This window comes from Pleurodeles waltl, chromosome 6, assembly GCF_031143425.1.
Source record: "Pleurodeles waltl isolate 20211129_DDA chromosome 6, aPleWal1.hap1.20221129, whole genome shotgun sequence".
NCBI lineage: Eukaryota > Metazoa > Chordata > Amphibia > Caudata > Salamandridae > Pleurodeles > Pleurodeles waltl.
In genome coordinates this window covers 597,262,289-597,406,467 of record NC_090445.1, presented here as the reverse complement: position 1 = coordinate 597,406,467, position 144,179 = coordinate 597,262,289, and positions in this window count along the sequence as shown.

Here is a 144,179-nt window from a genome sequence, read left to right as displayed (position 1 = left end):
ACCAAATGTTTACCTCAGTTTCCCAATAAAAATGATACCTCACTTGTGTGGGTGGGCCAAGTGCCTGTTACAGGGAAGAGGCGAAAACATGACTAAAATGAGGGGAAACCAAAGCGAGTCCAAAGGGGCAGTTTGAGAGAACGTTTTTAGACTGACAAGTGGGGCAGAATTTTTATCAGTATAAATGCGACAGTGCTGGGTGGTAGGAATTGTGTGGATTCCTGCAGATTCCGGAAGGTTCCATCACAAAAATATGGGGAAAATGTGTGATTTCAAGCAAAGTTGGAGGTTTGCAGGGCATTGTGGGTAGGAAAATGTTGCGGGGTGCATGTGAAGAACACCACCCTGGACTCACCGAGATGTTTAGTTTTCAGATATGTCCAGATCTCATGGATTTTTCTACACAGCAGCGTCCCAAAGTCCAAAAAGTGCAGCCCTCACCATTCCAAGTGGGGCGATTTTGAGAGTTAGACAAGCTCTCATGGCCCAAATGTAAAACCAAAACCCAAAATAATCAAATGTCCTCTTCATTGCCATTGGGATAAGATCTTTTAGTGTGTGGGGGGAGAGCTCAAAGACTGTTACTCCCTTCATTGAGGATGGGGGCATAACCATGCCCATACTGGTTGGTAGCTACCACCCCACTATTTTGTTTTTAAAATTTCCTGGCATCTAGTAGGCTTTCTGCCCCCAGGGGAGTGGATCAGGGGTAATTGCCCCATCTGCCCAACAGCGGGCAGAACAACTTTGTCCCCATTTATTTGGGGTGGGGGTATGACCAAGCCCCCACTCTATTTAAAAAAAATATATATATATATTTCCTGGTCTCTGCTGGGCTTTCTGCCTCCTTTGTGCCAGATGGGCCTTCCAACAGTAAAGTGCCCCCATGGGAGGGACTCTTTTCCCAAGGGGATTCCCCCAAAACAAAACACACGCACACACCAATCTCTAGTGCCTAAGGAGTTTCTGCCCCAAAGGGGGGCAGAAATGGCCTAAAATATATTTACCCCCCAGGGGAGCGACACTTGCCTAAGGTTTCGCTCCCCATCTGTAAAAAAATTGTAAATCCAAAATCCTTATGCCTAGTGGTTTCTGCCCCCCTTGGGGGCAGATTGGCCTGATTAAAATAGGCCGATCTGTCCCCAAGGAGGGCAGAAATGGTCTAAAATAAATTTGCCCCCAGGGGAGCAACCCTTGCCTAAGGGGCCATTCCCCTTGCATGACATTGGCGCAAAGAAAATCCCTGATGTCTAGTGGGTTCTGCCCCCCTTGGAGGCAAATTGGCCTAAGAAAGATAGGCTGATCTGGCCTAAAATAAAATTGCTCCCCAGGGGAGCGACCCTTGCCTAAGGGGTCGCTCCATATTAGTAAAAAGATAAAAAGAAAAAAATCCCTGGTGTCTAGTGATTTCAGTCCCCCTTGAGGGCAGATCTGCCTACTTTTATTAGGCCAATCTGCCTCCACGGGGGCAGAAATGACCTAAAGTACATTTGTCCCCCAGGGGAGTTACCCTTGCCTAAGGGGTTGTTCCCCTTCAGTCACATTGGCATAATAAAAAATCCCTGGTGTCCAGAGATTTCTGCCCCCTTGGTGGCAGATTGGCATGGTAAAAGTAGGCAGATCTGCCCCCATGGGGGGCAAAAATGGCCTAAAAACAATTTCTCCCCACCCAAGGGAGTGACCCTTGCCTAAAGGGTCACTCCTCACATGTAAAAAAGTAAAATAAAATTATCCCTGGTGTTTAGTGGGTTCTGCCCCCCCCCCCCGGAGGCAGAAAAGGCCTAATAAGAAATTGCCCCCCTGAGAAGCGAACCTTGCTCAAGGGGTCGCTCCCCTCATGTCAATTACCACAGCCAAACATGCAAACACAAAATCCCTAGTGTCTAGTGGGCATTTCTGCAGCCTCATTGCTTCACGATTAGGCTGCAGAAATGCTAAAAGAGATAATAAAGAAAAGGAAAGGCGATTCCTTTCCTTTCATGGCCTCTGCCTACCCCCACCCCAAGATCAGAAGAGAAATGCGAAGCATTTTCTCTTCCGATCGTGCTGGATGCGATCGCGCGCTGATGTCATCAGATGTCACTGAGGAGGACGGGGGTCAGGGTGGAAGGGGAAGCAATTCCCCTTCCATCCCTGCCCATGGGATGGAGGTGGGAGGCTCTCGGGGGGAACACTATCACTTCCCTCGAGGGCCAGGTGCAGGACGTGGTGATTACGTCCCTGGAGCCTGAGCACCACAGCTGAGGACGTAAACACCTCGTCCCGGGCACCCAAGGGGTTAACATACACTGCGCCTTGTCCATGGGGCTACCTAGGGCCTACTTTTGGGGTGCCTTACATGTATTAAAAGGGGAGGTTTGGGCCGAATTGGCAGTTTAAAAACTACACACACACAGACACTGCAGTGTCAGGTCTGAGCCATGTTTACAGGACTACTCATGTGGGTGGCACAATCAGTGCTGCAGGCCCACTAGTAGCATTTGATTTACAGGCCTTAGGAACCTCTAGTGCACTTTACTAGGGACTTACTAGTGAATCAAAAATGTAAATTATGGAAAAGCCAATTCTACATACAATTTCACAAAGAGAGCACTAGCAGTTTAGCACTGGTCAGCAGTGATAAAGTGCCCAGAGTACCAAAAACAGTACAAACTAAGTCCAGCACACAGCAACAACCTGGGAAGTAGAGGCAAAAGTTTAGAGGAGAACACGCCAAGGATGCCAGGTCCCACATGGACGTTATATTCAGGAAATAGGAATAAAAAAGCCATAGAAATTCAATTAAAAAAACAAAGGTTACAGGGATAATATAGTTAGGCTCACATTTTAAACTTACAAAATCATAGAAATTCACCTGCTATAGTTACAGTTAATTATAACTCACACTCTAAGTTAAGAATAACTTGTGCCCCCACCATGCACTTCTAATTACCCCACAAATTACAGCACTCATGACATCTTTGATAACATCATTGATAATATCAGTGTAACATCTGCAGTAAAATTATTGATCAGATAACTGTGCATGGCGGGGGCGCGAGTTATAGTTACCTTAGGGCATAAGTTACTTGAAATAACAGGTGCATTTCTTTGGTTTTGTATGTTTGAAATGTGAGCCTAATCATAATGTTGCTCAAACCTTTGTTTTTTTTAATTGAATATATATATATATATATATATATATATATATATATATATATACACACACACATATACACACACGTATATACATGATTGCTTGATGAGATGTATTCAGAAATGATAATTGTTTGCTACTATTTGTATTTGTTGATGTGATCTCAAAACTTGACAAAACTTTTTGTTTAAAAAAAACTGAACTGTGAATAGGTAATTATAATGTAATAACTCCCTTACCTATAGGTGCAGGTGTACTGTAATGAGCTCCAGTCCACCAGGGTCCAAGCATGAAACCCTGGAGACTGGATGCTCTGTAACTGTGGAGGCAAGCAGGAAAATGCCAAAAAGAAGGTGCAATAGCAGTGACCCAAGAAGTATCTAAGAAGTCAGACATGTGGGAAATGGAAAAGTAAGAAAACAACAACAGTGAAGGGACGTGGAGTCGGGTGACGAGGTGCAACAGCGAATTGCCAGGTTGAACCCATGAAACTTTGCCTAGCAAAGGTTTACCGATGAACCTTCCTTTCTATACTAGCACTGACTATCCTTCTTCAAAAGTGAAGTAATCTGACCTAGAAGGTAATGAGAGCGTAATGCAGCATTGTGTGAATGGCAGGTGGAGGACTGTGTCAGATCTTCTGCTGTTTTAACTGTTGTCGTAACATACTCAGGGGCATATTTACAAGAAAGTGGCGCATCGGTCCTGATGCACCACTTTTCTTGCGTCGCCCCTGCCTCACCTAATGACACCATGGTTGCATCGTATTTGCCATACGGCACACCATGGCGGTCGTCAGGACAACAGCGTCAACATTTTTTACGCTATTGTGGTGTTTTGATGCACTAGCATAAAAAATGTTGACGGTGGTGCAGCAAAGCACAGGGAGGCCCAATGAATAAAATGACAGAAAAATGGCGCAGTGAAATGTTGAAAATTTCACTGTGCCATTTTTTTGGCCTTCCCTGCTTCGGAACGCCCCCCCTTGGATACATTATGCCTGATGTTGGCATAATGTGACACAAGGGGTTTGAAAGTGGTGCAATTGAAGCATTGTGCAACTTCGTAAATATGGCGCAGGGGAAAAGCCACCTTAGCACCACTTTAGAATAAAAAATATAACGCTATGTCGGTGCATGGTGGCACTAGGGGCTTGTAAATATGCCTTTTATTCCAATATTCCTAGCCACATCTTGACCCAACAGTATTCCCCATTAGGTAAACAGCCTTGGGTAACCTTGAACTATAAACATTCGGTTCTTATCCAGACTTAGGCCCTCATTACAACATTGGCGGTAAATCCCGCTTACCGCCGTGCAGAAGACCGCCAACACACCGCCATGGCCGCGGAATTCCGCCACAGCTATTACGACCCACAGCTCGGAATCTGCCAAAATCCAGACACCCACACAAGTCCGCCACACCAAAGGTCAGTGATAAACTGGCGATAACAAAACCTCCACCGTCACGCCAACAGGAATAAGCCCACACTATCACGACCCACGAATCCATGCAGTGGTCTGTGAACCGCTGTATTCCATTGGAGGTGCACACCGCCGCGCTCAAAATACACACACATTTACAAAAAACAACCAAATTGGACAATTCCAAATACACACACCTGAAACACATACAGACACCACTCCCACACACCCAATACAATATAAAACACACACCCACATCACCCACAAACCCTTACGACCAGAAATTTAGACGAAGGCCAGAGAGACAGCACAGCAAAGACAACACCACCATACAGAGGCACACAACACCATCACACATACACATCCACGCACAAAACACCACACACCCCTAAACATCACCCACACATCACAACACACACCACCTCACACATCATCCACACCACCCCATGGCACTACAAAGACACCCCAGGTTTTCTGAGGAGGAGCTCAGGGTCATGGTGGAGGAAATCATCCGGGTAGAGCCACAGCTATTCTGATCACAGGTGCAGCACACCACCATAGCTAGGAAGATGGAGCTATGGCGCAGAATCGTGGACAGGGTCAACGCAGTGGGACAGCACCCAAGAACATGGGATGACATCAGGAAGAGGTGGAACGACCTATGGGGGAAGGTGCGTTCCGTGGTCTCAAGACACCACATCGCAGTCCAGAGGACTGGCGGCGGACCCCCACCTCCTCCCCCACAACTAAAAACATGGGAGGAGTAGGTCTTAGCTATACTGCATCCTGAGGGCCTCGCAGGAGTAGCAGGAGGAATGGACTCTGGTAAGTCAAATCTTAACTACCATATCCCCCACCCTCCCTGCATGCTATTACATACCTGCACACATACCCCCACCCTCACCCCATCACTCCAACCCCTCACATATGTCCCACTTTCACAAACCACACATCCCAACACCAAGCCCTGCATGCAACAACAAAGCATGGACACCCATCGCCAATGCATGGCCACTACACATACCCACACAGACCCCTAAACAATTAGCACACAAGGTCCTAGACAAGAATGCAAGCACTGGGGTACGGGGTCACCCACCCATTGCATATCATGACACACAGAGATGCAATAATCATGCCTTTACACACCTGCAGGACCCCTACCCAACATCACTGGACAGGAGGTTCCAGACGTGTCCACTCCCCCCACAGAAGAGGCCCACAGTGATGACAGCAGCTCTGTCCAACTGGATCTAGATGACCAGCCCGTCCATCTGGGACCTCGGGACAGTCGGTTCCCCTCACACTGGCACAAGCCACAACAGAGCCTCCCCCCTCTGGAAACACCAGCACAGCACCCACCCAGCGGGCCCATACCTCTGTCCCCAGGACACGTCAAGCAGCAGTGTGTCACCCACTACAGGGAACCCAGGCTAACCCACCACCCCAAGAACAGCAGGGACCTGGGGGCAGTGGCAGTGGGCACACGGTTCAGGGGACAGAGGCCCAGGAACACAGGGGAACTGGGAGGGCTGCTACACGACAGGGGGAGGACAGGCCCAGGGAACCCACTCTCCACGAGGCCCTCTCCAACATCAATGGAGCCTACCATCATTCACAGGAGACGATTGCAATGGTACTGGCCAAGTTTCAGGAGACCCAGCGGCTGCAGGAGGAACAGTATTTGGGGTTCAGGGAGGAACTCAAATCCATCAGTACCACCCTGGGCACCATTGTAGGGGTGATGAAGGAACTTTTCAACACCAGGAGGGACACTGTGGCACAACAAGGGGGCCCTGACACTAGCCTGGACGATGAACTGCCCACCACCTCTGCTGGTGCTAGTGGACAGGAGGCACCGCCACAGGACCACAACACCAGCACCCCACCCCCTGCAGATGGAGAACCACCCTGCAAGTGGTCCCTGGGCAAAGACAGAGAAAAATGCCATGACCCCCGCCAAGAAATTAGACCATTCTGAATGTCATCCTTTTGTCCCACTTTGTCACCCTGTCCATCCATCAACTGCCCCAGCTCCACTTCCTATGCCCCTTTGGACAATGCACAGGTGAGACTAATAGACTGCACTCTGCCATTGACATTCCTCCACCATCACCCCTGACCATTTTACAATCCCCTCCACTATTTAGCACTTAAATAGACACCCCTAAATCACAAAACTCTCTGGAGTCAGTCTCTGCTTTCACAAATGTGTATTTGCAATAACTGAGGAAAGATGCAATATCCATTGCATTGTCAACATACCTATGTCACACAGCTCTAGTCCATGAGGAAACAAAGCAGATGTCACACAGTGGGACCCACATCTGTGAAATCGAAAGGGAAAGTGACAACTTAGGCTCCACACACTGGGTGAAAGTGACAGACAGATAAGAGATAGAACAAGTGTTTCAGATGTAGCAGGCAGTGATGTCTTCTTACCTGTCTCTCACTGGAAGTATTGGAAGCAATGATGAATCACCGTGTTTCTGTTGTCAATATCCTCTTCTTCTGCTTCCTCGTCTTTACTGTCCACAGGCTCCATAGCTGCCACAAGACCTCCTTCAGGACCATCCTCCTGCAGCAAAGGCACCTGTTGTCGCAAAGCCAAGTTGTGCAGCATACAGCAGGCCACGATGATCTGGCACACCTTCTTTGGTGAGTAGAATAGGGAACCACCTGTCATATGGAGGCACCTGAACCTGGCGATCAGGAGGCCGAAGGTCCTCTCTATAACCCTCTTAGTTCACCCATGTGCCTCATTGTGGCGTTCCTCTGCCCGTGTCCTGGGATTTCTCACTGGAGTCAGTAGCCGTGACAGGTTGGGGTACCCAGAGTCACCTGCAAATGTCGAGGGACAACTGTTAGACACACACTAACCTTTAGGGGCAACCCCAGACCCAGACACCTAGTCACACTGTACAGGGTCCATGTCCTTACCTAATAGCCACACACGGTGCCTCTGGAGTTGCCCCATCACATAAAGGATGCTGCTATTCCTCAGAATGTAAGCGTCATGCACTGAGCCGGGAAACTTGGCATTCACATGGGAGATGTACTGGTCGGCCAAACACACCATCTGCACATTCATTGAATGGTAACTCTTCCGGTTTCTGTACACCTGTTCACTCCTGCGGGGGGGACCAGTGCCACATGTGTCCCATCAATGGCACCAATGATGTTTGGGATATGTCCCAGGGCATAGAAGTCACCTTTCACTGTAGCAAATCCTCCACCTGAGGGAACACGATGCAGCTGCGCATGTGTTTCAGCAGGGCAGACAATACTCTGGACAACACGTTGGAGAACATAGGCTGGTACATCCCTGATGCTATGGCCACTGTTGTCTGAAAAGACCCACTTGCCAGGAAATGGAGTACTGACAGGACCTGCACTAGAGGGGTAATACCTGTGGGATGGCGGATTGCTGACATCAGGTCCGGCTTCAACTGGGCACACAGTTCATGGATTGTGGCAGGGTCCAGTCTGTAGGTGACAATTATATGTCGCTCTTCCATTGTCGACAGGTCCACCAGCAGTCTGTACACCAGTGGATGCCGCCATCTCCTCACCTGCCCCAGCGGACGTGCGCTATGGAGGAGAACAGCGAGCAGAGGGTCAAACAATACTGAGGTACGAAAACACAACTTTATTGCACACATTTTTAAATCCGCTATGTGCCTGTCTTAGTGTGTATGCAAGGCCTAGATATGTGTGACGCATTTAAAAATAATGCCATGTGGCCCCCTGAAATGGCGGCTGCCTGACCTGTAATGTGGGACAAGGGGATGTGAGGTAACTGCGCTGGCGTTGTACACCGTCGCAGTAGGCGGTCAAAGACCACAGCACAATTCTGCATTGGTTGACATTGGACCCTATGGGTCCCAGGAGCCAATGACGATGTACGCTGGCGGTGACGGTACGCACCGCCTTGGACGTGACCGCCATTTTCTATCTGTTCACTCACTTGATGCCTGGTCTTCAACAGGAGAGGACCTACACTGCAAGTGCTGCTGTGACCTCAGTCTGGAAGAGACAATGGCCCATGTGTCTGGGGAAAGGGCCCCTGCCTTCACCATGGAGGAGTTGGAGAAAGTAGTGGATGGGGTCCTCCCCCAGTACACGCTACTCTACGGTACTCCAGACAAACAGGTAAGTACACTGTGGGCATGCTGTATGGGCAATGCCTGTGTGGAGTGGTGTGGATGGAAGATGGGGGGGGAGAATGAGGCGTGCATGAAACGACGGTGAGTGCATGTGCGCCATGGCAACGGTGGGAACGCGGGCCAATGACTGTGACGGTCCGGACGGTTATATCTTCTCCTTTTCCCCTGCACTATTCCTGTAGGTCAGCGCCCACCAGAAGAAGGATATTTGGCGGGCCATCGCCAAGGAAGTCCGGACCCTCGGGGTCCACCACAGATGGAGCACCCACTGCCGGAAAAGATAGGAGGACATTCGCTGCTGGAGCAAGAAGACGGCGGAGGCCCAGCTGGGGATGGCCTCCCAACGTGGGAGGGGTGCCAGACGCACCATGACCCCCCTGATGTTCCGGATCCTGGCAGTGGCTTATCCGGAGTTGGATGGGCGCTTGAGAGCATCACAGAAGCCACAAAGGGGTGAGTACACTCTCATTCAGCTGAATCAGCGTGCATTGGAGGTGTCTGGGTGGGGGAGGTGGGCTGTGGGTTCCCCTAGGCCAGGGCGAGTTTAGTAGGCAAGGTCCCTTCGTAAGGCAGGCCATGTGGCACCCCACCCCACCAGTGTTCAGGGCCAAATACACCTAGTTAGGCTTGTGTGACTTCCATGTGTGCAGCAATCGGGCATAGGCCTTGTACTCCATGTCCCTGTGATTAATTAGGGAACTCTAAGTGCACGGCGTAGTGCAGAGGGCTTCTGTGTCTGTAGTGTCTGCCAAATGTAGCGGTATTGTCTTTCTTCTGTCTTCCCCCCCTTTTTGTGGTCTCCCTGTTCTTGTGTGCAATAGCATCATCAGGCGAAGAAGCAGTGGCACCGGAGCAGGGGGGGGGCTGCATCCCACATGGCCCTGGAGGGCGAGACAACGGAGTCTGAAGGCACCAGTGGGACAGAGGGCGAGGGGACCTCCACTGCAGGGACAGGAGCTGAGACCAGCGACACGGACTCCTCCTCTGATGGGAGCTCTCTTGCGGTGGTCGGCCCCTCTGTGCCCCCTGCATCTACAGGTACAGCCGCCACCCACCCACCAGCACCGCCCTCCCAGCAGCCCCTCAGCGTGTGCCCGAGGCCGCTCACCCAGGAGGGTGGGCATCTCCTTCGCCCCAGGCACCTCAGCCCCTGCCCCTGTCAGCCCTGCTGCCCTCAGTGAGGAGGCCATTGACCTCCTCAGATCCCTCACTGTTGGGCAGTCTACCATTCTGAATGCCATCCAGGGTGTAGAGAGGCAGTTGCAACAGACCAATGCATACCTGGAGGGCATTCATTCTGGTCAGGCAGCCCAACAGCAAGCTTTTCAGACTCTGGCCTCAGCACTGATGGCAGCCATTGTCCCTGTGTCCAGCCTCCCCCCTCCAACTTCCTCCACCCAGACCTAAACTCCAGTACCCCAGCCTATCCCAAGCACACCATCAGACCAGCATGCACACACCTCAACACACAAGGGAAGCTCTGGCAAACATAAGCACCACACATCCCACAGGCACTCACACAAGCATCATACCCATGCAGACATACCAACATCCACTGTCTCCACTGTGTCTCCCTCCTCCCTCCCTGTCACATCTCCACTCACACCTGCATGCACTACATCTTCAGCCACTACGTCCATCACCAGCACACCCATCACCACACACCCCTCACTTGCACTCACCACCCCCACTACCATTCATACATCGCCTGTGTCCTCTCCCAGTGTGTCTGTGAGCCCATCTCCCAAGGTACACAAACGCAGCCACACAACCACCCAACAGCCATCCACCTCACGACAGCCTCCAGCCCATGCACCTTCAACCAAAGTCAGCAAACGTACACCTCCTACAAGCCCCCTCGTGGATCTGGCGATGTGTACTCATCCGGCTGAGGTGCCCCCCCCTTCCCTTCCGCCTGAGGTGCCTGTTGTATTTCTACATGCCCCTGCAGTGTTCTCTCCGTTTTGATCGGGTATCTTGTGCAGTACATGGATTTGAATTGTTGGTGTATATATTTGTTAATAGTGTGTATATATATTTTTGAGGGCTGGATTTTAATTGATTACAATTGTTACAATCATTACCTTTTGTCTTAGCATTCTTCCGAGTGGGGTTGGGGGGTGTAACTGTAATGTATCAACATGTATTTGTGTGTGTGTTGTAGTGGGTGAGGGTGGGGTAGGGGGTGTTGCGTGTTGCATGTGCGTGTCACTCTCTTTTCCCTTCCCCCTCCCCTGTGTCGTAGGTGCAGTACTCACTGTTTAATTCGCCGCTGGCGTTCGTGCTCCTGGTAGAGGAGCAGGAAGACAAAGGCAGGTAGAATATGGAGTTCTGGCTCCATGGCGTCCTGGTTCCTCGTGGGGTGTGTAGAGGTGAGCGTTTTCCCTTCCAAGTCCTGTTTCTGCCGTGTTTTTGTTCACGGTGAATCCGCCCTGGAAAAGGTGGCGGATTGGCCTGTTGTAATAGTGTGGGCGGTACATTGTCCGCTGGTTACCGCCGCAGTGTTTGTTTGTTCCGCCGTGGCGGTCGGTTTGTTAAAGTGGCTGTCTATGTTGGCGGTTTCCACCATGGTCGTGATTCCATTTTTTTTACCGCCAGCTGTTGGCAGTTTTACCGCCGCTTTAACACCGACCACCAGGGTTGTAATGACCCCCTTTGTGTTTAAGTAACACATCAGTCCTAGCATCCATGTCCTTATTTAACCACTTAGCTGCTGGGACTTCCCCCGCCCCAGTGCCGAGCCTTTTTATGGCTATTTGGGGTAGTTCGCGCTTAGGCCTTCATAACTTTTGTCCACATAAGCTATCCACGCCAAATTTGCGTCCTTTTTTTCCAACATCCTAGGGATTCTAAAGGTACCCAGAGTTTCTGGGTTCCCCTGGAGGAGACAAAGAAATTAGCCAAAATACACCTAAAAGTTTGTTTTTTTCAAAACAATTGGAAAAAGGGCTGCCGAAGAAGGCATGTGTTTTTTACCCTGAAAATGGCATCAACAAAGGCTTTGCGGTGCTAAAATCACCATCTTCCCAGCTTTCAGGAACAGGCAGAGTTGAATCAGAAAACTGCATTTTTCAACACAATTTTGGCATTTTACTGGGACATACTTCATTTTTACTATTTTTGGGGCTTTCATCCTCCTTCCAGTTAGTGACAGGAATGGGTGTGAAACCAACACTGGATCCTGGAAAGCTAAGTGTTTCTGTAAAGTAGACATAATTCTGAATTTATCAAGTGGTCATTTGTGTAGATCCTACAAGGTTTTCCTACAGAAAATAACAGCTGATTTTTTTTATATTTAAGTTGAGCTAAAAAAACAGCCATTTTTCTCAGCGTTTTACTCTGTAACTTTTTCCTGCAATGTCCGATTTTTTAAAGCAATATACCATTACGTGTGCTGGACTCTTCTGGTTGCAGGGATATATAGGGCTTGTAGGTTCATAAAGATCCCTAGGTACCCAGAGCAAATAAATGAGCTGCACCTTGCAATGTCTATACAGGGTATACAGCAATTCATTTGCTGAAATATAAAGAGTGAAAAATAGGTATCAAGAAAACCGTTATATTTCCAAAATGGGCATCAGATAAGGTATTGAGCAGCAGTGGTTATTTGCCCATCTCTGAATTCCAGGGTGCCATACTAGCATGTGAATTACAGGCCATTTCTCAAATAGACGTCTTTTTTACACACACTGCCTTACATTTGGAAGGAAACAATTTAGAGAAAGACAAGGGTCAATAACACTTGTTGTGCTATTCTGTGTTCCTCCAAGTCTCCCGATAAAAATGGTACGTCACTTGTGTGGGTAGGCCTAATGCTCGCAACAGGAAAGGCAATATGGACACATCACATTTTTACATTGAAATCTGATGTGTTTTTTGCAAAAAGTGCCTAGCTGTGGATTTTGGCTTTTAGCTCAGCTGGCACCTAGGGAAACGTTGCAAACCTGCACAGTTTTGAAAACTAGATACCTAGGGGAATCCAAGATAGGGTGACTTGTGGGGCTCTGATCAGGTTTTGTTACCCAGAATCCTTTGCAAACCTAACAATGTGGCCAAAAAAACACTTTTTCCTCACATTTCGGTGACAGAAAGTGCTGGAATTTGAGAGGAGCCACGAATTTCCTTCCACCCAGTGTTCCCCAAAGTCTCCCGATAAAAATGATACCTCACTTGTGGGGGTAGGCCTAGTGCCCGCGACAGGAAATGCCCCAAAACACAACGTGGACATATCACATTTTCACAAAGGAAACATAGCTGTTTTTCACAAAGTGACTAGCTGTGGATTTTGGCCTCTAGCTCAGCTGGCACCTAGGGAAGCCTAGCAAACCTTCACAGCATTCCCCCAAGTCTCCCGATAAAAATGGTACCTCACTTGTGTGGGTAGGCCTAGTGCCCGCGACAGGAATAGATCACACAACAGTCAATGTTGGTACTTACATGAGGAAACTGTTGACCCTGGGGTGATCCATTCTTTACGCAGGCACTAGGTATAGGCACTCAAGCAGGGTAGTGTTTTTATCAGGAAAGGTGAGGAATCACTGGGTGGTAGGAATTTTGTGGATCACAGCATATTCCTGTAGTTTGTGTGACAGAAATGCTAGAAAAATAGAGTTTTTATTCAACATTTCAGCTTTGCAGGGTATTCTGGGTAAGAAAACTTTGGGGAATCCACACAAGTCACACCTCTGTGGACTCCCCCAGATGTCTAGTTTCCAGAAATGTTTGGGTTTAGTATGTTTCTCTATGGAGCCGCCGAACCCAGGACCAAAAACACAGGTGCCTGCCTTACAAAACCAGTTTGTTTTGTGATAGATAATTTTGATGTCTCCACAATACATTTTGGGCAGTGGAATTCGGGCTGAACTAAATTGGGGAGCTCTCAAGAGAGCATCCTCTCTGTGCTTGCCCCCGCATTCACCTGCTCTCTGAGTTGGGCTAATCCACTATTGCCCTGTTGCACAGACTGTGGTTGAGAAGGAACAACAGGAGTTCCCTCATCACCTCACTCACAATTTACTGGAAGGAGTTATCCAATGGGACTCCTCCAACTGAAAAATCACTCCCAGAGTCTGCGCCATTGTCCTATCCCTCAGATGCTGTCTCAGTATCTGCTGTCTCAGTCTCTGATCCTATGTCAGAGCTGTCCTCTATAACCAGGGTGACGTCAGCAGCAGTCTTCCATCAAGATGCCATCTCTGCTGTTGGCTAAACTGTTGCTCGAAAACACTAGCCTACATAGACAGTCACAAAATTGCTGGTGTGTGTGTGTGATACGTGCAACAGTAGAGGCCACCTTACCTGCGCTTCTTCCCTCAATCAGCACGTTCTTTCAAGACACTCAAACACCTTGTCACATACCATTCATCACAGTCTTTAGCACCTCCTGCGCCCAGTCCAACATCACACTCCCATGTCCTCCTCCTCGGATTCCCTCATTACCACCCAGCAAATTTGCTCTTCATCTCTCCATAGCCACCCCCCACCCCGCACATACATTTAATTTGTATTATAGTGTAGGTAGTGGCTGACTTTACTAATGTACTCAGCTATATACATAAAATACAGATTTGCTCTTTGCAGTAGTCATATAAACCTTCTGCGCTTCTTTATGGCACTAAAACTGCCACTAGACAAAAGTCTGATCCTTTTGTAGCAGAAACATAATCCCAAGACTTACTTGACTTCTGTATTGCTGCCTAAAAGCTACAGTTGAAATGCATCAGTTGAAGTATGTGCACTGCGTTGAAGACGCAAGCTGCAACTGCAAGACAACTGGTGGCAAAGTGATATATATGTATATATATATATATATGTATATATATATATATATATATATCACTTTTATATGTGGGTCTGGTTTTCCTGGGGGCCAATTGCAGCCCCCAGGGAAACCACACATGCACTGACAAACGTTATATATATATATATATATATATATATATATATATATATATATATATATATATAGATATAGATATATCTATCTACATGGATATATCTAGCTATATATATATATATATATATGTATATATAAACACTTCGTTTGGCGTTTCTCTCTCTGCACCTAATCGCCGATGGTGCTGGAATGGGACGCACGCCTACTCGTCTTTACTTGAAATACAATTCCTTAAAGAATCATTAAGGCTCCAGCACTAGACGATGGTTTAAAGGGTTTATTATAACAAAGCAGGAACGCGTTTCGGCGTGACCGCCTTCTTCAACCTGCGGGCCGCCATTTTGGCCCTCTTTATATATCCTTTGTGGTAACATTCATTTAAAGCAATACACGTCCTTTGAAAATATAATAACCACTGTGATATAATCCATGTGAAAAAAATATATATATATAAAGTGGAACTAGTGCCCAAATATAATAATAAATGTGTATATTAAAAAATCACTGATAAATATTTACTAATCTTGGTAAATCTTAATAAATTGAATTAGATATTTCTCACAGAAAAACTGTTGTGTGTATACATTTTGAAGATATTGTATTGAAGAGATCCACCAGGTCCAATCAAATTGATATGAATGTTAAGTAGGGCATTGTCTAATTGGACCATCGCTAATGGGAAAAATCCCATGTGGCCGTTCACCATCTCATAGAATAATTAACACAATATAATAAGCTTATTCATGTCACTGATTATGAATTATCCGTAATTAAATTGACCGTATTAACCTAAATGTATATATAACTCTTCACTCGAGTTAAGCCCCACTGGTTCTCTTGAATCGAATGCCAATATATATCTGGACTCTAATCTCCTCAGATGTTTTTCCCTATCTCCTCCACGGATATCCTTACTGATACCATCTATTACACTGTATTTAACCTCTTCTACGCGACCTCCATGAAACTCATGCATGTGTCGGGCAACCGGGTAAGACTCATCTCTATTGACTATGGCCCTTAGATGTTGTAAAATTCTTTTGTGTACTTGAAGTTTTGTACTAACTACATATAGCTTAGGGCAACTGCATTTTAGAATATAAATTACATAATCACTTTTGCAGTCATATCTGCCTTTAATGGTATGTATTATTCTATGAGTTAATTCAATGGTTTTGATGTTTTCCTCATTCCTACATGCCTTACATTTGGTACATTTAAAGAATCCATCTTGTGTCTTTAACCAACTCTTGTTCGAAGGTTTCTCTTGTCTCACATCATTTTTAACCAACAAATCCTTCATCGATGTTCCCTTTCTATAAGTTATCGTGGGCCTATTGCTTATTAGTGTGTCTATAACTGGATCACTTTTGAGCATATGCCAATGTTGTTGCAATAACTTTCTTACGGAGTCATGTGCAGTATTAAATGTGGTAATGAATCTCACAATCCCCGTGTCCTTACGTTTTTTATTGTTCTTAATGTCCGACGAATTAGCTTTGTTGTCTGTAGTGAACAATAACTGTTCCCTCGTGCGGGATTTTACTCTTGTAATGCTGTTCTCTAAAGTCTCATTAGCATAACCCCTCTGTTTCAATCTTTCTATCATTTCACTCTCTACATTAGCATAATTTTGTTCTGTACTGCAAATCCTTTTTGCTCTTAATAACTCTCCATAGGGGATGTTATTTTTCAATGGCTGTGGATGATGACTTTTGGCATGTAATATACTGTTTCCAGCTGTGGTCTTCCTGTACAGTGTTGTCTCAATTCTATTATCTGCTACGATCACTGATATATCTAAGAATTCTATCGTTTGTGAATCAATCTTGCCTGTAAATCTCAAATTACAAGTGTTGCTGTTAATTTCTTTGATAAATTTATGGGCAGTAGTTAAGTCTCCTTTCCAAATTACGAAGATATCATCGATGTATCTAAGCCACATGATAATATTGTCACTCCATTTGTCTAGGGGAAAATTGTTTAAAATCTGTTCTTCCCACCACCCCATGAAAAGATTGGCATAACTGGGAGCAAAGCAAGTTCCCATCGCTGTACCGCATACCTGCTCGAATATCTCGTTGTTAAAATAGAACATGTTGTGTTGTAAACACCATGTAATCATTTCTAATAGCATTTTGCTATGTTGATAAAAGTTGATGGATCGCTTTTTTAGGAAATACTCAACTGCCTGGATTCCCAAATTGTGCGGAATACTTGTGTATAATGCTACTACATCTAGCGTCATCAAAAGGAAATCTTTCTCCCAGCTAATGTCAAAGATCATTCTTAAAAAATCACTACTGTCCTGTAGGTAAGATGATAGATTTCTAACCAAAGGTTGTAAATATGCATCTAAATACTGGGATACAAATTCAAACAAACTCCCTTTGATGGAGACAATGGGCCTCCCAGGTGGTTTACGTGCATTTTTGTGAATCTTAGGTATTAAATAAAACACAAGTAATTTAGGGAAGTCTACTTTGAGAAATGTATACTCTTGTTCACTTATGAGACCTCTGTCTCTCCATTGTATCAATTCTAAATCAAATCTTGTTTTGACATTTACCACATATTCTAAATCAATTCTTGTATAACATTCAAGATCATTTAACTGTATGTAAGCCTCCTCCATATATTGTTATTTAGGCCAAATTACAACGTTTCCTCCTTTATCAGAACTTCGCACCACAATTTCTGGATTATTGGACAGTTTTTTCAATGTCTTGTGGTACCCACTAGTCAGTATATTCGCTTTCTTGGCTATCTGGGCCCTCAGGATCTTAAAACCTTTAATTAAAGTGTCAGAAAATTGATCAATTATGTCTCCACTATAAGCGGGAATAGTTCTAGACTTGGGCTTCAGCCCTGATGTCCCTTCTCGGTCTAGACATATACCCTCTGATTCCGGTCTTGTGATTACTTGTTCTTCACTAAGTTCTTCCATGGAACTATCTTCCAGTTCCCAAAGATCCTTTATTAACATCACATCTTCGATAAGTAAGTTCTGACTGATATGGCTCTCACTTGGTGAACCTAATTGTTCAAAGTTCACTCCCTGTGGCGATGTCATCTTGTTCTTGTTAGAATGAATTTTGAATAATTTTAATTTTCTTATAAATAAAAACAAATCTATACGAGTTTGTACGTAATCAAAGTCATGGGGCTGGCAGTATGAGAGGCCTAATCTCAAATTTTCTTTATCCTCTTCGTCTAATTCAACATTCGACAAATTCACCACCGTCTTATCGTCTCTTAATATCGCTTGTTGCTTCGAGTCATCTTTCCTCCTTCGTCGGTTGAAATTTCTCTTACCCCCTCGTCTCTTCTGCCTCTGCCTGTTCCTCTTGGTCTGATTCCTCCCCTCCAGGGTCTGTGATTTGTTCTTCGGTCTCTCCTTAAAAAATCAAATTCATCTTGCAATGAAGTATGAGACTTGACCCGTGTCGATTCTTCAAAATCTGTATCTGAACTCTCACTAGTTCCCACATTGGAAGTTTTCATTTCTGTATCCAAATTTTTCTTACTTGATTCTTTACCTTTTTGTTGTCTCCAATAATCAAATTTCTTTGCAAATGTATATATTTGACCTGTTTCATAATCAAAAGTATCCCTATTGAATTTACGTGATTTCTTTGAAATTATTTCTTCCTCAATTTTACTTAATCGTTCATCCATGGCTTTGTATAATGATTCAACCAACTTTTTATCAGAAAAAGTCTCAATTAATTTGGTAATGTTGTCAATTTTCTCTATGACTGTCTCCCTTTCTATTTGGGCATATTTAATCAATATCTTTATCATCCCTGCAGAGCTGGATGCATTATGCTCTGCCCATTCTTTTAACAATTCAGGATTCGGGTCATCATAAGTGGGCATGATAAAAATCCTTAAGCCTCTAGGTACTCGACCTACTTCCAAATACTTGTTCAAAGATTCACATTCCCACCACTTATTTAGCTCTTTCTTTTTGAGTCTCTCTAGTTCTTTGAATGTACCATAAATATCGGGATTTTTGCCTGTGGACTCTCCCATAGATGTTTGACTCTTTTCTTGTGTGATGACTTTAGCAAATGCTAATTCCGCTCTCATTCGTCTATTCTCATAAATATTAGTTACTTTGTTAGCCATTTCGATAGTCTCCACTTCGCTAAACAGTATTGATGTGAACTAGAGTGTCACTTTGCTACTCCTCTGGGAACACTTCTCGTGATGTATTAGATAACTTTCTAGCGTAAATCTTTGGTTCAGTCCTATTGTTTCTGATAAGTCAAAATGAATATCCTGTGTACTTTTAAATCTGCGTTGAAAAAAGGCCAATTTTCGTGATTTTAGTCATCGAATACCGTGGATGTTTATTCCTTGCTGCTGTCACTTTTAAACTGTTTCCAGTGTGCTAATTCTGTAAGAAACATTGTAGCCCTTGCTCCGAGTAAAACAATAAATCACGAATCCTTGCTGGTTAGCACACTTTTACCCATTGTTAATAACTTTGTGGACAGTTTAAATTCCCGTGTCAAATTGCTTTGAAAAAATGAATGACAAATGTTCTCAGATGCACGTGCACTGTTAACGCTTCACAGTGAACTACTAATAACGTTAGTCTTTCTTTCCCCAATCGTGCGCCGTACTTATTAGAGCAAAGTTGCATCCGATCATGTTTAGGCGCTCGGCTCCTCTTCTCGTAGAATATCACTCAACTCAAATCGAACGCTTACCGTCCACGGCGTCAGTCTGCTTCGGCGTCCTCCGACTCCGCGCTGACTTCCCCCACCGTAAACGGTCAGCTGTTTCCTTGACAATCAATGTTCGTAGCGGGGCGGAGAGAGCATTAGATAAACACTTCGTTTGGCGTTTCTCTCTCTGCACCTAATCGCCGATGGTGCTGGAATGGGACGCACGCCAACTCGTCTTTACTTGAAATACAATTCCTTAAAGAATCATTAAGGCTCCAGCACTCCACGATGGTTTAAAGGGTTTATTATAACAAAGCAGGAACGCCTTTCGGCGTGACCGCCTTCTTCAACCTGCGGGCCGCCATTTTGGCCCCCTTTATGTATATATATATATATATATATAAATATATATACATATATATATATATATATAGAGAGAGAGAGAGAGATCTATCTATAGATATATCCATGTAGATAGACATATCTACCTACATAGATTGATATATCTATATATAAATATATATATATATATATAAATATATATATATATATATATATATATGTGTGTGTATTTTTTTTTGTAGTTGTAGGGTTTCCTTGGGGGCCAAAATGGCCCCCAGGGAAACCCTACAACTACAAAACAAAAAATTGCCCCCACAGGGGGTCGCCCTGCCTACAGACGACCCCCTGTCAATGTTGTTATTTAAAAAACAATTGCCCCTGGGGGTGGCGTGATCGTGCCCCCCCAGTGGGCCCAAAATTGAAATTAAAAAATATGGCTCCACAGGGGGTCGCCCTGCCTACGGGTGACCCCATGTCAATTTTGTTTAAAAAAAAAAAAAAAATTGCCCCTGGGGGTGGCCCCTCAGGGGTCCCCAGCATTTAAATTTAAAAATATGGCCCGGGGTGGTGGTGGCCCGTTTTCCTAGGGGGGCCGACCCCCCCAAGTGAAATCCCTGGTGTCTATTGGCGTTTCTTCACCCTTGATCGCAGCTGTGCTGTGATCGAGGGCCAGGAAACGCGTTCAGGAAGGCCTCATATGAAAGGGGAGATTCTCCCCTTTCATACGAGGCCTTCTCGAACGTGGGGAAGGCCGTTTGGTGCCATTTTCCCCATCGGAGCAGGAAGCGGCCGATGGGGAAAACAACACTGTGACATCAGCGCACCTCGCGGCGCACTGATGTCACAAAGGGGCGGGTGGGGGGCGGGGGTAAGACACGGAAGCTCTTCCGTGTCTCCCAGGGCTAAAAAAAAAAAGAAAATCCTCGGGTGCGACGCCCCTTCTCTGGTTAATGATAATAATAATAATAACAATAAAAACAATAATAATAATATATATTTACATTTACCAAACAAATGGAGAGTAATAGGGCAGCAGTGGGTATCTTCAACCAAAGAAATACACATGTATGCATTTATGCTTTGTGTGTCTGTGTGTGTTTCTCCGTGGATACTGTTTGTGTGTGTCTGTTAATGGACATCTGTTCCGCTTACTGTGATATCGACTTATGACTATACTTGTATCTATATAATTCTATTACTTTATGTTTTCGCGATGTTTGTGTATGTTTTTCATTCTGTTAGCATATTTGTGTCTCCTTACGTGCACCTGTTTTGCCTTCGTGAGTGCCTCTGTGTTTCTACTTAGAATTGAACATTTCTGAGTGTTGTGTGCAGGCATTAGTGTGTGTAGCTGTACCTGCAAATGTGTAAATTATATGTATCTGCGTGTGTAATACCTCTGGTATCTCCATGTGCATATGCTTGCTGATGTGTGCTGTTTTCTTGGCTGAGTATTTTGCTACATGCCTATGACTGTCACCTTCAATATCTCTGTTTTCATGATTATGTGTACACGCACAGCTATTTGCCTGTGTGTGGTTATGCTTCTCCGTACGTGCTTGTGTCAGTGAACTCATCTGATTTGTGTGTGGTTTGTGAGCATGGTGCAATGAATTGAGTTTAGATTTAATAACTTACCTAGAAACCAATGTGAATTTCCATATTCTTTTATGGTCCCTCGTAAATTCTCGGGCATTTTTATAGCTTGTTCTAGGTTTGTTCAGCTGAATTACTTTTTCACTCTCCTGAAACCTCTTAAACCAAAGTATATTTATTTTTGAAATCCCTGGCCTCCTCCCTCGGGATCCCCGTTGTTAGGAGCCTGGGGGATAGTCGTCTGGCGTGGAGGGGCAGAGTGACGGTTCCTCGCGGCTTTATCAATGCATATTTTATTACAGGGGATTGATAACAGTGCTGGATTATTTCCAGGCATTTCATGCACTCTCTCTGAGGGGGATATGTGTATATATCTATATGTAAATAAATATATGTAAATAGAAATATATGTGTGTGTGTGTGTGTGTGAGCAGATTTTCTCCAGAACAGTGGTTCCCAAACATTTGAATTCTGTGGACCCCCACATTATCATTACTAGAACCTAGGGACCCCCACTGAATCATTTTTAGAATCGGGGGACCCCCACTGAGTCATTACTGGAAGCCAGAGACCCAGGCCTAAACATTGTCAATGATTTAGACCACTAATCAATACATTAATCACACATAAACACAAATGATAACATTTTATTTAGTTCACAAACAAATATAAATAAATAAAAAAATATAATTTCAGTAGGAAGGTTGGAGCTTTTCCAAATTTAGTTGAAGCCACACATCATCCATACTATATTATGTTTGATGCACCTTCACTGCTCCCACGAATCAATCTGAGTACACTAATAACATTTTTAGCCTCCAATTTCAAATTCCGTTATGTTTATAGTACACTTTAAAATTTTCAGTTGCATATTTAGCCACATTATTTATATACACTTTATTAATTTGTTAATTATAGCTGATTTTCTAAGTAGCCACGGACCCCCTAAGGAGGCTTTACAGACTCCCAGGGGTCACCGGATCACAGGTTGGGAACCACTGCTCTACGCCACTATACTTTGTAACATTCTATACCAACACACTCTACACCAGTCCACTCTACTCAAAGCCACACCATGCCACTCCACTAAACTGTATGCTACTGTACTCTACGGTATGCCACTCTTCTCTACCCTGCTGCACTCTCCTGCACTCTGTGCTACACACTCCATGGCATGACTCTACACCACTAATGTACACTACTGCACTCCACGCCACGCCACTTTACACCATTGCAATCTACGACACACTACTCTGCAATACTGCATTCTATGCCACTGAACTCTGCGCTACTTTACTCTGCAATACTGCATACTATGCCAATGCACTCTACACCACTCTGCTCAGCACTCCACTATTTACCACTCCACTATATGGCAATCTACTCTACTCTGCACCACTCTACCCCACTGTATGCTACACCACTCTATGCCTCTGCTCTCTATACCAATCTATTCTTCACCCCTGCACTGTGTGCCACTGCACTCTACTATGCAACACTCAAATTACAATGCTGCCTTCTAAGATGCTGCATTGTATGCCACTGAATTCTATGCCACTCCCCTCTATGCTACTGCACTTTATGCCCCTTTATTATACAACACTCTACACCAGTCCACTCTACTCCACTCCACTAAACACCATGCTATGCAACTCCACTCTATGCCACTCCAATACATGACACTCTGTGCCACCCCACTCTACGGCACCCTACTCCACTCTACACCTCCACACACCACTCTTCTCTAAACCAGTAGTTCCAAACCTTTTGACTTCTGTGAACCCCCACTTTATCAATATTGGAACCTGGGGACTCCCACTGAGTCATTAGTGGAATCCAGGAACCACCCACTGAGTCATTACTAAAAGCCAGGGACACAGGCCTATACATTCTCGATGATTTGAATCACAAAACAATACGCAAAAAATGCAGAAACACGCATTTCATCAAACACATACACAAACGATAACACATTTTATTTAATTTGCAAACAAATACAATTAAATGTTTTCGTTTTTTTGTATTTTAATAGGGAGGTTGGAAATTTTCTAAATTCAATGAAAGCAACTCATTGCCCACACTATGTTCTGTTTGATGCACCTGCACTGATACCACAAATTAATTTGAAGATACTAATTTAACTTTTAGCCACAAATTTCAAATTCCTTGACATTTAAGGTACATTTTTAAACATTCAATTGTACATTTAGCCACTTTATATAAACTCTATTAATCTGTTAATATTAGTTAATTCTCTTCGCAGTCACAAACCCCCTGAAGAGGCTTCATGGACCGTCAGAGGTACACTGACCATAGGTTGGGAACCACTGCTTTGGAAGATGAGGTTGCTAGTTGTACCATCTGTTCTATGACTGAGAAAGAAGCGTACACTTGTGTTGCTATTGATGTACAATGGTTTGTGTAATACGGAGAGGACTGCACTACTGTTTCCAGTGGTGGTGCAACTGTGCAAGTAAGGTTCTTGAGGACTTGGATGTGAGCACTGAATCCAGTGTAGATAGCAGACTTATAAACAAGTCACCTTGGATACTTCATCTGGAAACCACTAACAATATAGAAGTATTTCACAAATTGGTGTGTGGGGACCTAGACAGATGTTATAAAAGAACTATGTTTCAACAGGACAGACATAGGGATAATTGCAGCCCTGGGGAACATGTTGTCCTTAAATTATTGCAATAATATCCTTATAATAAGGGAACCACTCAAAAGGGAGAATATTGTGGTTATGAACTGCTCTGATTAGGACCAAGAAATATACACCCAATTGAGCGATGAATTATGGTATGAGAAATTGAATGTGAATCTTACTTTGGAATGGCAGTGGCCGAAGGACCAATAAAGATGAACATTTGATAATAATGAACCTTGACATCGGAAGAATTATTTCACAAATGTGTATTCAGATTGCTTGTGATTAAGGCTTTGTTGTTGCTTATGAAACCCTAGGGTTCTCTTTGGGATGTTGGGTGGGCTTCCTCCCTTTAAGCACCACACTAACGAGGACACTTTATAAGTGAGTGCAGAAACTCCTAAATTACCCTTTGTTTGTAGTTAGCAATTGGGAATGTGGCTCCTTACACACATCATATGCTTAAAATCATGACGAGCACTCCAATTGACCGAGATATGATGGCAGAGGAGCTATTTAGAAACCTCAACACAGGCATACCGGTAGGGCAAGCAGTGAGCAGTGGAAACTCACTTAGAAAGAAAGGACTAAGGGATAAATTCATGAAACTAGAAAAATTGAAAAGGAGAGCAACGTCATAGTGATGGGGTAGCACTACACTCAAACAATATGAAAAATTGAATAGAATACCAAGGGTTCTTAGGTCCCAGATGATACCTACATATGATGATATAGATGATGACCAACTTATTACATGGGAGAAAGAGCTTACCACAAGCTCAATTAACTTAACGGATATATTAATAGAAAATGTTGAAAGGAAGGTCTCCAATTTATTAACTGATATTCAAACCCTGGAAGATGAGATTAATTACTTAGACCTTCCAGAAGCAACCACAAATAATTATGATATCTTGAATGATACACCTATTAAGCACTAGGATGATATCAAGGAGGGAAAGGCTAGAAAGCTAAGGAGGGATGAAGTGGACTACTGCAATGGCAGAGTCTTCCCCTTTGCAAAAAGAGATGACTATTTGATAAACAAAGATTAGACTACCAGATTTCAAGTAGTGTCTTTAATTAGTCACAGCACTACCTCTCTTAGAAACCCTTCCAGTAGTTATGGGGAGGTAGATGCAGGATATGGAAACTCCATCCAAAACGCTAGTGGGAGTACTTTTTTAAGGGAGGTACAGAGAATCAAAATGGGAAATCGAGACCAGACCTAGAGAATGGGCAATAAAACTAGAAAACTAGGGGGGGATAGGTGGGTGGACAAGGAAATGAGAGGAGAGGAATGCAGATGGGATCATGGAACAAGAAGAAGTAGCGTTAAAGTTGAATCAGTAAGTATTGATTATTAATTTGTCCAATAAAACACTTAGGGCCCGATTTAGATCTTGGCGGAGGGGAGGTGACAGATATCCCATCTGCTGCATTACGATCCCATTATATCCCATAGAGATCGCAATACGGCAGACAGGATAGCTGTCACATTTGTGACAGATTATCCCCTCCACCAAGATCTAAATCAGGCCCTGAGTCCTGATATGCAATTGCTACTCAAGAAAGGGATGGGAACTTGCCCAGAAATAGGTGGGGACATCTGCACTTTAAAGATTGATCTATTCAAAAACTTAAGACATTTTTCAAAATGAATCCTCAGGTAAATAAAGGATCTGATACTCATGAAACAAATACGGTCTCTAGTGAACTGTCAATACAAGACATTGATGGCACAGCAATATTGTTAGCAATTTCTGACCTTAAAGAGGACCCTATTACAATTGCCAAGGTTCTTGAGTACTTGGATGTGAGCACTGACTTCAGTGTAGACAACAGATTGAAAAACAAGTCATGTTAGACACCTCAACTGACAAGCAGTAACTATGTAGAACTATTTCACAAATTGGTGTGCAAGGACCTAAACAGATGGAATAAGAGAACTATGGTGCAGGGCAGAGGTAGGGATAATCCCAGCCCTGGGGAATGTGTTGCTCTCAAACTATCGCAATGTGATAACAACCTTATAATAAAGGAAGCCAACAAAGCAGGGTATGTTGTGGTTATGAACCACTCCGATTATGACCAAGAAATATACACCCAATTGAGTGATGAATCATGCTATGAGAAATTGGATATGAGTCCTACTTTCGAATAGCAGTGGGCAAAGGACCAACAAAACATTTGATAATAATGATCTTTGACATCTGAAGAATAATTTCACAATTGTGTATATAGCTTGCTTGTGCTTAAGGCTTTGTTGTTAACTGTGCAAGTAAAGGGAGATTGCAGTAATGCCGCTAGTGTCGCATCTGTTCTGTGTATCTGTCACTGGTACCTATTCTGTGCTTGAATGGAAAGGGCGGAGCACTGCTGCCAGTTTTGTACTTGTCTGTGCATCTGCAAGAATCTTGCACTATGGCTCCCACTGCTGTACCTACCCATTTTGTATTTGAAACAACATTGTGGAGCATTACTGCCAGTGTTGTACTTGTTCTGTGCATCTGTAGGACGCTTGCACTAGAGCTGCCACTGCTGTACCCATTCTGTGCTTAAAAAGACAGTGTGGAACACTGCTGCCAGTGATATACTTGTTCTGAGCATCTGAAAGAAGCTTGTACTACGACTCCCACTGCTGTACGTACCCTGTATGTACTTTGTGGAACACTTCTGCCAGTCTTGTACTTGTTCTATGCATCTTTAGGAAGCTCACACTAGAGCTGCCACTGCTGTACCCTTTATGTACTTGAAAATACATCGTGGAGCACTGCTGCCAGTGTTGTACTTGTTTTGAGGGAAGCTTGCACTTTGGCTGCCACTGTTGTACCCAAATGTGGTTAAAAGGAAACTGTGGAGCACTGCTGGCAGTGTTGTTCCTGTTCAGTGCGTTTGAGGGAAGCTTGTACTACAGCCCCCACTGCTGTACCCATTCTGTGGTTAAAAGGAAATTGTGAAGAACTGTTGCCAATGTTGTACCTGTTTAGTGCATCTGAGGGAAGCTGGCACTGGTGCTGCCACTTCGGTATCTATTCTATGCTTGAATGGAAATGGTGCAGCACTGCTGCCAGTATTGAACTTGTTGTGTTCATCTGAGGGAAGCGTGTACTGCGGCTGCCCCGTGTACCCATTCTGGCTTGAAAAGGCATTGTGGAGTACTGCTGCCAGTGTTTTATTTGTTCTGAGCATACGAGGGAAGCTTTTACTGCCAGTGTTGTACAGTGCATTTGAGGACGCTGTCACTGCTGCTCTCTCTGCTGTGCTCATTGTGTGTTTGAAAAGGCATTGTGGAGTGCTGCTGCCAGTGTGGTACTCGTTCTGTTTATCTGTAACAAGCTTGCACTGCTACTGCCATCGGGGTAGTTGAATTCTTAGCTAGAAAAGCCATCAGCTGTTTAAGGTGCGGCACATGAGATTCTACATCCAAATGGTAAAGCAGTATTTGAGTCGATCAAAGCAGTGAACATTTGTTTTTATTTACTAACGTTTGTACTATCGTGTGCTTAACATGTAGAAATTAATTCTGTACAAATGTTTTAGACAGACTAAACAAGCAAGGGCGCGGTAGCTACACTGCTATTCAGTTACTTGCACATACAAATGCGAAACTGATGGTCTTTTGTTTTAGCCAGACAGCAGCCATGCCTTTCAGGTGAAGGATTTTGGGCAGTTTTCTGCAATGTGTTACTCTCACTCAAAGTTCCTGATACATGCCACGTAAAAAGATTTAAAGTGCTTGCAATGAAATTAGACTTATAGTTGAAGGCAAACCGAGATCTGTTTCCAATGTCTCCGGGGCAATTATCGAAACCGTGGCAATTTAACATGCGGCTCAGCACGATGCTGGTCTGCTTCCCATCACCACCATATTTGCTATCTTTGCCAGCATTCTCATTTCAAAGCATCTTTTACATTGGTTTCAATCATTAAAACAACTGGTTAAATGAGTTTGAATCAACGAGGTAACAAGTCTTTAGGTGTTTTGTGGGTGTTTAGGTACTTACTTTGCAATCAAAGAAACATTTCTAGCGTTAGTTTTTTAGTAATGACCCGTAATAGGTTTAAGGTCTTTCTCCAACCTTCACTACCTGTTTGGTGATGTAAATCAAAAACGGCTGTAAGAAGAGACATTGGGGGTCATTACAACCCTGGCGGTCAGTGTTAAAGTGGCGGTAATACCACAAACAGGCCGGCGGAACAAAAAAGGGAATTATGACCGTGGCGGAAACCACCAACATAGACAGCCACTTTAACACTCCGACCGCCACAGCAGTACAGACAAGCAGCACGGCGGTCACCGCCAACACACAGGCGGGAGACAAAGTACTGCCCACAGTATTACAACAGGCCAATCCACCACCTTTTCCTGGGAGTATTCTCCATGGATAAAAACACGGCGGAAACAGCTTTTGCAATGGGAAAACGCTCACCTGAACACACTCCACGAGGAAGGAGGATAGCATGGAGCCGGAACTCCAAATACTCCCGGTGATTGTGTTCCTGCTCCTCTACGAACATCAGCAACGGCGGCACCGAAGAGAACGGTGAGTACTGCACCTACGACATAGGGGAGGCAAAAGTCAGGGACACACACACGCAACACCCCCACCCCAACCCTCGCACACTACAACACACAAACCAATGCATTACCAAACATCACAGGAACAACCCCAAACCCCCCTGGAAGAATGCAAAGACAAAAGGAAATGAAGTACAACCATTGTAATGTATCAAAATACAGTAAGCACATATATACATAAATATATACACATTCCAAATATATACATCACGATTAGTAGTGCAGGTATGCACATTTCAATATCAGTGGACCACTGGGCCCAAAATGCATGGGCGAGGCCCACACACGATACCTGTCCAGAAACGGAGAGAACACTGCTGGGGCATCAGATAGAAATACAACAAGCACCTCAAGGTGAATGGAAGGGGGGACACCTCAGCCGGATGACTGCACCATGCTAGATCCACGACAGGGCTCCATGCCCATTGATGTATCCTGGGGAGTGCAAAGCCACAGTCTCACAAGTCTTTGCAGTGGGTGGTTTGCCCACTGTACCATCCTGGGGAGTGCAAAGCCGCAGTCTCACAAGTCTTTGCAGTGGGTGGTTTGCCCACTGTACCATCCTGGGGAGTGCAAAGCCGCAGTCTCACAAGTCTTTGCAGTGGGTGGTTTTCCCACTGTACCATCCTGGGGAGTGCAAAGCCACAGTCTCACAAGTCTTTGCAGTGGGTGGTTTGCCCACTGTTTTATCCTGGGGAGTGCAAAGCCACAGTCTCACAAGTCTTTGCAGTGGGTGGGTTGACCACTGTTTTATTCTGGGGAGTGCAAAGCCACAGTCTCACAAGTCTTTGCAGTGGGTGGGATGCCCACTGTTTTAACCTGGGGAGTGCAAAGCCACAGTCTCACAAGTCTTTGCAGTGGGTGGGTTGATCACTGTACCATCCTGGGGAGTGCAAAGCCATAGTCTCACAAGTCTTTGCAGTGGGTGCTTTGCCTACTGTTTTATCCTGGGGAGTGCAAAGCCACAGTCTCACAAGTCTTTGCAGTGGGTGGGTTGCCCACTGTTTTAACCTGGGGAGTGCAAAGCCACAGTCTCACAAGTCTTTGCAGTGGGTGGGTTGACCACTGTTTTATCCTGGGGAGTGCAAAGCCACAGTCTCACAAGTGGATAACAGTCTACATTGGTTTTGGAGGGGGACTGGTGCCCAGAGTGCTTCATCCTGTTAAGGACAGATGGAGTGGATGCTGTTCTCCACTGGTTCTGGAGGGGGACTGGTGCCCAGAGTGCTTCATCCTGTTAAGGACAGACGGAGTGGATGATGTTCCCCACTGGTTCTGGAGGGGGACTGGTGCCCAGAGTGCTTCATCCTGGTAAGGACAGACGGAGTGGATGCTGTTCTCCACTGGTTCTGGAGGTGGACTGGTGCACAGAGTGCTTCATCCTGTTAAGGGCAGACGGAGTGGATGCTGTTCTCCACTGGTTCTGGAGGGGGACTGGTGCCCACAGTGCATCACGCTCCCCGTGACGGTCCCAGTTCCGTCACTGCCCCTGCCGCACATGGGCTAACGATGCATGAGTTGGCGGTGCTTGCCATGTTCAGCGGTGCTTGCCATGTTCAGCGGTGCTTGCCATGGCGGTCTTTACCCTGTTCAACGGTGCTTGGCCTCTTCAGCGGTGCCTGCCATGTTCAGCGGTGCTTGCCATGGCGGTCTTTGCCCTGTTCAACGGTGCTTGGCCTGTTCAGCGGTGCTTGGCCTGTTCAGCGGTGCTTGCCATGGCGGTCTTTGCCCTGTTCAACGGTGCTTGGCCTGTTCAGCGGTGCTTGCCATGTTCAGTGGTGCTTGCCATGGCGGTCTTTGCCCTGTTCAGCGGTGCTTGGCCTGTTCAGCAGTGCTTGCCATGGTGATCTTTGCCCTGTTCAGCGGTGCTTGGCCTGTTCAGCGGTGCTTGCCATGGCGGTCTTTGCCCTGTTCAGTGGTGCTTGGCCTGTTCAGCGGTGCTTGGCCTCTTCAGCGGTGCCTGCCATGTTCAGCGGTGCTTGCCATGGCGGTCTTTGCCCTGTTCAACGGTGCTTGGCCTGTTCAGCGGTGCTTGGCCTGTTCAGCGGTGCTTGCCATGGCGGTCTTTGCCCTGTTCAACGGTGCTTGGCCTGTTCAGCGGTGCTTGCCATGTTCAGTGGTGCTTGCCATGGCGGTCTTTGCCCTGTTCAGCGGTGCTTGGCCTGTTCAGCAGTGCTTGCCATGGTGATCTTTGCCCTGTTCAGCGGTGCTTGGCCTGTTCAGCGGTGCTTGCCATGGCGGTCTTTGCCCTGTTCAGTGGTGCTTGGCCTGTTCAGCGGTGCTTGAGTTTGCTGTCTCTGACCTGTGCAGCGGTGTGTGCCATGGCGGTCCCTCATTGACCAGCGGGGCTGTGCTGCCGGGGCCCTCCTGGCCACTGACTCTGGCAGTGGTCTCCGGACCAGTGACGAGTGTGCTGCCCTCCTTGGCACTGACTCTGGCGGTGGTCTCCGGACCAGTGACGAGTGTGCTGCCCTCCTGGGCACTGACACTGGCGGTGGTCTCCGGACCAGTGACGATGGGGCTGGCGGTGGCGTCCTGGGCAGCAGGAAGGATGGTGGCCTTCTCCGCTGTGCTGCTCTTCCCAGACTTTGGCGACTTCTTCTGTCCCTTCCCCACCTTGGGAGAAGTCACAGCTGACTCGACACTCCCCCCGGCTTTGCCTGCAGGAGTCTTCACCCTCTTCCGTCGGGCGCTGTCCAATTTCTGGTGCTTCACAGGGGGTGGACTGGCAGTGCTTTGGCTCCATGTCACACTGGCTGCCCTGGTGCCCGGTGCACTCCACATACCTCTAACAGCCACCACTGGTACCGGCCTTTTTTTGGCTGAGGTGCTACTACGGGACCTATGAATTGGAGGGGGGGTGGTGGGAAAGAGGTCAAGGTTGCTCAGGAAAAGTTTATGACGAACACTGGGACGGGTAGCTGGAGGGTATCTGGGAGTGGAGGAAGAGGAGGTGGTTGTAGGAGGTGTAACTTTTGATGCTTTGGGTGCAGGTGCATGTTCTGGAGGCTGTCGTGAGGTGGATGGATGTTGGGTGTGTGTGTGCCCGCGTTTGTGTACTTTGGGAGGGGGCGTCACAGACACACTGGGCGAGGACACAGGGGACGTGTAAATGGTAGTGGGGTGGTGAGAGCAGGTGAGCGGGGTGTGGTGCTGGGTGTTCTGGTGCGAGTCCTAGTGGCTGTAGTGGTAGTGCATGCAGGTGAGAGTGTAGACGACCCTGGGAGGGAGAAGGGAAACGACGAGGAGGGGGACACAGTGGAGGCAGTGGATGTTGCTGTGTCTGTATGTGGGTGATGCTTGTGTGAGTGCCTGTGGGATGTGTGGTGCTTATGTTTGCCTGAGCTTCCCTTGTGTGTTGAGGTGTGTGCAGGCTGGTCTGATGGTGTGCTTGGGATAGGCTGAGGTACAGGGGATTGGGTCTGGGTGGAGGAAGTTGGAAGGGGGAGGCTAGACACAGGGACAATGGCTGCCATCAGTGCTGAGGCCAGAGATTGCAGGGTTCGATGATGGGCAGCCTGACCAAAATGAATGCCCTCCAGGAATGCATGAGTGTGTTGCAACTCCCTTTCTACACCCTGAATGGCATTCACAATGGTACCAACAGTGAGTGACCTGAGGAGGTCAATGGCCTCCTCACTGAGGGCAGCAGAGGTGACAGGGGCAGGGGCTGAGGTGCCTGGGGCGAAGGTGATGCCCACCCTCCTGGGTGAGCAGGCACGGGGCGAACGCAGAGGGGCTGCTGGGAGGGCGGTGCTGGTAGGGGGGGGTGGCGGCTGTACCTGTAGAAGTGGGGGGCACAGATTTTGCCGCCACCACAAGGGAGCTCCCATCGGAGGACCAGTCCTTGTCACTGTTTGCTGATCCGGTGACCGCCGTGAAGCTCCCCTCGCCCTCCGTCCCACTGGTGTATTCAGAGTCCGTGGTGTTGCCCTCCATGGCCATGTGGGATGCAGCCACTTCGTGCTCCGGTGCCCCTGTACCTCCGCCTGATGATGCTGATGCACAAGAGAACAGGGAGAGCACAAAAAGGGGGTGGGAAACAGAAGAAAGACAGGTTGAGTGCATGGCTTACCACAACCGTTGGCGGACAATACAGACACAGCAGCCCCCTGCACTACGCCGTGCTCTTGGGCTCTACAGATTCAGTTCCTGGGATATGGCCTACATGGCTATGGTGGACATCTGCACACATAGATGACACAGGGGCATGTATGCCTGAACTTGGCACTCTACAGAGGTGGGGTGGAGTGCCACATGGCCTGCATTACGGAGGGGCCTAGCCAACGGAACTCGCCCTGGCCTAGGGAAACCCACAGCCCTCCTCCCCCACCAAGACCCCTCCACTGCGCGCAAAGTCATGAGAATGTGAGTGAACTCACTCCCTTGTGTCTGCTGCGATGCCTTCATGCGCCCATCCAACTCAGGGTAGGCCACCGCCAGGACCTGGAACATCAGGGGGGTCATGGTGCGACGGGCACCCCTCCCACGTTGAGAGGCCATCCCCAGCTGAGCCTCCGCCGTCTTCTTGCTCCAGCGGCGAATGCCCTCCCATCTTTTCTGGCAGTGGGTGCTCCGTCTCTGGTGGACCCCCAGGGTCCGGACGTCCTTGGCGATGGCACGCCAAATATCCTTCTTCTGGTGGGGGCTGACCTACATGACATGTACAGGGGAAGAAGAGAAGTCATTACCAACTGCACCATCGAAGTGAGTGGCCCACATTCCTGCCCTTGCCATGTGGCACATACATTCACACTCCTTCATGCTCGTTGAACTCTGCCCCCTTCCTACTTACATCCAGCCCTCTCCACCCAGGCATAGCCCATACAACTTTCACCCTATGTACTCACCTGTTGGTCTGGAGGACCGCAGAATAGCGTGTACTGGGGGAGGACCCCGTCCACAAGCTTGTCCAACTCCTGTGCAGTGAAGGCAGGGGCCCTTTCCCCAGACGCACGTGCCATTGTCTCTTCCAGACCGAGGTCACAGCAGCACTTGCAGTGTAGGTCCTCTCCTGTCGAAGATCAGGTATCGAGTGATTGAACAGATAGAAAATGGCGGTCATGTCCGCGGCGGTGACGTCCGTGGCGGTGCGTATCATCACCGCCGGCGCACTTCGCCATTGGCTTCTGGGACCCATAGGGTCCTATGTTAACCAATGCAGCATTGCGCCGCGGTCTACGACCGCCTACCGCAACGGTGTACAACGCCAGCGCAGTTACCTCACATCCCATTGTCCCACTTTAGAGGTCAGGCATCCGACATTTCAGGGGCCCACATGGCTTCATTTACAACTGCGTCACACATACCTAGGCCTGGAGTCAACACACATACGGAAAGTATTTTGTATTTTGTGTCGTGTTCTATGTAGTTATGGGTACATACCTCTGAATTGGTTGACTCTGTGGTCGCTGTTGTCCTTCCTCGGCACCGTCAGCTGGTGAGGAACCAGGAAAGATTTGACCCCCACCCGGGGTCTTCTTCCCAGCGGTGGAGGGACACCCTTCATGTCCTCAGGGTCAATTTAGCAGAGAGTTCACAAATCAGACGGAGTCACCAACTGGAGGAATAAAGAGAAGTTTATTACATGGATTTATAGCTCGAGCTAATACAGAGTCCCAGGACAGTCAAGTGACTATCCTACGGAGGCTGCCCCTTCACTCTGGGGCACCCAACCTTATATACACACAAAACTGCTTAGTCAGAGGACAACTACACCCCTATTGTATTCAAGGTCCTCTGCGGTCTTCAGAATATTTCAGGGATACACGTGTGGTGGGAGAAGGTACAGATGCAGCTGGCAGGAGGTGGCAACAACCTGTACAAACTTGTTCTGGCAGTTTCTGATTAAGCACAACAATTCTGGGAACTGTAATTGGAAAAAGTAAATGGCAGCGATAAGCAGATTGCAGCCCAAGGCTGAGAGCACATGGTCAATCATCAAAGTTCAGGAGGTTTGTCGAGCACATGGCAACATAATAAAGATAAACAGATGCCTAGCAGCTATGGTGTATGATTAACTTTATGTACATTTTCTCAATCCCTCCTTTTGCCATTGTGAGGCAAGTTTGAACGTCACTCAGTGTCTATGTTAATGGACATAAGGTCTTTTATCTCCTGCTCAAGGGACAGCATAGTCGTGTGTTGAGGAGGGCGAACAGGCCAGGGGGCAAGGGATGCCATACAGCAACCGCACAAAGCAGGTAGGCACTGTACACAAAGACAACGGGTGAGGAATACAGCAGCAAGCACAAAAAGGAATATTAGTATCTTCCAGCCCCATTGGGAAATCAAGCCCCAAAACCAGTCGGTCAAGGACCATGTTCCTTCGTCTTGGTGTATTGTGGAAGCTATCATATGCAACCTTTGAATAGCTTTATACACTGAAGGGGCATTGTCTGGTATATAAATGCAGCAGCTCCATCCGATCAAAGTACAAACTCCACCATGGTCTGCCAAGATAATGTCAAGAACCATTCTGTTTTGAAGAGTAACAAGGCGGTCAGCAGCGAGCTCTGCAGTGATGTTACTCAGAGCTCCTGCTGTTTCATTTATTGTTGCATCCACGACTCGTGTGAGATGTCTGATATCCCTACTGTTCATCATAGGGCCCCAAAATGGAAGGACTCCTTTAAAGTAGTCCAATGCTTCTTGTGCTGAGGTATCTTCTGCAGATCTTGCCCCTCTCCGAATCCTGTGGTGTTGAGGGCCAGCTGTGTAAGTTGGTGGTAGTAACCAAGCAATGTAACACGTGCTGGTCCAGGTGGGTACCAAGGAGGTGTAGGCATTATTACCACAAACAAAATACGAGTTTCATGATGGTATCATGGTAGGCCAATTAGTTCCATTCAATATTACTGGAGCATTACAGTTACTGGCACCTACACTTCTATTACCACTTTTCTGAAAACAAAGTGGAGCCTTGACCCGTGTTACAAAAAATCTTCTGCCAATCCGGGGTGTGGTATTAAAGGATAAAAAATATATGTCAGTAGACCTATTTCGTCGGTCAGCATATTCTGACTTTTCTTCCTTTGTTCCATAAACTCTTGTTCCAGTGGGCCAGCATAACCGGTATATGTGGGTGACCAATAGTCCGGAATTAGTAGCATCCATTGAGGTAGCCCAAATGGCTGATAGTTCATACCAGGCGCTGCAGGAGCCATCAAAAGAAAAAGGGAATGCAATATATGGCAACCTTTTTTGCACGGAACTCGGTAGCAAGCCACATATCCAACAATTTGTTCTATTCACAGCCAGCTGATGTTGATGTAACATAGATATGAAGGTATTGTTTTCATATTTCTTACATCGTCCTTCCTCATGGGGTGGTAAGGAAACATGGCTGTGGTCTGGAGGCAGTGGCGTGGTTGGTGAGACCTCTGAGTCAGAATCATGTATTACCCACCCAATGCAGGACAGAAGTACCAAAAATAGTATTGTTATAGTGAGACAAGCGATACGTGGGCCTAATAGTCTTTTTAAATTACTTATTTTCTTCTTTATCCTCTTGTCTTCTTCTATAACACCCATTTCTCTTTATTGCTTGTCCCACTAGCAGTTCAGTCCAACCTAGGTGCTGCCCGTGACTGGTGGTTGCTTCACTGAGGGGTGATTCTAGCAGTCCTATTGACACACTCTGGTCCGCCCGACAGTCAAAATCAAGGCCCTGCAGCTATCGTCAGACTTAATACAGGGGACAAGCAATCAGTTCATTGTTCATTTTCTTATTTTCATGGGCGGAAATCGTATCTTGTGGACTGTGGTATGGTATGGTCAGAAAACAATTGTTCAGTGCGACCAAAATCTGAGGGAACCTCCTGCAGCACACTGTCGTTCTGTTTTTTATCACTCCGCGTAGTGTTGCTGAAATGGTCCTCAGTCGTCGGGTGGTCTCCACTTTTTATTTCATCAGAGGGTACGAGTAGGGGTACTTTCTTACAGTGGGATGCATGTATCTAATTCTTAGCTCCTTCGACTTTAACCGCTGTTCGAGTAGCAAGAAGGACCTGTTGCGGACCTTTCCATTGAGGTTCCAGACTCTTTTTCCGCTGGAAATTCTTTGTGAGGACCCAGGTAGTATCTTGTGGCCTGAATCAGTGGATACAGATGGAAGTGCTTCACGCACCTGTTGGTGAATAGAACGCAAAGAATTAGTGAGTTCATTTAAATAGTCCATCAAAACAGAATGTTCTAGTTCTGAGTACTTGTGAGGTCGAGGGACCCCCCAGACATTTTCTGGCCTACCCATCACTATCTCATGGGGTGACAACCCTGATCTAGAGTAAGGTGTGATCCTGACAGACATTAAAGCCAGGGGCAATGCGTCCGGCCACCGTATACTGCGTTCTGCACATATTTTTGACATCTTCAATTAAAGTGTGCCATTATATTTTTCAACTAGTCCTGCTGACTGGGGGTGGTTAGCTGCATGAAACTTCTGGCGGAGCCCCAACCCTTCACACACCCTTTTCATCACCTGCCCTACAAAATGATTCCCATTATCTGACCAGACACACCTTGGGACCCCAAACCATGGGAAGAACTCCTTCAGAAGTACCTTTGCGATGGTAAGGGCAGTATTATCTTTAGTAGGGTAAGCTTCTACCCACTTACTAAACATACAGACCACAACTAGGACATATTTCAAGTTATTACACCTTTCCATCTCAATATAATCCATTTGTAGTACTTCAAAGGGATACGTTGGTGGGGGAAAATTCCCAGCGGGGACTGAGGCACCCTTCCCTATGTTATGTTGTAAACAAATCATGCAGGATTGAACCAGTTGGTCAGCTACTCTTCTGATATTTTTATTAGACCAAACCGGATCAAGCAAATCACAAATGCTTTTCTCACTAACGTGTGCAGGACCATGGGCCATAGTCACTACTGGCAGAACGAATGCATCGGGTAACATCCATCTTTCCCTCTGTGACAGATCTGTCCAGCACAGCATATTTTCATCTAGCTTGGCCTTCCCTTCTTCCCATTCCTTTCTTTCCTGTTCAGTTGCCTCATCCTGTATCTTCCTGACACTCTCTACCGTGTTCCCAAATATTTCATGGGGACGAACCTTCTCTGTACTATCTACCACATACATGTGTCCTGTCTTTGCATACGCTGTAACTTTTGCTATTTGATCGGCTAGGGTGTTGCCCTGTCCAGTTTCATCTGTCACCTTTTTTTGTGCACTACACTTCATGATAGCCATTGTTTTGGGCAACGCCAGGGCAGAAAGTAAGTTAGATATAAGGGTCCCATGTTGAATACGTGTCCCATGTGAAGTGAGGAATCCTCGTTCTGCCCACAAGCGACCAAAATTGTGTGCTACGCCAAATGCATACTGACTATCCGTGTAAACATTCACATTAAGTCCTTTACTTAACTCACAGGCTCGTTTAGAGCTATTAATTCTGCGGCCTGAGCAGAGTTATGTGGTATTCTAACTGTTTCAACTACAGTGGTAGCTGTTGTAACTGCATAGGCTGCAGAGGTAGTGCCATCGGGTAACTTGATGCATGAGCCATCTACGTATAATATGCCATCAGGGTCTCTCAGTGGAGTGTCCTGTAAGTCCACTCTCCCTTTTGTTTCATCCTCCGTCCGGAGAATGCAGTCATGTATGTCATCATAAGAATCTTCTGTTTTTTCAGTAATTGGCAATAAAGTGGCAGGATTGAGCGTGTTGCACCTTTTTAATGTTATATGACTAGCTAAAAGTGTCAGTTCATAAGTAGTTAATCGTGCATTAGTAAGATGCTGTGTTTTTGTTTTGTTTAATAGTGCATCAACAGTGTGTGGGACCAACAGGGTGAGGGGTGAATCCATGACTATCCCGGCCGACTGGCGCACTGCGACCGCTGCAGCGGCTACTGCCCGTAGACAGCTTGGGAGTGCATGGGCCACTGGATCCAGTAGGGCCGAAAAATAAGCACAGGGGCGCTGTTTGCCGCCATGCTCTTGGCTTAACACTGATAGTGAACATCCATTTCTCTTGCTCACATATAACTGAAAATGTTTATGATAATCAGGCGTACCCAGTACAGGTGCTGTGCAGAGTGTATTTTTCAATTCATCAAAACCAGACTGAAAATCATCATTCCATTCAATCTTTTCAGGACAATCTTTGTGAGTGAGATGCAAAAACGGTTTTATCAAAAGAGAATAATTAGGAATCTGTTGATGACAGAAGGAGGTAATACCTATAAAGGCCCTAACCTCTCTCTGTGTCCATGGAACCAGTATGTCTCGTATAGCTTGTATTCTCTCAGCCGTCACGGTACGTCCCTCCTTAGACAGGAGGTGTCCTAGGTATATAACCTTGTGTCTACAATACTGCAATTTGGAGAGAGAGACCTTATGGTGATGGTGTGCAAGATGTTTCAATAAGGCTACAATATCTGTTTTACAATTTTGTTCTGAAGTGGATGCTATTAAAAGGTCATCCACATATTAAACCAGCGTCGAGGAGCAAGGAAAAACAAGGGCATCTAATTGACCCTTGAAGGCCTGGCTAAAAATGCTAGGCGATTCTGTATAGCCTTGTGGAGCGCGACAGAATCGGAAACTGCGACCACCCAGTGAAAACCCAAAGATGTGTCTACTATCGGATGAATGGGAATGCTAAAGAATGCATTCTTAAGATCGATAACAGAGAACCAAGTAGCGGAGGCAGGTATCATTGTTAATAATGTTGTAATGTCAGGAACAACAGGGAACTGGGGTATTACAATCTTATTGACCGCCCATAAATCAATAACAAATCGGAGTCCTGGAGACACGATGCCATCAGATAATTTTTTATGAACAGGAAGGACAGGACTGTTACATACATTACCACGTGTTTCTTCAATGACACCCAAATCAATCAACTGGGTCACAATATTTTTGAGTTGTTGTTCAATGTGTTGGGATAATTTGTATTGGGGAAGACGAGGCAATTTGGCATTGGCTTTCAAGCGTATGACATACGGTGCTATGTCCAAACATCCAACATCGTCCTTATGTGTGGCCCATAAAATATCTGGCTAATCTCGAAGTTCGGGTGGAAGTGGTTTTGACAAAAATTGTGACGGGGAAATATTTGGACCTAGAGTGACATGAACTCCATCCGGAGAGCAATAAATGGTGGCGTACAATTTCTTTAATAGGTCCAAACCCAATAAATTCTCACTACAGGCCGAAGTAAGAATGAGAGGGGAGCTAATGGTGTAAGGACCTATAACAACATGCAGCGGCTAGGAGACAGGGTTAGCCACCGGAACACCAGAAAAACCCACAGAGACATTAATATTGCCAGACAGAAGGACCCCTTGGACCTCTTCCTGTTTAACAGAACTTTTGGTGGCCCCAGCATCTACCAAAAAATCATGTGGAGTACCGTCTAATTGTACCTTAACGTGAGGGCCATTCTGCCTAAAAGGAATAGAAACTGGTCCCACCCCCCTCTGTCGAAGGCTGTCCTAGTCAAAGGAGGACCCCTGACCTTCATACGCATCATAGTCATCATTAAAATATTGACGCTGGGATGAAGCATCAAAATAATTTGGGCGGGGGTACTGTGGGACCGTGGAGGGGCCTGCTGGCGGGGTCTGTCTGCAGGACCAGACCTACCACGTGGTCTGTAGTCCTGTTGCAGTGGGGGCATGGGGCGGCCTGTGGAGTTGTCCTTATTGGGGCAGTCATTCTTCCAGTGGCCCTCCTGCTTGCAATAGGCGCACTGATTTAGGAGATGGAAGAACGGGGAGGGCGTTGGTACTGCCTTCTGTCATTGGGAGGTCCTTGTGACCTTGATCTGGACTGCTGTTGACGGGGCTGAGGGTAGGCCTGCTGAAATAACACCTTTGTTTTCAACTCCTTCATTTTTTTCTTGTTCCTTTCTTGTTCTTCTATCTCCCTGTTCTCATAATATTGGGCCATTGTCAGTATTCCAGTGGCAGTAGAGATTGGCCACGTACTTTCACACAATTTAAATTTTCCCTTTATGTCTGGTAATAAATTGTCCACGAATTTGTCAACAAAGAGTCTTATCCCCCCTTCAGTAGTCATGTCTTGGCCGCTGTAATCAGAAAAGACACCCTCAAACCTTGTATAAAAGTCCGAAACACCCTCGTCCTTTTTCTGTTTACAGGCAGCCAATTTATCCCAATTTATCCTGTGTGGTGCAAGTCTGGTCTTCATTAAATCCAAAATACGCAGTGGGAGAGCCAATATAAGTGGGTCTGGTTTCGCTCCCCCAACCCTGTCTCTTTCTGCTGCTTGCAATTGGTCCCACGTGCCCCCTAGTTCAGCATGGTCGTGCCTCCGTACTTTTGACCATACTTCCTGCGGGACTACTGCTGCCATTAACATGTCAATATCGGACAACGTCATAGTACATGATTCAAGAATTTGTTGCAATTCTTTATAATATCCTGCAGGGTTCTTACGGGGGTCAGGTAAAGCGGCTTTTAGGGTATATGTTTCAGATCTTTTCCATGGAGTGTGTACGCACATTTGTTGAAAATGCCCTGCGGTAATAACTTGGCCAGCGTCATCCGTCACCGGTTCTCGCCAAACCGGTGGAACCTCTCTCATGGGAAACATGGATGCCCTTATAGAAGGGCTACATGTCCACAGGCGGTCCCTATATAAAAGAAGAGTAACAACATAATCATGTAGACCAGAACCAAATGGCAGCCCAGTAGAGGCGCATTTTCGGAGGTCCACCAGTCCCGCAGGAGCTGAGGAACCATCATCCTCATATTCTTGTATTATAATGTTGCACATAAGGGTGGCTGCATGTAACTGAACTAAACTATCCCATTGTTTCATAGTGTGGACAATGTCCCTGACCCCATAGTCATTCCAATTAGTAATCCACCTCCGTGTCATTTCTTCAATGACATCTTCCTCTTGTGAATTAGAGTACAAGTATCCGCGCAGGATGCGCTTTTGCGGGGTCATGGGGAGGGGGGTATGTGTGGTGTCTAAACAGGAGTCAGGGGTGGGCCGAACGGGGGCCAGTCGAGGGGTGGGTACAGTCGGGCGGGGTGTATCCTCTATAGGTCTGGTGACAGGAGGGGTGGTGGTGGGTGGAGGAGCACTCGCCTGAGATCCAACCGGGGGTGGCACAATAGGGTCACCTGGTGCAGGTTGAGGATGTAGTTTAGGATATATTGGTGGAGTATATAACGGGGGTTTATCTAACATATCGTTTAAAAAGAGTCTTCCTCTTGTGGCTTATCCACTACTGCCCTGGAAGGGTAACACTTATCAGTTTGTAAGTGAAGACTTAGGTCATGTTCTAAAATTTTCTGTTGATGTTCAGCTATGTCAGAGTCATATACCTTTTCAGTCACCGTCCTGGTTTTATGTCTCTGTAATTCTTTCTCTGCCTTCCTATGTCTTTGGTCTGCTTCTTTCTGCCAAGTCCGTAGTGAATCAAACATCCCTGGTCTACTTTTTGTCACAAACAAACGTTCCTGTAAATAGCCTAATTTATCTTTATCAGATGTCCTGTGAATAGGCCATTGTAAATCAGAACTACCTTTGGTTCTTTTTCTCCATATATCAGACCAAATAATCGGACCTATGCCATATTTAACATATATATCATGATTCGGAGTCCCGGCCGGAGGAGCGGGGCATGTTTCCTCCAGGCGGGAGTCCCTACTGCAAAGACAACAACACAATTTCCTGAAACAACTGAACGCTGGCATTGTTCCAGTATTTTATTTTTTTTTTAAAGAAATTCTTACACCAGTGGTTTGAATACACCAAATGAGTGGCAAATATGCCCTTTGCTTCCTATATACTTAAATGACAATTGAGGTCAGTCTTACCAGTGATGTCGGTCTTTGCAAAGAGCGATAGAAACGGTACAATACTCACAGACCTATTTTTAGACAGGAATCTTTCAATTCCCGTCCTTACCTGACACTTCTGTTATGGTCCAACAGTTGGGGACTCCAGTAGTTCACGGAAAACAGAGACCCGAATTCAGACAGCGCCAGGAGAAGTCGAGCCGCTGGAAGACACACAGTGGAGATCCGCAGGTCCACGACAGAGAATGAAGCTCAGAATCTGGTGTGGGGCGCCTCCCTTGGAAATCCAATCGTGAGACCTGGTCGGTCCCCTGGATGCCTGACTCGGGTCCCTGTTCGGGCGCCAACTGAGGAACCAGGAAAGATTTGACCCCCATCCGGGGTCTCCTTCCCAGCGGTGGAGGGACACCCTTTATGTCCTCAGGGTCAATTTAGAAGAGAGTTCACAAATCAGACGGAGTCACCAACTGGAGGAATAAAGAGAAGTTTATTACATGGATTTATAGCTCGAGCTAATACAGAGTCCCAAGACAGTCAAGTGACTATGCTACGGAGGCTGCCCCTTCACTCTGGGGCACCCAACCTTATATACACACAAAACTGCTTAGTCAGAGGACAACTCCACCCCTATCGTATTCAAGGTCCTCTGCGGTCTTCAGAATATTTCAGGGATACACGTGTGGTGGGAAAAGGTAGAGATGCAGCTGGCAGGAGGTGGCAACAACCTGTACAAACTTGTTCTGGCAGTTACTGATTAAGCACGACAATTCTCTGAACTGTAATTGGAAAAAGTAAATGGCAGCGATAAGCAGATTGCAGCCTAAGGCTGCGAGCACAAGGTCAATCATCAAAGTTCAGGAGGTTTGTCGAACACATGGCAACATAATAAAGATAAACAGATGCCTAGCAGCTATGGTGTATGATTAACTTTATGTACATTTTCTCACTGAGACATGTGAGGAGATGGCGGAATCTTCCGGTGTACCGACCGCTGGTGGACCTGTTGACAATGGAGGAGTGACATTTAATCATCACCTACAGGTTTGACCGTGCCACAATCCAGGAACTGTGTTCCCAGTTGGAGCCAGACCTGATGTCACCAATCCGCCATCCCACAGGAATCCCCCCTCAAGTGCAGGTGCTGTCAGTGCTCCATTTCCTAGCAAGTGGGTAATTTCAAACAACATTGGCCATGGCATCAGGGATGTCACAGCCTATGTTTTCCAACGTGTTGTCCAGAGTGTTGTCTGCCCTGCTGAAATACATGAGGAGCTACATCGTTTTCCCTCAGGTGGGGAATTTGGCTACAGTTAAAGGTGACTTCTATGCCCTTGGACATATCCCTAACATCATAGGTGCCATTGATGGGACCCATGTAGCTCTGGTCCCCCCCGCAGGAGTGAACAGGTGTACAGGAACCATAAGAGTTATCATTCCATGAATGTACAGATGGTATGTTTGGCAGACCAGTACATCTCGCAGGTAAATGCTATGTTCCCTGGCTCTGTGCATGACGCCCACATCCTGCGGAATAGCAGCATCCCTTCTGTCATGGGTCAACTCCAGAGGCACCGGGTGTGGCTATTAGGGGACTCTGGTTACCCCAACCTGTCATGGCTACTGACCCCAGTGAGGAATCCCAGGATCAGGGCAGAGGAACGCTACAATGAGGCCCATGGGCGGACTAGGAGGGTGATAGAACGCACCTTCGGCCTCCTGAAGGCCAGGTTCAGGTGCTTGCATATGACAGGTGGTTCCCTATTCTACTCACCAAGGAAGGTGTGCCGGGTCATCATCGCCTGCTCTATGCTTCACAATCTTGCTTTGCGACGCCAGGTGCCTTTTCTGCAGGAGGATGGTCCAGATGACAGTGTTGTGGCAGCTGTGGAGCCTGTGGACAGTGATGAGGAGGAAGCTGAGGAAGAAGACATTGACAACAGGGACTCTGTCATACAGCAATATTTCCAGTGACACACAGGTGAGAACAATTTCTTTATTAGTACATTTACTTTCACACTTCTACCTCTATCCTGTCTGTCAATTTGAAGCAGTATTTGGTAACTGAGTTGTACATTTCCATTACGGTTTCACAGGTGTGGTTACCAACGTGTGTCATCTGCTTGCATCCTTCATGGACTTGTGATGTGTGACATAGGTATGTTTACATTACAATCTTCGAAAGGATTTTGTCATTGTTATAGATAATACAAATTTTTGAAATCACAGACTGACTCCAGATTGTTTTGTGGTTCAAGGGTGTTTATTGACACGCTAATTATTGTAGGGGGTGGCAAAATGGTGATTGATGATGGTGGAGGAATGTCCATGGCAGAGTCCAGTCTATTAGTCTCACAGGTGCACTGCCCATATGGGCATAGGAAGTGGAGCTGGGGCAGTTCGAATTTGGACAGGGTAACAAAGTGGGACAGTGGGATGACAATCAGGGTTGTCTCATTTCTTGGCGGGGGTCTTGCCATCATGCTCTGTCCTGTTCCTGGATCTCAGGGACCGCTTGCGGGGTGGTTCTCCGTCTGCAGGTAGTGGGGTGCTGGTGTGGTGGTCCTGTGGCGGGGCGTCCTGTCCACTAGCGCCGGCGGAGGTGGTGGGCAGTTCATCGTCCATGCTAGTGTCAGGGGCCCCTTGGAGTGCCATGGTGTCCCTCATGGTGTTCTGTTTGTCCTTCAGCACCCCTACGATGGTGCCCAGGGTGGAGCTGATGGTTCTGAGCTCCTCCCTGAAGCCCAAATACTGGTCCTCCTGCATGCGCTGGGTCTCCTGAAACTTGGCCAGGATCGTATTCATCGTCTCCTGGGAGTGATGGTGTGCTCCCATAATGGAGGAGAGGGCCTCGTGGAGAGTGGGTTCTCTTGGCCTGTCCGTCCCCTGTCGCACAGCAGCCCTCCCAGTTCCCCTGTGTTCCTGTGCCTCCATCCCCTGGACTGTGTGCCCACTACCACTGCCCCCAGGTCCCTGTTGTTGTTGGTGTGGTGGGTTATCCTGGGTTCCCTGTGGTGGTGGACACACAGCTGATTGACGTGTCCTAGGGACGGAGGTATGGGCCCGCTGGGTGGGTGCTATGCTGGTGTTACCAGAGGGTGGAAGGTCACTGTTGGGCTGTGCCTGGGCGAGGGAAACCGACTGTCCTGAGGCCCACGATGGTCTGGGCTGGTCATCTGGATCCAGTTGGCCAGAGCTGCTGTCGTCACTGTGGGCCTCTTCTATGGGTGGGGTGGAGATGTCTGGACCCTCCTGCCTGGTGACGTTAGGTAGTGGTCCTGCAGGGGTGTAAAAGCATGATTATTGCATCTGTGTGTGTCATGGTGTGCAATGGGTGGGTGAGCGTGTACCCCAGTGCTAGCATTCCTGTGTGGGGCTTGTGTGATGATGGTTAGGGGGTGTTATGAGTATGTGCAGTGGGCATGCTTTATTGATGGGTGTCCATGCTTTGTTGTGTCATGCAGGGCTTGTTGTTGGGATGTGTGGTTTGTGTTATTAGTACATTAGTGAGGGTTTGGCACGATAGGGGAGGGGGTGAGGGTGGGGGTGTGTGATAGCATGCAGGTAGGGTGGGGGATATGATAGTTAAGATTTGACTTACCAGTGTCCATTCCTCCACTGACTCCTCCGAGGCCCTCAGGATGCATAATGGTCAAGACTTGCTCCTCCCATGTTGTTAGTTGTGGGGGAGGAAGTGGGGGTCCGCCGCAAGTCCGCTGAACCGCAATGTTGTGCCTGGAGACCACAGAACGCACCTTCCCCCATAGGTTGTTCCACCTCTTCCTGATGTCCTCCCGATTTCTTGGGTGCTCTCCCACTGCGTTGACCCTGTCAACGATTCTTCGCCATAGCTCCATCTTCCTAGCTATAGAGGTGTGCTGCACCTGTGATCCAAATAGCTGTGGCTCTACCCGTACGATTTCCTCCACCATAACCCTGAGCTCCTCCTCCGAAAACCTGGGGTGTCTTTGGCGTGCCATGGGGTGGTGTAGGTGATGTGTGGGGTGGTGTATGTGGTGATGAGTGTGGTGATGTGTAGTGGTGTGTGGTGTTTTGTGCGTGGATGTTGTGTGGGTGATGGTGTCGTGTGCCTCTGTGTGGTGGGGTTGTCTATTGCTGTGCTCTCTGTCTGTCACCTTTGTCTCCGATTTTTGGTCGTAGGGGTTTGTGGGTGATGTGGGTGTGTGATTTATATTGTGTTGGGTGTGTGGGAGTGGTGTTTGTATGTGTATCAGGTGTGTGTATTTGGAATTGTCCAATGTGGCGGTGTTTTGGAGATGTGTGTGTATTTTGAGCGCGGCGGTGTGTACCGCCAATGGAATACCGCGGTTGAAAGACTGCTGCGTGGATTTGTGGGTCGTGATAGCATGGACATGTTTCTATTGGCGTGACGGTGGAGGGTTTGTTTTCGCCAGTTTATCACTGACCTTTGGTGTAGCGGACTTGTGTGGGTGTCTGAATTTCGCAAGGCGATACTGCAAAAAATCGCAAATTGTGATTTTTGGCAGAATGGCATTTTGCACATGCAAAATACCATTAAATGAAACCAGGTGGAAACCTGGGGCAAAATTTAAAAATGCATTTAAAATGCATTTTTAAATTGAACATGTAAAGCACACATGCCCTTTTGGCATGTGTGCACTTCACATGTCCCCCAAAACATTTTTGGGGTGCAGCAGAGGCTGGGCTTTTGCATTTCCAAAATTGCGATTTCTGGTTCAGAAATCGCAATTTTGGAAATGCAAAAAATTCGCAGAAATGGGCCAACAGGCCCATAGCTGCGAATGGGGCCGGTATCGCAATTTGCAATTCGGTAATAGCATTTGCGATTTTTAAGAAATCGCTATAACCGAATCACAAATGTGAAACATGAATCGGCTATCACCGACTCGCAAAGGGCCGTGATGATACATCTGGCCCTAAATAAGCTGTATTCTTCCTCTGCATACTTTTATTTTACATATAGCACTTCATGGGAGTACATGTGTTTCCTAGCTTTCTTTCCTAAAGATTCCAATATGGCCAACCCCTTGTGTTTGCAAGCATCTTGATGCCACACACACATGTGGTAGGAAAAACGTCGACAGCCAGACTTTTATAATTGAAATCCATTGGCTTTGCCAATGTTTGTTTCCTTTGAGGTGTCTTATTCTCATAGTCCAATAACATGGGGTAGACAGGATGGAAATATCATACTGTAAGGGTAAAAAGAGAACTGCAAATTAAGGCTCTTATTCTGACTATTGCAGAAATACTGTGCAATTAAATTGTCCCAGGGAAAATTCATTAGTGTAGTTTTAGTGTGTGGTTGTGATATTTATAGGTTGTGATGGAGAACAACATACACATGCAGGTTACTGCCTTTGGAATGCACACATTTTACCCATTATTGACATGTTCTAGGTTCTAGTTTCTGGAGGAACTGGGATGGGAAAAGTCTGAGAGTGGGATAATTTTAGACAACTCAGAATCTAGATTCACAACTATTAAATCTGTTAGTCTTAGGGTGGTGTTACCCAAAACATTTTACCTGCACCCTCCTATTTTTCTGAATTTGCTTCTGCTGGCCTTGGGACTCTATGTACTTTGCCATAGCTAACCGGTGCTTAAGTACTTGTGTTCACTCCTTAAAACATGGCAGAATTTGTTTACACCTGATTGGCATATATCATTTACTTAAACGTCCCTAGTGAAGTGGAATACCATATTCCCAGGCCCTGTAAATTAAATGCTACTAGTGGGCCTGCAGCATTTATTGTGCCACTCACTTAAGTATCCCCTTGAAACATGTCCCAGGTAGTCCACTGCAACATGAATGCAGTTTTAAACTGGCAATTCGACTTCGCAAAATAACTCTCTTGCCAAAATATTAACTCTCCTTTCATTACATGTATGTCACCCCTAAGGTAGGCCATAGGCAGCTCATAGGGCAGGGTCCATTGTAATTAAAAGGTTGGTCCCCATGTAGTAGGACACTCTCAGCAGAGCCTGCTCACACTGACAGCAGTGCCTGCACATTGATGCTTTCCTTCGTTCTGAGCAGCAACATGCAGGACAGGAGAGGTGACCTGGTCAGTGAACTGCTCTGCCACCGCGTACCTCCACCAGCAAGTGAAGCCCTTCTGTCTCTGAACTCTGACCTCTTTCATGAGTTCGAGGACCTCCTCCACCTGCAGGCTTCTGCCTGCGCCTCATCCCTGGTGCCTAGTGGGAGAGCTCTGCTCTTCTGCTAGGCTGCCCTCTGCCTCTTTTTTCTTTTCTCCTAGCTTTTATTCTTTTGTGTGCTGTTCTTTTGTGCCTTTCGCTTCTGCACTTTTCCTCTATCTTTTCCTCATTTTCTCCTCACTCCTCTCATTCTCGCATCTCTCTCGCTCTCCCTCACTGTCTCTCCCTGCCGCTGCTGCCCCTGCGGCCCCACCCCCTCCTCTCTCTCATTCTCTATCCCCGTCGCTGCTGCCCCCACGGCCCACCCCCCTTTTTCACGCTGTTTCCTGCTCCCACATCCCAGCTGTCCTCTCCTCCCCCCTCCCTACTTAATGGTGGCCACTGCACTGTAGGAAGAGTAACCTCAATGACCTGGTCAGTGAACTGCTCTGCCACTGTGTAGCTTCACCGGCAAGTGAAGCTCTTCTACCCCTGGACTCTGATCTCTGTCAGGAGTTAGAGGCCCTCCTCCACCTGCAGGCTTCTGCCTGCACCTCATCCCTGGTGTCTAGTGAAAGAGCTCTGCTCTTCTGCTAGGCTGCCCTCGGCCTATTTTCTCTTTTCTCCTAATTTTTATTCTTTTGTGTAATGTTCATTTGTGCCTTTTGCTTCTGCACTTTTCCTCCACTTTTTCCTCGTTTTCTCCTTACTCTTCTCATTCTCACATCTCTCTTGCTCTCCCCCCTCCCCACTGCTGCTGCCCCTGTGGCCCCACTTCCTCCTCTCTCTCTCGTACTCTATCCCCGACGCTGATGCCCCACCCCCCTTTTTCGCGCCGTTTCCTGCCTCCCAGCTGTCCTCTCCTCCTCCCTCTCTCTACTTAATGGCATGCCCAAGGTGTGCCTACGGCAACCACGTCTGTGCCTGTCTGCGACCCCCGTGACTCAAACGCGACCAGTGCTAAGACCCCTGGTCCTGCCACCCACCGACTCTACACATCAGCAGCACTCATCGCACTCAACCCAGGACGCAACAACAACTGCAGGCAAGCATCTCCATGTAACACCCACGGTCCCTTCCGCTGCCTCCGCTGCCACCAAACTTACACCATCACCAAGACCTTGGACCCAACACAACCGCAACAGCTCTCCGACCCTGAAAACTCTGAAGTGCATTCTCCTCAACATCCGATCCCTCCATAAACACAATACTGAAATCTAGAACCATCTTGATTGCACCACTCCAGATGTCGTGTTCCTCACTGATACCTGGACCATACCACCTCAGGCCCAGACATCGCCATCACCATCCCCCAGGGATACAAGATTCCCCGGAAAGACTGTCACAGCTGCCCTAGGGTAGGAATCGCCATCGTCCACAGGTCCAACCTCTGCCTGAACACACACTCCAAAGACGCCGAAGAATCCATAAGCCTGATGGAACACCTCTACTTCAAGCTACACACCAACATCCACCATCAGGGGAACCCTCATCTATCGCCCCCCAGGACCACGCACACCCTTTGCCGACTCCATCACGGACTGCATCTCTGCACAAGCCGTCACAGCCACCAACTACACCCTGCTGGGAGACCTCAACGTCCACCTCAAGAATCTGCAAGACCTCAACCCCACATCCCTCCTAGATAACCTCCACAATATAGGACTCCAACAGATCGTGACGAAGCCAACACACTCAGCAGGACGCACCCTTGATCCCATCTTCACTACAGGAACCTCCACTACCTTCAGTCACACCACGGAACTCACATGGACAGACCACTGATACATCCTTTTCACCTTTAACACACACACCGTCATCAGACCCCAACATCAACCATCACATAGAAAACTGGACAAGAATAACTGCTGATCAGCTCACTGTGCCATCGCCGCCCCCACCGTCACACACAACGATGACCCAAACACTGCAGCATGCACCTTCCACAAATGGATTGCCGACTGCGCCAACACCATAGCCCCCCTTACAAAGAACAACAGCACCCACGCAAAGAAAGCCAGCTGGTTCACCTCCGAACTCAGAGAATCTAGACGCACTTGTCGTCGTTGTGAGAAAATCTGGAGAAACACCTAATCCACAGAAGCCCAGAGCAACTTCAGAGCCGCCACCACTGCACACCACCAACTCATCAGGAACACCAGAACGAAAGCTATACAAGACAGAGGTGGTCATTACAAACTCGGTGGAAAAACCGGCCGAGTGCGGCACTGGCGGTCTACAAAAGACCGCCAGCACATTGAAGACCCCGCCGGCCACATTACCAACATTCTGCCAGCCCAGCAGAATGCAGGACCTGTACATTGACGACAGCTCCACATGGAGCCGCCGGCAATCTAGCAGTGTGGCAGGTGCAGCAGCACCCATCACTGGACATGCCAAGTGCATGGGCATTGCAGGGGCCCCCAGGGGGGACCTGAGACACCCATTCTGCCAGCCTTTCCCTGGCTGGTGGAAAACAGGTACATTATCCGGCGTGCAGCGCTGCCCTGTCGGATATGGAACTCCACCATTGCCAGGCTGCCTGGAAGTGATAGCCACATATATTATATGGCAGTCTGGGCCGCCATGCCGGCGGTGGTAATCAGGGCCAGAATCTCCTCACAAGCACACAAGAGCAAGGAACTTCAAGGAGTTTGCCTAACCCAACAGTGAAACATCCCACCCTCACAGGACCTCTGTGACAGACTCAACACCTACTTCCACCACAAAATCAAGACCATCTACAACTGTTTAAGCAAGGACAGCCTACGCGCAGAACCCTCTCTACCAAATTCTGACACAAACAAACCAACAATCACCACCTGGACCCCCCTCACCACTGAAGATACATTGAGAACAATGAAGTGCACACACTCCGGGCCCCCACCAACCCATGCCCCTACCACATTTTCAACAGAGCCGCAGACACCATCGCCCCCAAGCTCCAACTCACCATGAACCTCTCAGTGGCTCACGCCACCTCCCTCGACGACTGGAAACATGCCGAGATCTGCCCCCTCCTCAAGAAACCCTCAGCAGACCCCACCGACCTCACAAACTTCAGGCCCATCTCCCTACTTCAATTTCCTTCGAAAGTCATCAAAAAAGCAGTCAACTGCCAACTCTCCATGTTTATAAAAAAACACAACATCTTTGACATCTCCCAATCCGGATTCAGGAAAAACCATAGCACCAAAACAGCCCTCCTGGCCGAAACAGATGACATCTGCTCCCTGCTTGACAAGGGAGAGACAGCGGCACTCATCCTACTAGACCTCTCGGCGGCTTTCGACAGTTTCCCATCACACCCTGATAAGAAGACTCCATGAAGCCGTCATCAGAGACAAGACCATTGACTGGATCCAGTCCTTCCTCTCTGGCAGACCTCAACGAGTGAGACTCACCCCTTCCTCGCAGATCCCACACCCACCACCTTTGGAGTGCCCTAAGGATCCTCCCTCACCCCCCACGTTGTTTAACGTCTACATGGCCCCGCAGCCACCCTCGTCAGAAGCTAGGGAAAAAACATAGGCCCTCATTATGACCCTGGCGGTGTTGCACCGCCAGGGCCAACGGGGGCGGGAGCACCGCCGACAGGCCGGCGGTGCTCCCTTGGGCATTCTGACCGCGGCGCTTTGGCCACGGTCAGAAATGGAAAACCGGCGGTCTCCCGCCGGTTTTCCGTTGCCCATTTGAATCCCCCATGGCGGCGCAGCTCGCTGCGCCGCCATGGGGGATTCTGACACCGCCATCCTGTTCTTGGCGGTTCGCCCGCCAGGAACAGGATGGCAGTAGGGGGTGTCGCGGGGCCCCTGGGGGCCCCTGCAGTGCCCATGCCAATGGCATGGGCACTGCAGGGGCCCCTGTAAGAGGGCCCCGCTAGTATTTCACTGTCTGCATAGCAGACAGTGAAATACGCGACGGGTGCAGTAGCACCCGTCGCACCTTCCCACTCCGCCGGCTCGATTACGAGCCGGCTTCATGGTGGGGAGGTCGTTTCCCCTGGGCTGGCGGGCGGCCTTTCGGCGGCCGCCCGTCAGCCCAGGGGAAAAGTCAAAATACCCGCCGCGGTCTTGCGACCGCAGTACGGTATTTTGACGGCGGGACTTTGGCGGGTGGCCTCCGCCGCCCGCCAAGGTCCGAATGAGGGCCATAATCTTCTATGCCGACGAACCCATCTCATCCTCTTCCTCTCCAACGAACCCAACAAATTCAGACACAACTTCTACGAAGGCATGGAAACAGTTGTCAACTGAATGAGAAACAGCTGCCTTCAACTCAACTCAAACAAGACAGAAGTACTTATCATGGGCCCTCAACCCATTGCGTGGAATGACTCCTGATGGCCACCCACCCTCGGAAACCTGCCCATCCCCTCAAACCAAACCTGCAACCTCTGAATCATCCTGGACTCCGACCTCAGCATGAACCATCAATTCAACTCAGTCACTTCCACCTGCTTCTGCACCCTCTGCTTCCTACGTCAGTCCTTCAAGTGGATCCCCCTCGAAAATAGAAAGACCGTCACACACGCCCTCATCACCAGCAGACTGGACAACGGCAACACACTCTATGCCGGAATCAACAAGAAGCTCACCCGCAAACTACAAATCATCCAGACAGGTCCTTGACCTACCTTGACACTGCCACATCTCACAACACCTGCGTACACTGCACTAGATCCCCAGAGAAAATAACCATTTTCAAGATCCTCACCCATGCACACAAAGCCCTCCGCAATACCAGACCAGCCTACCTGAATCAGCAACTCAACCTCCACGTACACCACAGGGCCCTACACTCAGCCCAGCTCTCTCTCACAGAAGTACCCCGCATCAGGAAAACCAGAACAGGAGGGCACTCCTTCTCCTACCTCGCAGCCACCACTTGGAACGCCCTTCCTCTCCACATCAGACAAACCACCTCCCTCCTCAGCTTCTCGAAGGAACTGAAGACATGCTTTTTTAAGAACCACCTCACTGGTAAACTCTACACTCCCCCACGCACCCCCAACAGTACCTTGAGACCCTAATGGGAGAGTAGTTGCACTTTACAAGCACTAATTGATTGATTGATTGATTGCCAGGACAAAGACCGAAATTAAGGGGCCATCAGGCCCCTTTTGTTTGATTATCCTGGCTGGAAGCTGTCTGGAGCCTCACACCTAGCTGCAATGAAGGAATCAAAAGCAAACAGGTTATCTCTTCACAGGTACTTAGGAGAGGCATGGTTTTCGCTGTGTTCAGTCCCTGCATATATGATGTATGCATGCATTGTAGGAATGTCAGATATGTTGGTCTGTCCCAGTACTTAGTCAAATAACAATTTAAATAGCACTATTTTGCTTTAGTTCTTTTATAGCGCTACTCATCCCAATGCAGGGTGTCCGAACCCTTTACATCATATGTAAATACAATACGTTACCGATAAATATTATGGCCCTCATTTCAACCTCTGCGGTCTTTTTCTAAGACCGCCGAGGTTACTACGGGCTGAAGACCGCCAGTAGTGGTGGTCATCCGCCAACCGTATCATGGCTGCTGGCCGACCTCCACCCTTTTTCGGACTGAGAGCCGCCAGCAGCCGTACTGGCGGTTGGCAGTGAAGTGGAGACTGCTCCTCCTTCACCGCCATGTCATCAGAACACCGCCCACCGAATTAAGTCTCATTATTCGGCGTGGTGGTGTTCTGGTGACGGGGTGCTGGCGGCGGAGCAGCCCCCAGGGATCCCGTTCCCTCCCGGAGGATCGCCGGAACAGGTAAGGTGATTGTCCATTAAGGGAGTGGGGTTGGGGGTGTTGTCTGGTGTGTTCGTGCATGGGGGTTTCCTGAGATTTACTGAACACACAAAGATCTCTGTAGCAAGTGCCCTGCCATCATTAGAGATTTTAAAGTGCAAATGTTGAAGCCAATTAAGCAGACCTGATTTGCTGCCATATTTCTCGTTCCTGCATATTTCAATGTGGCAGAGTTTAAAAAAAAATACATGTATAAATTGAGGCCCAGATTTTTGTCAGGGTGGCATAGATTTTGTGGCACAACCCCAACGAAAACTCTTACTTGTTAAATCTCACAATGCACTCAAATGTAGTCCTAATAGAACTGCTAAACATATGGCTGAGGTGTTTAGGTCTCATGCTACTTCCTGTGAAATATGTTGTGATGCCAAGTACGATGTAATGCACCGTGATGTCATGCGCCATGACTTCACTTGTATACTGCTTAACTTAGTTTCCCGACTTCTTATTTTAGGACTTGTGCCTTAGTTGACTGTGTGTGGTCTGGAAATCTTATGTTCAAAACCTGCTGCTTCTGATTCAGCCTTTTAAGTTCGGAGGTTCGTGAGTGCCATTGAGAGTGATGATCTTAGCACCTATTTGCACCCTTTAAGGAATATAGCAAATGGATCAGCTGATGGGAAAGTGTATACGTTTGGCATTAATCGCTGCTTATTTCCTAAGGTCCGGTGTAATTAAAAGTGCGAACTAGTGACATGAAGTTGGTGGGGACAATCACTGCTTGCTTGTAATTGTAGAGCGTGAATTCGGAGGATGGTGCAAATCGCTTTACTGCCTACATCCTGTCAGAAATAAAGAGTTGTTTTTTCACTTTTCTGTATTTACGTTTTGTTCATATCCATCACTGCATAGTGGGCAATTAATATCCTCTATTTAGGCCACTAACGCCTAGTTCTGCAACCGTTCAAATGTATTACATGTTTACCTGGCATGAGGAACTTGGCCGTTTTGTCTTCTTGTCAGCTGCTACCTTAACGTTGTGACAACTCTTTGCATTTCTTGCCCAGGTCTGAAACCACAGGGCCCATTGTCGGGGACCTGTAGTGGCAAGTAGAGTCCACTACGTGGCAGTCCGGTAGTTAGTATGGAGGACTAGAGAAGCGTAGATGATTGGAAAGACCTTTTAACCTCTCTGCCTTTTTGTTTTTTACGATGTTGGATTTAAAAGGCCAGGTTTGATTTTCGCAGGTGATTGTTAGCGCTGTAATGAGGCCTTATGAAGTCTCGAGGGGGCACATGGCATTGGCAGTGTCAGTAACTAATCTATAAGAGATGTGACTGGACGCGGATGTGAAGGAGGAGGAGGCCATTACAAAGCAATAAGGAAACTATGCCCTCCTCGCCCCCCAAAAGCAACGAGACGCAATTAGGAACTAATGGGACTGAACAGACTTTGACCAGCTCGAAATGGGGAATAGATTGGGTGACGCCGTCCCTTGGGGCAGGTAGAGCAAAGGAGTCGCACCACAGGCCAAGTTCAATCGATTGCGAGAAAGTTGTGGTCTTTTTATTCGGTAGACGAACTCATCGCCCATCACGACAGAGGAGATTGGGTTCTCAAATCTCGGGAGGAATCAGCAAAGAAATTAGAGGTGGGCAGGAGACTATACGGCTTCGGTTAAATTGGCTTTCTCGCCGTATCGTGAACAAACTACCAAGGTTGCGTAGTCTTAAACCCATCTCCCTCCTCTTTAGTCCACTATAAAAACGCTCCCTGCCCCTTTATCCTGCACTTTCCTACTTTCTCCCTTTGTGACGGTTTTTCCACCCATCTCTTTCTCCATCTTTCCGCTTTGTATGTTTTCCCGCCTCTTGCTTTTTGGTAAATATTTGATGTGGAAAAATAAGTGCCAGTCCCTAGAAACAAGCGCTGGTGGCCCCCAGGGACAACCACTGTCTCCAGTTAAGCACTGACAGAGAGCCCACACAAACTTGATGGGGCTGATGACACCTTGTCATGCAGACGCCCCCGCAGTGGCAGGTGAGCTTGCCCCACCGCGGATGGAGAGATCCTCTAAACAGGGTGTTGCTTTGAACGGTAAGTAGAGACGGGACAGAATCATGTATATTATTACCTTTTTCCAGGCAGAGAATAAAACACACTCAGTTGTACAATAGCAAGTTTATCAAGCTATCAAGTTGGTTGAACTGGTGTATTGGAATGACACCACAGTGTAATACATATGGGATAAAAGTACCCAGTGCATTAGGTTATAAGTATGGTTCAAATCACCAAGAAGTTCTGTAAGAAAAAAGAGGAACTAAGTCAGAGACTGATTTTCATTATACCTCCATTATCATCTAATAATATACAGATCAATATACTTTATTCAGTATAACAAATGTTCCCATTATCACCACCCCCTCTTTTGGAATGGAATATGGCCGATTCAATGGTCTGGGGAGATTGTGATTTGATTGTTTTGGCTAAAGCAATGTCTGAGACAGAGATCAGCGTAAATGCATTCACGCATGTTGAGGACTGTTCTGAAGTAAAGATGTGCTTAGAAAGTAAGGTTGTACTCGACATAGAAACAAGGATTTTTTATAAATCTTTTTAAAGCAAATGGCAACAAGATTGGAACAGTGTTCCTTACAGGGTGTAACAGCTTTGTTGCAAACTTTAAGGGCAGTTAGGAATTTTACTATTTGAAAGAGTTTCTTACCTGTTTGTTGACGAGCTAATGCATCCAGAAATATACTTGATGTAAGCATCCTTTAGCAAGGATTTATAAGTAAGGCTCCCAGTTTTCAGCTTTTACTGATTTTTACAGACAAATACAGACAGCTAACAATGTGTTTCCTGTCTGTCTTTATTTTTAAAAGTGAAAAATACAGAAAATTGTGCTTCTCGTGAGCAACCCTCAATGCTGTTCTTCCTGAATTACAGGCCGACAGCATGGGGAGTTAAAAAATTGGATGAGATTTCCTTAAATACAGGCATAGTTTTACCTATATTTGTACATAATGCTAATATTTACCTATGGGTTTAGTGTTTTGTTACATTTGACTGCTTAATTTGCTAAATCATGACAGGCATCAAAGTATGAGAGCATGTTTCTGAGTTAATTAAATGTGGAAATATACCATTTTGCAACTTAATTAATTCTCAAAATACAAAATAAATATGCATAAACACTGAAAAGATGGCCAAAACAATATAGATAAATACAGACAGAAATGTTAAAAAAATAAATACAATAAAACCGGGAGGCCTATTTATAAGACTTGTTTTCTAAAGTATAATTGTGCGTATCTAAGTCTGAGTATTCTAATTGTCATTCATACTCAAGATTTTTGCAAGGTCATTTGGCCTTAGGTTGTTCATCCACACACCAGGTGGAGTCAGTCTATGAGATGAAATTCTATTGAGGGGCATCACCAAATAGAGTGTGCAAGTCAACCTATTATTAAACTGTACTTTTAATTCATTTGTATCTGAGTTGTCCATTGGTCAAGGGAAGCAGAGAGGACCTGAGAGAAGGAAGTGGATCGCACATTAGACCAGGATCTGATGCTAATAGATGGGTGTGGGAAAACCAGAGATGGAATATTCCATTCAAAGCAGAAAGGGTTCCATAATGATCTGTCCAATGCAGAGGTAAGGGTGGCCCTACAAATATGCTTTTTGGATTGGTACAGATTGGGTCAAGAAGATAGCTACCTTTATAAGTGGGGCCCTGGACTATGAGCTTGAGGTAGACTACTTTTAATGAATCAGAGAGTTGAACTGAGAAGCACTCTTAAGGAGAGGGCGATGAAATAAAATTGCCAAACCGCAGCCTATGCCAACCACGTGGTTGACATGAATGATATTAAAGAGACAGCTATGGCCAGGTCAGGACTTGAAATGTCACGAGCCATCTCTCAGTGATAAATAATGTATGAATGTTAATTAAGCAAATAAGCAAATTGATTTCAGATCTATGATTCGGCAATGAGCACACATTTAAAAGAAAGTGATTGAATCTTATTGAAGTGAGTGATGTGTTACACTTAGTTCTCGTAGTGGTGGCAAGGAGGAGAATGGCCAAGGTTCAATGCAACTACAGATTAATAAAACTAAGTTAAGAGAAACGGGTGAAACAATAAAAACAATGAAATTGAGCTAAAATAATAATGTGGGTGGTGAGCACTTGGATCCTTGCTTCACTGGAACTCCCTATAAAAAGGATACTTTGGTTGCAGGGGAATAAATGTGGATTTTCTGCGAAAAGCATCACACAAATAATTAGCCAGTTTGAAAATGGTTGCACCATATTTTAAGCAGTTATATGTAAGTCACTTTCAAAAGAGGCTATAGTTCAGAGTGTGCTGTGACATGCAATTGATTCCTGCTTTCATGCTATGAACTTCTGCACTGCAGTAAATAAACATGCTGCCATAAATGTCTCCTCATCAGCTAATGAAGGAAGATTCATGGAGAATAGTTCAGAAGAGCTGAAAAGCTAGTTATCCCTTTCATTGTTTAAGCAGCCAGCGTAATTCTGCTCTATGACCTGCCTGTCATACTGTCTGCTAGTTGTGGCAGTAGACAATTGTAATGTCACAACTTACCTGCAATTGCTTATCAGAGGAAAATAACAATGCTTATTTCATTGTCTGTGACTAGTTAGGTTACAACTAGACTGGAATAACACGACCACAGGCATGTTTTATATAAGGGTTATGGCCTTCCATGCATCAAAACCTAATAGTGTAGAGTCAGAGGCATTGTCTCCTTTATGACACCAGAAACTGCAGACGTTTCTCATGATTCAAAAATACTTTTCTGAAACCAGTGAAATATATTTTTTTTAAACTTTTGTCAATAGAGGGTGGTGGGAAGTCCTCTTAAACATTTCTTTTAAACAATAGAAAGGACAATACAAAAGGATGCATTATTTATATCACTAATACGATTCCTGTCACAGCAACTGTCAACACAGCTCATGTCAACAACGGTTCCGCTCAGCCCTTCTATAAAGAGTGGTATTATTGATCTGTAGGATGGCTACAGGAAACACATCCAATGTTATGGGGCTATGGAGTTCATTTCCGGCAAAGCAGGCAGAACTAGCTTTCTATCCTTCCAAAGTCAGTTAATTGAGTACCACACAGTGGGTTATAGCAACATCTGTTATTCGCAACTCTTGAAGATGGCAAAAGAGCTGCATAACGTACTACGTAAAATAAACTTGTTAATCTCGCTCTGTTTATTCTTATTTTTTCATATTTTAGAAATACAGTTTTGACCGAACCTATCTCTGTAAATATAAATAAAATAACCATTATGTAGTAACCCACAATGCAAAGGGTTTACTTTGAGAAAAGCAGCAAATAAACCACCCAGACTCACTCATAAGGGAAGTCAGCTCTAACTGCCATCACAAAGCTGGAATCTAACATTGCACAAAAACTTTATATGGAACCCTACACCTCAAGGTTACAACAGATAGTCAAGAATTTACAAGTGAAAGGAATGTTACATTGGGTAAAATAAACTACCATATTTGCAAAGTCCAACACAAGCTTCACGATACCACGTGGTATTTTCCCTTTAAATGACAAATAAAGACAGCAATTTAACATTTCAACAAAAAAACAAGATAAAAAACGGAACCACCTTGAAACCAGAGAGGGAAATAACCTCTACTCTGAATACAAAGGAACAGGCTACAAAGCCCAGCAGAAGGGCTACCTGTATCTTACTTGGATGAGAACTCCTATGAAGAGTGGGAAAACGCACTCCTGATAGAGAACATACTCGCCTCTTTCAGTACCCAATCCATTCTGTACCAGTGTTCTTTGATCCACAGTAAGATCTACTTTTACCACTCATTCTGCATTCAACTAATGGCTTCCATTCACTCTAATAGCATCCATGCACACTTTATTTACTACAAACAGGTTACCATATTTGCTCTCATCTTTCCTTACATACCCAGGTTTCCTTATGTGCACAACCCCACCCCCCCACAAAGAAACACACAGCTTTCATGCTTTTTATTCCAATCAATCCGTTGCTTTTGTTTTGTATAGACAACCTGTATATAGTCCCGAACCATGAAATCAACATCCTGGTGCAAGACACCTTGCTTGACCCATTTAGACATCCAGGCTGGGAAAAAACTTTAGGGGTGGGCTTCCTGCCCTGCAACAATTAAAATGTGACAGTTTTGTTACAGAATGAGGTGTGGGACTTTAACATCACAACAGTGACCTCAACGCATTTGACACTACATAGTCATTGGCCAATGCACACTGGGTGCATTTACCCGTCACCCTGCTCATATTTATGATAAGACCTTTCACCTTGGAATGGTATGCAGAGCTCTTGAGATGTTTAACACCACCAGACTCCAAGAATACAATGACTATGGCACTTACAAACTATGTGCTGTAATCTGAGGCCCACCACCACTTTTGAGTTGGTTTCAGAGATTAACCTAACCTCAGGACACTTATGGTAATAATCTACCAAGACTAATGTGAAACAGAACAGGACTTGGAAAGGGTTACTTTTCTTACCACATAAATTCCCACCTTCCCCGTGGTTTGGAAGGTAACTCAATAGCCTGGAGAGGAGGCGAATAAACATTTTGTTTCTTCTAACAGCTGGCACAAACTACAAACTCTTTGAACACTGTTAAAACATCCTTGTCCATTTGAGGTCACCAAAACACCTAACAGATTCTGGGCATGATTTAGGTTTCGGCAGATGGGTTACTTCATCACAAAAGTGATGGATATCCCATCTGCCAAAATATAAATCCCATTATTTCCTATGGGATCTTATTATTTCCTATGGGATTAATATTTTGGTGGACAGGATATCTGTCACCGTTGTGATGGAGTAACCCGTCCACTGAAATCTAAATCAGGCCCTCTGTGTTTTGTTAATGTACAACCTAGATGCCCTTTATAAACTGGTGATAAGTGTTGTGCTCATCCTATCTGGGGGAACTAATCTATCCACCTATATAATCAAGCCATTGTTCACTCACAGTTCATCAGGAAAACTTTTTAAAAAGCTGCCATCCAAGCTTAACAATCTTTCTTAGGGCTGCCTATTTGTACAAACTGTGTGACCTGTTTCAACACCTCATTTTGCATCGTCACATGCCAATCATGCTCATGAAAAGCACACATCCTTTCAATGGCATCAGCATCAATGAGACAATTCTCCAGTTTGTCAAGATCATTTTCCATTTGCTCACTTACAACAGGAAACCTTGATGACTAATCAGCTCTCGTATTCTTCTACCCAAGGAAATGAACAATATCAAAGTGGTACTGCAAAAGCCTAGTAGTCAACCTGATAATTCCCGATGCATACCTCTTCCCCTTCTCACCTGTTCATATAAATATCAGTGGCTTGTGATCCAACAGATTCAAGGATTTCCTTTCCCACACAAAGCTAACATTTTTTAATGGCCCGCCAACCAGCCAAGAGTTTTTTCTAAATTACTGAATGATGCAGCTCAGCTTTCATCATGACACATGAAATATAACGAACTGTGAAGTCATCATTCATTCTTCTTTGACTTAGTTCTGCACCCTAACCCAAAATTGCTTGCTTTCACTGCTATACAGCACATCAAATCAGGATTACAAGATATGCCTAATGCTATCTGGCTAGGCTTGACCCATTCGAATGCCTCTTGACATTGTTGATCCCACTGAAATTATGTTGATTTCTTTAACCTTTTAGTCAAATTAAGTTGGAAATGTATTCTAGAATAGAAGAGGAATAAGTTCACCCAATTCCAGAAAAAAGATTTTAAACCACCCTTGCCTATTGGCAGAGGGACCTCAACAATTGACTTGATTAAACCTGCATATGATTCTAGACTATTCTTAGAGACTACAAGGCGCAAAAACTCAACTTTGTCTTTCAAAACTTCACACTTTGATCTTTTAAGAACTACCCCATAAACTTGAAGTACCAGCAAAGCCTGATGCAGGATTTGATTGTGTTCTATACAAAGACAACCACTTAGTCGTTGGGCACAGGAACACTTTTCACACCCCTGAACATATGAAAAATCATCCATTGGAAAACTGGGGCAACGGGGGCTAACTCAAACTGTATCCAGCAAAACTGGAATGTACACACAAGGATTATAGAACCTATGCAATGCCTTGATTAGGATCAAATTCAACCTGGTGGTATGCAGAAGTAAGGTCTAGTTTTGTGTACGCTTAGCACTCTGCAACATTGCTAACATTTCAGTCATCTAGGAATGCAGAAGGGAATCAACCCACATCTAGTGTTAAGGCTTCAGAGAACAACCCACATCCTCAACTATCTGTTGAGCTTATGAGCTTTGACCAACAGTGATAGTTGCAATGATAATTCAATCAGTTAAATTATTCATCTGTCACATAATATTGACAGTTCCTTTTCCAGTTCATCCCTGATATTGAACAGCACTCTCCTCAATTTCTCGTTAACAGGGACTATGCCTTCCTTAATCTTGATTTTATATCTAAACCACTTGATTTTGCCCAGACCATTCCAAAATACACTAGAGCACTGGCTCATCATCTCTTCCACCAAGCTTTCTCCTTTTCTAGCTATCACTTGTTTTTGGCTCCTTGTCTTAAAACCACGTCAAAAAGCCTTTAGTCAAATCCCCATAGAATTTTAAACCACTTCTCCATCACATAAAACTTGTCCTATATTTTCCTCTGTCCGAATTCTAAAATATCTTCTAAAAATACCAGCAACTCAACTTTGTGTCTCTGAAAGGAAACTGGTGAATGAACTGGAAGTTCCAACAATTTATTGTTGCATGCCTGCTGGAACATGTCTTGGGTGATGAAAGTGATAATAGTCCCAGAATTACATTAAATGTAACACTTTGCCTCCAACTTCAACATCCACATAAGTATGAACACACTCTAATAGTTACCCTTCCTTAATTCACTTTCACCCACAAAAAGAATGATTTTGCACAAGGCATCTTGCATCTGCTGGTTTTGTTATATTATGTGTATTTGCAAAGTGCGATATTACCCACAAGGAGATCCCTGCACAGAGCCATTGTTTGCGCCTAGCCCTGTCTATGTTAGGTTGGTTAATTGAGAGCCAGGTCTTCAGCTTCTTGTTGAATTCAAGAAGAGAGGAGAAGGCTCTGATATGGAGTGGGAGGCGGTTCCATGCTTTAGGAGCGATGTAAGAGAATGCCCATCCTCCTACTCTGGCTATGTGTATGTGTGAGATGTGTGAGAGTAGGAGTTCTGCAGAGGGAAGGTGTTAGGAGATTGGGCTGTTCAGGTAGGTGGGGCCTTAGTTGTGTAGTGGCTTGAATCTGTGTGTGAGGAGTTTGAATTGAGTATGTTTGTGTATCGGGAGCCAGTGGAGTTCACTGAGCTGTAGTATGACATGACTGTGTGGGTGATTGGGAATGATTCTGGCTGCTGAACATCTGGCTTATGACTAGAGCATACATGACAGTGTTTCTAATGTTGCGTTGGGGCCATTTCAAGATTTTCCTCGCATCTTCAGGGTGTATAAGCAGGATGCAATGTGGTCATGTCCAGTTTGCTGTTGATGATTATTCAGAGGTTCTTAGCGTGGGTTTTGGGTGTGGGTGTGAGACTGAGTTTGGCCTGCCACCAGTTGGAGTCCCCTGATGTGGTGTTGAGTTTGAGACAGTTGGCTTTCATCCAGTTAGTGACTTTGGTCATGCAGGTGTTCAACTTGTTTTCTGTGTTGGAAGTTATGTCCGAGAGGGAAAGAGTATGCGTTGCATGTCATCGGAGTAGGAGAGAATGTTGGTGTCATGTGCACTGATGACTTTGACCAGAGGGATCATAAATGTGTTGAAGAGAGTGAGGCTGAGAGATGAACTACAAGGTATTTGGCAGATGAGTTTGAGGGCTTCCAAGGCATGAGGGCTGGGATGACAGCTTGTGTTCTATCTGTTTAGAAAGAGCACATTCAGTGGACAGTGGGTCCTTGGATGCCAATCTTGCGCAGGTGCCTGATGATGATGTGGTGTGGGAACATGTCAAATGCTGCAAAGAGGTCCAGGAAAATGAGGGCTGCTGTGTCTTCTTTGTCAAGGATCATGTGGATGTCATCTGTAGTGGTGATGAGTACTGTTTTTGTACTTTGGTTGGGTCGGAATCCAGACTGTGTGGCATTGAGGAGCTGGTGGTTGCTGAGGTGGTCGATGGGGCATTGATTGATTAGTATCTCTAAGACCTTTCCTGGGTATAGTAGGAGGGAGATGCTCCACTGCATTGGTACTTGTTTGTATATCAAACTCATTAGCAATTCTACCATCGTTACATTTGGAGTTCTGACATACTTTGTTGCATACCCTGCAGGTCACACATTTTGAAGACAACGTTTGCCACTGTTACCACGAAACTGATTCCTGCATCTAAAACCTGCATTGTTTTATTTAAAATAACTTTTATCTTATTTTTCTCTTTTTGCTTTATCATACCTCTCATGTACAGCACAAATTGATTCTACCCATCTATCATCCAATTCCTTGCCAGACATCTGGAAAGTTTCAATACTTTAGCCAGCCTTAATTGTTTCTTTCAACAAGAGATTACTCACAGATAGTAGTTTTTGTTGGATACTCTTGCCCACCCATTGCCTATTGAACTGATCCTCAACCAGCGGATCTATGAATTTTTCAAAATGGCAGTCAGCCACTAGTCTGCATAATGAGGTTATGTATGCATAAATGTCTTCACTAGCCTTCTGAATCCTTTTGAAAAATATATGTCTAAATACCACTAAGCTTGGGTGCACATCAAATCTCTTCTTGAGTTCTTCACTGCTTCCTGATATTCATCTATTATTTCTCCTTCATTTAAGGACAAGTGAGGTACATGTTTGAAAATAACCCTACCCTCAAAACCTGAAGAATGTACAATTAGGTATTTCTTTCTTTCTTCGCTTGGCAGTTCGGGCAAGACTGTTCCCATGGGGAGCAGGGTCAAGACGGATTTGCATAAGGCTGGGTCCAAACTGGGGTGGTGTGGGGAGCAAAATAGCGATGGAGTAAACCCAGATCTGTGACTGGGGGTGAGTGTTTGAAAAGGTTCAACACTCCGGCCATAAATTGTTTTGTGCTATTATTTCTTTCTTTCTGATATTAATCTTGATACTCTATAGCACCTATATGAGACTCAAAAGCTTAGAATCACTGTTATCATATTACAGGTTATTTGTCTGGCTTCTCCAAAAAGAGCTGTGGCAGATTGATAGACTGAATTTTAAAAGTGACAAATAATTACAAGATCCCTAAGCAAGAGTGAGAACAACAATATTATTTCACAATTAAAACAGGTAACCTCACTCAAATTGCATGCATAAAGACATCAATAAAACCGAAATTCTGTGTGGGCAAAATGAGGCTTATGAACAATGCTGCTAGCTTTGTAAATTTGAACCAAGGTACATGAAATCCAGTTAAAAAAACCTAAAGTATCCTTCAGACCTGGCATTTGGCAAGCAATAACTTCATGAACATAGGATGCATGTCACCACGTTACAGAGAGATATTCTTCATAGTGTTAAATAAGTTATATACATAACTGGAACATGCTAAACTGTGCCAGAAATCCCAAGGGCTGGTGAGCATGTCACCATGATGTGTCAGGCATAGGAACCTTCTCACCATCCAATTCATGTTTTCCTTCATTATTGATTGGCAGCCAGGAAGCACAGAGCAGTTTCCTTTCATTGTGACGTGGAACTGGTAATCTTAGCTACATGAATGTGGAAAGAATTTAGAAAACGAGGCCTGAGGTGACTGCCTGAAGCACGTGCATTGAGAGAAACATGCTGGTAAAGCACGTTCCTTTGTTGCACAGTAACTGTTGAGCTTGAGACTGAAGGGGTTATGCACGTGTTGTATGTGTGCTGGTGCCTCTGTGCGTGTTTTCTATGCCTAGCAACCCGCTGCCAATTGCGTGCACCATACTTAGTTAAACCGATGGCTTGAACTCACATACGGTCAAACAAGGTTGTATGCTCACCTCAAAACGATACTGGGTTCCAAAGTGAGTCAACAAAACTGCACAACGTGTTTTGATGATAAGACAAAACACTTTTGTTGGAGGCCATGTACTTTGAAGTAGCCTCAGAAAGGTGCACTGTGGAAGAAAACAAAGAGGAACTCCTATGTTCGAAGCAAGCTTGTTTCCAAGATGAGGTGGCTTGCTGGACTTCGCCAATAAAATTATGTAGTCATCCACGAAGAATTATGTAGTCATCCACGAAGAAAAGTTGAAAAGTGCAGCTCAGCAACCCAGACACACACATTTGGGGGTGTCAACACTGCCTACCACAACCGAGTTAGAATGTAACATCACAGAAAATGATTCTATGAAACCCTACTTCTTAAGGTTACCACTGATGGTAGAAGAATGCACACTTTAAAGGCATATCGCATGGATAATATAGGCAACCAAAATTAGGAATTCCAACACAAGCTGGTGAATGTTACACATTAACCCGATAGGTGTGGGCATTGGCCACTGGCTGAAGCATGCACACTCTCCTGGTGCAGGTCACGACAAGTGGTCGACACCAGGGAGGGGTTTGAAAAATCCTCTGGTGCGTTGCACCGGAGGACTTTTTTAAATTTAAATACCCCTTGGGAGACACAGAAGAGCTTCCATGTCTTCCCCTGACCCCCACCTGCCCCTTTGTGACATCAGCATGCCGTTAAATTGACAGGGGTCACCCGTGAGCAGGGCTGACCCTCTGTGGGGGCAATTTTTTAAATAGCTGTATGGTTTCCCTGGGGGGCACTAGGAAACCATACAGCTATTAAAAATATATATATATATATAGATATATCTATATATAGATATGTATATCTACATATCTCTCTATCTCTCTATCTATCTAGCTCTCTCTCTCTCTCTTTCTCTCTCTCTCTCTCTCTCTCTGTATATATATATATATATATATATATATATATATATATATATATATATATATCACTTTTGTCAATGTGTGGTTTCCCTCGGGGCTGCAATTGGCCCCCTGGGAACTCACATCCACATATAAAAGTGATCTCTTTACATATATCTATATATACATATATATATAGGTTTTATATTTATGTATATATATATATATATATATATATATATAATTCGCCATACAAATTCACCACCAGTTCTCTTGCATCTTCAAAGCAATGCACATACTTCAACTGAGGCGTTTCAACTGTAGCTTTTAGGCAGCAATAAAAAGTCAAGTAACTCTTGTGATTATGTTTCTTCTAGAAAAGATTCTGACTTTTGTCTATTGGCAGTTTCGATATCATAAAGTAGTGCAGAAGGTTTATATGCCTACTGCAAAGATCAAAACTGTATTATATGTGAATAGCTGAGTGGATTAGTAAAGCCAGTCATTACCTGCGCAATAATACAAATGAAATGTATCTGCGAGGAGGGCTACGGAGCGATGAAGGGCATTTTTGTCAGGTGGTAGTGAGGGAATCCTAGGAGGATGACATGAGAGCACCTTTAATGATTGTTAGACTGGGCGCTAGAGGCGCTAAAGACTGTGATGTGCCAAGGTGAAGTCATAGTGTGTCTTTTTTGTTTTTTTGAGTGTCTTGACAGAACATGCTGATTGAGGGAAGAAGCAAATGTAAGGTGACCTTTACTGTTGCACACATCACACACACACCCACCAGAAATGTTGTGTCTATCTTCGTAGGCTAGTGTTTTAGAGCAACAGTTTAGCCAGTAGCAGAGATGGCGTCTCGTTGGATGACTGCTGCTCAAGCCCTAACTCGGGTTATAGAGGACAGCTCTGATGCAGGATCAGAGACTGAGACAGCAGATACTGACACAGCATCTGAGGGATAGGACAATGGCGCAGACTCTGGGAGTGATTTTTCAGTAAGAGGAGTCCCATATGATAACTCCTCTTCCAGTGATTCTGAGGGAGGTGATGAGGACAGTCCTGCTGTCCCTTTGCAAGCTCAGTCTGTGCAGCGGGACAATAGCGGGTTAGTGTTATACTCATGGACTTGTCAGTATGTGTTACATGCCGACAATTCCAATTATAAGAACGATGAGTCGAAGGTTCCGTGCCGGCAGTTACTTGACGGCTGGTGGGGAACCGGAGGCTGGTGAGAGGATTCCTGGATTCTGTGTCTTTTTACCAGTCAAGAAAATTAATTCTACGTGTGAATTCTACTGAGCCTTGGTGTTTTATATGAGGACCTTATCAAAACAGATTGGCGACGATTCGCTAGCTGATGGCCGGAGCATGGACACAGTTAAAGGGAGCAAAGAACCCACAAAGTGAAAGCATTTATTGAAGAGGAATGTCGCTGTATTAATTTTGAGGTACTTATTTTACCTTTTGGGAACAATACGATAAATTGCCAGGTAAGTGTCGACTTAAATGCATGAGCTGTCTTTGCTCCTGCATGTGAGTTTCTGGGCATTAGCTGCCACCGTTTCCAGCGTGTGTCTTTTCTAGTGCGTTCATGACCCAGTGCACAGTGCTCAGCCCAATGCCCAATTCCCTGTGGAAATAGACGTATGTATGACGTACAGAGAAGCAGCAGCAGCCATCTTAAGACTTTGTTTACAATACAATTGCCTATTTCCAGAGCAATCAGACGCACGTTGATGTCACGGCGGCCATCTTAAGACTCAGGGGACAATACAGTACGATACTGTTAACATGACATATTAGAATCAGTAAAAGGAAAGATTTTTCTTTATTTTTTTAAAAGCATATATTTATGGGAAATTGCATTGATGGCTACCAATAGCCAAGGTATAGTACCACCCCCCCCATTTCTTAGTCAGCCTGGTAATCCGAACATTCCATGGGAAGAGTTGGTAGACATATTTGAACATTATTTGGTGGCATTGGATGGACAAGACTTAAGACCAGCGAGAAAAAAACCTATTCTTCTTAGAACTTTAGGTCAAGAAGGACAACGCACATCTAAATACTTACTCAAAATACTATAACAGGATGGACAGCAAACCATGGATATTTATACTGAAGCGGTAAAAGGATTGGAAAAGAGATTTGCGAAAGAACCTAATATAGTCATGACAAGGCACAAATTTTGTACACAACCACAAAGACTGGGGAGAGTATAGACAAATTTGTTGCAGGATTAAGAGAACTGTCTATCAGATGCCAATTTGGAACTATGAATGATGAATTAATCCAGGACCAATTAATTCTGCAGTGTCAAAGCAAAGAAATGCAGGAAAGATTATGGGTGGCAAAGAACCCTACGTTGAAGGATGCTATCGAAATAGCAAAGGTTGCAGAACAGTCCAAATACTGCATGAATGAAATGGTGAAGAACGACAAAGAAAATACTGATGGAGTCGATGTTAATTGCATCAGTAAAGAGGGTACTGAGGGTGGTGATGTACTAGCAAGTACTAAGTGCGTACATAGAAATAGTACAAAGAGGCTTATGGCAATGTGGGCAAGTCAGTTAGTAAGCTGTGTGCAAGATCTGGAAGTAAGTTCCGCAACTCGGAGCTGAAAACGTGTTTTGCGGTGGGTAATGAATGCATGAAGTGTCGGAAAAAATGGCCATTTTGTACGCATGTGTAGAACAGGATTCAAGTTTAGTGTAGGAGTGGTTTACGAAGATCACTTAGCATCCGAGGAAGGATTAGACAGAGTTTTGTCAATAGAAAATAAGAGAGAGGCGAATGATGTTCGACCACCCAGACCTACGGCGAATTTTATGATGAGGGAGGAATATACAGCTAATGATTGATTCTGGATCATTGTATACCATCATACCCAGGGAATTGTTTACACAAGAATGGCCTGGAGTATGCCTCCTACGTAAGGACATAAATACAGGGGGTTACTAGGGTTAAACAAATAGATATATTAGGTTATATGTTGGCAAAGATTGAGTTTGAAAAGAGATATGTAGAGGGAAAGGTATATGTAGCCAGCAGTGGACCACCAATTTTGGGATGGCATCATTAATACGATCTACATATTAAAGTAGACCCACAAGCACATAAAAGAGTTATGTTAGTAGATGACACCAATATTGATGAGATATTGGAAGAATTCAAAGAGGTTTTCACTGACAAACTAGGAGACCTTAAAGGTTACATGCATAAAAATATAGTAGGAAAGGATGCACTCCCAATTCAACACAAGTTGAGAAAAGTACCTATCTTGGCTGGTGAGGAGGTACAAAAGATGATTTCCAAAATGGTATAGGAAGGCAATATCGAACAAACTGAAACTTCTAGTTGGATATCCCCGGTTGTTATTACAGGAAAATCAGATGGTAGTTTGAGGTTTTGTGCTGACCTTTACACCCTCAACCAAAATATTGTGGTAAATAATTATCCATTACCTAACACAAACAAATTTATTTTGTTGTTACAAGGGGGAAAATATTTTTCCAAGCTAGACTTTAGGAGTGCATATCACCAGGTTAAATTACATGATGATTCCAAAGAACTTATGACATTTCTCATTATGAAAGAGGTTTTCCAGTTCACAAGAATGCCATTTGGCCTAGACTCTGCTGCAGGGGTATTTCAGAGAATGATGAGTGAAGTATTCAAGGGTGTGAAAAATGTAATTTATTTTCAAGATGACATATTATTTGCCTATAGTGTCTTTGGTGACACTGTAGGGAAACATAACAGCACATTAAAGGGTGTGTTAGACAAGATTAAGAAGGTAGGACTAACATTAAAGCAAGAAACGTGTGATTTTTTTAGTTAAGGAGATTGAGTACCTGGGGTACGCTTTGTCAGAAATAGGGGTAAAACCTAAAAGGTGTTTACTTGATGCAATCAAGGATGTTCCCACTCGACAGGATAAAGATCAACTCAGATCGTTTCTAGGTTTGATTGAATACCATTCCAAATTCATAAAGAACTTTGCAGTCAAAACGGAACATTTAAAAACACTTTTACGCAAAGGGCAGAAGTTTCAATGGGAAGAGGAACAGAAAAGTGCTTTCCAAGTCATAAAAAACGAGATGTGCGAAGCAAAGGTTTTGATACCTTTCGATGTGAATGCAAAAGCTATTGTTACGGTTGATGCGAGCACCATTGTTTGGGAGCAATCTTGTCAGAAGTACACGATATGGAAGAAAAAAAGTGGCATTTGCTTCACGATCTTTGACCATGACAGAAAGAAATTACTAAGTTATTGAAAAAGAGACTCTTGCTGCGACATGGGTGATCGAGTATTTTAGGACTTGGGTCGCAAAATAGTCATTCGCACAGACCACAAACCGTTACTAAGAGTATTATTGCTGGGAGATATAGGCAAGGTTTTGCAAGATTGGCCAGGTTGGCAACACAGCTACAGGAATATCAATTTTAAATTGAGTATATTCAAGGGTGGCACAATAATAGGGCAGATTGCCTTTCTTGCCTACCACAAGATTGTCAAAGAGTGGATAAATAATGTGTAAAAAAGTGTGAGAAAGAAGGGGCAGTGGCAAGTGTTGAGGATGTGATGGAGTGTACCCAGTGCATAATTTCTCAAGAAGAATGGTGTAGGAGTCTGGAAGATGATACAGTTATGAAGGTAGTAATTAAAATGATCAAAGAAGGTGGAAGAAGGGAGAGTACAGTGTGTGTTCAATTACGCCCATTCTTGAAGGTTTTGGAAGAATTGTCATTAATTTGAAAGGATATTGTTGTGAGGGGTGACAGATTTATTCCCCTTGAGGGCATAAGACACAAATTGTTCAAGCTAGAACATGAAGGTGACTTAGGCCAAACTCTAACCCAGAGAAGAATGTGATACTATTTTTGATGGCCAGTTGTTGATAGTGATGTGAACTTTTGGGTTGAAAGGTGTGTTGACTATAAAGAGAGTGAGAAAAGATTGAAGGTTGGGAGACAAAATGTTGTAGGAACTATGTTATACTCATCCTGGTAAAACTTGGCACACTGTATGTATGGACTTTATTGGCCCATTAGAAGGAGTTAACCCGGATTTGAGATGTGAGCTGGTCAAGGTGGATGTCCATTCGAGATGGCTGACAGTAAAGTTTTTGTGGGAGATCACTACTAGTAATACCATCAGAGCAATGAAAGACATATTTTTGGAGGAAGGGTGTCCTGTGAAAGTGATTACAGACAATGGGACACGATTAATGTCTGTCGAAATGGAAAGGTTTTTAAAATCTTGTGGAATATGCCATGCTTGCACTTCCTTGTACAGTCCACAGGCTAATGGTATAATAGAGAGATGTAACCGCATGGTGAAAGGTATCATTCAGATGGCCTTAAAAAATGGAAAAAATGTACACAACATGGTGAATAATTTGGTTTGTTTCCATTTCACTACTGAGAATGTGGGGACAGGAAAGATACCCTTCAAGATAATGAGAGGCAGGGAGGCAGGCACGAAAATGAATCTCTCATGGATGACTACATTATTAGGGAGGACAGGGGAAACAGAAGATGAAGGGGGAGCCCCCACCTTGAATTTTGAAGGAACATTAAAGAAGGGCGATCCTGTGCAAATAAGTTCTGGGCGAGTCGCAGGTGATCTCACGAAATTCCGTGGACCATACAAGGTGAAGGAAGTTTATGATTTTCATGTCGTCTTGGAGAATGGTCAAAGATGGAACAAGAGGAGAGTTGCCTTTCACAGTAGAGGGGATAAAAAGAGAGATGATAATGTAGAGGTTTAGAGCTGTAACAGTTTTTTGCTCATGACTGATGAAGAGCTGCTAAATGGCAATCAGGGGATAAGGGAGAGTAGCCATCAGGCACTGGACATCAGTCGTGAAACGCAAATGCAAGAGTTGAGTTCAAGGTGTCGTAAATTTCAAAGCTATTTGCAAGATTATATTATGTAATCTCCTGTTATACAGTTAGTTAAACAATTTGTGTTGGAATTCTTATATAGTATGTTTTGTTTATATAAAGGGAGTGGATATGTTATACTCATAGAATTGTCTGCATGTGTTACGTGCCGACAATTCTAATTATGAGAATGTCGAGTCGAAGGTTCCGTGCCGGCAGTTATTTGGTGGCTGACAAGGAAGCGGAGGCTGGCGAGAGGGCTCCTCGATTCTGTGTCTATTTACCAGTCAAGAAAATAAACTCCACATGTGATGTCTACTGAGCCGTGGCGTTTTATATGAAGACCTTATCACAGCAGTTAGCCCAACCCAGATAGCAGGTGCATGTGGAGGCAAGCACAGAGAGAGTGCTCTCTTGGGAGCTCCCCAATTTAGTTCAGCCCCAAATCCCACAGCCCAAATCGTATTGTGGAGACATCAAAATTATCTATCACAAAACAAATTGGATTTGTAAGGCAGGCACCTTAGGTTTTTGGTCCTGGGCTCGGCCACCATATAGGTAAACCTACCAAATCCAGACATTTCTGGAAATTAGACACCCAGGGGAGTCCACAGAGGTGGGGCTTGTGTGGATTCCACAAAGTTTTCTTACCCATAATATCCTGCAAAGATGAAATGTTAAATAAAAACTCTATGTTTTCTTGCATTTCTGTCACACAAACTACAGGAATATGCTGGGGTCCACAAAATTCCTACCACCCAGTGTTTCCCCACCTGTCCTGATAAAAATGCTACCCCACTTGAGTGCCTGTACCTAGTGCCTGCGTCAGGAATGTTTCACTCCAGGATCAACCGTTGCCCTCATGTAAGGACTGACATTAGCCGTTGTGTATTCCTGACACGGGCACTGGGCCTACCCACACAAGCGAGGTACCATTTGTATAAGGAGACTTTGGTGAATGCTGGGTGGAAGAAAATGTGTGGCTCCTCTCACATTTCAGAGCTTTCTATCACCGAAATGTGAGGAAAAAGTGTTTTTTTTTTTTGCCAAATTTTGAGGTTTGCAAAGGATTCTGGGAAACAGAACCTGGTGAGAACACCTCAAGTTACCCCAACCTGGGTTCCCCTAGGTGTCCTGTTTACAAAAATGCACAGGTTTGGTAGGTTTTCTTAGGTGCCGGCTGAGCTAGAGACCAAAATCCACAGCTAGGCACTTTCTAAAAAAACACGTCTGTTTCATTGTAAACTTCTGATGTGTGCATGTTGAGTTGTGGGGCGTTTCCTGTCACGGGCACTAGGCCTACCAACACAAGTGAGGTACCATTTTTATCGGGAGACTTAGGAGAATGCTGGGTGGAAGTTGTGGCTCCTCTCACATTCCAGAACTTCCCATCACCGAAATATGAGAAAAAAGTGTTTTTTTGCCAAATTTTGAGGTTTGCAAAGGATTCTGGGTAACAGAAGCTGGTGAGAACCCCACAAGTCACCCCATTCTGAATTCCCCTTGGTGTCTAGTTTTAAACATTTATAGGTTTTCTAAGTTTCCAGAGGTGCCAGCTGAGCTAGAGGCCAAAATCCACAGCTAGGCACTTTTCAAAAAACTGGTCAGTTTTCTTTGAGAAAATGTGATGTGTTCGCATTGTGTTTTGGGGCATTTCCTGTTGCGAGAACTAGGCCTACCCACAGAAGTGAGGTACCATTTTTATTAGGAGACTTGGAGGAACACTGGGTGGAAGGAAGTTTGTGGCTCCTCCCAGATTCCAGAACTTTCTATTACCGAAATCTGAGGGAAAAGTGTTTTTCTTTTTGCCACATTTTGAGGTTTGCAAATGATTCTGGGTAACAGAATCTGGGAAGAGCCCCACTAGTCACCCCATCCTGGATTCCCCTAGATGTCTAGTTTTGAAAAATGTACAGGTTTTGTAGGTTTCCCTAGGTGCTGGCTGAGCTAGAGGCTAAAATCCACAGCTAGGTACTTTCCAAAAAACACATCAGATTTCAATGTAAAAATGTGATGTGTCCATGTTGCGTTTCCTGTCACGGGCACTAGGCCACCCACAGAAGTGAGGTACCATTTTTATCGAAAGACTTGGGGAAATACAGAATAGAAGAACTGATGTTATTGTCTCTTGTCTTTCTCTACATGTTTTCCTTCCAAATGTAAGACAGTGTGTAAAAAAGAAGTCTATTTGGGAAATGCCCTGTAATTCGCATGCTAGTATGGGCACCCCTGAATTCAGAGATGTGCACATAACCACTACTTCTCAACACCTTATATTGTGCTCATTTTGGAAATGCAAAAGTTTCCTTGATACCTATTTTTCACTCTTTATATTTCACCAAATGAATTGCTGTATACCTGGTATACAATAAAAACCCATTGCAAGGTGCAGCTCATTTATTGGCTCGGGATACCTAGGGTTCTTGATGAATCCTACAAGCCCTATATATCCCCACAACCATAAGAGTCCAGCAGACGTAACGGTATATTGCTTTAAAACATCTGCCATAGCTGGCAAATGTTATAGAAGAAAACGTGGCTGGAAATGGCTCTTTTTTTCACCTCAATTTCAATATATTTTTAATTTAGCTGTTGCTTTCTGTAGGAAAACCTTGAAAGATCTACACAAATGATCCCTTGCTCTATTCAGATTTTTTTCTACTTTTCAGAAATATTAAGCTGTCCGGGATCTAGCATTGGTTTCACACCCATTTCTGTCACTAACTAGAAGGATGCTGAAAGCACAAAAAATAGTAAAAATGGGGTATGTTCCAGTAAAATGCCACAATTGTGTTGAAAAATGTGTTTTTTCTGATTCAAGTCTGCCTGCCCCTAAAACACTTGGGAGATGGTGATTTTAGAACCATAAACCCTTTGTTGATGCCATATTCAGGTGAAAAAGCACATGCTTTCTTCTGCAGCCCTTTTTTCCAATTTTTCAGAAAAAAACTAAATTTTAGCTGTATTTTGGCTAATTTCTTGGTCTCCTCTAAGGGAACCCACAAGCTCTGGCTACCTTTAGAATCCCTAGTATGTTAGAAAAATAAGACGCACATTTGACGTGGATAGCTTATATGGACAAAAAGTTATGAAGGCCTATGCGCGAACTGCCCCAAATAGCCAAAAAAGGGCTCAGCACTGTGGGGGGTGGGGGGAAAGGGAAGGTCCAGCAGCCAAGATGTTAACATTAGTTCTTATTTCTTTCTGTGATTCATTTATTTATTCAGTTTTAAACAATATTACATATTGAGCACTAACAATGAGAGCCAGACATAGGGCCAGACATGATCAACTGCAAAAAAGGAAAAAAGTAGAAGTACAAAGTAGTACAGTCAATTGGTGTACATCCTTATGGACCACTATACACAATATTTCCGGAGCATCACCCCCAGTACTCTCCACTAATCCTAATAATATCACGTACAACAAGTGCCTATAGCTGCATTCTCCCACAATAATTATCCACCTGAAAAGAGCATTCACAGAGGAAAAAATAACCAGATATTTAAAAAAATGAAATATACCACAATTCTGATAATGTCTCATAAATCAACATGTCTTTGGTCCCCCTTCCAAACACTAGACCACTGAGTCACCCCATGGTATCCCATCTCTTGCTCCCTTATACCATTTACAGCCTACCACACTCGCCAAGGTGTTCATGGACAGCACTACATATATCATGCCACTACTCTCCCCCCAGTGGGCCAGTGTTAGTGTTCGCCCCCTAGTCTCGAGCACTATAGGCTGTGAGGACATGTTCCCCAAACCTGGCAAGTCTGACATCTGTATCATTAAGGTTCAGGAAAGTGGATAAAAGGGCACCAGACACTGCTAAAAACGGGAAGTTGGACCTGTATTTTATATAAACATCTCTCGTACATGGCCAGCCTCGTTATCCACTCTGCATGCGTGGGTGTGTGAGCACAGTACGTCAGTGTCGTAACGTCCATATTTTCGTCACCATACGTTCTGTTGACATCTTTCTAGGCCAGTGGGAGGGGACATCCTCCAGACTTGGTGTATCATGTAGTATTGCAAAATGTATTGACTCCTCAAAGGGGGTGTATGGGCACAGAATATGAAACAGGTCACATCCTCAGTGACTCATCGCCAGCAAAATCATCTGGCGCTAGTCTGGATTTCTGAATTTATACGAAGACCAATTCCCATTATGTAACATCTTGAAATAAGCGTGCTTTAATTCTGCCTTCCTCAAGAACTGAATGTGATTCTCCGGGATACACATTATTAACATTTAAAATTGCTACATGCAATTACCCAAGCCTCCAGCGGTGACCTAATTATCAGAAGCCACAGACTACAAAAGAGTTCGATTTACTCCTCTACATGTGTACAAAACTGTTCAATGATACCTTTCCTCTTTCCCATCTATTATATCTCATGTTATGTTACAGTTTATGGAGTCAATTGGGTTGGAGAGAAAGGTGCACGAAGGAGGGAGTGGGACAGAATGCCAAACCCCAAAATTCTGAATACCCCAAAATGTAAATCACACAAAATTTACCTCTGGCGGTTCTGCTCTAGGTTTGATTTTGTGCTGAAAGCCCTTTAAGAGCTGGGTGAAGACCTAGCTCAGGCCTTAGGGGCCTGAATGAGCATCCAGATAGCTTTCTCCATCCAATCCTGGTCTTTCTCTCACACTGGTTAACAGCATGAGCGCCACATCTGGATTGGTAAGGGGAGCAGTTTGTGTATCGGACAACAGAAGAAAACCGAGAAGGATTCCCAGACCATGGGTATCATTTTATTTTATGTTATTTATTAGAAATGTGTAATGCTTGTAGGTGTAGTGGATGTGTTTTATTTTGTAGTTAGTGGTTATGATTTTATTTGGGCTTTTGGAGGGATGGGGTATTTTATTTTGGACTTTTGGAATGGAGGTGGTTTACTTTGGGGTTTTGGAGGAAAGGGATGTATTATTTTGTTCTTTGGGAAGTGGTGGGACACTTCACACACACCACCACTTTCAAAGGGTACCAGCCACCCCTGTCTCTGATACGGGAAAATAAGTGCCAGTCCCCAAAAACAAGTGCCGGTTCCCCTTCACCTCCAACCACCAGTTCAAATTAAGCACTGGTAGCACATCATATTAATGTTTATAACACATACCCACTTTTAAGAAAACATTTGAGCAGCTTCTAATCTGTTGCTACTGAGTGATCTGCACAATAATATTAAACAGCAGAACAGTAACTCTTACTTAAGTAAATGTTGATATGCCCCAGCAATGGACTGGACCTTGAAAACATATTACATTGGGAACATGAGAACGTTTATTTACAATAAATGCACATTAGGGAAAATTACATAATTTTTTCTTTGCTCTTCAGAGCCTTTGGGGAGAGAAGATCTGCAGGGAAACGCAATGGCAGATGAAGAGCAAGAGTGAAATGAACAGTATCCATGTAAACTAATATGGAGTTTTGTAAAAATGTGGCACAACTAAATTGCATCAATAAACACACTTCTATAAGTAATATTAAACTCGTTTTAACGATAGCATAACAAGATGGTAAAGCTGCATTGGTATAGGTAGTAGAATATCAGTACATACAGAGCTTAAGTTGTGAAAAAAATAATATAAATAAGTGCAGCTGCCCAAAGTTTTCCTGAGGGGTCTCCCACCGTGGACTGCCAAATACCACGGCTACCTAGTCTTGATTCCATCTCATGTCTCTTCCTTCCGACATCCTTCACTTCCTGTCTCTTTTTCACACTCTTGCCGATTGGTTAACAGCCCCCCCCCCCCCCCCTTTCTCCTTTTGCTCATTGTTTTCACATATATCTTCTTTGGTTCTCTCTGTTCTGCCTTTCTCTCTTGCTCCGTGGGGGGAGATCGGGTGCTGTTACCCAAAAATGTGTCAGTGCCCCCCCCCCCACTCACCAACACAATTTAAGCTCTGAGTTCTAAGATGTTACTATATTTTTATCATTTTTAATAGGTGGGCAGGTATTGCTATGTATGTTAATCTGCCATTTTATGTAGATAAACCCAACAGGGGCGACAAATGCTTATTGAATAGTGATAGGTTGTACTCTCTCCAAAGCCTGACATTTGACTCACTCCGGCCTAGTTCCATCTTTTTTTCCTATCCACGGGCTACTGGTAAATGTTAGATGTTCATGTCTGACTCTGGTTATTGTCCCTGGAATGCATGGAGGCTTGGCTTTACTGCTTTAATAAGGAGGGGTCAGGAGTAGGCGCTGTGCCTCACTAAACCCCCAAACCAGCGTCAGCATCTTTGTCAACCACTCACCAGTGTCAAACAATCACAAACTGAGCCACTGAAGATCGTAAAATTCCACAGAGTACATTAAATCCCTTCAACCCTCATTGTAAACAAACATAAAATCTTGTTAGAAACCGAAAACATCTCGAGACTATTTCTCTTAACTTAAGGCGTCTTAAATGTGTTTTGTTCTGTTGCATTCCACAGTAAATCCTCGCGTGCCTTTGTTATGAAATTTGCATAAAGCGTTCTGCATCCTCGCAGCTCTGTTTCCAAAGCAGCCAATATACTTTTAGGCAAAGAGAAAAAAAATGGTGTATAAGACACCGAATCAAACTGGTGCGGTAGAGCGCTTCGCGGTGGTTTACTGGGTCTAGTACACTGTATTGTAAGTCACTCCTCAAACTTGCTTTCCTATTTCATTTACACTTTATTTAAGGGTTTCTGAAGCGCTACTGGACACAGAAGCTATTGGAGATTACAGGGGCCATGCAATCTAATGTTTTAGGCAACATATTTTAGTGCATGAGGCGTGATTATAGTTAGCTTACGTGGAGCAGGAACAGATATGCTTCTATGAGCTCTCTCCATTGCTCCCTGCCTTGCCGTGCCTTTCAGCCAGGGATCCCTCGCCTACACCGTGATCATTAACATGGCAGGAAATGTCATTCCTCAGAATGCAGGAACAAGAAATCCCATGCTCATTGTGGATGTTTTTTCAGAGCAAGAAGCTCATTTTTTTCTCCCTTTGAAACTAAATATACATAAAATGTCGATCCTTGGGGGAGTTGATTCACATGCAGGAAGAACAATTACAAAAGCTGCGCTCCGAATGCAGAAAGCATTTTTAGCAGATATGTCTAGACATATATTGCACACCTCCATTGGTAGTGGTACCAAGACCTTTTAAGGAAAGATAGTGAGGGGCGAGGTGATTTGACTAAACAAACTAGGTTATATTTTAGCTTAAAGGGAAAATATACAAAGAGTTTGTTTGAGCCCCAGTATTCTTTGGTAAATACAAGAGAATGAACACACAACAAGGTCATCAAAGCATTAAAATCAGTCGTATTCGTATTGAGCACAAAGGACGCCGGAGTTAAAAGGAGGATTGAAGGAGGAAATTGGAGAATAGGAAGTGAGAAAACGAGTCGGGGGGCAAAGGATAATGATGGAGTCATAGTAGGAACAGGCCCAATTGTGGGATGAGGGGCAAGGATTTCTGAAAATTGATCAGGAACAGAGATGACTTGGGGGACAAGTTTTGTGCAAGGCTGGCCTTAGGCACGGGTGAGCTGAACCCAGGCATAGGGAGCCTAGATTCAGAGGAGTCCACATAGAGCTGACCTAGTAAACTTCTTAGAGCATTTTTTTGTTCCAGGCCGCCTGTGCCTGTTGATTCTTCCTGGCTCGCCATAAATCTTCTGTTTCCCCATCTCCATCCATTTCCTTTTCTCGCCATCCCCATCTTTCTCCCTATAATCTCCCTATAATCTCATCCCCACTCCTCACCTGCCCTCTCACCTCCAATTTGACCCTGATGGATATGAGTACGGGTGTGGCATGGTTGATGCAGGTAAGGGGAAGAGGGGGAAATGTGTGTTTACTGGTGATCACTACACTTAGATAATCAGTTGGGCCGTGGCCTGAGAACACAAAAGGGCCATCTACTGATGTCACTAGAAGCAACAACCTAGAGGGGAGCAGGGAGGAGGATCAAGAAAGGTACCAGATTTGGTTTTCTCCAGGGCTCACCTGAGCAAAAGCCGCCACTAGTTGCATGTCTGGGTAGGTCTCAATTCCAACCACTCATTACCACCACTTCTGTGCCTGTTGAGTGCATTGTGGCATGGATCCCAATAGTGAGTAGTTGAGCACTTTCAAATGAAACCTCTTCTGGAATGAGTGAAGCAGAAGAAATAATACTTTCCACCTCCTAAGAAATACATTAAGAGCCTAGGGATATGGCTGGATCCTGGGCTAATGTTGGATCAGCATGCCAAGCATATATCGGCTACTTGCTTTGGCATGCTGAGACTGCTGAGGAAGGTTTTTACAATTCTTCCATATTTGGCAAAAAGGCTTATTATTCAAGCTATTATTCTCTCGAGACTTGATTATGGCAATGGCATATTTCTTGGTTCTCCCCTATATGTGAAAAGAAGTTACAGCGGGTACAAAATGCACCGGCCCGCCTCCTTTTAAACATCCCTAGTCACACCTCTGTGAAATCAGCATTAGTTTCACTACATTGGTTGCCGGTTGAACAGCGGATCAAATTCAAAGCTTGTGTTGTATCCATGGGTCCCTTTACAACTGTGGTCCACCACTTTTAAGAACCCTCACCTCTTTCTATAAGCCGAATAGAGCTCTCAGATCAGCTTCAACAGCTTTGGCTTCCCTACCCAGATTTAAAAAAGTTCGATGGGGTGATGCCACAATGGCCTATTTGGGAGCCAAGTTGTGGAATTCCCTCCCTTCTAGACTTCGTCTCATAAGCTTCCGTAAGGAAGTCAAAAGTTGGCTATTTTAGTACTGACTGTCCTCTATGTTTAGCCTTTTGTCGGGTCCGCTAGCACTGGGAAGCCTTAGGGTAGCCATGCGCTTTACAAATTGCAGAACAACATAACATAATTAAGCATATGATGTCAGAGATAAGGTAACAGATGAATATAAAGAGGTATAAAATAATGAGAAGGTAAACAAGCAAATCTGGTACTTAAGTAATTATTGACGGCCAAAGGAAGGATCCACAAAGACTCTTGGATACTGATCCTGTATACACGTCATTGATACAAGAGCTGCTGTAATATTGTTGTTCACACTTGCTTCAAGGTTCAAGGTTCTTGTGGCTGAGCTCTAGCTATAACACACAATAGCTGTGTAGTAATTCCAGCTGTAGGTGAAGTGACATGTACCTAATAGTCTTGTCCTGTCCTTTGCATCATAGGGCAAGCTTTGCAGCAGGCAGGATCAATAGGGTGGCGTCTGCCATCAGTCAGTGGTGCTGGAACAGTTTTCAGAGTAGGGGTGCTGGTATCAATGTTACATCACTGAAGTTAGAGGGATTGTGAAAAATCTAAGTGTCACACAAAGAACAAGTATAGCAAATGGGCCATGCCCATCCTGCCGGAGAGTAGTAGAGAGGTGTTATGTAGCAGGTAGTGCATTTGGAAACGCACTGTTGCAAGTATATTACTAAAGCAAGGTGAGCTATCGCTCAGTCATTTATGAACAGCACATTTTCTATGGAAATGGCTACAAAGTTTGCACTGACATGTCGTTTTACTAATACATCTATATAGCACACAAATAGTTATGTGTGGAAATTGGGTTTCAGCAAATATTTATCATTTGAACATCACCAACTAAAGTGTCTTGATTTGTTTTGATCCTATTAAAATTGTTGTTTCCGTCACATTTCTGACTCACAAGAAAAATGTGCTTCATTTGTGCTTCCTAATGACTCATACTTTTTAAAATATTTGAAAAGTGCATTTATAGGAATTTAAATTTGTTTTGTGCAAGAAAAGAACTGTCATCCTTCAGCTTCTCCTTTCACAGGCCCTGTACCCCAGCAAGACTGCCAAACAGTTCACTTTTCAAAATCCTCTCCCTTTGCAGCCAGAGTAAGAAAAGTATAAAACAATCTCCATGTTAAAATAATAAGCTGATATTTGTTGGAGGACAAAGCATGACATTTGACCCATGTGTCTGAATGAAGAGCAAATGTAAGAAGCAAACTTAAAGGGATCATTCACCTTTTGAAGTCCAGCATGGGTTTCTTTGGGGGTGCTGCAGCACCCCTGAGCCCTTACTTCTAGCACCTATGCCCTTTACTATAGCTTCAGTTAACTGTCGGATCTTGCTCTGTTACAGAATGAACCCCTGTCTTAAGGGGCTGACTATTTTTACCCAGTGTTCAGAGAGCACTCTTAGATTCCTCTGTATTCATCAAAAAAAGTATTAGTTAACAAACAAGTGTTTCATTATGAGGTCACTGTTAACTTGCCTGTTAACTTTGCTTCCCGGAATGATCAATTCCAGTGGCATCAGTAACTCCAGGGCTGATAGGTTCACCAGGAATTACAAATGGGTCTCTGGGATGAGTTATTTAAGAGAATGAGTTATTTCCAGGGAAATCTGTCATTCTTATTCCAACTCCCCTGCTTATTCTTCATTTTGCACCTGAGATTTCACCAGATGATTCCACCTGTTTCAATTTTCCAGTCTTTCCCACAGGATTCATAATTTTGAAGGTACAGGTCATGTAATTTGCGTTACCTATCCTGTGAAAATTAAGGAGGCCTTGTAATCAAGCATACATAAAGGTAAGGGCTTGTGACTAGCTAGGCAATGTACAGCTGACCTGAAATTCCACTTTTTCTTTATTCATCATTCATTCCAGATACAAATTTAAAGTTTTATGATCAAGCTCCAGTAAGGCGTTTCTAAACATGCTGACCCAGCCTTGCTATGTAGCAGCGTGAATCTCATCACAGTGTACATAGGTGAGCTGGTGGGCAATGCCAATACTATCAAGACATCTGCACACTGGCCGAACAGTTAATGGATCTTCTATTTCAGACCTGAAATAAATTCTGCCAACCTGCCTCATTGCTTCACCAAATATCAGGCGATATTGGAGCGAGCAAGAGTGTGCACATGTTGTGTGTGAGGGACAAATGGTTTACACCAGAATGAGGCCTTTGTTGAACTAAAGTTCACATTGCTTGTTATGTATGCTACTGTCAGATAAATGAAGCAAGGAAGTCATCCGGCTGCTTTTTAAAAATATGTAAAAAAGATTTCTCGACATTTAACGATGCTAATGAGGCAAAAGGGTGTCTTGTTTGCTAGCAGGCAAGGCATTACAAACGGGCTCCTGAAGACAAAGGAACAAGAATCTATGTAAATTAAACTCCTCTGGACGTCAGACTGAGATGTGTGTCTCTTTGAGCTAAGTATGGAGAAGCAGAAGAATAGAACCATACCTGGGAGTGTCAAAGAGACATTTTCAGCATGCATATGGTATGCACGAATTGTGCATTTGCCAACTTATGTGAGTAGGAAGGATGTTCCTTGTACTTGTGTGTGTTAATGTGCACATGCATGTGGGTGTGTGTATGTGCGAGAAAAATGAACAGTGGTGAGAGATGTAAAGAAGAGGAGAGACATTGTACCACGGTCTCTGCTACATGTCTCAAACTCTTCTGCACTGGCTGGTTTGAGCCTATCAACAGAGTATCTGTGAGGAAATAAGAACAACTCATTAAGTCCTGGTTCTGAGTCCTAGTTCTGAGTTAAGGGTAATTCAAATTCAGTGGCCGGCCGGTAATTTTAGGAGGGAGGGGGGCGTACGGGAAACACACTCACACGCATTCATTCACACATGCACGCACATCCATTCACAACACTCATCAACATTCAAACATACATGTGATAACGTGTCCCTTTATGTCAATTTTATACACATTAGGACTCGTTTTAGGCCAATGAATCTTGTGACCCAGTGGTGAGACACCGTAGGACGAGCTAGCTGATCAATATGTCGAACAATATATCAGTAATGTCATCAATATTCACCACCACAATACACTTTATTTTGGACACAGTCATTAATCAAAGTGTCGACGCAACCATGACCTTTCAGCCATGAATAACCACACCTTCTGATAGAATTTTATGAATTTTATTCCCTATTGATTACAATCTACGAGCAGAAGAGTTAATCTCAATACCAGGAAGCATAAGAGTATAGTCACGATATGACAACTGTGATAATATTTCATTAATGCAAAAATTACAAACATGAGAACATAGCACGAAGTGAACATAGATCAGCATACAGTGAATATCATATAGGTGTCAGTTCAGCACAGAGTAATGTCAGTCATGTCTATTTACATCAGTCAGAGTGAACTCCTATTCTAACCACTAATTAGCATCGGCATGTTGGGCTTCATGCAAAACAATTTAGAACACCAATTTAGAAAACATCTAAACTATGACCTCTATAAAATGAGCAGTTGGTACCTAGAAAGGAAAAGCAAACAGACAAATTACAAATCACATGTCATAATTACCCTCCAAGGATTAGGTCAGCACGCAGGATCAGTCTTCGTCTTCAGGACATCGGTTGAAACGCCATCAGTCTAACCTCGTCTAAAAGACAGAGGACACTTCCCTCAAAAGGAGGAGAAGCGTAAAGGGGCAGTCTATGGGTGAGGATGGTTTATTAAGGCTCAAAGCCACCAAACAGAGTGACAGAGTTTCTGGATAAAATCAATAGCATTCCCTTCCTAGTTCTAACGTTCCTTCTGTGACATGAGTTTTTATCCCTTTTTCGTAATACCTTCCCCCAAAATTCTATTGGATAACCACTATACCCCATTATCTTGGACCTATCAAATTATACATTAGGTAATCCCAATTGTCACCCCACGATAATTTATAACACTTTGATTGGTCTTCACAATTGACGTCTTCGGAGGTGGCACATCTGGGGGGTTTTCATCACCTCTTGGCATGTTTGTCGGGTCATGAGTTCCTTTATCCATGGTCAAATGTCCTTGTACATTCGTCCATCTACTTTTGTTTCAAATTTGTATATACATTTTATACCAAAGCAGCAAGCATGCGGATGGGAACGGAATCACAAAAGATACATGAATCTACCAAGTTGGAAGAAAAGAACATGTGCAGGGTCATGGCCCTTTGCAAGTCAGCACACTGAAAAACAGAGAAAAATGCTTTAATATGAGAGCTAGGCAGCCAAATCTACAACTTACGCTAACTTAAGGCCTATGAGATTTTAATACAAACGCAATATCGTAAATGTTAATATAAATCATAGCATGAACAGTTTTACTTATCATTATTAGCTCACGTATATAATTGTGAGCATATACATTATAGTCGAATTTCAAATGCATGTTCAAGCATTACTCTAATTATTGTCATTTTCTATGCAGCATTATTAATCATTAATATAAGCATTTCACGTCTAGTATATGTAATATTTAAACTACGCTCTCTCAGTCCCTCCTCTGATGACTCTCGTCATCACACCAACCTTTCCCTTGGTCTTTCAATTTTAATTTTTCACTTTGCGCATAATGCGCAGTTCAACATCTTGCCCTTTATGTGAACTTTCCCAGATTTCGTTGAACATTTTCTCTCTTTCACTTTCTTCATTTCTCCTGGTTCTTTTAGTCCAATTTTTCTTTATTCTGTCATTAATTTTACATGCCCCCCACAATCCTAATAGACTGACCAGAATAATTAATAGGCCAATTAATATTTTTGCAAGTACCCCATTCCAAATGTTCGTAAACCAGCTCCCAACTCTGGCAATTCCCTTTCCAAATTTCTCCCAGACACCAAGTTCTTTAAAATCCTTCAAGTCTGTACTATCTCTAGTAAGGTTAGTAAGCATACTTCTAATCTTTTTACTGTTATCCAGAATGAACGAGCAACAATGACACTCGTTGAGCATCTTGCAGACCCCTCCACTCTTTGCTAAAAGAATGTCTAAAGCAAGCCAATTTTGAAGAGTCATAGCTCTTTCTGCAGCAAGTTCAGTATCCATCAGGAGTATAGCCCCTGTGAAATTTGTCAGCACGTTATCCACAATAGTAGATAACTTTTGAATCTTCATAGAATTCAAGATAACCCCTACAGAAGGGATTATAGCTCCAAATATATCACCAATGACAGCCGCCACTGATTCTCGTTTTTGTCTAGGATGTTGTAATTCAGACGTTTTAGGTATTTGTTTTAAGTCATCAATCTGGTAAATCTTTGGGAATACTATTCCCAAATAACATGTCCCATACCATCCCTTAGGGAGACGGTAATAAGCGTTAAGCCCACAGATGTAATAGATTACAGGGATCGCTGGATCCTGTCCATTCAGCATAAAAGTCAATTTACTCTGAAACAAAAACACATGCCTGCACTCACTCGTTCCCACAAACAGATTGTCCTGTTCAGATTTTGGCCTATATATACAAAGCCTACCTACATGTAATGCATCTATACCTAATTTGCCTTGCTTCTTGATTGCAGTGTAAGCATAATCATTTGTGAACGTGCATTTTTCTAACCCTTTTTCTAATCTTTCCTTCAATGCTTTGCATCTATCAACAGTGTGATCTAAGAAGCTTTTTTAAACAGGTGATAATAAGCAAGTCAAATTATTGCAGTGTGCATAAGCAGTTCCAAATGTAAGCGTCGGCTCAAAGAATCCTCTAACTATTTTTATATCATGTTCCTTAGCTAACTTATTTAAGAATTCAATCACAGGCACAAAGGAAAACACAACATCCAGATTTGAATAAAAGTATTGCACATGCTCTTGATTATAGAATCTTGTTAGTAGTAAGCTGCAGCTGATTCCATAAGTTAGAGGGAGGCTATGATAAGTGACTCCCTCCTGCACAGATGAAGGAATTTTAGTGCATACATAACAATCTTTCGCATCCATGGTTTCCACATACTCATTTAGCAAGCGATAGAAGACATTAGTAGAAAGTTCCCCTTTTGAATTAGTTCCCTCATGCATGTGTCTAGCATCCTGTTCAAATCTCTCCCACGTGTTAGTGTGGTAGTTTCAGGTTTTGAAGTAGCATTAATGGTTTCTTTCTCTATCCATGGCATTCCCACAATCACCCCCACAATTATTATTGCACACACAACACCTATTATAAGTCCTAACCAACCACACACTTTACTTTTCTTGCTATTACTTCTATTATAAGCCATGTCTGTATAGAATCAGATAGTAGATCGACAATCAATTAGAAGATGATTTAAAACTCTTTTTTTTTTTTTTTTTTTTTTGCGTGTATTTATAGTGTTTTCACTCACACCAGGACCCCTTTTGTCAAATCAGGTTAGCAGCTTGTCGTAATCAGGTTTTTCAGGTCAAATCTGGTTTTAATGTCACATTTGGTAATTTATAAGTCTCTTTCCTCAGTTTTCAATTTCGATTTTAACCAAGTTGTTCCTTTAGATCAGTTCAGGTACCATAGTATTGGCCTGGTACCTCTCGATCAAAACAGAATGCTAGGAATTCTTGTTGCTATTCGGATGTTGTAGCATATGCCCATTCAGGACCTGTATATCTTCGGTTTGCGACTCTTTTTCTTTTCAGTCTTCGTTCGCCTTGTTGTTACCCTTCACTTAAAACTTCCACTCAAGATGTATTGTTCTCTTCTGTTATTGTTTCGTTTGGTGTGTCTTTTATCTTGAGGAGTGTTTTCTCTGGACAGTTATCACCTTTATGCATCTTCTTTCGATGTGTCTTTTCAGGACGTTGGGCAGAACCCTCCTCTTGTGATATGGCGTTCTCACTTGATGGACCTGCAGCTGGTTCAGAAGGCTCTGCCTCGCTCTGATTTCTCTCTACTATTTCTACTTCTTCTTCTTCTTCTTCTGGATCAGTACCAGGTTCAAGTTCTAACCCGTATTTGTCTACTTCTGGGAGAACCTCTTCTTGATTTAGTTCTCCTGCTGCCTCTACTGAGATAGGCACTCTGTCGCCTCCCTCGAACTCATTAACTGCTTGAGGGACAAGGCTGTTCTCAGTGGGCTCTCCGACTGTCTCGATTTCTTCTTGACTGTTTTCTGGCCCTGACACTTCTCTTCCTGAAGCTGTTGTGTCGGTCACTTCAAGCTCTTCTTCAACAGGACACGTTACCCTTTTTGTGTGACTGGCATGTATCCAATTGGGAACTCCACCACACTTTACAGCAGTAGTAGTTGTCAAGATTACTTGATATGGTCCTTTCCAATGTGGTTCTAGACACGATTTTCTCACATGCTTCTTGACAACCACCCAGTCACCAGCTTGTAGAGAGTGGCCTGGATCGCCAATCGGTGGTAATGTGTTAGCTTCCACCTGGTGAGAGAAAGAGCGAATCACATCAGCCAAGCCCTTGCAGTAATCCAACACCATATGATCTGTAATATTCACTAATGCGTTTGCAGGTACTGCTGGTAATCTCATAGCTCTACCCATGAGGATTTCATGGGGGGATAATCCAGTTTTCTTGTCTGGGGTGTTTCTCATTCACATCAGCACTAAAGGTAATGAATCTGGCCATTTCATATTAGTAGTTGCGCACATTGTTGCCATTCTCGATTTCAAAGTACCGTTCATTTGTTCTGCTAGTCCTGATGCTTCTGGGCGGTAGCTACAATGCAGCTTCTGTTCGATGTTAAGTGTGGCACACAGTAGTTTAATCACCTCATTGTCGAAGTGTCTGCCCCTATCTGACTCTATAGAGACCAGAAACCCAAACCTTGGTATCAGTTCCCTAAGTAGTAATTTTGCAACTGTTAGACTGTCATTCCTGCATGTGGGATATGCCTCAATCCAGTGGCTGAAAACACACACAATCACCAACACATACTTCAATCCACCACAGACAGGCATTTCAATGAAGTCCATTTGCATCTTGTTGAATGGACCGCCAGCTCTCCCAATGTGGCTCAAGGTTACCACAGTTCCTTTCCCGGCATTCATCTATTGACAGATGATGCACCTATGACAGGTAATTTCTGCGGCATGTCTGAATTTAGGGTTGAACCAATCGATTTTAAATGACCTGATCATTGCATCTCTTCCAAGGTGCGCCTGTCCATGGTAAAGTCTGGCAAACTGAGATAGAAGACTGTTTGGCAAGACTAGCTTCCCTTCCTCTGAGACCCATAAATCATCAGCCCTTTATACACATTGCATCCTTTGCCAAGAGCGTTTCTCCTCTTTGCTTGCACTACTCTGTAATGTTTTTAACTCATCTAATGTGTCAACTACCCGCAATGCAAGGTTCAAACATGTGTCATTTTCAGTTTGTGGTAATAATTCCCATTGCTCCTTGAACGATATACAGTTCAATGCGCAAAACCTTGCGACTTGATCTGCATAGCCGTTTCCCATGGACACAAAGTCTTGTGATCTAATATGAGCACTTCATTTCACCACGGCAATTTCAAGAGGTAACTGAATTGCATGTAACAAATCCTTTATTGCTCACCATTTTTCACAGGAGAACCAGATGAGGTCATGAAACCTCTCTATGACCAGAGTTGGCCAAAATCGTGTACAATCCCAAATCCATATCGGCTGTCAGTATAGATACTGACTCTCAGATTCACAGCTGCGTGGCATGTCTTAGTAAGGGCAATTAATTCTGCCACTTGAGCGGAAAACACTCTCTCGAGCCAGGAGGCTTCAACGATGCCTGTTATAGTGCATACCGCATAACCAGCTCTTAATGTTCCAGCGGAATCGCTTAGACAGGACCCGTCAACAAACATGATATAGTCATTTTCTTTCAATTGTGTGTCCTGAATGTCTGGACGAGGTTTGGTACATAACTCGGTTACCTCAAGACAGTCATGTTCAAATTCTTCCTCATTTTTGATTTCAGTGTTTTCAACAGGAAGTAAAGTTGCCGGGTTCAATACATTACAACGTTTAAGGGAGACATTTGGTGACCCCAGTATGATTGTCTCATACCTAGTGAGATGAGCATTTGTCATGTGCTGAGTTTTAGTTCGAGTCAACAAAATTTCAACTGAATGTGGAACCATTACTGTTAGGGGGTATCCCATGACTATGCCTTCACATTGTGTAAGGCTCTGACCAACTGCTGCGACTGCACGCAAACAACCCAGTAAGGCTGCTGCGACAGGGTCCAAGGTAGCTGAAAAATATGCTACAGGGCGATTTGCATCTCCATGGACCTGTGTTAAGACAGACAAAGAACAAGCATCACGTTCATGACAAAACAACAGAAAAGGTTTCGTGTAATCAGGCATCCCTACTGCTGGTGCCCTGCACATGCATTCTCTTACCTCCATAAATGACTCAAGTTCTTCCTTGGACAAAGCTATAGTATATGGCTCATCCTTGATCTCTTTGCCTGTCACCTTTCTCAATGGTTTTGAAATGATAGAGAAGTTGGGTATCCACTAGCGACAGTAGCCCACCATTCCCAAAAACATTCTGACATCTCCTTTTGTCGTTGGAGGGTTCATTTGCAAAATGGCTGTTATTCTTTCTTTCGATATTCTCCCGGACCCTCTTTCGATCAAATGCCCCAAGTATTTCACTTCTTTCTGACAGTATTGTAACTTTCTGGGTGATACCTTATGCCCATTTTTTCCCAGATGATTCAGCAATGCAATGGTATCGTATTTACAACTGTTTCTAGTTTTGGACGCAATTAGCAAGTCGTCAATGTACTGCACAAGAGTTGAATTAAAAGGCAGCACCAGGGACTCCAAATCCTTTTTCAGTATCTGATTGAAGATGGATGGCGATTCAGAAAACCCTTGTGGAATTCTGCACCAACTGTACACCTTATCCAGGAATTTGAAACTGAATAAAAATTGGCTGTCCTCATGAAGAGGTATCGAAAAGAAGGCTTGTGATAGGTCTACCACAGTAAACCATTCAGCGTCACAAGGAACCTCAAGGAACCTGGAACATTATTACTGCTGGATTGGGCACCACAGGGCAACACTTTATCACAAATTTGTTTATTTTTCTCAAATCCTGCACAATTCAAACTTTCCCACAAGGCTTCTTCAAACCCATTATGGGAGAGTTACATGGACTGCTCAAAACTTCTTTCAGGACTCCCTGCCAGAGAAAATCTGCAATTATTTGTGACACTTCGATGAGAACGTCTTGTGTCATATGGTATTGTGATACCTGAGGGAACACCGCATTTGGCTTTATCTGGACTTTAACTGGTTCTACCCCTTTTATTAGTCCTACTTCCTTTCCGGTCAGGTCCCATACCTTCTTTGTTACCGTTCCCTGTAATTTGATAGGTAAATCAATCAAGGTATGCATCGGGAACAGAGTAATCAAAGGGTAATCTTCATTAGCTGTTCCTGTGTCTTCTTCTAAAAACTGACCTTCATCTCCCTCATCTTCACTATTTGTCTGCACTTCAATCCCATCATTGGAACAGGTAATTGAACATTTTGTCTTGCACAGTAAGTCCCTTCCCAGTAGAGATGCCGGACTCGAATCACAGACTACAAACCTATGTAGTCCCTGAAAGTTGCCAATCTCAACTTGCACTGGATCTGTAATCGGGTTTGTCAAATACTGATTCGCTACTCCAACCACTCTTATGGTACGCCCTGAAAGAGGCAATCTTGGAACCTTTCTAATTGTGGAGCGTGTAGCTCCTGTGTCGACCAGGAACGAGACCTTGTAACCCATCACCTTTCCTTCCACATATGGGCCTCTCTGATCCACCTCTAAGGATGCTGCAAGCCTGTATTCCTCACTGTCTGAGCTATCGTCTGACCATACCTCATTCATTCCATTTTCTCCTCGTAATGGGAACTGTTGTACTGTATTATTTTGATTTGTTACCTGACCTGTGACCTGTTGAGGAAGCATCACCTGTTGCTGTCCCATTGGAGCCATCAGTAATTGCATTTGCAGTCTAGGTACCATAGGAATCTGCTGTTGTACTGGTTTCATTTGCACTGACTGAAAACGCGGCATTTGTATCTGTTGCATGGGCTGAGCCCCTTGCATTTGTACTACATTTTTCTGGAAATTTGGGTTTTGATGTCTCATTTTCGGGCCTCGTACATTTTGTAATGTACCGACATTAGTACTTTGCTGAACAACACCATCCTGCACCATATTCGGGCACTCCCGTTTCCAATGCCCCACGCCCCCGCACGCGTGACATGGTGACAACTTTTTCACCCCTTGTACATCGTTTTGGACCACAACAGTATACAAATCTGGAACGCAATTCACAAACCCTCGGCCTCAACCCCTCGGCTGGGTCTGAAACACACCATTCACTTGCAGTTGTTGCTGTATCATTTGTTGAACTCTGTTTCCCTGTATTCCTGCCTGAGCAGCCCTTATCTGCATCACCATCCCTTTCTTTTTCAGCTTTTTCTGCTTCAGCTCAATCTCATCACTACAATATTTTGCATACTGCAGCACTTCATCAATCGGCTTCGCTTGCCAACAAATCAAATGATTCTTAATCATCTGGCTAACCTCCGGTCTCAGTCCTTCGACGAATCTGAACACAAGGTGGTTAATGTCTTTTGGTTCAATAGCCTCAGTACCGCTATAGTGTTTGAATGCCTTTAACAGTCTTTCATAGTAAGCTTGTATTGATTCTTTAACCTCTTGAGAGGTCCGGACGATTTTCTGCCAATCAGTCACTTTCGGCGACACCTTTTGTTTCAAAAACTCAATCATCTTATGATAATACTTCATTACCTCTTCAGAGGGTGCCCCTGTCACCTTATCCCTTGCTGGTTCCTTCGTTGGCCAATCTACCCCTCTCTTGCACTCAAGCCACAAATCAGGTGGAACAATGATCTCAAACAAAGTATTCAGGTGTTCCCAAAGACACTTTGCAAGTTTCACAAACCTGTCTGTTTGCTGATACCATTTGATCGTTTTTTCTCTCAATCTGGGATAATCATTAGTAAAAGACAGGATGTCTCCTCTGGTCCATGGTACATGAACCAAAACACCACCAGCTGTCTCTCTCCTAGGTAATGTTTTTACTGGTTCCAAATTGGGTGAGGCCTTAGTTTGATTAGACCTTGGACTGTCACTCTTTTCCTTGTCTCTTTTCTTTGCCCATCTGCCTTCCCACTTTTCCAGTGCTCCCCAAATTTGTGCGCTTTGTAATAATTCCTTCAAATGTGCCTTCATTCCCGCAGACCTCATATGCTCAAAGTCTTTAGACTCAAAGTTCAATCTGTAACTTCTTTTCAGATGTTTAGTATTTCCGATATCAATATTGTATTTATCTGTCAGGTTCGCTAATCTTTGATGCACCTTGCCTACTTCTTTGGTAATTTTTGGGCACAAGAATCTTAATTCCGCTTCCGTGTATGACTCCAACCTATTCACTCCCATTGTACCTTCCACTAACTCAGCATCTTCTGCCCCTAGTCTTACAAGGTACAGGTATTCGTCTTGTTTTTCCTTTTCTGGTTCGACTGTAACCACTGCAGCCTTTTGGGAAATATAAGTCCTTTCTAACCATTCGTTTAGCTGTTGGACTGTGAAACCCTGTAATGAGATGTTCCCTGTATGTATCATTGGTGATTGTAAGGTGTTTGTACTCATTGTCTGTGGAGTTAAGACTCCTAATCCTGCTTGACGCATCGCCTCAATGGGTGCTCCCAATGGACTAAGGTCCAGTAAAGACCTCGGCTGTTCAGTTGCTTGTTCTCCTGGGGCCATTATCTGGGGGGTTCCCATAGACCCTCCTCTTACTACGTCTTATGTCATCACTCCCTGGTCACATACGCCAGTTTTACCCTGGGCATACAATGGCACTGGTGGACGGACAGTAATTGGTAATGATATGGCGGCAGGTGTCTGACCTGTTCCCAGACTTCGTTGAGCAGTAACTCCATAGGTCTATTCCATCGTACTCGTACCGGGTACTAATGGTGGACCGGTTACTGGGTTATATCCTGGTATCAGTTGTGACTGTGGTTGGGATAGTAATTTCGGAGTTGACTCAATCTGTATTAACTTTGGTTTCGTGTATATCGGGTCTGGTGGCACTATCAGATTTGTAGTAGTCTCAAGTACTGGAACGTCTGGGTAGATTCTCTGTATCTGCGGTGGAGGTTGCAACTGTATCGGTATGTCTGGAGCAGTGGGTACACTGACACCATTCTGTATCAAAGCCGTATCACTAGTCTGTACCGTATCAGCAACTCCCTTGTTCTGCGTCTGGTTCCCAGGGTCTGCGCTAGTACTCGGAATACTGTCGCTCACCGCATAAGGTGGTGGGCGATCGTGCAACAACCTGTCCATAAACTCCTCATCGTCTGAATCATCTTCCTCTTCCCAACGTCTTTTATTCTCTTTAGATTTGCCTGAGACTTTATCTGTTTTACAAGTGGCTTTCTTTCCCTGTTTTTCTTCTCCCTGTCTTATTGCTGGGAATAATTTTAATCCATCAACAATTCCCCTTCTCCACATTTTGCTCTCATCATCCCACCTAGCTTCTGCATAAGATTTTTCTGCCCTTCTCAGCCTTCTCTGAAACTTTTCTTGTCTCTGTTTAACAGCCATTAGATCCCAAACCGCTAACGCCTCATACTGAGCTGGCCTCGGAGTTGGTTTCTGTTCACTTAACATCCACCTCAATCTTGCAAGAATCCTTGTATTAAACGTTCCGTATTCCGGAAACGCTAAACATCCCTCCTTCTCTGTTAGTTTGCGCCACTGTTTCATCCATAAACATAGAGCAACACCTTTTTCTTCCATGACCATATAAGCTGGATTACCCTCGGGTGGTGTAGGCTCCCCATCAGTTGCTATAATATATGTGTCTCCCTTTAGGGCGCTCTTGAATGCTTTAACAAAATTCATTTTTGCGATTTTCTCTTGTTTTGTATTTAATCAGAAGTGACTTAGTTCCCAGGACACTCTTCATCCACCTTTCTCAACCTATTGCCTCTCACGGACGGCAGCCAATCCGTGCGCGACCCCTCTCGACTACTGACCTATCTCAGCGCGGCACCACTGACGTCACACTCACACAAACTGCAGCTGACAAAGTCTTGCGGCTCGTCGCTCCTTACTGAACCCATACAAACTAATGCAATTATTGCAAGCACCTTAAATGACAACACAAATCTGCCGGTTTACTACAGGAAGGGTAACACATTTGCTTCAGAACTTTACAGAGATTTCACTTGAAGCCTCGGCCGCTACTCTCTCCTTATCAGTTCCCACATACGCAAGCAGAATTCGACGCGCAAACTCTACTCTCAACTTGTCAATGGCTCCTCCTAGTGCACTTTAGAATTTGCCAAATCTCAATCGAAGGTTTCACACATACGTTTAATTCAAACTCGACTTGTCAACCACGCCCGATTGACCTATTAAACCGCACAGATTACAACATAAACCCAAGTGTCTCCCACACTTGTCGACATATTCCGGAGTCTTAGACCTCGACAGGTCCGTACATAACAACCAACCACGTGGATAATTTTGAGCATTAAGCGCCACACTCACATGAAGTACACCAACTTCCCTGCTCTCATGCTGTGGAGTACGCCCACTCCTACTAAACAACACATATTTGGCCTAAATACACACAAATTTCACAATCACCTGCAAAAGGCATAAGCTAAGCAAGCGCAAAACCCTAAACCACATACATTATGGCGCCGAGAACATTCCCAACTCACTTAGGCAGGCTCCGAGATCCTGGGAAAGTCATGGTGAACTTAGAAACCCATCATACCTCCAGTTTGCATTATCACAGAAAAACAAATCAAACAATGATTCTCCGTCCTAGGGCCCCCAAGGGCCAAAACCGTCGCTCTGCTACCAGAACTGATAACGCGTCCCTTTATGTAAATTTTTTACACATTAGGACTCGTTTTAGGCCAATGAATCTTGTGACCCAGTGGTGAGACACCGTAGGACGAGATAGCTGATCAATATGTCGAACAATATATCAGTAATGTCATCAATATTCACCACCACAATACGCTTTATTTTGGACACAGTCATTAATCAAATTGTCGACGCAACCATGACCTTTCAGCCATGAATAACCACACCTTCTGATAGAATTTTATGAATTTTATTCCCTATTGATTACAATCTACGAGCAGAAGAGTTAATCTCAATACCAGGAAGCATAAGAGTATAGTCACGATATGACAACTGTGATAAGATTTCATTAATGCAAAAATCACAAACATGAGAAAATAGCACGACGTGAACATAGATCAGCATACAGTGAATATCATATAGGTGTCAGTTCAGCACAGAGTAATGTCAGACATTTGTCTATTTACGTCAGTCAGAGTGAACTCCTATTCTAACCACTAATAAGCATCGGCATGTTGGGCTTCATGCAAAACAATATAGAACACCAATTTAGAAAACATCTAAACTATGGCCTCTATAAAATGAGCAGTTGGTACCTCGAAAGGAAAAGCAAACAGACAAATTACAAATTGCATTGTCATAATTACCCTCCAAGGATTAGGTCAGCACGCAGGATCAGTCTTCGTATTCAGGACATCGGTCGAAACGCCATCAGTCAAACCTCGCCTAAAGGACAGGGGACCCTTCCCTCATAAGGAGGAGAAGCGTAAAGGGGCAGTCTATGGGTGAGGATGGTTTATTAAGGCTCAAAGTCACCAAACAGAGTGACAGAGTTTCTGGATAAAATCAATAGCATTCCCTACCTAGTTCTAACGTCCCTTCTGTGACATGAGTTTTTATCCCTTTTTCGTAATACCTTCCCCCAAAATTCTATTGGATAACCACTATACCCCATCATCTTTGACCTATCAAATTATACATTAGGTAATCCCAATTGTCACCCCACGATAATTTATAACACTTTGATTGGTCTTCACAATTGACGTCTTCGGAGGTGGCACATCCGGGGGGTTTTCATCACCTCTTGGCACGTTTCTCGGGTCATGAGTTCCTTTATCCATGGTCAAATGTCCTTGTACATTCTTCCATCTACTTTTGTTTCAAATTTGTATATAAAATTTATACCAAAGCAGCAAGCATGCGGATGGGAACGGAATCACAAAAGATACATGAATCTACCAAGTTGGAAGAAAAGAACATTTGCAGGGTCATGGCCCTTTGCAAGTCAGCACACTGAAAAACAGAGAAAAATGCTTTAATATGAGAGCTAGGCAGCCGAATCTACAACTTACGCTAACTTAAGGCCTATGAGATTTTAATACAAACGCAATATCGTAAATGTTAATATAAATCATAGCATGAACAGTTTTACTTATCATTATTAGCTCACGTATATAATTGTGACCATATACATTATAGTCGAATTTCAAATGCATGTTCAAGCATTACTCTAATTATTGTCGTTTTCTATGCAGCATTATTAATCATTAATATAAGCATTTCACGTCTAGTATATGCAATATTTAAACTACGCTCTCTCACATGCATGCACCAAACATTCATTTAAAAAACACACACACACTTACCTTGAGCTCGGAGGTGCCAGGAGGGTTGGGAATGCCGCCTTCCCTCTCTGGCTGACCTGAGAGGGAAGGCAGCAGTTCCAGCCTAGTCACAGAGTGGGATGGGGTCAGTGAGACTTCTGATACCACCCCACTCTGTGACAAGGGTCACTGATTGACACGCGCCCTGGGCGCTTCAGGGCTTAAACCTGAAGCACCCAGTTTGGAGCCAATGGGTGATGCTTCCCCTCATCACCGAAGGGGAGGGCCTCGAGTCACCTTTGCTAAGCCGAGGAGGTCGCGCCCATAGTGTCTGTGACCTCTTCAGCCCAGCAAAGTTCAGCTCAGGCAGCCAGGAGACTGTGCAAATTGTGCATGTCTCGCTCCTGGCTGCCTGAGTTGAACATGAAGAGTGTCTGTCAGGTTGACCTTTGCTCAGCCTGACAGGCACTTTTCATGACAGACAAATGGTGGGGGGCGTGGCACCTCCGCCCTAAAGGACGGGCTGCGGCCGCAGCTGTTCAAATTCCGCCTAGTTGATAAGTTGGGTGTAGCAGTCCCTTCCCCGCCGGCTAACTACGAGCAGCAGTGGTGTGATCCTATGGTTAAAGTGTGAGCTTAATTTCAACCTTCTATGTTCAATGAGATGAGTTATTATGGCCTATGCTGTGTTCAGCTTGAAATGTTTTGGTACTTCTTTTTAATGGATGTGTGTAGAAGATGAGGAATATGTTGTATTTACGTAAGCAAGTATACAGGTGACATGGAATGCAGCAATGACGTAAGCTGTTCCATGGTCGAGCATTCTGTTAGCGGACAGTTGCTGTGGCAGAGGAGCTGAGAAGACCTGTATCCTGAATCTCCGGAGCTTACTATCAAAGAAGCTTGTTAACACATCTATGCTGCCTGCCTCGTACTCGTGAATACAGTGGAGCAACACACTACAACTTGGCAACAAGGTGGTTGAACCACTTCTCTAGCTGCACTTGGCTCTACTACAGAAAGAGTGCCTTTAAGGATTTATTTGTTTAATATACTGTTGGTCGGCACTATTCTGCACTGTTACTGACACTGCAAGTGTGACTGGTGCAAGAGGGAAGGATTTTCTTTGCCTTGTATCGCTACTCCCGACCTGGAAAGGAACCGTGGTATGTTAAAATTGAGCATTTTTCAAACCTGAGGGGGCCGCTGGCAGTTAAATTAATCAGCAGCATAGTTGACAGAAATGTGCGGGCACCAGTAACAGAACTCCCATGCAATGTGTGGCTGCCAGCAATAGAGTGCAACTGCAGAGGATCACGTGCTGCTTCGGCACATTCCAGCCAGTTTCTTTATGTTTTGTCGCACGCTATGCATCAGGTCATGCTGCGTGGCTTACCTGGGGGCCATTTTGTAGGTATAGTCGGCTGCAGACACGGCACACAGTTTAGAGAGCTCCTGTGCTTGTGTGCAATACAATTACCAGTGATTTTGGGAACATAATGGATCACAGAAAATAGCAGAGGGTATCGACCCACAATATTCAATAGTGAATATTTATGGGACAACTGTTTATGGACATTGACAATTAAGATGATGGCAACACTATACTCTGTAACATTGTGTGCAATGAAATCGTCCTATTTTTAAAAAATTATTCAGTATGGCACTTTTACTATGGCACAGCAAAACTTCACAATCAGTCCTCCACATGCGTTTTGGGCATCATGAATGATACCTTCCATGAAGTGGGTGTAATGGAAAGAATATTTTGTTAATTACATCTCTGCAATTGACAAAGCAAATAAGATGTCAGCTGATCAAAAGAAAAGGATCCTCTTGCGCTCCTAGGGACCATCTAATATGCCACAGAATCCTAGCTATTATCAATACTGAATAGTGGATTCAGCGCTGGAAAACGATGGATCGAAGCAACATAGGTTTGAGGGGATGTCACCAATGGGAAGTGTGAGGACCATCAATAACAACAACAATCAATGTTATAAAGTTTCAGTCAATAACTACACCAGTTTAGTAATTAAAGGTGATAAATTTATTTCCCTATATTAACAATCCTAATGTCATGAAAATAACTCTCAGACACAAATGGTAAGCATATAAAATCAATAGCGGCTGAATAAATTGGTGAAAATATCTAAGTTTTAACTAATAAAATCACACTTATTACTAATACAAACACTGGTAATAATGGCAAAGAATAAATTAGTTCAGCATCAAATGATCTCAGGACAAGTCATAGACATATCAAGGTTAATTCCCTAACTAATCACAAATTAGCATTACATGTTGGGCTTCACTTGAAAAGAATTTAGTAACATTCATTTAGAAAACTCTTAACTTGTATATATATGTATTTATATTTAAATAATAGTCCCACGAAAACAACTGGCTAATTCCACCAAACGAGGTTGGTGCAGACAACGGTCGTGGCAACCATTTATATAAATAAATGTATTCCTGCTACTGCATTTAAGAGCAGAAAAAAGACGTTGCACCCAACACGTCAAGCTTCTCCAGCAAAAAGGCTTTATTGCATCATAAATTCCACAGGCATTTCTTAATGGCAACGTGTTTCGACACTAACGTGTCTTCGTCATAGCCAAATTGAAAAAACAGTGTCCATTTCCTCTTGGCCTTTTATACTGCCTATACATAAACATAGAAAAAATACTTTCCCTACAGGAAAACAGTTCATGGTTCCACGATATGCTTCATAGTCCCCTACTCTCAAAATACACATTATTTCATTCACTAATAAATGTAATCATTTTGACTACTCTTAAACAAATATAACAGATTTAAAAGAAAAGATAAAAGAAAAAGAAAAAGAAAAAAGAGGAAGAAAAACAATTAATATATCTAACCTCTAACACACATGCAATCTCCCTTGCATAGTTTCAAAATAGCTAAACACCACCTACTGAATGGACCTCCTACTATACCTATGTGACCTATGTTGACAATTGTTCCTTTGCCACCATTCATCTACTGGCACACCAGCTCTGCCACTTGTCAGAATTTTGGATTGGACCAATATTGTTTAAAAGTCCTGATCATTGCATCACTTCCAATATGTGTTTGACCATGGTAGTACCTCACCATCTGCATCAGTAGACTGTTTGGCAGAACTATCTTTCCATCTATTGTCACCCAAATCTCATCCTCACTTTGTATGCATCGATGTTTAATCCAATCTCTCATTTCCTCTTCGGGCACATTGTTCTGTATTGCTTTCAATTCATCTAGTGTCTCCACTATCTGTACAGTGAAATTGGCATTAATCTCTTCATTTTCAGACATCAATTTCTCTTGAATGAAATTCCATATAGAGCACAACATTTTGCAACTTGGTCTGCATAAGCATTTCCCAAAGTTACATAGGTGGTCATTACAACCCTGGCGGTCGGGCAACAGGCAGGCGGTAAAAAATTTGCAATTACGACCGTGGCGGAAACCGCCAACAAAGACAGCCACTTTAACACTCTGCCCACAACGGCGGTACAAACAAACAGCACGGCGGTCACCCCCAACAGACAGGCGGGAGACATTGTACCGCCCACACTATATACAAGCCAATCCGCCACCTTTTCCAGGGCGGATTCACCGCAGATAAAAACACGGCGGAAACAGGAATCCCGAAGGAAAAATGCTCACCTCTACACACCCCACGAAGAACGAGGACGTCATGGACCCGGAACTCCAAATTCTACCTGCAATAGTCTTCCTGCTCCTCTACCAGGAGCACGAACGCCGGCGGCACAGACCACGGTGAGTACTGCACCTACGACACAGGGGAGGGGGGAGGCAAAAAACAGGGACACAAACATGCAACACCCTCACCCTCACCCACTACAACACACACACTAATGCATATCAATACATCACAGTTACACCCCCCAAACCCCCTGGAAGAATGCAAAGACAATAGAAAATTAGTGTAACCATTGTAATATATTAAAAGCAAGTAGGCAGAAATATATATATACACCATGCACATAAAATATACCAAGCATAGTAGTCCAGGTAGTGCTCTAAGAAAGTCAGTGGAACACTGGGACCACACGGTATGGGCGAGGCCCACACAAGGTCCCCGACCATGACGGAGAGAACACTGCAGGGACATCAGAGAGCAACTAAACAGGCACCTCAGGGGGAGGGAAAGGGGGGGCACCTCAGCCGCTTGAGTGCACAACGCCAAATCCACGAGGGGGCCACATGCCCACTGTTCCATCCTGGGGAGTGCAAAGCCACAGTCTCTCAAGTCTCTACAGTGGGTGGTTTGCCCACTGTTCCACCCTGGGGAGTGCAAAGCCACAGTCTCTCAAGTCTCTACAGTGGGTGGGTTGCCCACTGCCATATTCTGGGGAGTGCAAAACCACAGTCTCTCAAGTCTCTACAGTGGGTGGTTTGCCCACTGTTCCATCCTGGGGAGTGCAAAGCCACAGTCTCTCAAGTCTCTACAGTGGGTGGCTTGCCCACTGCCATATCCTGGGGAGTGCAAAGCCACAGTCTCTCAAGTCTCTACAGTGGGTGGTTTGCCCACTGTTCAATCCTGGGGAGTGCAAAGCCACAGTCTCTCAAGTCTATACTGTGGGTGGGTTGCCAACTGTTTCATCCTGGGGAGTGCAAAGCCACAGTCTCTCAAGTCTCTACAGTGGGTGGGTTGCCCACTGCCATATCGTGGGGAGTGCAAAGCCACAGTCTTTCAAGTCTCTACAGTGGGTGGTTAGCCCACTGTTCAATCCTGGGGAGTGCAAAGCCACAGTCTCACAAGTGGATGACAGTCTCCACTGGTTCTGGAGGGGGCATGGTGCCCAGAGTGCTTCATCCTGCTAAGGACAGAGGTAGTGGATGACAGTCTCCACTGGTTCTGGAGGGGGCATGGTGCCCAGAGTGCTTCATCCTGCTAAGGACAAAGGTTGTGGATGACAGTCTCCACTGGTTCTGGAGGGGGCATGGTGCCCAGAGTGCATCATTCACCCCGTGACGGACTCAGTTGCGTCAGTGCCCTTACCGCTCATGGGCCAGCGGTGCTTGAGATGGCGGTGCCCTGTTCAGCAGTGCTTGAGATGGCGGTGCCCTGTTCAGCGGTGCTTGAGTTGGCGGTGCCCTGTGCAGGGGTGCTTGAGATGGCGGTGCCCTGTTCAGTGCTGCTTGAGACAGTGGTGCCCTGTTCAGCGGTGCTTGAGTTGACGGTGCCCTGTGCAGCGGTGCTTGAGATGGTGGTGCCCTGTTCAGCGCTGCTTGAGACGGCGGTGCCCTGTTCAGCGGTGCTTGAGATGGTGGTGCCCTGTTCAGCGGTGCTTGAGATGGCGGTGCCCTGTTCAGCGGTGCTTGAGTTGGCAGTGTGCAGCGGTGCTTGAGATGATGGTGCCCTGTTCAGCAGTGCTTGAGAAGGCGGTGCCCTGTTCAGAGCTGCTTGAGACGGCGGTGCCCTGTTCAGCGGTGCTTGAGTTGGCAATGCGCTGTTCAGCGGTGCTTGAGACGGCGGTGCCCTGTTCAGTGGTGCTTGAGTTGGCGTGCCCTGTTCAGCGGTGCTTGAGACGGCGGTGCCCTGTTCAGCGGTGCTTGAGTTGGCGGTGCCCTGTTCAGCGGTGCTTGATTTGGCGGTGCCCTGTTCAGCGGTGCCTGAGACGGCGGTGCCCTGTTCAGCGGTGCTTGATTTGGCGGTGCCCTGTGCAGCGGTGCCCTGTTCAGCGGTGCTTGAGACGGCGGTGCCCTGTTCAGCGGTGTTTAAGGCGGCGGTGCCCTGTTCAGCGGTGCTTGAGTTGGCGGTGCCCTGTTCAGCTGTGCTTGAGATGGCGGTGCCCTGTGCAGCGGTGCTTGAGATGGTGGTGCCCTGTTCAGCGGTATTTGAGTTGGCGGTGCCCTATTCAGCAGTGCTTGAGATGGCGGTCTCCATTGCAGGGTCTCAGCTGCTGGCAGTCCTTCATGGCCCAGCAGGGGTTTTTGCTGGTGGTCCTTCATGGCCCAGCGGGGCTTTTGCTGGCGGTCCTTCATGGCCCAACATGGCTTGTGCTGGCGGTCCTTCATGGCCCAGCGGGGCTAGTGCTGGTGGTGGCCTCCTGGGCAGGTGGGCTGGTGGGCTGGTGCTGGCGGTGGCCTCTTGGGCAGGTGGGCTGGTGCTGGTGGTGGCTTCCTGGGCAGGTGAGCTGGTGCTGGCCTCCTGGGCAGGTGGGCTGGTGCTGGCGGTGGCCTCCTGGGCAGGTGGGCTGGTACTGGCCTCCTGGGCAGGTGAGCTAGTGCTGGCGGTGGCCTCCTGGGCAGGTGGCCTAGTGCTGGCAGTCCTGTCTTGGGCAGCTGGGCTTGTGCTGGATGTGGCTCCGGGGCATCGGGGATGATGGCGGGCTTCTCCGCCGTGCTGCTCTTCCCAGACTTGCTGGGTTTCTTGTGGCCCTTCCCCACCTTGGAAGGTGTCACAGCTGACTCCACACTCCCACCGGGACCCCTGGGAGCGGTTTTGGTGGCTGGAGTCTTCCACCTCTCCCGCCGAGCACTGGCCAACTTCTGATGCTTCACAGGTGGGGGACTGTCTGTGCTGTGTCTCCGTGCCACACTGGCTACCCTGGTGGCCAGTGCACTCCAGATTCCGGTGACTACAGGCACCACTGGTCCCGGAGATGTTGTTGCTGAGGTGCTAGTTCGGGACCTAGGAGATGGACGGGGTGGGGGAGGTGTGGGAAAGAGGTCCAGGGGGGACAGGAAAAGTTTTTTTGACACACAGGGACGGATAGCTGGAGGGGTTTTGGGAGTGGAGGAAGAGGTGGTGGTTGTAGGAGGTGTGCGTTTGGTGACTTTGGGTGAAGGTGCATGCGCTGGAGGCTGTCGTGAGGTGGATGGCTGTTGGGTGGGTGTGTGCCTGCGTTTGTGTATCTTGGGAGGGGGCGTCACAAACACACTGGGAGAGGACACAGGGGACGTGTGAATGGTAGTGGGGGTGGTGACTGCACGTGAGCGGGATGTGGTGGAGGGTGTTCTGGAGAGGGACGTAGTGGCTGTAGAGGTAGTGCATGCAGGTGTGAGTGTAGACGAGACTGGGAGGGAGGAGGGAGACGAGGAGGAGGTGGACACAGTGGAGGAAGTGGATGTTGCTGTGTCTGCATGTGTGTGATGCTTGCGTGAGTGCCTGTGGGATGTGTGGTGCTTATGTTTGCCAGAGCTTCCTTTCTGTGTTGCCGTGTGTGCATGCTGGTCTGTAGGTGTGCTTGGGATAGGATGAGGTACAGGGGATTGGGTCTGGGTGGAGGAAGTTGGAGGGGGGAGGCTAGAGACAGGGACAATGGCTGCCATCAGTGCTGAGGCCAGAGTCTGAAAAGCTCGCAGAAGGGCCGTCTGACCAGAATGAATGCCCTCCAGGAATGCATTTGTTTGTTGCAACTGCCTCTCTATACCCTGGATGGCATTCAAAATGTAGACTGCCCAACAGTGAGGGACCTGAGGAGGTCAATGGCCTCCTCACTTAGGGCAGCAGGGGTGACTGGGACAGGGCCTGAGGTGCCTAGGGCGAAGGTGATGCCCAATCTCCTGGGTGAGCGGGCACGGGGCAAAGGCTGAGGGGCTGCTGGGAGGGCGGTGCTGGTAGGGGGGGTGGCGGCTGTAGATGCAGGGGGCACAGATATTGCCACCACCACAAGGGACCTCCCATCAGAGGACGAGTCTGTGTCGCTGGTGTCAGCTCCTGTCCCCGCCGTGGAGCTCCCCTCACCCTCTGTCCCACTGGTGAACTCTGAGTCCGTAGTCTCACCCTCCAGGGCCATGTGGGATGCAGCTCCCTCGTGCTCTGGTGCCACTGCTCCTCCTCCTGATGATGCTAATGCACACAAGAACAGGGAGACCACAAAAAGGGGGAAGACGACAGAAGAAAGACATGTTGAGTGCATGCATTACCGCCACCGTTGGCGGACACGACAGACACAGAATCCACCTGCACTACGCCGCGCTCTCGGGGTCCACTGTTCAATTCCTGGGAAATGGCCTACAAGGCTATGGACAACATCTGCACACATAGATGACACAGGGGCATGACTAGGTGTACTTGGCACTCTACAGAGGTGGGGTGGGGTGCCACATTGCCTGCCTTACGGAGGGGCCTTGCCTACGGAACTCGCCCTGGCCTAGGGAAACCCACAGCCCACCTCCCCCACCCAGACACCTCCACTGCGCACAAAGTCAGCAAAATGAGAGTGTACTCACCCCCTTGTGGTTGCTGTGATGCTCTCAAGCGCCCATCCAACTCCGGGTAGGCCACCGCCAGGATTCTGAACATCAGGGGGGTCATGGTGCGACGGGCACCCCTTCCACATTGGGAGGCCATCCCCAGCTGAGCCCCCGCCGTCTTCTTGCTCCAGCGGCGAATGTCCTCCCATCTTTTCCGGCAGTGGGTGCTCCGTCTGTGGTAGACCCCCAGGGTCTGGACGTCCTTGGCGATGGCATGCCAAATATCTTTTTTCTGGTGGGCGCTGACCTACATGAAATGTACAGGGTAAAAAGAGAAGTTATTACCAACTGCACCATCAAACTGATTGGCCCCCATCCCTACCCTTTCCATGTGGCACATGCATTCCCCGTCTTTCATGCACGCAGGACTCTCCCCCCTTCCTTCTTACATCCAGCCCTCTCCACACAGCCATAGCCCATACAACATGCTCCCTGTGTACTTACCTGTTTGTCTGGAGGACCGTAGAGTAGCGTGTACTGGGGGAGGACCCCATACACGAGCTTCTCCAACTCCTCCGATGTAAAGGCAGGGGCCTTTTCCCCAGACACTCGAGCCATTGCCTCTTCCAGACCGAGGTCACAGCAGCACTTGCAGTGTAGGTCCTCTCCTGTCGAAGATCAGGTATGGAGTGATTGAACAGATAGAAAATGGTGGTCACGTCCGCGGCGGTGCGTACCGTCACCGCCGGCGTACATCGTCATTGGCTCTGCAACAGTGTACAACGCCAGCGCAGTTACCTCACATCCCATTGTCCCACTTTACAGGTCAGGCAGCCGCCATTTCAGGGGCCAACATGGCTTCATTTTCAACTGCGTCACACATAACCAGGCCTAGACTCTACACACATACAGGCCATCTTTTGTGTAGGAATGGTGTTCTGTGTGAACTGTGGGTACGTACCTCTGAGTTGTTTGACTTTGTGCTCGCTGTTGTCCTTCATAGGCACCGTCCGCTGGGACATGTGAGGAGATGGTGGCATCCTCCGGTGTACCGACCGTTGGTAGACCTGTAGACAATGGAGGAGCGACATGTGATTATCACATACAGGCTTGACCGTGCCACAATCCAGGAACTGTGTACCCAGTTGGAGCCAGACCTGATGTCAGCAATCCGCCATCCCACAGGAATCCCACCTCAAGTGCAGGTGCTGTCAGTGCTCCATTTCCTTGCAAGTGGGTCTTTTCAAACAACAGTGGCCATAGCATCAGAGATGTCCCAGCCTATCTTTTCCAACGTATTGTCCAGAGTGTTGTCTGCCCTTCTGAAACACATGCGGAGCTACATTGTTTTTCCTCAGGTGGAGGATTTGCCTACAGTGAAAGGTGATTTCTATGCCCTGGCACACATCCCCAACATCATAGGTGCCATTGATGGGATCCATGTGGCTTTGGTCCCCCCTCCACAGGAGTGAACAGGTGTACAGAAACCGGAAGAGTTATCATTCGATGAATGTACAGATGGTATGTTTGGCAGACCAGTACATCTCCCATGTGAATGCCATGTTCCCTGGCTCAGTGCATGACGCCTTCATCCTGTGGAATAGCAGCATCCCTTATGTGATGGGTCAACTCCAGAGGCACCGTGTGTGGCTAATAGGTGAGCACCTGGAAGCAAGTCAGTGGGAATGGTTGTCTGGGTCTGGGGATATCCCTCCAGGTTAGTGCGTGTCTAACAGTTGTCCCTCACCATTTGCAGGTGACTCTGGTTACCCCAACCTGTCATGGCTACTGACCCCAGTGAGGAATCCCAGGACAAGGGCAGAGGAACGCTACAATGAGGCCCATGGGTGAACTAGGAGGGTGATCGAGCGGACCTTCGGCCTCCTGAAGGCCAGGTTCAGGTGCCTCCATATGACAGGTGGATCCCTATTCTACTCACCAAAGTAAGTGTGCCAGATCATCGTGGCCTGCTGTATGCTTCACTACTTGGCTTTGCGATGACAGGTGCCTTTTCTGCAGGAGCATGGTCCAGATAACGGTGTTGTGGCAGCTGTGTAGCCTGTGAACAGTGAAGACGAGGAAGCAGAGGAAGAAGACATGAACAACAGAAACTCAGTGATCCAGAAATATTTTCAGTGAGACACAGGTAAGAGTACAGACCTGCCTACTACATGTACTTTAACACTACTACCTCTCTACTGTCTGTCGTTTTCACCCAGTGTATGGTCACTGAGTTGTCACTTTCCCTTACAATTTCACAGATGTGTGACATCTGCTTAGATTCCTCATGGACTAGAGCTGTGTGACATAGGTAGGTTGACATTACATTTGAAGGAGCATTTTGTCACTGTAATTGCTAATACACTATTTCGAAATCACAGACAGACTCCAGATTGTTTTGTGCTTCAAGGGTGTTTATTTAAGGGCTCAATATTGGAGGGGGTAGTGAAATGGTGAGGGGTGATGGTGGAGGAATGTCCATGGCAGAGTCCAGTCTATTAGTCTCACAGGTGCATTGCCCATATGGGCATAGGAAGTGGAGCTGGGGCAGTTTAAGTAAGGACAGGGTGACAAAGTGGGGCAGTAGGATGACAATCAGGGTGGTCTAATTTCTTGGCGGGGTCTTGGCATCGTGCTCTGTCTTTGTCCTGGATCTCAGGGACCGTTTGCGGGGTGGTTCTCCCTCTGCAGGGGGTAGGGTGCTGGTGTGGTGGTCCTGTGGCGCGGGGTCCTGTCCACTAGCATCGTCCATGCTAGTGTCAGGGGCCCCTTGTAGTGCCACAGTGTCCCTCCTGGTGTTGAGTACTTCCTTCAGCACCCCTACGATGGTGCCCAGGGTGGAGCTGATGGTTCTGAGTTCCTCCCTGAAGCCCATATACTGTTCCTACTGCAGGCGCTGGGTCTCCTGAAACTTGGCCAGTACCGTTGCCATCGTCTCCTGGGAGTGGTGGTAGGCTCCCATGATGGAGGAGAGGGCCTCGTGGAGAGTGGGTTCCCTTGGCCTGTCCGCCCCCTGTCACACAGCAGCCCTCCCAGTTCCCCTGTGTTCCTGGGCCTCCGTACCCTGGACTGTGTGCCCACTGCCACTGCCCCCAGGTCCCTGTTGTTGTTGGGGTGGTGGGTTATCCTGGGTTCCCTGTAGTGGTGGACACACAGCTGATTGACGTGTCCTGGGGACAGAGGTATGGGCCCGCTGGCTGGGTGCTGTTCTGGTGTTTCCAGAGGGGGGAAGGTCTGTGGTGGCCTGTGACTGGGTGAGGGGAACCAACTGTCCCGAGGTCCCCGATGGGCCGGGCTGGTCATCTAGATCCAGTTGGACAGAGCTGCTGTCATCACTGTGGGCCTCTTCTGTTGGTGGTGTGGACATGTGTGGACCCTCCTGTCCGGTGACGTTTGGTAGGGGTCCTGCAGGGGTATAAAAGGATGGTTATTACATCTGTGTGTGTCATGGTGTGCAATGGGTGGGTGACCGTGTACCCCAGTGCTTGCATTCCTGTGTGTTACCTTGTGTGATGATGGTTTAGGGGGTTGTATGGGTATGTGCAGTGGGCATGCTTTGGTGATGTGTGTCCATGCTTTGTTGTTGCATGCAGGGCTTGGTGTTGGGATGTGTGGTTTGTGATGTTGGGACATATGTGAGGAGTTGGGGTGCTGGGGGTGAGGGTGAGGGTGAGGGTATGTGCTGGCATGCAGGTAGGGTGGGGGAAGTAATTATTAAGATTTGTCTTACCAGAGTCCATTCCTCCAGCTACTCCTGCGAGGCCCTCAGGATACAGAATCACCAAGACCTGCTCCTTCCATGTTGTTAGTTGTGGGGGAGGAGGTGGGGGTCCGCCGCCAGTCTGCTGAACCGCCAGGTGGTGTCTTGAGACCACTGAACGCACCTTCTCCCGTAGGTCGTTCCACCTCTTCCTGATGTCCTCCCGATTTCTTGGGTGCTGTCCCACTGCGTTGACCCTGTCCACTATTCTTCGCCATAGCTCCATCTTCCTTGCTATTGAGGTGTGCTGCACCTGTTCTCCGAATAGCTATGCCGTGCCATGGGGTGGTGTAAGTGATGTGTGGGGTAGAGTGTGTGGTGATAAGTGTGCTGATATGTAGTGGGGTGTTGTGTTAGGTGTGTGGAAGTTCTGTGGGTGATGATGTTGTGTCCCTTTGGATGCTTTTGTTCTTGCTGTCTCTCTCTGGCCTTCTTTTGTAATGTTTTATCGTAGGGGTTTGTGGGTGATGTGGGCGTGTGTTTTATATTGTAATGGGTGTGTGGGAGTGGTGTGTGTATTTGTATCAGGTGTGTGTATTTTGAATTGTCCAATGTGGCTGTGTTTTGTAAGAGTGTGTGTATTTTGAGCGCGGCGGTGTGTACCCCCAATGGAATACCGTGGTTGAAAGACCGCCACGTGGATTCGTGTGTCGTGATAGTGTAGGTGTTTTTCTGTTGGCGTGACGGTGGAGGTTTTGTTTTCACCAGTTTATCACTGACCTTCAGTGTGGAGGACTTGTGTGGGTGTCTGAATTTTGGTGGATTCCAAAATGTGGGTCATAATAGCTGTGGCAGAATTCCGTGGCCACGGTAGTGTGTTGGCAGTCTTGTGCACGGCGGTAAGCGGCTTTTACTGCCAATGTTGTAATGAGGGCCATAATCTTGTCCTCCCTGATGTGCACTGCATTTGGCCATGGCAATTTCTCCGGTTTTTGCACTGCTTGTAGCAAATCATGTATCCTTTCCCCATTTCTTACAGGTGATCCTGAAGAAGTTAGGAACCCTCTCTGTGACCCCATTTGCCCAAAATCATGCACAATTCCAAATCCATATTGACTATCAGTATATATTGTGACCTTCATTTGATCTGACAATTAACATACTCTGGAAGACCCACCTGCTCCGAAACTTGTGCAGATATTACTCCTTTAAGCCATGAAGCATCTAGGATGCCTGTGACTGTATACACTGCATACCCCGCTCTCAATGCACCCCTGTTGTCCCGTAAGCAAGAACCATCAACAAAAAGAATTTGATCATTGTCTTCTAAACAAGTATCTTTAATGTCTTCTCTTGGTTTAGTACAAAGTTCTGTCACTTCCAAGCAATCATGTTCAACATCATCTATGTTGGACAGATCTTCACCCCTATTTGGAAGTAATGTTGCCGGGTTAAGCACTGTGGACCTTTTTATTTTCACATTTGGTGCCCGAAGAATAACTGTTTCATAACGTGTCAATCTTGCATTTGTCAAATTTTGTGTCTTTGACCTTGTCAGTAGTATTTCAATTGAATGAGGTACCATTACTGTCAAAGGATAACCCATTACAATATTTTCACTTTGAGTTAAACTCTATTTAACAGCTGCGACAGGTCTGGGTAGGTCTGCTGCAACATTATCCAAGGTAGCTGAAAAATATGCTACCTGGGTGATTGACACCACCATGTTTTTGTGTTAAGACAGACAAAGAACATCCATCTCTCTCATGACAAAACAATAGAAAAGGTTTTGTGTAGTCAGGCATACCTAAAGCTGGTGCTTGACGCAAACTCTCTCAGCTCAGTAAAAGCTTTCACACACTCCTCATCCATCATTATAAGATCTGAAACATCCTTATATGTCAATCTTTGCAATGGCTTTGAAACCGCTGAAAAATTTGGGATCAACTGTTGACAATAACCTACCATTCCCAAAAACATTCTCAACTCCTTTTAGGAACTCGCCATTTTCATTATTGCCGCCACTCTCTCTCTGGAAATTCTCCTCGACCATTTCTCAATCAGATGTCCCAAATACTTCACCTCTTGCTGACAGTATTGCAACTTAGCTGGAGAAACTTTATGAGCATTATGTCCCAGGAAATTCAACAATGAAATTGTATACTCCCTATAGCCTTCCTTTGTCTTCGATGCAATTAGTAAATCATCAATGTACTGCACTAAGGTCGACTTATAGGGCATCACCAACAACTCCAAGTTCTTTTTCAAAATCTGATTGAAAATCAATGGTGATTCTGTAAATCCTTGAGGAATCTTGCACCAACAGTAGACTCTAGTCAGAAATTAAAAAAAAAGAGATATTTGCTGTCCTCATGAAGAGGTACTTCGAAAAATGCTTGGCACAAATCAGTGACTGTAAACCTCTCTGCATCACATGGAATCTGAAACATTATTACTGCTGGTTTGGGTACCACTGGGCAACACTTCACTACAATGTCATTTATTTTCTTTAAATCCTGAACCAAGCGTATTTTCCTATTTGGCTTCTTCAAACCCATGATTGGTGAATTACATGGACTACTTGTCGGAAGTTGGCTCTGTATATACTATTTCAAAGTAAAAACTAGTGTGCACAGAGTCCAAGGGTTCCCCTTAGAGGTAAGATAGTGGCAAAATTAGATAATTCTAATGCTCTATTTTGTGGTAGTGTGGTCGAGCAGTAGGCTTATCAGAGGGTAGTGTTAAGCATTTGTTGTACACACACAGGCAATAAATGAGGAACACATATTCAAAGACTTACTCCAGGCCAATAGGTTTTTATATTGAAAAATATATTTTCTTAGTTTATTTTAAGAACCACAGGTTCAAGATTTGCAGTAAACACTTTAAATGCAAGGTACTTCACTTAGATACTTTAGGAACTTTGAATGAAAGCAATATCATATACAGTCTTTATAAAAATGGCAATAAGCTATTTTCTAAGTGGACACTGCAAAAATCAACAGTTCCTGGGGGAGGTAAGTAAAGGTTAGTTTGTGAGGTAAGTAAAACACTTACAGTTCTCAGTCCTGGGGCATAGGCAGCCCACTGTTGGGGGTTCAAGGCTACCCCAAAGTTACCACACCAGCAGCTCAAGGCCGGTCAGGTGCAGAGGTCAAAGAGGTGCCCAAAACGCATGGGCGCCTATGGAGAACAGGGGTGCTCCGGTTCAAGTCTGCCAGCAGGTGAGTATCTGCGTCCTCGGGGGCAGACCAGGGGGGTTTTGTAGAACACTGGGGGGGGGGACACAAGTAGGCACACAAAACACACCCTCAGTGGCACAGGGGCGGCCGGGTGCAGTATGCAAAGCAGGCGTCAGGTTTTATATTGGTTTCAATGGAGGGACCCGGGGTCACACTAGCGGTGCAGGCAGGCACGGGGGGTGCTTCTCGGGATAGCCACCACCTGGGTTAGGCAGAGGGTCACTTGGAGGTCACTCCTGTGCTGAGGTTCAGTTCCTTCAAGTCCTGGGGGCTGCGGGTGCAGTGCTAGTTCCATGCGTTGGGTCCCTTGTTACAGGCAGTCGGGGTCATGGGGAACCTCTGGATTCTCTCTGCCGGCATCGCAGCAGGGATTCAGGGGGGTCGTCTCTGGCTACTCACGGGCTTGCAGTCACCAGAGAGTCCTCCCTGTGGTGTTTGTTCTCTGGATCTCGAGCCGGGGGCGTCTGGTGCAGAGTGTGAAGTCTCACGCTTCCGGCGGGAAACATGAAGTCTTTGGAAGTTGCTTCTTTGTTGCAAAGAAGTAGCTGGTTTTGAGCATAAATTGCACACTGGCATCAGTGTGCATTTATTGTGCTGATACGTTTGATACCAAACTTCCCAGTTTTCAGTGTAGCCATTATGTCTCTGTGGCGTTTGTGTTTGACAAACTCCCTGACCATATACTCTTATGGCTACCCTGCACTTACAATGTCTGAGGTTTTGCTTAGACACTGTGGGGGCACAGTGCCCATGCACATATGCCCTCACCTGTGGTATAGTGCCCCTTGCCTTAGGGCTGTAAGGCCTGCTAGAGGGGTGACTTACCTATGCCACAGGCAGTGTGAGGTTGGCATGGTACTATGAAGGGAGGGCCATGTTGACTTAGTAATTTTTCTCCCCACCAGCACACACAAGCTATGAGGCAGTGTGCATGTGCTGAGTGAGGGGTCCCCAGGGTGGCATGAGACATGCTGCAGCCCTTAGAGACCTTCCCTGGCATCAGGGCCCTTGGTACCAGGGGTACCAGTTACAAGGGACTTATCTGAGTGCCAGGGCTGTGCCAATTGTGGAAGCAAAGGTACAGTTTAGGGAAAGAACACTGGTGCTGGGGGCGGGTTAGCAGGGTCCCAGCACACTTTTAATCACAACTTAGCATCCGCAAAGGAAAAAGGTTAGGGGGTAACTATGCCAAGGAGGCATTTCCTTACACTACTCATCACTTCTTTCAAAACTCCTTGCTCAAAAAACTTTTCTATCAGTGGCCTTATTCCTTGTATGATTTTATTTGTCATTGGGTATTGAGCTGTTTGTGGGAACACCACATTCTCTTTTACTGCCACCTTGACTCCCTCAACTCCCTTAATTAAACCAATGTATTTTCCTGAAAGATCCCAAACCTTTGGTTTAACCCTTTCCTGCAGATCACTTGGCAAATATTTATTTTCAAACACTGGAAAGAAACTTATTAAGTCCTCCAAATTCTGTTCTTCATGTGTCTCATCCTCATCAACTGCCTGGACCTCCTTCACATTCAGCAAAGCTAGTTCACAATTAATCAATCAATCCGTACATTTGTAGAGCGCGCTACTCCCCACGAGGGGAGCTGCTACTGCTCGAACAGGCAGGTCTTGAGGTGTCTCCTGAAGGTCAGCAGGTCCTTGGTCTGTCGTAAGTAGATGGGGAGGGTGTTCCAGGTCTTGGCGGTGAGGTAGAAGAATGATCTGCTGCTGGTTGTTGTCCTGTGGATGCGTGGAATGGTGGCGAGGGCGAGGTCACCTGAGCAGAGCTGTCGGTTCAGGTGTACAAGGTGAGTCGTTCATTGAGGTATGCTGGTCCGGCATTGTGGAGTGCTTTGTGGGCGTGGGTGAGGAGTTTGAAGGTGATCCTCTTGTTGACGGGGAGCCAGTGTAGGTCTTTCAGGTGGGCTGTGATGTGGCTGAGGCATGCAGTCTTTTCTGCAGATTGTCAGTAATTCCCACGTAGAGAGCGTTGTCTCCCATCCTTTTTCCCTCATCGGCTAACAAATTTTCCTCACCAACACTAATAGTCTCCATTGTGATTCCCTTTCTGGAACACATAATTGAACAATTTATTTTGCACAGCAAATCTCTTCCCAGCAATGATACTGGACTAGAATCACAAACAACAAAACTATAGTCTGAAATTTCAAATGTTTACAAGGACTGGTTCTGTAAGGGCATTAACCAACTGTTTATTTTCAACACCTAGTATCTGCACTGTTCTCTCAGAAACAGGTATGTCTGGTATTTCCACTGTCCTTATCGTCGAGCGCGTTGCTCCTGTGTCAACCAAAAAATTAACCTCATGGCCATGTACTTCACCCTGCACATAAGGACCTCTCCGATCCACATCTAATGATGCACCCATCATGAACTCCTCCTCATCTGAACTACTCAACAGCCATTCAGCTTTTATTTCACTCTCACTTTGTGGGAAATTACTCAACTGTGTTTACACATTTGTTTTTGTTCTGATTCGTGACCACCTGTGAAAGTATAACCTGTTGCTTTTTCATTGGGCTCTGTATTAATTGAACCTGTCTCGGTATTTGCATTTGCTGTGCAGGCACCATCTGCACCTGTGGCTGTATTTGTGGCATTTGTACTTGATGTACCTGGGGTTGCACATTCTGCATTTGTTGCACCGGCTGTAAAGGTTGAAAACCTTGCATGTTATTCACATTATTCTGCAAATGTCGATTTTGACCTCCCATTCTAGGTCCTCTCATGCCCTGAAATGAATTGACACCATTTGTTTGCTGAACTACTCCTCCTACCCTGATTCAACATCGGACACTGTCTTTTCCAATGTCCCAGCAATCCGCAAATGTGGCAAGGTAATACTTTTTGCCTCTGCTGCTCATCCTGCATCACCAACTGAACTCAAGTCCACATTTCTATTAACTACTGGAATCATCATTTCTCGTCCTCTACCTCAACCTTAATTCAGAAACAAACCATTTCCCTGTGGCAACTGTTGTGCATTTCCCTGCATTCCTGTCTGCGCTGCCTTAATATGTATCACCATCGCCTTTTCTTTCAGCTTCTTTTGTTTCAACTCAATTTCATCACTACAATATTTTGCATACTGCAGAACCTTATCAATCGGCTTTGCCTGCCAACGTATCAAATGATTCTTAATCATTTGACTCACTTCTGGTTTTAACCCATCGACAAATCTGAACACCAAATGATTCATGTTTTCCGTTTCAATAGTTTCTGGACCACTAAATTGTTTGAATGCCTTCAACAACCTCTCATAACATACATGAATTGACTCCTTCCCTTCTTGTGTTGTTCTATCAATGCGCTGCCAATCAACGCTTTTCGGCAAAACTCTCAGTTTCAAAAATTCAATGACTTTATAGTGATATTTCATTACTTCAGGAGATGGTGCACCTGTTTTCAAATCTCTTTGCGGTTCACTCATCAACCAATCAACGCTCCTTTTACATTCAACCCACAAATCTGCTGCTGCCACAATATCAAAAAGTGCATTCAAATCTTCCCAAAGACACTTTGAAAGTTTCACAAACCTATCTGTCTGTTGATACCACTCCATTGGCTTCTTTCTCATTCTTGGATAATCATTTGTATAGCTTATGATATCACTTCTATTCCAAGGTACATGAATAAAATTCCCTCCTGGTGTTTCGCTCATTGGTAATATTTTTACTGCATCTCCTGCCAGTATCCCATCATCTTTCTTAGGTCTCGCTCTTCTCCTGTCCCATTTGCTCTCCCGTTTATCCAATTCTCTCCAAACCTGCACTTTCTCAAGTAACTCTTTGAGATGAGTTTTCATCCCTGCAGATCTCATGTGAACAAAGTCTTCTTCCTCCAATCCCAGCATATAACTCCTTCTCAATGTTTTCATCTTTGTCAAATCAATGTCATAATCATCTGCTATATCTTGTAACTGTTGATAAACTCTGTTCGCTCCTTTTGTAATGACTTTACACAAATATCTCGATTGCCCTTCGGTATACGAGTCAAGTCTGTTCACTCCCATTGCTCCTTCTAAAAGCTCACTTCCTTCCAAGTTTAATCTTACTCTGTTGATCATTTCTTCCTCTCTTTCCTTTCTCTCCTGTTGTTTTGAACTATTTAAGTCCTCCAACCATTCAGATATTTCTTGTGCAGACAAGCCTTTCACTGATACTCCCCTAGCTTGTGCACCTGCTCCTCGCCCTTGCCCTGAACTCGTACTTGGTTGTTGAGCCATTGTTCCTGATGTCTCGACAGGTGACAAATCTATTAGAGAATTCACCTCAGTTAAACTTTGTCCCTGTCTATTCTGCACATTTAGCAATGAATTCTCTCCACTACTGTCTACTCGAACATATAATGGAGTTACTGGACCCATCGTAATGGGTACAGTAATTGCATCTGGATTCATCAGTGTCCCAGCTCCCGGTGTTTGTCCTGCTCTAATGCTCTGAATTTGTGGAATCTGTATATGTACAGGTTCTCTTATCTTTGTCCCTTGAAGACCCTGTGACAGCATTATGTTTGCCATTGTTCTCACTGTCAGGATCTCTGGCTGTGCCTCTGGAATGTTCATTTCAAACTGGTGTCTATTGCTCAACGAGTCATTAAAACTACACTGCATCCGAACTCTCTCATGACTCAGGTCACCTCCCGCTGACTCTGAAGTAAATGGTGCAGTAGGCATATATATTACTCATACAACTCCCATTTAATCCATTTATATTCTGCTGTCTCACATCTGGTGGAGGATATGTTTCTACAACATGGTTAACCACTTTGTCTTTCTCCGTGTCATCATCATTCAAAAATGGCCATTTTCAGCTCTTTTGCGTCCTGTTCTAATGAACCCTTCTTTTTCTTTCCATCTTTTCTTTTAACCTCGTCTTCATTTGTTCTTGCTGGAAATAACCTAACCCAGTGTAACGTATCTTCTCTCCATATTTTCTGTTCCTCAACCCACAATGTTTCAGACAGTGTTTTCTCTACCCTTCTCATTTTCTTTTTCTATTTTAAAGCCTGCTGTACCTTCGCTAGCAGCTCCCATACAGCTAATGCCTTATACTGCGCTGGCCTCGGCGGAGGTTTAAGACTGTACATCTTCGTTCTCAGGTTATTCAGAACTCTTAAATTGAACGTACCATCTTCTGGGAAAGCTAACAACCTTCTTGTGATTTTGACCCAATGCTTTAGCCAAAGACATACCGCTGCACCTCTCTCCTCAAACACAATATATGCTGGAGTATTTTCAGGCAGACAAATCTCTCCTTCCAATGCTGGAATGTATTCATCACCCCTCAACGCACATTTCAAGGCTTTGAAAAACGTCATTTTGACTCAATTTATTCAAACTCAGTATTCCACAAACTTGAACAAAAACAACTGAACAAGTAATAGAAAAAGTTAAAAAAAGAATAACCAATCATGTACAGTGACTTCTATCCCACAATTCTCTTCGACCCCCCTGCCTTCCAATCGTGTTACTCTATTATCGGACTGATTGACAAATCCGTGCGTGATTCCTTTCTGTCGATCAACCAATCCCAGCGCGGCACCACTACTTCACACTCAACACATTCACTCCCCTCAGCACCTTCACTGAGACGCTGACAAAGTCTATCGTACTAACCTTTCACAACTCACACACAAAACAACGCAATATTAATTTGCGAGCTATCTTAAAAAAAATAAGAAAACATATTCACTCATTTACTACAGGTAGGTAACACAAACGCTTCGGAACCTTCCAAAGAAACCTTCAGTTTTCGACTACTCCTTTTTCACAGTTCCCACAATCATGAGTAAACTTTGACCAGCAAACTTTACTACTCCACTGTTTCTTAGACTATTGTCTAGTGTACTTAGTACTCACCAAGTCTTCAGTATATTTTCACTCACACCGATTTCTCAAAACTCGACTTACCAAGCTCGACAGATCGGTCTACTAAATGAATGAATTACAACATATATCAAGTGTCTCTCTACACTTGTCCTTATACTCCGGAGTCCCGGAACTCTCTCTCACTAGGTCCGTCATCAACAACCATGTGGATACTTTTTCCTGCATCAAGCGGCACATTCAAATGAAGAACACGCTTCCCTACTCTCATACCTATAGGAGTACGCCCAGTCCATCTAATCACTAATTTGAGTGTCTCTACTCCTCTAAACTCATTTTCAACACAATCATCTGCAAATTAGCCAAAGCTGTACAAGCGCAAACACTTTATTCTCCTCAATCAAATACAATCAAACACCACCAAGAACATACCCATCAACCTAGGGAGTCTCCAAGAACCCGGGGAAAGTCACTTAGGCAAACTAGCCACTCATCATGTTTAATCCTTTTAACAATTTTGAAAAAGAAAGAAAGAAAAAAAAAACACTTTGACACACCCGAACCTCACAGACCCATTATGACATCTTCTAAACATTGATGTATAGTAATCTGCTACCAAAAACTGCTAATGCGCCATAGAATCTAGCTATTATAAATACTGAATAGTGGATTCAGCACTAGAGGATGATGGATCGAAGCAACATAGGCTTGAGGAGATGTCACCAATGGGAAGTGTGAGGACCATCAAAAACAACAACAATCAATGTTATAAAGTTTCAGTCAATAACTACACCAGTTAAGTAATTAAAGGTCATAAATGTATTTCCCTATATTAACAATGCTAATGTCACAAAAATAACTCTCAGACACAAATGGTAAGCATATAAAATCAATAGCGGCTGATTAAATCGGCATATATGTCTTAGTCTAATTAATAAAATTAAACAAATTATCTCCAAAAGAATCACATTTATTAATAATACCCAAACTGGTAATAATGGCAAAGAATACATTAGTTCAGCATCAAATAATCTCAGGACAAGTCATAGACATAGCAAGGTTAATTCCCTAACTAATCACAAATTAGCATTACATGTTGGGCTATATGTGAAAAGAATTTAGTAGCATTCATTTAGAAAACTCTCAACTTGATTAGGATATATATATATAAACTATTAATGTGCAGCAATAAAATCATTAGTTGCAGCTGGTACCTGGAAAGCAAGAGAGACACAATTCACATTTAATAACATACATTACCACAATAGTAACACAACAGCAAATGATCAGCTTCAGCTTGAGGACACCATCAGTTATCTCATCAGAAGTTTTGGGCCTAACGACAGCTAGTCTTGAACCTTGTCTATTCTAGAAGAATATAACGCTCAAACGAACAAATCTTCCCTCTAGTCATTCTACACAGGTTGATATACTAAAATCTAATCAACCCCTGATTGGTCAGTCTGTGGGAGATTTCATTTCAGCCAAACGACAAATAAATTGATGACCTAAACTTAACAACACCTACGCTAACTATAACATTTTCTTTCGATGTATCTTTATTTCTTCCGTCTTGTCTGTAACTCCATTGTCTCATCCACCTTTCACGTATCTTGTTCTCAGGAAGAAACTTTCACTGATACATTTACTTCCATCCTTTTTAGTAACATCTGCAAACAATAGGACATTTGAACTTATGCAATGCTCAGTTAATACATGACCTTGTAAGACATAACACTGCAACCCACTATGGGTAGCTGTGGATACGTTTACACAAGCTTTGAAAACACCTATTATGAAAGCTTTGAATCATGGAACATAACCACAGCGTTTGAATATAATTTTGCTTAGCCAAGAACAGAAAAACACATATTTCAGAACATTTCTTGTTTTACACGTCAGTTCATTATACATTTTAATATGAAAATCATTAATAAACATATTAGAAATTTAACACTCTCATAGGTTGAAAACATACAGTTGTATCCTGAAGGCTACTGTGAGTGGAGATGTAAATGTCTTTGTGGCTGCATTACATGATCTAGATAAATACTTTGAGCCAAAAGTAGATTATTTTTTTTTCATTGCAAACAGAGTAAGGAGGAATCTGCTGATGACTATGTGGCAGTTTTAAAAAAAAAACTGGCAATTAGCTGTAAGTTTGACATCCTTCATGGTGACTTGATAAGGCAAAAATAAGTCATACATGCCAATAACCCAGCCATCAAGGAACAATTATGGATTCATAGGGATTCTTAATTTAAGGACATACTGGCTATAGTACGCAAGGCAGAAATTTCAGGAAGATGTGTCACAGAATTGAAACAATTTAATAAAAAGCTGGATTTTATTTATAAAGTGACAGCTCACAAAGTGAGAAAGACCAAAAGAGTAATTTCAAGGAGAAACCTGTGGGTAAAGATAAGAGATGGGATTGCTTTGAAACAGTGACATAACGAAACTTGAGGGGTCTCCCCTGCACTGTACTGTTTACTGTGCTGAGAGGGCCCCCTAGAGCTCAGGGCCCCCTGCACTGCAGGGGCTTTGTGGACCTCTGTTACACCTCTGCTGTGACAGCGTAGAAAATCTAGCGCATTGTGAGACATGTCCTGTGCTTAAGCAGAAGTGTAGCAGTTGTGGCACCATTGTCCACTTTGTGAAGATGTGGAAAAAAAAGAACAGAGTGAAATGCATACACGAAGGCAAAAGCCAGTGTGAAAGTGATGCTGAAGAAGAAACTGGGTAGTTGGATGATATTATGAGTTTACAGGTGAAGTTTGCTCTTAACATAATGAGAACAGTACCAAGGGCAAGCCAAAGTGAGAAATGACAATAGGAGGTGCCCCATCAGAATATACATGTATTCAGGATCACCTTTCTTCATTTTTAATGAGGATGTATGAAAGAATAAATTTGTTGAGAAGATTGGCACACATTTAATACCATCTGATATTAAACCTGAGAGCTACTCTGGTGACAGGATTGATGTGTTTGGACAGGTACACAAGGGGTAAGCTGTATGTGGCAAAAGGACCATCTGTCTTGGGTTGGCATGATCAAGGGGACCTACACATTGTTCTGGATCCGAACAGTGATGAAAAAAGTGTTGGTGGTGGATGAAGGGAACATGATGCCCAATGCCATGGCATAAATGTTTCCAAAAGTATTTGGTAAGCAATTGGGAAAGCTGGATTGTTTTGAGCACAATATAGGTCAAAGGTGATGCTACTCCCAAGATACATAAAACAAGGACTGTACCAATGATGGTACAAAAAAAAGTTGTAAAGGAACTAGTCAAGCTGATACAGTTGGATGTAAACAAGCCATTAGAGAGCTCTGAATTTATCTCCCCGGTGGTGGTGGCATGCCATTGTAATGGCAAAATCAGTCTCTGTGTAAACCTGTGACATCTGAACAATAATATTGTTACCAATCATGTTCCCCTTCCTAAAATCACTGAGATGCTGTTGTGTTTGAAGGGGGGCACATGTTTTTTGATTTTAGATCTCTCTGTTGCTTCCCATTAAATTATTCTTACACTGAAGTCCAGGATGCTCCCAGCATTCATCACACCTTTTGTGTGCTTCCAATTTTATAGAATGCCATTTGATTGGGCATCATCTGCTGCCCTTTTCCAGAGCCTGATGCACAAATTGTTCAGAATGGAGTGGTGTTTTTCCAGGACAATATATTAGTGTTTGGGGAGAGCAGAACAAATCATGATGAGAGATTGCAGAGAGTGTAGGAAGTGTTGGAGAGTGATCGGCTGACAGTTGAGCTGAACAAGTGCAGATTTGCACAAAGAAGCTGAAACATTTGCTGATCAGCGTTTTTACTAGGACTCCAGCACCTGCAAACGAGGATGATGTGAGGTCATTCTTGGGGGTTGCAGAGTTTTGCCCAAAATTCATCCCTAACTTTGCAAACAAGGTGTATAACATCAGACAATTACTCAAAAAGAATGTAAAATTTGTGTGGGACTCACAGTGTGAGGCAGAGTTTGGTAGAACTAAGTGTGACATGGAGAAAGTGCCTAGTTTGGATAGTTGCAATCCCAAATTAGATTGTTTCTTGACAACATATGTGAGTAACAATGGGCTAGGGGCAGTACTATTGCAGGGGGATGCTAGGGGTAATGAGAGTATTATCCTGTTTGCATCCAGATCCCTGTTGCCAGCTTAAGAAAAATATCCCACCATAGAGAAGGAGGCGCTAGCATATGCATGGGCCTTGGAACATTTTTGTACTTTTGTTTGGGTAAAACCGGTTACCATTCAGTGCGATCATAAGCCCTTAGTTAAGTTACTAAGCTCTGAAAGGAGTGTGACTGCATCTGCCACGATTGCAACATTGTCAATGAGATTGAAAGACTACATCTACCTCGGGGTGTATTTTTGGGTAAGAATAATGTAGTTGCAGATTATTTATCCAGGATGCCTTGCACACTGGAAAGGTGTGAAGATGACCAATGGAATGACTTTAAGGCTGCCTTATTACATGACTTGGGTTCACTAGCTACTAGAAAGGAGGATTGGGAGATAGAACAGAAGGAGGATTCTATTTTGCAGTTGATTTTGAAGTACATGTATCAGGGGTGGCCCAGGAAGAATGGGTTGTCAGAGGTGTGTAAACCTTTTTGGGAAGTTAGATCGGAATTGTCAAAGAATTGATCTTTAAGGGAAGTAATAATATTTCTCCTTGTGAATTCCGTATTTCATTTTGAAACTTTGGCATTTTGGTATTGCGAGGACCAAATCGGTCATCAAAGAATTATTTTGATGACCTGGAGTTGACAAGACAGTGGAAAGGTTTGTCAGACCTATGGAATTTGTTCTTTTGCTGATAAATCTTTGCGCACATTAAGACCACCTATGAGTAAGTGTCTCATTCATTGGGAATATGTGACAATGGATTTGTTGGGTTCTCCCTATCTTCTTGAGGAATTAAAACATCATCGACTACCACTAGAGACCCTTTATAGATGTATAAAAATGAGCTCTGTTGTTCCTGTTTTTAAGATGCACAACTTTGATCATTGAATTTGTTCACATATGACTTTGATTAGAGCGCTGAGCACATTTCTCACTACACGCCCGCTGTGGAGTCACAATATAAAAGCTTTTTTATAAAAGTTCTTTATGTATGATTTATTGTAACTAATAGTTAAAATAACCATTTGGTTCATTTATATTGATTGTATTGTTTTGTATTGTCCAATGGCATGGGACCCCATGTCAGGGGTTGAATTTAAGATTGCTCAGTACTTTCCAAGATCGGTGGGACCGATAGGTAGAGGCACCACAGGGCTATTAGTGTATTGTTGATTGAGCACGCTCATCCCTCTTGGTAACTGAAGATGATGGAGCCTCTTCTGTACCAAGATGTTCTTGTACTGAGTGCTGCTCCTCCTGAGTGGCTGACCAATGTCCTCATGTCTTCCGGGAAGTCTTAGTTTGTCAAGTTTGTCTTACTCATGTTCTTTTAGGTGCTTGGCTGAGGTTGTGAGCAATTCCACTTCCTCCTAGCAATAACACCCATTGTGCAAAGTGGTAGGTTGTTGTCTTCTCCTCAATTTTCAGCGTCATCTTGTCCCTGTCTAAAGGGAGAGTAGTGATGAACAGCAGTTCTACTCTCGCTCTTTAAACTTTAATCCTGCCATGGTGTGGAGGTTCTCCTTGATTGCAGAGTTGAAATGTTGACTGGAGTACTGTTTAAAGTGGTTCTTTTTTATCTTCCCTTGATGGCCAAAGATGGCTACGTATCTGGCCAGCACCTGTGAATTTCAAAATAAAGATTCTTACTCTGGGGACCAGGGGGTTGATTCTGACATGTCCTCCCCTGCTATCCTTCCTTAGACTGATTTAGATTGACTCACATGAGAAGTGGAATGGCTCCAGACAGGAGGTCATCCACCAAAGAAAGGCAAACCCTGAACAGGCAAAGGGCAGTAAGAACTATATCTCCATCAAAGGTATGTACTGTGCTATCTTCCTGCACCTACATAGACTACTGGTTTCAGGAAGGGTAACTTGAGACAAGTACATTTAGGCTCCTGTGTGCAACAAGTAGGACATTTGGAAATCCCCCTGGCATATGCTTTTCATTGTTTTACTTTTTTTACTTTTACGCTTCTCATAATATTCATTAAAGTAATATAAATGCATGATTTAGCTTTCTATTGCATTGTGTGTTTTCATGATGCTTTGATATAGGATGATAGTGCATCAATAGCTCACGTGGTATGCATTTAATTGCGTTATTAAAAAAAAACTGATATTTTTAATGCTAATATTGATATTTGCTAGAGGCTAGGAAAGGAAGGATTTCAATGCAGATTTATTTTATCAATGATTTGACTTAAGAATCAATATCTGATATGTTGGTGTCTTTTTCTAATTTTTCCAGGCATCATGTTTTTCATTCATATAATGTGCCCTAGAACCAGGCTTTAATATTTAATAAAGTCTTGTAAAATAGCATGTCCACCTTTTTAACAAAATGGCTCTAGAACTCACCTGCAGTCCCTGATAGGAATTATCGTAACTTGATATGCATTATCGTCACGTAAGCCGTAGGTAAGTTGGTGCATACTATTGCTTGTCAGGGGACTGTGAAAGTCTGTCTGGACCATATTTATAAGAGGGTGTCTAAAAGCATGCCAACACATCTGTCCAGGCACACATGTGAAAATACACACACCCATACCAAAAGAATGTGCATGTGCCCTCCTTCCATGCCCTAGTCATCTTGGAGGCAAAAGGACCCTGTGTTGGGAGAGTGCCTATACGTGACATGGCATAGCCTGGATAACATTCTTTGTAGGGGTATAGGTAAAAACTGTAGATATGCTGCCACCACTGTCAATTTCTCATAACATGGGTTCACAGGGCAGAGGCAATTCTCACAAAAGCCTGGCAAGGTTGTCATGTCACTCAGGTAAAAATATAAATGGCTATTCAGAAAAATGTACAAGGGCAAGACCACTGTCATAGGTCCACGGGCAAGCAGGGGCTTCTGGGCTCAACTGTGGGTGCTGAGGCTTTTTGCTCCTGAGTCCCAGGTCTCGATCTACTATGGATCATGAGCAACTGGGTCAAGTACCCCTTCAGCCTTTGACTCTCATTGATAAAGCGGGTTAAGCAGTCTGATCTTTCTCAGGGGAAAGATAGACACAAGGAGGTGAGTACAGGCTCACAAATCAAAATACGTTCAATAGCAGCAATAAATATTTGTCCAGTTAAAAGCTTGCTCTTATTTAAACAATTAGTATTTATATACCAACACAACATAAAGTACAGAATTCACAAACAATATACAAAGTCTCCTGAGGACAGGGCTATGGTGTTTTATCAGATGGGTTCCTGAGTCCATCTCCCCTCTCATTAGTGGCAGTGGTCATACCTCCTTCCATATAGGTGACATTCAGGTTATGTCGACTAGCAGTCCGAGTCTCAGGAGTCCCACTCTGATTTTTAATAAGTCAAATGTGTTCCACTACCAAAGTGCAGCATGACAGGCAAGATCCCCCATGGCCGTCTGGCCCATAAATCAGTCTTACCTGCACCAGCAGGACCCACATGACTAGACTTCGCTCCCTCCAGCGCTCTCTCATTTAGAGTCAGAATCTTTGAAGTTTATGTTGGAGCTAGGCATCCATTCGAAGTGCATCTCCTCTGGCCTGCCCTTCCTCAAAAAAGCAGTCTGTCACAGCAGGAGCAACTCCAAATTTGATAGCTCCATAGCACATGCCATGGGAGTAACTATAGGTTCATACATGAATGTCAGCCACAATTATTTCTGTATCAAAAGGATTACCCTGGGGCCTCAGCCCTACGCTTTATGGTTCTCTTATCAGCTCAATCTCCTTTGTGAGATGTGCCCAGCCTCCTTTCCAGTGACCTCTCTGTGAATCAGAGAGCACTTGTTGAAGTGTACTGAAAAGCCTGGTTTTCCCCACTAAGGTCACAGGAATACAGCAAGGCAGAAAACTGTGTAGTAGGATTCTTCTACCTCCTCATGTTCCTCTAGTTAGCCCTGAGTCTCCCAAAATGGAACCCAGAATCTTACATGTATTCTACCATTCACAGGCACACATGCATATAACATACACACACACCTCACAGCACTGGATCTTCCATTTATCGTACCATTCAGAGGCACACACACACCCAGCACATTCATAAAACACACATGCACAGCCAACCACTGCAGCATCCCTGTATTGCACCATTCAGTGCCACACATTGTAGTGAATCCTACTTCATTTTAATGGGATAACAGGAGTTAGCTTAGCCTTTGGCTTGCAGACTCGTGCCCCCGTCACCTACTGACTTTTAACCTAACTAGCTTGCTCTGTCTTAGCATATTTAATTATTTATTTCTTCAAAAATGGCTGCCTTGTTTAGATTTAGGCCACTTGTTATGAGTTACATTATCAGTGTCACCGCGCTAAGGCGTCAAGAACAAGCACCAAAGACAAACAAACAGTAGGTGTTCACACTTAGGGATTTTCCCTCTCCATACTTTCGAGGGATTGTTTATATTAATTGCCGTCCCAAGCATGTCTGTTATCTATTGTTTGGGAACACACCTACGTCAGGGGTCCTTGAAGATCTGTATAAATATATCACACTTTAGACAGATAATCAGAGGGGTTCCGACCAGAGGGCATCACCACCATCGCTGATATTGATGCTGCAGTCGGCTTGACGCTGACCCAGTCTTTGTGTCCCTGCGGAGTCTGAGATAGAGACCTCATTCCAAGGTAACGAGGGTTGGGGGCTCCTCTCATGGACATGGCATTGGCAGATTAGGTTTAACAAACCCAGCTCTCCTTTAGGTAGGAGGTTAGGCCTTTCACATTAGGGTATTAGGGCATATTACATCTCGTATGTCTTTTCTATGCATTGCAAGATGGTGGGGGTCTTTGTAATAATGACTCTTGTCTTCACAATTCTGTTACTTGCATTATTCATTATCCTAATCATTGCAGCCCATGCAACTTATCGCAAAATGCAGTTATATTGAATAAAAACTATTGAAACTTTACTGCATCTTTGTCATTGCCTGTGTTTGTATGAGACATGATATATCTGTGAGAAAGGGGTCATCTCCGTTTAACCACGACACTCCCTGAGATGTTTTACTCTCGAGTCCATGCGTAAAGGCTGCCACAAATCACATTTTATTATTGTGTTTCTGGTGAGGTGCTGCTAGTTAGCCGGTAAGGTTGGGACAACAGTTGCGACTTGTAGGAAAGACGTAGTCGCCTACAAACAAAAGTACTGTCATCCTTTAACCAGCAGTCTTGCCTAGAGCAAGAGTCCAAACTACGACATGGCGCCACCAACGATGGTGTTTAAGCACTGATTTACGGATACCCCGACTATCACTGTCTCACAGACAACAGGTACCCTGAGTACCATTATACGGAGACGTCTGTGGTCTTTGGGAAAATCCTCCTCAGCCGAAAAGATAACACCTGATTAAGCTGTAGGTTGTTCGAGCTCGAACTCATAAAAGGACTTTGCTCCCCAATTTTGGTGTTCCGTTTTTCTAAACTAATATGGCCATTGACATTCCTGAAAATGCTCGACAATCACTAACACAACATGGCCTTACAAATGAGGGTGGGGATGTTACTCTTATAATAGAAACTAATGAAGCATACCAAACAGAAACATTTTACTGTTGGGTCACCTTTCCTGAGGTCGACCAAAGAACACGTACATTCCACACATATGAAATTGAAACGTACCTTCACGGTTCCGAGCATACCAGTATCATGAAATATCGCTCACATACCAAGAGCATCAGAACTGGTTCGAAGGCGCCTTACCACATGTACTACAAAGAGTGAGGTTAGGTCCATTAAGTAACGACGGACCTACATGGCCTATGTTTGCCACATACACACCTCACCCAGGCATACAGAATATGCCACTAGCAGATCTGCGAGATTTATATAATAAATTATTAACATTATACAGACGATTAGTTCAGTTCGTAATGCGAACATTGAACACAACACCAGCGTGTCCAGCACCGCCAGCACCTGGTGGTTATCAATTGGCTACTGGGATTAATCCGTAAACAGTACATACTATTATGGGTAAAGTACCCACGGAACGTGAAAAAATACCATTCTGGATTGCCCAGAAAACTAATCAGCTGGAAGCTGTGTTTCCCAATACGGGACCACAGGAAAAACATAGACTGCTCACTATGTGCTTGTCCTTTGGGATGGTTCCCTCGGTGGATGACTGTGCCACATGTGGTACAGTCTTCACTGCCATATATACTACCACACATGGTACCCCGACACTTGCCAATTTACCAGAAGTGTTAAAACAAATACAAAATGAGCATGGGGCTGCACCAGCCCTGGACTTGGGGATTAAATTAATGCGTAACTTTGACGCTGTATCCTTGATAATACTCAGGGACATTAAAGGGGAAGCGGTAGCACTGGCAATTCACCAGCGTCTCTGGGAAACTCCACACCAGGAACAAGAGAGACAGCTACCGGAAATTATTTCCGATACCTATACCAGTATAGGACGGGATAGTTTGGGAGCCAAACCAAAGAAATTGGAATTACAAGGTACCGCCCATAAGGAGGGTTCCAAGCAGGCACAAGAGGGCTCTAAGAAGCGCTGGGACAAACAAAAAGATTTTAAAGAAAGAAGGAATAAGAGAGCTGATTCTCCACACCCGGAGAACTCCGAAAGGAGATATAGGCCCTCATTACAACTTTGACGGGCGGCGGAGGCCGCCCGCCAAAGTTGCGCCGCACGAATACCGCACCGCGGTCTGAAGACCGCGGCCGGCATTCTGAGTTTCCCACTGGGCGGGCGGGCGGCCGCCTTAAGGCCGCCCGCCAGCCCAGCGGGAAACAACCTTCCCACGAGGACGCCGGCTCGGAATCGAGCCGGCGGAGTGGGAAGGTGCGACGGGTGCAGTGGCACCCGTCGCGTATTTCACTGTCTGCAATCGAGACAGTGAAATACAAAGTGGGGCCCTCTTACGGGGGCCCCTGCAGTGCCCATGCCATTGGCATGGGCACTGCAGGGGCCCCCAGGGGCCCCGCGACACCCCCTACCACCATCCCGTTCCTGGCGGGCGAACCGCCAGGAACAGGATGGCGGTAGGGGGTGTCAGAATCCCCTCGGCGGCGCAGCGAGCTGCGCCGCCTTGGAGGATTCAAAGGGGCAGCAGGAAACTGGCGGGAGACTGCCAGTTTCCCCTTTCTGACCGCGGCCAAACCGCCACGGTCAGAATGCCCTGCGGGGCACCGCCGGCCTGTCGGCGGTGCCTCCGCGTCCAGCGGCCCTGGCGGTTACAAACCGCCAGGGTCGTAATGAGGGCCATAATCTTAGAAATAGGGAGAACAATAAAACTCCAGACAGATATACTGATTCACGTCCCTCTTGTTCCTTTCAGGATGCACCAGACAGACTTAGCGAGAGAGGGGGACGTCAAGATCGACGTCCTGAATACGTGAAAGAAAAGAAAGGTTCTCCGCAGTCTACCATTAAAAAAGAAGAAAAGACTCCTCAGCAAAAGCCACAGTTTAAAAAGAAGAAGGTGGCAGCACTGACAGCTAAGAATGCCAGTATACTTAAGAACACTGTTGAGGAACAAGACGTGGGCAGTGACTCTGTTAGACAGCGCGGCAGAGGTCACAATATGTCGCCAGAGTCTGAAAGATCATCTGGACGCGACAGCAACTAGCCATTTCATCGCAGTTGAAACAGCGGATGGCCGCGTACTCCCCCCGGAAGGGTTTATGAATTAAAAATTCAGATAGAGGGAGACATGGAGCACATTATTAGTGTGATATTTTGGGATGAACTTACTAGTGATATCCTATTGGCCGAAAGAGACTGGCCACCTGAACACGTCCGCAAGCTCCCGCATGGGGAAGATGTCACTTTGCCTTCTTTCTCCAATCTTGTTCCGGAAGCAGACAAAGAAGCCTATGCTTCTGAATGGGCTTTAGCGCAAGCACCTGCGTTATACTGCAATCATGTAGGTTGGGACAAGTAGTCGCCTTATCATGTTATTCCCGTTAGGTCGACACCCCAACCACAGCCACAATATCCTGTTAAACATGAAACGAAAGCTCCGGTGAGGGAAATACTCGCCCAACTTGAGTACCAGGGAGTAATTGAGCCCTGTACATCTGCAATGAATAATCCGTTATTTCCCGTTGCAAAGCCAGACCATTTATATAGAATAGTCATTGATTATAGACACTTAAATAGTCATACACGTACATATGCTATACAGAATTCGCACAGCACTAATAAATAATATAGTGCGTAAAAAATATAAAACAACATTAGACATCTCTAATGGATTCTTCTGCCAGAATTTAGCACATGAAAGTCATTTGGCTCGCAGAAACGCTTTTGTTGTTTACCTCAAGGCTATAAGAATAGCCCAGGGCTATTTTCAGCCCGTGTAACATCGATACTACATGATTTCGATTCCAAATCGTTAACCTATGTGGATGACATATATCTCACAGACGACATCCACGACATTCATCTTGCGAGGGTCGATCGGATCATTTTGGGATTTGCAGATCTCGGTTACAAATTCAATTTTAAGAAAAGCAAGATAGCCTTTCTTAGTGTATTATTCCTGGGATATGAGCTATCAAATGAGGGAAAGAGCCTGGCCCGCACTTTCTAGAAATATTTGCTCAACTGCACCCTCCTATCTCGCTAAAGAAACTCCAGTCATTACTAGGATTCTTTAATTTTGGCAGAACATACATTCCAGATTATGCACAACGGATCAAGCCACTTTATGACTTGGTTCAGCCCAAATTTTCTAGCAGACACTGGACAATTGAACACACGCACATCCTTAGGGAAATGCAACGGGACATGCTAGAAGCTAAACACTTGCACACATGTGACAATAAAAAAAAATTGGTCATCAGAATAATAGCTGGTGCCATTGGATTTACTTACGTCACCTTTAATGAGGATGACACGATACCCATAGCATATAAATCACTTTTATATTCCAATGCTGAACAATACTTTGCACCCACAGAAAAGATTCTGACGGCAGTTCAGATGGCTGTCATAAAAGAGAGGCCACTTGCCCAGGGGAAACTTATTATTGTTGCTTCTCCAGTACCGGTTCTAGAGGCTGTCACCAAAGCAAGCGTTCCCAACGCTAAAGCATTACATCCGCGTTGGATTCAATGGGCAACGTCTCTGACCACCACTGATGTTGATTACATTTTTGATCCAAAACTTCAGACACAAGAATTTCTCCAGTACGAACAAGAGTACCCCGCTCCTCTAAATATCTTGCCATTAGACAACTACCATACTGTCATATATACTGATGGTTCAGCACAACCGGCTTTAGGTACTAAACATCAGTACTCTGCAGCTTGCACAGCCGTGAGCGGAGTGATGGAAGATGGAGTTTTCCACCCTCACAATACCTACATGCAGACCTTAGGGGACTGCAAAGCCCAGTTGGCTGAGCTTAAAGCTCTTATTCTAGCACTTGAATATACTGAGCCAGGATGCCAGACTTTAATAGTCTGTGACTCTTATGACTGCGTCCAGTCATACAATGACTATCTCAATCATTGGAAACTGAACGGGTTTAGAGATTCTAAAGGGAACACCATTAAACACAAAATACTGCGGGGGAGGGTGGCTGATCTTAAGGATAAGCTGCCTTGTGTCCATGTAGTTCATACATTGGGACACCAACGTGTAGGAGTACACGTTGCCGGTAATACTTTGGCTGATGAAGCGGCCAAAGCAGCAGTATCTACGGCTTCTGTGGCTGCAGTGACTCGTTCTCAGACGAGATTGGATAATGAAATATTGATTGCCGCTAAAGCTTCAGCTGCAGGCAAGTCCCTTCCTAAAGGATACCCTATGAACTATACTTACCATATCAGTGCGCAGAATGTTGCTTACACAACAATTCCTGGGGTTGGAGATCAAGTGATTCCCAATGAAGACCAGAGATTAGATCTAATTAAAGCAGCACATGAGGGTGTCGCTTCTGCACATGCTGGTATACAGGCCACAATAACACTCCTACAGAAACGTTTCTGGTGGCCTGGTCTATGCAGACGAACAAAGCAGTATGTCCTTTGCTGTGACATTTGCCAGCAGATCAAGGGTTCTAATACAAAACGTCCACCGCAGACATCCCTCTTAGTGTCCAACAGGCCACTACAGTGTGTGTACCTGGACCGTTGTGGTCCCTTACAGCCTGATGGTACATACAAATACATTTTAGTCACTGTAGATTCTTGTTCTAGATTCCTGTGGGTATGGCCACAGCGGTTGGCTGACGCCCGGACTGTTATAAAAGACTTGCTGATCTTTATCGGTACATATGCGGTTGCAGCATTTCATTCAGACCAGGGCCCTGCATTTGCCTCTAAGGCATTCAGGGATACCATGGGGACGATGGGTGTTGAACTCCATTACTCCTCGCCATACCATCCCGAGGGAAATTCTGTCGTGGAGAGGCGGAATCGTGATCTAAAGCAGTCCTTAACAGCTTGAGTAGTAGGTTCAGGCCGCAGTTGGTTACATCACCTATATGTGGTCCAGAAACCACTGAATAATCTGCCAAGACGGTTCTTGGGGGGACGCACCCCATATGAGGTTCTCTTTGGGATACCTATGTATGTCCCAGATCTTGATGCCCCTGGTATGGTGGCAGCAGAAACACCATTTGATATAAATGAACGTCTCACTGTTTTACAGGAGCTTCAGCAATTTTGTGATGATAAATCATCTGCAAGTGCTGCCACCTTAAGGAATAAGGGATTTAGCGAAAACTTCGACTGGCTGGATTCCTAAAGTTGGGGATCTGGTTTGTGAGAAGATCGCAGTGAAGAAGGAGTTTGGTCCATCATACAGAGCACCTGTACCAGTCTTGGGAATAAAAGGCACCAGGACTGTCATCTTACAACCACTGTCTGGTTCCAAAATGAACAGATTCATCTCCATTGATGACTTCAAACTACACCATGTGGCTGATCCTTCACAGTAGACCAAGAGGTCCCTTGGGTGGTTCCCGATCCCCTCTCACTACCCAACAGGACATACATCTACATAGTAGGATGAACATCACTACTACAGACTATGCAACAATGTCAACTGCTGTTCCAGACACCTCCTTGACCATGGGGAGGGCGGAAAATGAACTTTTGTTGGTTCCTGTCACTACTTCAGTGACCACCCCGGATCAAGATCTAGCTGTTTTTTACACAAACACATCACAGACTAAAGACCCTGTCTATCAAGAGCCCCCACGTGAAGTGGACCAAAGTACGGATGGTGCACGGCTCCTGTGTTTGCAGAGACTGCCTCTGGCTATTTCGTTTACATTGATGATTTTTCTTCAGACTCATGCACTACTGTGATTGACAATGTTTCAAAAAGTAGTAAGCTGTATCAGTGGCTTAAAAAAAGCTATTTGACATACCCATGGAACTACTTATGGTCTGTTTGACATTTTTTGTGTTATTTTTATGGATTGGTTTTGTGACTGTTTTCTTTTTGCTTATAAATGGTCACTATATTGCTGATCGCTCTTCTGTGGAGCCTGTTGATGACGTTTTAACACCACATCATTCTTCACATTAGGTCCGGAGAGATTAGTCCCCTGTAAATATTACAGCTATACCGATTTCTGATGGGATTGTGTGGGACAAAGTTCCATTCGATATATACGGGCCTACTGAAATTATTCAAATACCATACGTGTTCAAAATTTCAATGACTGATGTAATTACACCTGATGTTGTCTCAGTTGATTCCATGCTAACTGAGATGAAAGACTATTCCGCTTTCGAAAGTGATGATGTATATGAATATACAATGAATTATGGGAAAATGTTCTGCTATAACAATTGGGGACATTACTACCTACACCGTGCCACTAGATACAGGCCAGTATTAAACTACACACAGTGGGAACATTGTTCTACATCACCAGTGGGGAGCCCACAGTATTATAGTGATAAATGTACATACTTTTCTGGGCATGACACAAGAAAAGCAGAGTCATATTATTTTAAGATACCTCCGGCACAAATTAGGAAACTTTAGCTAACGAATAGAAAACTGATTTATTCAGATCCTTTTGTTTCCCGGCTCGCACTTGAAGGTTACGAATACTGGAAGAACACTATTGATTTGAAAAGTGTATGGGGAACACAAGTCTGGCAGATACAGGGTAGGGTGGCTTTATTCCGAGCATGCCTGATTCCTGTACAAATGATTTTTTTAAATGACACAATTCAGCAGACATCCTGTCTGGGGTTAGCAAAAATTAAAGACTTAAATATGCCCAGTATCCCCACCCCGGCAAAGTTTAAAGATTGGCAATACTTCCTCAATTTCACTGAGGACAAACTAGATGCAATGGTTAAAGCTGGTACTTATAATTCTTCACTTTCCAGTCCCGGCGGGTGGTTAATATGGCCCACTAACACAAATGAGTGTCAAGCGCATTTTTTGAACTCTTCATGGGTTTTTTCAATTAACAGGCCAGACCCTCGCTTTATATCAGGTCAACATACAGGTATAGTTACGACATACACTGTGGGTAAGCTGTGCCAGCAATGAGTACAGACCAACCCGTTAGCCGCAGTTAACAAACATCTGAACACTCTTTCTGAAGATATAGACCTGCAGGATTTTCTGTTGAGTCCTAGGAAACAGCGCTCAAAAAGATTTCTATATGCTCTGTAGAATGAAATTTGGAAACTTTCCCAGATTGAGGCTGCTTCGCGTTTAAGGCAATTGGATAAAGAAAATTTAGAAAAGGCATTAGCTGTTGTCGACAACGACATGAATACACTGTCCAACAGGATATATTAATTATCAAATATAGTGTTGTCTGCTATTGATAACACTCAGACAGACTTGTCCCGGTTATATCATGGGCAAACACAGCTATGTTCCATCATGCAGCTGGGCTGGACACTACAGACAATGAAAATTGGCCGCATTCCATGGAAGTATATTAATGGGAGTGAATTCTTCACTGCTTTTAATTTTTCCAAGGAACAACAGACACTGGCTAAAAGGGAGGCTAGTTTCACCATGCTTTGCGTAGAGAAGTTAGATAAATTGCCCTTCACGGTGGCAGAGAGTCCATCAACTATCTGGCTCTTACATGCCATAATTAATTTGATGATTTTGACCTTTCGTTTCTCGAGCTGCCTGAAACATCTTGCAGTGGGACGGTACGAGCAACTAGGAGATAGCTATATTAAGGAAGAGTGGGAGTTGCCCTTTGAGTACAGATGTCTGAACGGCAAAACAGAGGTCTTTCTTAGCGGAAGCGAATGTGAGACTGCTGTTCGTCATTCGATGATATGCAAGCAGGTGTCTTTTCACAGTCTTTTCAATGTGGGGGTCGCGAATTTGGCCTGCTTGTTGAGAGATACTACTGTCTCTTTGATTCGACCGGTATTTCATGTACTTTCCAATGGAAGTTATGTGGTACTGAACGATCAAAGTTGTTGCGACATGCGATCAGGAATTGCCTACGCAATCTCGGTCTCGAAGGTCATTACATGTTGTGGACATGTTTTGTTTCCCCCCACACAAGAGATAAAAGTATCTGACATGTGTCCCCACATAGATACTATTAATGTGAATTATGACAAGCTGAGCAGGCTAAAGGCGCTATTGTTTAAAAAACAGGTCACCTTGACATCCGCAAAAGAGACGTATGCTCTTCAGATTGCGAGATCATCAGCCGAGATACAATCCCTATTAAATACCAACTTCCCCAAGCACTTTGGAGAGTTGGTATCCAGAATATTCAATGCTTCAATCACTACTGGGATTGTTCACTTCTTTAAGGCTTTCTGGTCTGGTTTTGTATCCATCTTCCAGACTGTCTTCGGAGTCATCCCGTCAGCCATCCACTCGCTCTTTTCAAGTGTGTTTGGTGGCTTTCCAATTATTTTGGCTTTAGTTGGCGGATTACTACTGCTATTTCTTCTGATTCGCAGTGGTTGTTTCTTTACAGCTACGCAGAGCAATGGAGCTGCTCCCACCAACTCCACTGTGCCGTGAGCGCATGGTTCGAATCTTCGGTGCACCCTTGCTGGTGGAATTGGCGCATGACTGGTCGTTGTCATTTCGGCCCCTTCTCTGGTGCGTACAACCAGTCTTCCGCTGCATATGGTGTCTCTTTGAACATCTGCCTATGGTCTGTCTTGCTGTTGCACCGACATCTCCTGTGGACCACGCACTGCTGATGTCCCCAATGAGGGTTCATACACGGTCATGCCCCTTGAGACTGAGGTTGCTTCGCGAGGCCACCTATGAGCCTTCCATTTTGAGATCTACCACGGATGGGGACACTGCAACGGATAACCAGGAAATACTGCTCACTATTGCTCTGTGGATCCGTTTGTCCGCCCATCATTCGATTTTACATCAGATGATGTTCACTCATTTTTTAGGTCCTTGGTTGGTGACTTCGACAACACTCTTCAAGATCATGCGTGCAGCACATAATTTGATAATTTGATTTGCTATTCCTGTGTAAAATTGTATACTTCAATTAACTTGCTTTGGCACGCTGTGCTTGTCATGGTTGACATTAACACCTCTGTATGTGTTTTAGTGACATTGTTTTTATTATATTTTTAATACATTTTTAAAGATTTTTTTAAGCTGATTTTTTATGCTTTTAGATTTTAGTTCAGAGCAATTTTTGCGTTTGGGTTTCTATACCTTCATCATACCTGTTACGGCAATGGGGAGGGTGTAGTGAATCCTACTTCATTTTAATGGGATAACAGGAGTTAGCTTAGCCTTTGGCTTGCAGACTCGTGCCCCGTCACCTAGTGACTTTAAACCTACTTAGCTTGCTGTGTCCTAGCACATTTAATTATTTATTTCTTCTAAAATGGCTGCCTTGTTTAGAGTTAGGCCACTTGTTATGAGTTACATTATCAGTGTCACTGCGCTAAGGTGTCAAGAACAAGCACCAAACACAAACAAACAGTAGGTGTTCACACTTAGGGATTTTCCTCTCCATACTTTCGAGGGATTGTTTATATTAATTGCCGTAACAAGCATGTCTGTTATCTATTCTTTGGGAACACACCTACATCAGGGGTCCTTGAAGATCTGTATAAATATATCACACTTTAGACAGATAATCAGAGGGGTTCTGACCAGAGGGCATCGCCACCATCGCTGATATGGATGCTGCAGTCGTCTTGACACTGACCCAGTCTTCGTGTCCCTGCGGAGTCTGAGATAGAACCCTCATTCCAAGGTAACGAGGGTTGGGGGCTCCTCTCATGGACATGGCATTGCCAGATTAGGTTTAACAAACCCAGCTCTCCTTTAGGTAGGAGGTTAGGCCTTTCACATTAGGGTTTTAGGGCATATTACATCTCGTTTGTCTTTTTTATGCATTGCAAGATAGTGGGGGGTCTTTGTAATAATGACTTTTGTCTTCACAATTCTGTTACTTGCATTATTCATTATCTTAATCATTGCAGCCCATGCAACTTATCACAAAATGCAGTTATATTGAATAAAAACTATTGAAACTTTACTGCATCTTTGTCATTGCATGTGTTTGTATGAGACATGATATATCTGTGAGAAAGGGTAATCTCCGTTTAACCACAACACTCCCTGAGATATCTTACTCTCAAGTCCATGCGTAAAGGCTGCCACAAATCACATTTTATTATTGTGTTTCTGGTAAGGTGCTGCTAGTGAGCCAGTAAGGTTGGAACAACAGTTGCGACTTGTAGGAAAGACATAGTCGCCTACAAACAAAAGCACTGTCATCCTTTAACCAGCAGTCTTGCCTAGAGCAAGAGTCCAAACTACGACAACATACACCCAGCACATGTATGTAACCCAATAGGTGGGGTAGTGGGACAGTGAACACCAGAATTATCGTGTACAAAAACGTCAGTCAGTCATCATGGAACCAATTTCTTAGTGATTCAGTAAAACATCCAGGAGACATATTTCTAGGTAGAGAGAGTAACCTTTAATTTTCCTCTGTGCACACTTAAAATGTAATTTGTTTTGATAGTTAAAATCATATGCATATTTCAGCCAGACACAAGGACAATAGTGCATAGTGTTGCAGACCCTCATATGTTGCCTTGGAGGTTTTAGAAAAATACAATTATGCATTTATTTAACTTATGTGGACTTCTACGCAGGAAGTTATTCATACTATTGCAGTGCCTAAAATGTCCATGTTTACCTGTTGCTGCTAGGGCCAGAGGTCTCCTTAAGGTGTCCTTAAACCGCTGAATGATCTTCCTCAATATTTATACATTTATCTCAAGTAAGTAATGAACCTGGGACCTTGATATTATAGCTGATCGAGTTCTGTATAAGAATAAAAACACACAGACTAAGAAAACAGCAACAACATTCATTGTCTTACGCAGTGCTTTAAATGGGCCGGCACTGTACGGTGCAGGTACTCTGTTACAGAGTACCTGCACTTTTATTTTTCCATTTCATGCATTGGTCTTACGCAAATAAAATATGTATTGATTAAAAGCTCAAATAAAAATTACAAAAAATACGCTTCACTATATGCAACAATGTTCTTACTATTACATTCCAATGTGCCACGGTGCAACATAATCCCCAAAAATAAAATAGTGTAACATTAAGAACATTTTTCAAAGTGGGTGAGACGTGTAAAAAAGTTTAAAATGAGTCCCAAAATCTTGAAGCTGACACGGAGAATGGCTGATTGAAACATGGAGTCATTTTTCACCTTGCAAATTCAATGTTTTTTCTCATTAGGGCATCGTCTTCAGCAAACTCCAATCTGGCTGTAAATTAAGTATTTTTTTTCAGGACTGTAGTCTAAATTAAAATGAGTTTTGTCCTGTAATATCAGCTAAATAAATGTTTGTTTTTAATTATGTGGTTTGTGATTGTGTTATCAAGCAAACAGGTGAAGTTAGCTGTACCACTGAACAGCACCCTCGGTGAAACACATTGAAACCATTTGGAAGACCAGCCAGAATATGATTTCTTTTTAATATACTCACAGAGTGCACGTTTTGAGATTAGCTTGAATTCAATGTTCTTGCTTTGCCAACTGAGGAATATGTAGACTTGGCTTTCATGTAGTAAAAACCACATGCTGCACTTTTGAGGAGTGAAATTACATCCAGCTGTCTTGATTCCCTCCTGGAAGAGATTTCGATCGGAAGTCATGCATTGCGGGACTTTTACTTTTAATATTAATGAAGTTGATTGGCTACAACATTTTCTGAAATCGTTTTTTTCTAATGGGAGATGTGAAATTGAATAATAGCTTGCTAATACATTTACACCAACACTAGGGTTGTCAGCCAGTCAGTGACTCAGACATCAATGGCGAATCTGTTATTGGCCCATATTCAGTGACACACTGGTGATGGTCTTTATTGCCATTCTGTAGGTCATTTCGATGGGCATGGTAGTGTCGAATCGAATTATGCCATTGCCAGAAAACATAGGTCTGCTTCGGAAGGCAAAACAATATGGGCACTCGCATCCTATAAGTTATAGGCTATAACTTGTTTCTGCTAAACGGGAGACTAGGAAAGTGGAATCTTGTGCCGACACAGTGCTGAAGTGGGACGTAAGAAACTCAGCACAGCAGTAGTCACTGAAGAATGCACACCTTCCAAAGCGGAACATTTCCACCAGTGTAATGCCAAGCAGAATTCAAACAGAAGTTTGTTACGAAGCTCCAAACAAACCATTTGTTTCCAATCACAAACAAGAAGAAATGCCTTTTTTGTATACCACAAGAGCACAAACCAATAACAGCAGCTCCATCTCCTACAAATCGATACACTGACCCAATGGAAAACACACTCTTACATTTATTATTTTTAGTGTACTAGAGCTGGGTGAGGAGTGTCAGCTGTATGTCAAAATGTCATTTCAAAGATATAAATTCAAAAATATCGTGCCACCACCATGCCATGGGCAAATTACAAAGGACAAACATATAGAGAAGGTAAGTCCTCATTTCCAAGTGCAAAAATAATAATTTTAGCGCCATATTTAAGTACCTGGACGAAATACGGATTTGGAATTATGTAAAGCTAACCTTTACATACATACCTTGCAGATGTTTGGGTCCTCGATATTTGACCAACGAAATTATGCTAGCACAATATTTGTTTAAATAATATTTAGGTGGAATACTGGAGACTGTTGTTACCTTCTCCCCTCGGCAGGCGCACCCAGGTTTGCTTCCTAACTAGCTTCACATAGAACGGATGGCAAGGCAGGACAAAATAGATAGACCTTTTCTGAAACAGTGAGTACCTGCCTGCTGGCTAATTGAAACGCTGCCTGCTCCGAGGGGACTCAGGCTCCGTCCTTTCCATTTAGCTACTGGGTTCCACTTGCTCTTGGCAGCTTGGTACTAAGGGCCTGGGAGTCGCAGGTGCGTGTCTGTGTGTTTGTCGAAGATAATAGCTGTATGGACAATTAAATGCCAGAGGACCTAGGCGGGAAAGCAGGATAAGTGATGCGCGCCTCAGGAAACAATGGTGAATTATTTCCCGCTGGCAGGCCTGAGAGGGCGGAACTGGGACTGGATCTGTCTGTGCCGTTGGAACAAATAAACAGGAGTGTACTCATTAACAGGGACCCAAGAGTTTCCCGTTGTTGACTCTTGGTTCTTTCTTCTTCTGGTACAATTACAAAGACAGCCGGCGGTGTTTTTGTCTCGGTTATGTGGCTGATAGCGGCCATTTTTTCTGTGACTTCATTCCGAGTCCAAGTGTTTCGATTCCTGTAATGCCGGCGGGAACCCTGCCTGCGCCTTAGAACTGTTCTTGCCCATTATTTTCTATTTCTTGATATCATTTTGGAGCAGTTGTTTTTCAATTGGGATTATGTGGGGATGTGCAAACTTCGTTTCAACGCATCCTCAGGGGCTGTAAGCGCCATCTAAATGTAATTTAAAATGCATAGCAGTGAGCAAATTCAAATGAGCAAATTCAAATCTGCAGTAAAGTCAACCACGTGCAGGCGAGGGCATTTGGTGGGGCTTTAATACCCAACACATTACTAGAACAAATCAATATGTCGCACCAGTCTATCTCCTCTACACCAGCTCTGTTGAAAAAACAAAAACACCTGATTTTTCTATCCCCTCACACGCCCTCCATTCTAAGTGGCTGTGAAATACTGGTTAAGGTTGCACACTTAACGTCAGCTAGCCAGTGTCGCAGGCAGCCACGTCCAACCTCCTTTACGCAGAATACTGTGACAGCAGAATCCTTCATAGCGATCCAGCCTCAGCCATTCCATGCACTGCACCCTACACAGGAGACCGCCAACACCCTGTATTGTACAACAAACATATTTCAGCAGGTCCATGCTCCTGCTACCACAGATCCTTAACAAACCAGAAGTTTGGGAGTACACTACACCAACAGTAAATTAACCCGAGCCAGGACTGACTTCATTTGTTTATTTCTTTATTGCGGACATTACTTGCCCACATGTGTTAGAGCATTTACCAGAAGAGACAGTAACACACGGTTTTTAGCAAATATGGCATCAAAATTAAACCAAATGAAGGTTCCAACCAAGAAAAAGAGACTTCATCTAGAACGTACATCCATAAGCAGCAATATGAGGATCATTGAGTCTCAAGGGAGAAAGGGGGTCTCTGCCTGTAAAGGTGGACAGTGGAAAATGCTGTCTTACTAAAATCTGTTTCACAGAACTAAAATTAAATTACGTCTAAGAGACACATTCACAACTTCCCACTGAGTAAAAACCAATCAAAACCACTCTTCCTGCTTGGTCTGGTGTCGGTCTGCTTCTCACGAGCAAAACACTGGCAGATTCTTCAATTATTGCAACCTTGACGACATCTGGCAAAGGAGTATCTACCTCCTCTGCCTTCCATCCCAGGCAGGTGTTGACCACCAAGTCCACAACAGCAGAAAATCCTACAGCAGAAAATCCTTTCATAATTGCTTCCCAAGCACTTGTTCCTTCCAACTCTTTCAAGTCTTTAGAGAGACTTGTAATATTCTCCACATACTTGTTAATTGTCTTGTTCCTATCTGGGACATAAGTGCAGCATTGTTGACACATAGCCTAGTACAAAGTCTGCACTATTTTGCCAGCAAAATCTCTAAAGGTGATCTATTTTGAAGAACCATTGCTCTCACTGCTATCAATTCTGAATTAATGGCTCCTAATGCACCAGCAGTATCAACTGCCAGCCTGCCAACTAAAGTGGACAACCTTTTAATTTTCAAATCATTCAAAATCACACAGATGAAATGCACCAAAAATATCACCCACTAATTGTGATGCACTGTAAATATATCTCCATGAGTAGCTTTACTCTTGTCTTCTAACTCACTTGCATGATATACTTTTGGAAACATTATTCCCATATTGCAACTACCTACACAATTAGAAAGCAACTGAAAATAAGCATTGGTCCCACATATATAATATGCTCCAGGGACCGCAAGGTCTCTTCCAGCCAGTATTTATGCATTTCTAACCTGTACACATCGTACATATTTACTCCTTCCCATCGCTAGTGTATTCTTAACACATCATTTCAGTCATATAAAACAAAACTTGCCTTCCTTTTCTATTTCCAGACTCAATCTAGGATGTGTTCCTGTGTCCTTTAATTCCTTTGCTTCTCTTTCCCAACTAGTAACCTTACTATTCACCGAATCCTTTGGAATCTGTTACCTTCTTGCCTCCAATTCTTCCATAAAGTGCTTTTCATCCCTGTTCATCTTACAAGTAAGATTATCTTTGTTCTAAGACAGTAGTCTATCACCATATAAAAGGTATCCCATTTCCTTTATAGCTCTAATTGCAGGATAATGATTCAGACCATTAAACATAGGTACTCCATGTATTGGTTTGTCGAAATATGAAAATTGAGAACCTTAACTCTT